The 144,179-nt window shown below is 39.4% G+C and overlaps 2 protein-coding genes across 6 annotated transcripts in view; both read right to left on the bottom strand.

Moving 5' to 3' along the window:
• Nucleotides 1–17,604, bottom strand: part of MSRB2 (methionine sulfoxide reductase B2) — an 18,611-nt gene extending 1,007 nt beyond the window's left edge. The window contains exons 1-5 of the mRNA XM_036880920.2: nt 17,461–17,604; nt 12,541–12,641; nt 7,590–7,666; nt 2,197–2,344; nt 1–1,225 (exon numbers count right to left, since the gene is read on the bottom strand). The exon at nt 1–1,225 is cut by the window's left edge and continues 1,007 nt beyond it. Of these exons, the coding sequence (XP_036736815.2) occupies nt 1,121–1,225; nt 2,197–2,344; nt 7,590–7,666; nt 12,541–12,641; nt 17,461–17,572 (543 nt within the window). The 5' untranslated portion in view covers nt 17,573–17,604 and the 3' untranslated portion in view covers nt 1–1,120. The remainder of the gene's footprint in view (nt 1,226–2,196; nt 2,345–7,589; nt 7,667–12,540; nt 12,642–17,460) is intronic.
• Nucleotides 17,605–53,489: 35,885 nt separating this feature from the next.
• Nucleotides 53,490–129,431, bottom strand: ARMC3 (armadillo repeat containing 3). Of its 5 annotated transcripts, XR_005023833.2 has the most exons (20): nt 129,205–129,429; nt 119,773–119,889; nt 112,042–112,159; nt 108,231–108,356; nt 103,092–103,160; nt 102,698–102,873; nt 100,171–100,365; nt 98,841–99,024; nt 88,002–88,154; nt 87,796–87,901; nt 70,245–70,494; nt 66,802–66,938; nt 65,701–65,869; nt 63,188–63,288; nt 62,409–62,507; nt 61,889–61,984; nt 58,373–58,573; nt 56,353–56,515; nt 54,799–54,946; nt 54,610–54,721 (listed from the first exon to the last, which is right to left on the bottom strand). XR_005023833.2 is itself a non-coding variant. In XM_036880928.2 (19 exons), exons 2-19 carry the CDS (start codon nt 119,818–119,820, stop codon nt 54,512–54,514), a joined length of 2,601 nt encoding a protein of 866 aa, XP_036736823.2. In that variant the 5' UTR covers nt 119,821–119,889; nt 129,205–129,427; the 3' UTR covers nt 53,490–54,511. The 5 variants fall into 5 exon arrangements, 3 of the variants coding, with proteins under 3 accessions (XP_036736823.2, XP_036736825.2, XP_036736826.2); XM_036880928.2 differs by lacking the exon at nt 54,799–54,946 and having other exon boundaries at nt 53,490–54,721; nt 129,205–129,427; XM_036880930.2 differs by lacking the exons at nt 54,799–54,946; nt 88,002–88,154 and having other exon boundaries at nt 53,490–54,721; nt 129,205–129,428.
• Between the last annotated feature and the right edge of the window lie 14,748 nt (nt 129,432–144,179).

The following is a 144,179-nucleotide window of genomic DNA, read 5'->3' as shown; positions in this document are numbered from 1 at the left end:
ATCCTTGCCTGAATCCAGTCACGGCCAACCCAAGTATTCAGATCCTTAGATTGCCCCCCAGAAGACATGGCTCAGAGGAATACACACAAATTAAGAAGAAGATCGGAGAACAGCAAGAAGGAACTCTCCCTGCAAAAAGCCATCCTGTACCCTTGGTTTCACTGCAGGTAAAAAAGTTGTAATTTTTATGACTGTGAAAACTTAAGAATGCATGTCGTGATTTCCAAGATAGCGACCTGAAGTTACATATGTGTTACAAGTTAATACAGAGAAAAATGGATTAAGTTTCCCCTCTGCCTATAAAGTCTCAAAGAATATGACTTAAATACTTGCAAATTCTTCAAGACTTTCAATTTAGAAAACACTTGAGTTGCTATTAGTGTTGGTATAACCAAATGCTTACTACCGTATGACCCAATTACTTTTTGGCATTAGATTAGAGTCATTTTTATAAAAGAGCAAATTCAGAGACAAAAAGCAATCATACATTTTAGTAAATATTTTACTTGAACATTTTAAACTCTAACTTTGTAGTCACTCTCATTCAGTACACTGAAACCTAACAAACTCCCATGATTTGCAGGTAGGAAGGTTAGAACTAGCATGTTTGAGAGATTCTAAAATTTTGAAGAGGAATCATGCATCCCATCGATCACCATGTGCCAAACACAGCTCTTCCACAGCCCACTCCTCAGTGCTTCTCTCAATGACGCGATTGCTATTTACATTCACCCAGTATTTTCCTTCGTCTTTACACTTGATCCCTCATCTGCATATGTCCATGAAGGATTTAACCGCAATGGAAATTTCAGGGTAGTTTTGTAGGAAGTTTCTGGCTTACCCATCCACCTCTTAATGTCCCCTAAGAGTTGTGCCCTCTGGGGGCAGGCAAAGCCTACGTAAGTCAACTCGGTGGAGACAGTTGCCAAAATTCCACAGTCAAAAATGGAGTCACGGTTGAGTTGATTCCAGGGCAATAAATTAGAGAAGTTGTAACCTTCTGGTACCAACAGCAAACCTAGCCTAGTTTGATAGTGAACAAAAGAAGCTGTTCACATGAGTTATGAAAATTGAGAGTGTAAATGGAGGTGTGGCCAGGGAAGAGAGTTCTCAGAGATAATCAGTGTCCCTTCGGCTTGAATTTCAGGGCCACACTGTTGATGCAAAACCTCTGACCAGCAGGCCCAGGTCCATCAGGAAACACATGGCCAAGATGAGCTTCACACTGCAAAGGAGAGAAGCCATTATTACTTCTCCACTGAGACAAAGCTCCTTGCATAAAACTAGACAGACGAACCCCACATGGCTATCTGGCTCCAGGGTCTGACCCTTCTGCAGGAAAGTCCACCACATCAGAATTTGATGAAGAAATGAAAGACTACAGAGTACAGAAATGGAAAACAGCTCTCTGCTCAATTGGTGAGAATGTAGTTATTCAACCTTAGGCCTTGATTTACTCACCTACAAATACGCCATATATACGAAAATAATTATGCCTATTTAATAGAGCTGTTGTGAAGATTAACTGACATAACATATATAAAAGCATTAAAACAGTTTCTGACTAAGTACTCAGTAATGCTGTGGTCAATGTGCTATTGTTCTTTGCTGTTGCCAAGACTATGCTATACTAATCTGCTTGCCTCTGGTGTTTTACAAAATGAGAAAATCTGAGCACCCAAGGATATCAAACTGAATGTGTCATCTGAATTTAAGCCATGTCTCCTTCCAGGCTCACAGGAGTAACATGCTGATGTCACCTGCAGCCATCACCCTGTCAGTGACACGCTGCAGAGCAGGGAAGAAAGCAGAGAGATGCTGGGCACATGAGCCTTCCTGCTGCCCATCTCTGTTTAAAAGAATGTGAAGACCCTCTGCTCCCATCTCAGGATGACTAGAACCAGGGAAGGCTGCTTCTGAAAGTGGCTCAGGTAGGCTCTTTTGAAGGCTCTTTCTTTCTTTTATTTGCAGCCGAGAATGATGGGAGATGGGAGTCAGAAGCAGTATCAGCAGAAACTCAATGTGTCCTAGGGACCAAAGTAACTTCTATGGAACAACACCGAAAATGCCAAGAACAGGACAGCTCTTTGTGGCCCAGGGGGGCAAGACATTCTAAAACTTTGAAAAAGAATCATGCATCCATCCAACGCCATATATACGAAATGGGAACAAAACAGACACAACAAAAAAACCCACCTGCTTGCAGACAACCTCTGTGCGCACCCATCCCAGTGAGGTGTCCACGCGTCTCAGGATCCCTGTGTTACTTTCATCAGAGCCACACGTACCATGAGCCTCAGAAAATGAAGGCCATCCAGTGCCAGAGCAGTACTTTTTCTCAGAACTGTAGAAAACATTCATGATACTACAGCTGCTGGGACCATGGTTAACATACAAGAGTATTTTATGCCCCAACTCATTTTTCAAATAGCAAGCCTGATTCCTTCTCTCCTCTGCCAGATCTGAAGGTGTTACATGAACAATCATTTCCACAGGATTTTCATAATTAAAGACACCACCTCATCACAAAGGACTTGTCTCTCAATGTCTGACAGGGACCTAAAGACAACAGCTTAGTGAACTATGTTGCATATTCAGAAACACAGATCAAATCCAAGTGCTCTAAATGTAGAAAGGGGGATCTGAAATGAAATTACAGTGGTCAAAGGAGGGTATTATGATCTTAATGTTAACAGAGAAATATGAGAAATGACGAAACACCCATTTTCAGCAACAGTAACTTTGGGCTATCGAAACACAGAAGCCTGGCTGCCTGTGAGGATTCAAAAGCTGCCTCTGCCACCTCTTAGCTGTGTGAAATTGGGCAAGCTAGTAACCTCGAGCCTCAGTTTTCCCATCTGTAACATGGGTTAATGACATCTATGTTATGGGGGTGTTTTGAGGACTTAGGGAGATAACTCTGGAGCACATGGTAAGTGCACAAGAACATTCGCTATGATTATTATTAAATAAGCCTGGGCATACTGAGTCAGTTGCTGTGGTGCAGTGACTTCATGGGGGAGTCTGACAGGGACTAAGGATGCTAAAGTTGGGAACGGCCAGAGGAGCCAGGCAAAGGAGGAGGAAGAGTGCACAAGCAAGTCTGCTCACCCATGACCAACTCTGTAAGTGCCCTGGAAGACGGGCTCCCATAAATGGCACTGGAAAACCGATTTTACAAGTTTAAATGGCAGGGAGATGGCTCTCTCTAAGGAAGAGAGAAAAGAAATGAAGTGCTAATTCTGCCAAAAAAAAAAAAAACTAAGCAAAGAGGGGGACAAAGTGGCCTATCATCAAATGCCTAGACTATGAACAGAGAGGGAAGCTCAGTTTAGAGCACAAACCCCAAAAGAAACTTCTAGTCTGGTGTAATGCAGCGATTCTCAAAACATTTTGGCCTCAGGACTCCTTTACACTAAAAAATTAATGAGGGCCTCTGGGAGCTTTTGTTTACCTGTATTATGCATATCACTAGCTAACAAATTAGAAATGGTAACAATTAAAAAAATATTGATGCCTTATTTTTAGAAATAATAAATTCATTACACGGTAACATAAGTAACCTATTTTTGACAAATAATTGTATTTTCCAAAATGAAGCCAACATTCAATGAGAAAAGTTACATTGTTTTGCAAATCTCTTTCATGTCTGGCTTAAAAAAGAAAGACAACCGACTCTTTGTCCCTGCTTCTGTGTTCAATCTGCTGCAGTGCTCTTTTGATTGAAGTATACAAAGAGGATGTGGCCTCGCAGATATGCAACTAGAAAAGGCAGGACCTTGTAGATCCCCCTAAAAAGGACACGGGAACTCTCTCCCCCTACAAAGGACTCTCGGAGTCCTCAGACCAGGTTTTGAGAGCTGCATGTATAACTGACGAGGAAGGGCTTTGATTTCTGAACGACCTGGGTTCTGCTCCGGGCTCTCTCTGCGGCATCTGTGTGACCTCAGTGAGCGGCTGAGCCTTGTGACGCTTTGGCGCCCTATCTATGAAACAGTGATGGCATTACTGCCTCTCAGTGTTGCTAGAAGATTAACTAAATTATGAATATAAGAAATGTTTTTAAATGAATAAATCTAAGACTAATAAAACGTCATTTAGAACATTTTATGGGAAACAATAAATCTTTATTGATGCAATTAACAGAATCTGGACATTTTACCAGGTAACACGAGAGAACCATGATATATTACTTAAGAGAAGAAACCTAAATATGAAGTCCAATTAGAAATTCCAATATACAGACTTCAGTGATTAGCAGATTATAAGGCCCACCCATGAAAACCTAAAACAATACTGGCTCATCTTTTCTCATATGTATACTCTTAGAGGTTTCTTTTGTTTAGTTTTGTTATATGTTTATTTGCTTTACTTTTTCTTTGTTTCTGGAAAGTCCACAGCCCCAAAACTAACAGCAGATGCCCCTGGTGATGACTGATAACCTAGTATCTCAGGAGAGTTTCCAGTCATTTGAAGGAATGAGAACACATAAAAGGTCTGTGAACAATGTTACTTAGTTACTTGTAACAGGTAGAACTCAGAATGTTACATAAAAAGGGAAGTAATATCAGGCTCTTAGTTTCTTTTATTCTAAGATTTATGACCATGAAATATATGATCCCACAGTCAATTTTAATGAACACTTCATAAAAAGATGTACACTCTATGAAAAGAAGCAGGAAGGGGAGTAGAGGAAGCAGGAAGAGGGCAAAGTCACCTGATTCCAAGGGATCCCCAGCAGGGCGGCAATGTCCTGAGAGCGTTCTCAGCCTGGGAAGCCTGGACTGAAGTCTCTGGCATCCCTCCCGGGAGGCACAACACGTCAGCCCCACAGGAAGGCAAGTGTGCGGGCAGAACTGAGCCCAGCTGCCAAGGCAGGGGTCCCACATGTGCCTGATTCTTCAACAATTTAGTTTTGGTTGACCGACTTTTCACCTCATTTTGAGTCTATCCAAGCATCTGAAGGAATGTTTATTTTTTTCTCTACTCCTGCTCTCTATTATTAAGGCTGGAGACTTGGGACAGAGGGAAACCAAGAGGCAAACAAGAATAGACTCCTAAGAGTAGCTTGAATGGGAAGCCCGCTCAGAAACATAGTCTTCATTTACAAAGCCTCACTAATTAGAATATATTCTCAAGAATTCCTCAGTACCAGAGATACATTCATGTATGTAGCCCTACGAAGGATCTACCTCTAAGAATATATCATTGCTGACATGTACTGAGTTCTTGGCATGTGTAAGCCATTGCTCTGGTACTTTCTCATGTATTAACTCATAACTCATGCAACTCATGACTCTACCCTTCCAACACCTTTATGAATTTGGTACTACTATCATGCTACTATTTTATAGGTGAGGAAATTGAGACACAGAGATTAAGAAAGCTGACCAAGGTCACACACAGCAATGCGGACAAGATGTACACCGAGGCAGCCTTAGCCACTCTATTGTCTCTTCTATAAACAAATGTGTCTTTAAAAAGAGTATATTCTTGGAGCTAGAGGGTATTATGTTCAGTGAAATAAGTCAGGCAGAGAAAGACAAATACCAAATGATTTCCCTCATTTGTGGAGTATAACAACAAAGCAAAACTGAATGAACAAAATAGTGGCAGACTCACAGACTCCAAGAAGGGACTAGTGGTTATTAAAGGGGAGGGGTGAGGGAGGGTGGGTGGGGAGGGAGAGAGAAGGGTATTGTGGGGTATCATGATTGGTACACATAGTGTGTGTGGGGTCATGGGGAGACAGTGTAGCTCAAAGAAGATAAATAGGGACTCTATGGCATCTTACTACACTGATGGACAGTGACTATAATGGAGTATGGGGGGGAGACTCGATAATAAGGGTGAATGTAATAACCACATTGTTTTTCTTGTGAAACCTTCATAAGAGTGTATATATTCTGCAACATAAAACAGTCTTATAAATACATGCTTATTTTCCTCTCTCAGCTGTAGCAACAAAGAAATGGAACAGAAACAAAATAAAAAATCCTCAAAACAATGGAAACTTCAATTAAAACTGATTTAAAAATAAACAAGCACGGCTGGTGAACTGGCAGTTCAGGAAGCTGGCCTCTTGGTGAGCAGCTGTTGGGGATTCAGCTGGCTTTTCTGTTGGTCTTAACTGCTTCCTGACCTCAGTGACCTGGGTTGGTCACCGTTTCTACTAGCATTGTGCTAGCACAGTAGCCACTGGTCACATAGGCCCTTTTAAGTTTAAACTAAAATTAAAGAAAATTTAAAGATTCATCTTCTAGCCATATTTCAAGTTCTCAACAGCTGCATGTGATTAGTGGCTACCATACTGGATGGAGCAGATACAGGACATTCCCATCACTGAGGAGAGTTCTACTGGACAGAGCTTTCTGCTCTGATGTCTCAGGTCCCTCCCTGCTCTGACATTCTGTGAGTCCACTGACACTGTGGTGAGGGGTGGGGGGCACTGGGTAGGAAGAAGGTTTCACTTTTACTAGTGCAGAAATGGGAATACAAATGAGGTCAAACATGAAGAAGCTGTAGGAGAGTTTGCGCCACAAGGATGACGCCTCATCATTTATCTTTACAGTCCCAGGTAGAAACAGGACACTTGTCTGGTTATCACACAGCAACAAGGCTGACCTTTACACTTAAAAAACAGGGTTCTTTGGCTCAAAGCAGCTGGGCCATATCAAGGTCTTAGTTCTCCTCTTTAACAGAACCAAAGGTCAAGGAATAAATAATGTCTCAGAAATATGCATCCCACAAAATTAACCTATGGTGGAAGTATCTGGGCAAAGGCCTGCCCTTCTGAGAGCATGAAGGAAAATCAGTGCTAATCGTTCTTCATCCTTGCCCAAAAGGCATAATGAAGCATTACCTTATGGAAGATTCAGAGCTGGCTTGATTTATATTTTACTCTAAACCAATTTAGGGTTGATGCAGAAGAAAGGAAAACATCTTTGAAGTCTTGTTTTCAGAACTTCAAAGATGTTTTCCTTTCTTCAGCAATTCTACTTTTTTAAGACTGTTTCCTGCATGTCTAAACAAAAAAGCCTTTGCTGAGAGATTTCAGATCCTGATCGACTTAAAAGAGGCTTTGAAATCAAAGGACAATTAAATTTACTTTTAGCTACGTGGAAGAGAGCATGGTATTCACTACTGTCAAGGATCATCGGGAATCCATCTTCATAAAATTCTACATTTCCTAAATTAAATTATACACCCATTTTTCCCTGGGAGAGAGAGAGTTTTAGTCACGTGGCCTAGAAAATACGATTATGGCTTAGATTCTTTAAATACTTTCCCAGGAAAATATTCTAAGAGCTCTATCTTAAGATGCCCACCAAGTTTTATTTGTTGGCTATTTCTGGGGGAACAGAGAGGAAGAATACAGGCTAAGAAGTCTTGTTAACTGCTCAAATGCTTAGAATAATTAAGATAGACAACAGTCTCATATAAATAGCTCTCCTTACAGCAAAGATGCCAAATGTTAAGAGCAACTAAAAACAACACAGGTAGTATTTATCGAAGGCCGCAAATGAGACGGAGCTGTATGATTTCAGACGTCTGTTCTCCTTCAGTACTTCTTGATCTTTTAATCTTACCTGAAGAGTGGGCTGTCACAACACACACAGTGATACATTCCTGATTCCTTGTTATTCAGGTAGATCCCACTGAAAGGCTGAAAGTAAATTAGGTACATCACATTCAGGGTTCTCAAAACACCAGCAGGAGATGAGACAGCAGATTTAAACCCAAGATTAAGTCCCCAAATAAAGGAATTTCTGTACTAATTTGATGAAGTGCACTATCACCAGAGAGAAATAATAACGTGCCCAATGAGGCAGCCTGCAGGCTTATTTACAATGCAGCCTTTATGTGCCAAATATTCAAATTATGACATTAATAATGCTTTGTATTTATACAGCACCTTTCATCCAAGAGCATGAAAGTCCATAAAAAGTGAGAGAACAGTCCTCTGGATTGTGTAAGATTTCAGTCTTCATTTCAAAAGAATTAATACAACAGGAATTTACTCCACTGTCTAAACACTTTGAAGTTTCCAATTAAAGATAGAATATAAATACATAAAAAGCACTGCTCTGTAAGATCAGGGCTATACCTTTAATATGCTTTGTGTGGTGTTTAGGACACTGCATATTTAACAAATGTTAAATAATGAGCTAGATTGTCCCAGAGCCTACATTAGTACTTAGATAATATTACTGCGATAATTGTGACTTAGGGAGTTTGGAGGTTTTCAAAGGTCTTCCGAGAAGAACACAAGGAGCCTTAGGCAAAAAGTGAGCTGAATCAATTGTTGTAAAGGTTATTTTGAAAATTGGATCTCAATTTAAGAAAAAAAAAAAAAGATCAATTTTGCCCAATTCCTTTTGTTATCTCTTCTGTCAAAGAAAATTAAAGCTCTTGCACAAGCAACTATGCAAGACCCCCATCAGTGCTTGGTGACCAGCACTACCGCACTGTTATGGGGCAGGTGAGAAGCCGAGGCACAGAACGGGTCACTGAGTCACAGAGCTGACTCACGAGATGAGCTGGACTCTTCTGCCCTTTCTAAATTTCCCAACTCAACAAATTTACAGGTCTAATGTTCAAATTCCCTGTGGTCATTTTAACAGCACATTTTCAGTGAGCTGCATAACAGACAATTTCAAATTAACCTACTGAGCCTACCATCTGGGCACACTTGGACGTTTTCCCTCTTTTAAGACTCTAAACTTAGCTGTAGAAATCCAAGCAGTACCAAGCCAGTTTTGTATGGCCTGTCTCCCTGAATGCCTGCTCCCAACACTGGCATGGATTGGCACCTGCAGCAAAGAGAAGTTTCACATCCCTCCCACCTGGGCTGTGAGACACACATGCCAGAGGGCAACCAGTCCTTAAGCTGATCTAGAAAAGCCTACTCATGGGATTCAGACAGCATAAGATTCAAAAAATAATTAACCTGTCATTGCAGGGGACAGCTAGACAGAGGCAACTGGTATCACAGTAAGCTTAAAAAAAATCAAATGAAAAGGAATCCTTAGCTCACATTTTATGAGATGACATCTATCCACTGCCATCCTTGACTGATTTTCTCTCTCCCTCCTGCCCCAATTTAATATAAGGCCTCTCACTTATTTAAGGCCAAACTCAGCTCCTACCTCAATGATTTATTCTAGCATTTACTTGAAAACCTAGTTTGTACCTAGAGCTGGGCCAGGTGCTAAGATTACAGAGGTGGGGAAAAAACAAGCCCCAAGCCCCACTGTTCCTGCCCTCAAAGAATTTGCTACCTTGCTGGGAAGAGACAGGCAAGACAACAGCTGTCACACTGTGTGACAGCAGCTCTGACAGAGACTGGCAAGGAGCATGGGTGGTGCCAATCCCTTTACCACCAGGAGAGCTTCCTTGAACACCTCTGTACCAAATAATGTCTGAAATGTCTAGATCAGGACTTTCTTTTTTTTTTCTAAGCTGTTTATTATTTTTAATTGCACGGCTGATTGATGTTTATTATAGGAAAATGTCAAGGCACTAAGTTGACTTTTGAAGAATGAGCAAGAGTTAATCAGATGACTAATGGAAGAGCATTTCTGACAGGTAGGGCAGCGTGGGCATGGCCAACATGGCAGAACAGGATCAGTAGGGCCTGGGGGGTGACACTAGCAAGGCAGGCAGGGTCAGCTCACAAGGGGCTTTGGTTAGACCACGCTGAAGATGTTAAACTCTACGCTACTGAGAATGGGAAGCCACTGGGTGCCTTTAGGAAGAACACTTGACATCCACATGAAGAATGAACTGAAGCAGGGCAAGAAGATCCTGGAGGCAAAGAACAAATGGCCTAGAATTAGCCATGACAGCAGCAGTAGGAATGAAGAGAAGAGGGCACAGTCAAGAATTACTTAAAAGGACACTGAGATGACTGACTGTACAAGAAGGGGGACAGGGTCAGAGACAGAATAACATTCAAGATAGCCCAGTGTTTCCAAGGTCATGCTGTGGACTGAACATTTGTGTTTCCTCAAAATGCATGCTTAAGTCCCAATCCCCAATATGATCATAGTTGGAGGTGAGGCCTTTGGGATATGGTTGGGTCATAAGAATGGAGGCCTCATGAATGGGATTGGCACCTTTTAAGAAGAGACTCAAGAGAGATGACCTCTTTTTCTGCCATGCGAGGACACAGTAAAAAGGTGGCCACCTGCAAACCAGAAGAAGAGCCCTCCCAGGAAGTGAATCTGCCGGCGCCTTGCTCTCGGACCTCCCAGCCTCCAGAACTGTGAGAAATAGGTTTGTCGTTTAAGCCCCCGAGTCTGGGGTGTTCTACTACAGTAGCCCAAAGTGACTAAGGCAGTCGGTCTGGACCAATGGGAGTTCTCCCTTCTCTGATCTTGTCAATGGAACATACTTGCTGGAAACAGATGACACTCAACAGGGATGATTTGCAGATGACTTCATACAGAACTATTTACAGAGACAGGGCCAGTGGAAACCAACATGGAAGAATGAATCACCCGTTAGCCAAAGACTATGGGAATACACCACCTCTACTAAACAAATGAGGATGTGGCTGCAGGTGAGGGCTGCCTACAGGGGATGCAATCTGCCTAAAGGAATGCAGCCCCAAAGAGGTCCCTGAATCCCAATTTCTCTACTGTGTCCTCACTGGAATCTTCCCCTGGCCAAATTAAGTCAGCAGCCAGAGGGCAAGGATGCTGGTTATTCTTCCCAGAGAGAAGTAAAGCATGTGGAGAGCAGATCTGGAGGGCAGACAGAAATGACTCTATTAAATTAAGCCTACCCTCTATGAACATCTGACTTTTAGTTACTGTTCAACCAGGCTGTAACCTCCCTCATCATTCCTAGCAGAGTGCTACGTGTTACTGTTACCCGATAAAAGCACATGCAACTGAATTTTAAGTTTGAGTCACCAAATGGAATGCTTAGATGTTTTACTTCTTTTCTTAGCTTCATGAAGCTAAGGCTTATAGTTCTGCAATATTCTAAAAAGTTAAATGGGGAAATGGATCAATGGGAAGGGATTTATAACATTACTTAAAATAATGGATGATGCTCATTTTGTAAAATGGCCAAATGCAGAGAGTATAGTGTACCATCTGTTTGTGAATCCCACAGATTTATTCTCCTAAACATCTGGCAGCTCTTCTCTAGGCTCTGTCTACACTCCAGACGCTGCCTGGCTCTGTCCCTGAGAACAGGGCTGGCTTAGAATATTCTGGGGCTGCAGAGTATCAGTGTGGCTCCCTGGTGCTATCTGCTATAATGGATACTATAGTCTCTTTCCCAGTGAAGGCTTTATTAAAATTCCACCCACAGGAAGTCTTCAAAAATGCCAGTATTTCATGAGAATCTACTGGGATCTGCTTGCCTAATGATTTTAACACCAAAGAAGTTGAAGGTGGGACCATGACTATCAGGCCACATGCATATGGCCAGCTACCTGAACTCGGCAGGGACCACTAACCGGAAGGCAAAAATACTCCACAGCTCTGCAAATCCACTTTGCAGAGTTTGCTTCACAAATGAAAATATCCAATAACCAAGTTCAATAGCTGTATTTCTGCAGCTATATTTGGGTCTAAGACTATTTGTTAAGAAATGCAGCGCTATACAAATGGCACTATAATGAGGAACCACTGAGGATTGTTCTCTCAGGGACTAAATGACAGCTGAGATTGTTGATGCAATAGATGTAATGCTTCCACCATCTAGCCTGCATCATTCGACATTTGCAACAACTTTTTTTTTAGTGCTGCTATAGTCAGGTCCCAGGACATGTGGTACGGATGTACCAATGACAACAAATGTGAGAGAGGCAAAGTACTGGCAAAAGCAGACCCAGCCCGGGGCTGAGACAAGGCTTCCCTGAGCAAGTACAACTGGGGCTGAGGGCTGAAAGGTAGGTCTGAATGAACAGGGGAACTGGTAGGAGAGACATAGAGTGTGAAGGCCTGGGTCTGCAGGGAGAAGGGAGCCTAGGGAGTCTGAGAGCTGAAAAAAGAGCAGTGTGGCCAAAGAACAGAAACCAGCAGGAAAAAATGTCTAGATTTGAGGATGGGGACGGGAGGGGGTGTCAGAGCCTTTGGGGTCTTATTGTCATTCCTAAACTTTTCTCTGTACCTTGGAAGCAGTGAGAAGCCACTGCAAGATTTGAGCAAGAAGGGATGTGGTCAGACTGGGGTCTGTAAGATTTCTTTGGCAGACTTTGGAGAACAGCTAGCTAAGGAGTAAGAATGGCTGTGAGTAGAGCCGTTGGAGGAGAGAGATGGGAACCTGACCCAGCAGGGCAATAAGTGCAGAGGAAAGAGGTGGAGGGCCTGCAAGGTAACTGAGGAGGCAGGGTAGATGGGAAGGCGGTGGGGGGTGGCATGCCCAGGGGAAGATCTTCTGGTGTCTGCCACTGGACAGACAGCGATGCCCCAAGGACAGTGGCAGGGGACAGCTTTGCACAGCAGACGAGGAGGAGGTAGGTTTTGTAGTTACATCTATTCCAATCCGCCCTCCCCGCACCCCCAATACAGTTCAGCTTACCGGTTCTGTTCCCTTTCCTCTTGTGACATAGAGCTGTTCTGCAGTCAGCTCCTTTTGCCACTCTCTCTTGGTGAAAGAAGGCTCATGCTTTGTGGGGGACCCTGTATTGTTAAATAGGATTTTTTATTATTAAAACAAAAAGGCACGATGACCTGTTTTCCTTAGCCTCTCTCCTAAAGTACCCTATCACTCAGTGGAATAAGCCAGTCCTTTCCCTCCCACTCTGCCCCTCTTCCCAGGGACCAGGAAGCTCCAGTACAAAATACTTTAATTGACTCATTAGTTTAATAAGAAATGAGTAATAAGCAGAGAGCCAGTTCTCTAGTCCCGCTGGGGAATAGAAGCTAAAGAGGCAGCTGAAATATGAAATAATGCAGAATGAATTCTCCTCGGGTATCTTGGGGTAAAAATTTATCTTTCTTCCATTACTACATTCAAAGGAGTATTTCCTGTCAGGAGACAGCTGGGAGTAGCTGAGTGATTGAAGAGAAAAGAACATTGAGCTACTTGGTTATTAAACTCCTCTTCCTTGCTGGTTTCTAAAGATATCTCTGATGTTGTTGTCCAAGGGAGGTCTTTATTAAAAAATCATGTGTGGGAAAAAGAAGAGATTCATATAACAGGTGCTCCAAAAAGGAAACTGAGACCTAGCACAATCTATTCTTACACTTCAGTCTTACTACTTGTATTCTAGTAAATGTAAACAAGGTAACCAGCACAGTACACCGTTAGCCAAAGGGCAGCAAGCCCAAACTAGATAATAAGTTTTTAAAGTAGCCAACATTAAGAATTTGAAAGGCTCTTATCATCTGTCCACCTTAACTTACAAACAAGAAGAGAAGCCCAAAGAGTAACCTGACTATAGCACTGAGAATGAGATGCTACAACTGTCTTTTATGGATGTGAACAATGTGTTTAAGCCTAGGAGAAGGGGTAGGTCTTCCATTTCACGCAGCTTAGAAGACCAGCAGCTCTATGTGTCTAACTACATTTTGTAAGCCTTCCACCAAGGGCAAAAGACAAGCCAGTGGCTGATGTGGGTCAGAGTATTAGAATGACCTAAGCTGGGATAGGCCACACAAAGGCCACCCCAACTGGTGAGTAACAGGACCGCAGAAGCCAGAGCAGGCTTTGCTGTAGAGGGAACTGAACTGATTATTCCCTCCCAGAATCTAAACTGGTCTTGAGCGGAATTTGTGAAATTGGAACCCGGGCTATCACAGACACCTGTCAAGGGAGGCCCAGAGGCCCAGTCAAAGCACTCTCTTCACTCTCCCAGGGCCTGTCCTGCTACCCCACTTTGTGTGTATTCTTGGCTTTGGCAATGATCTTGCATTATTTCTATGGATTTCTAAGAGGATGGCTGACTTTCGGGACTAAGGTTGGAATTTATAATCTGGGACGCTGCCATTATCTTCCTATCTCCTTCTGGGAAAGAGGTGGATTAGGATTCAGGAAAAAACCTTATTGTCTCCTGGAAGCATTGTTCTTAGCGTCTTTGAACGTGCAATATGTTGTACTAGTTGATGCTAGAAAATGGGAATTCAAGAAGGGCTAACATTCAGTGGGACTCTCGTGCTTCAGCTTTGAACCTAAGGTATGAAGACGGTGTGGGCCCCCAGCTCCCTCTCCCACAGCTCTGTATTTTCCCACACCTATTTGAGAGACAACCTGTTCTCAGACAGCCACCTTCTCCCTCTGCCCTAATTCTTTTTAGTTTAAAATTTATAGATAATATTTAAGTTGTTCAGCAACAGAATTATTCCTTCATCAAATTACAATAAGAAAGTGCATTTTTATGGCTCTTCTAATACTTATTGGTATGTACCTTTTAAACCATTATTGACGTTCATGAAAAGTTTCATAAGCAAGCAGCAATGTTCAGATTAGTTGCTGTTCAAGCACCAGTTGTGTAACATCTGGCTGTAGATCTGCCAGCCTAGAAGCCTCTGTCAAGAGAAGGTAGGCTCTGCCCTGATAGCAAAACAACACATGGTCAGCTGGGAGCTCTCAGGTCAATATATATGTGGTCTGCAACACCTGAAGAGGTGTCTTCAACCTGGGGTTGTGGGCTGAATTATGTCCCCCCAAAATCATACACTGAATTCCTTAATACCCCACAATGTAACTGTATTTGGTGACAGTGCCTTTAAAGAGGTAATTATGTTAAATGAGGTCATCAGGATGTGCCTTGATCCGATCTGACTGGTGTCCTAAAAGTGAAGAGACTCTATGGATTCAGGAGTGTAGAGAAAAAGGTCTTCATCTGCAAGACAGAGAGGCCTCGGGAGAAGCCAGCCCTGCCCACACTTTGATCTTGAACTTCCATCTGCCAGAACTGTGAGAAAATAAATTTCAGCCACCCAGTCTGTTTTTTGTTATGGTAGTCCTAGCAGACTAATATACACTGCCCTTTAGGAAATGACTAAAGTTTGGATGAGAATTGCATTATGGGTAAATTGGGTGCAATAAAACACCCATGTAGGTGTGTGTACATAAAACAACGAAAGACTCACTGAGGCATGAGTAGTCAGTCATTTGGCCATAGAGGATAGAGGGCAAGATTTAACATTGGTCTTCCCATGTGTGTGTGTGTGTGTGCTGTCTGTCCTTAAGCCACATCATCTGCATCTGGAGCCGGTCCCTTAGGAATTCATGTCTTTCAGATCTCTGCTGCATTCTCTTGCTATCTTCACTACCAAAAAGTCTGGCTGCTGTTATTGCACTAGATAGACGCACAGCTTTACCATGAACTGTGCTTTGATAAACTTGGAATTCTCTGGTATGCATTCTCTCTGTGCGGCAATTTGTACAGGATATCTTTCTTGTTGGCCTTATGTTCAGTGAGGGGCCTTGATATTCTCACCTAGGAATAAACCCACTCTTGGTCATACAGTCACTCACTGTTCACCTCCTTCTGGTTTCGCTAACTTTTCTGGCCACAGCTGCCCTACCACCAACTGTCACATGTGAGCAAGCCTTATTTCAATAAATTCATGTTGAGATAAGGGAAACTATTAGGAACTGGTATAAAAATAATTGCCAGACCACTTTAGTCTACAGACTAGTCTTCCTTCCCACCCCAGTGACTTGACTGCTCTAACCTTTGTATTCAGAATGGGTTCCTAACAGAGTATCTAGAATGTTTTCCTGAAACAACAGGTCGTTTTTTGCCAGGAGAAAGTCTTAAGTTCTCTGTTACATTCAACACCTCATTTTTCTCTCTCAACCCTCCCCAAGTTTAACAACACAGGTTAAATGTGGTTACATTTTTGTCCTTTCCATTTATTTACAACTTCTATAATTTTTAAAAATTATAACTTTTTTTGGGTGAAGTGCCAATTATTGTGATAAAGCATTTTTAACTATTTTTTATTTATTCTGTACAACCCTACTATCATTAACCTTGTTTTACAGAAGAAAAAACATATTTAAGCCTACTAAATTCAAGATATGCCCAAAGACACAGAGCCAGTGATACTGTAGACACTAAAGCCCTTAACCACAGAACTATTACCTGTCCATCATTTTTAATGGATGCCTAATAGTCTTTTGAGTTGTACCTTCAGGATGTACTTAAGCATTCCTTATTCCTGATGGACATTTGAGTTACAGCCAGTTTCTAGCTCATAAGAGAAGTGCTGTTAAAAACATCTTTGCACATTTGCTTTGTTCTTCTTTTGAATTATTTCCTTAGTATAAATTCCCATGAATGGGTGCTTGAAAAATTACATAGCTCCTGTTATGTATTGGTGTCTGGCCAAATTTTAATGTTGCTGAAGAACTACTGATCCCAGGGCAATTCATTAGGCTGTTTCCGAAAACACCAAGTACAAACATGAAGGACAAGCTTCCACTCAAACCGCCATCCTACAAAGGGGACTAAGGAGAGCTCCAGCCCACCACTGCAATGTTTCCATCACCTGTGGTTCTCAAGCAACCATTCTTGGCACACAACCAATATCATCAGATTGGCCAAGTAGAGATGCCAAGGGTTGTGAAAGCTGTAACTGGATCGCTCTGGATCAGCTACAACTCGGCCACCGCTTTTATATATTTAACACATCAGGGAATGAAAAGAATTGTAAATGACTGGGCACATTTTCAGCGTTATAGGTATCTTTAAATGTCTTCAATGGACACAAAACGGAATTTGATTCATAGATGGGACAGCTGGGCAGCTGCCCGAGAAGCGAATGCACCCAGAGTACTAAGTCACCCTGAAATGTATCTGAAGTACAGTGCCAGCTGACACAGGTCTCCACAGGCGACTCCTCGCTAAATGATGAAATGTAAATGTGCCCCAGTCCAACAGAGGAGCCAAAGGCATTTAGAAGAAAATGGACACACACCCAGCGCACTTCTCACTAGTCTGTTCTCACAACCATTGAACAATGTTTATCAGTTTAAAGGGGGAGGAGTTATTATCCCACCCGTTTCCCCGGGCCCTGGAAACATACATGGAAAGCTAGCACGGCAGGAAGCAAATCCACACAAATCCAGTCTTAACTGTTTGCATCTCGTATGTGAAAAGCAGCACGCAGACCTCGAACAGGGGGCACAATGTAACAGGCCAAAGGCCATTTCCCAACCGCGGCTCTTCACCTGGAGTCAGGGGATGGGCGTCAGAGACCGAGCCCGGCATTTTACGCAAAAAAAAAAAGAGAAAAGTGTGCACGTTTGGGAAGAGGCTCTATTCCTCCAGTGCTCACAGGGTTGTGACACCGCCCCCTCCCGCCCCTCCAAGATCACAACCCTCGTCCTAGGCGGCACGAAGCGGGCGGGCAGGGGCTCCCCAAGCAGGTTCCCGGGAAAGGAAGCGCCAAGTCCAGAACCGGAGCCCAGCCCCCACGTCCAGGCAGGTGAAGTGAAACCGAAAGCCGGGAGGCAATGGCGGGGCCTGCGCTGCCCGCGTCCTACCTGCGTCCCGGTATCCGGCCCTCGCGCTTTGCCCGCCGCCGCTGCCGATTCGGCTCGACAAGAGCGCCTCTCGGAAGAGCAGACGCGGGAGAGCGCGGACTAGGCGCGCCATGACGCGAGGCCGGGCTGGAGACACCCCAGCGCACGCCCCGCCCACTCCGTCCCACCCCTCCCACAGCGCCACGCACGCCTCGCCCCCACGTTCCGCCCCCTGTCGCGTCACCCCGCCACCCCAATCCTGCTCCGCCTCCCCACGCTCGTTCCCACTAACCTCCTTGCCCCACACCAGCCGTCGCCACTCCAGCCGTCCCCCATCCTAGCCCAGCTACTTATGTTTTGGTCTGCCTTTTCTAGAATTGTATGTAAGTGGAGCTATAGATTCGTTTGCACTTATCTTGAGTATCATACACTTGGAATCATACCATATGTACTTGCTTTTGTCCGGCTTAATTATTTTCACACACATTCATGTTTTTGCATATAACAATTGTGCTTACTTAGTGCTGACTAGTGTTACGTGTATGGATATGTCACGTGTATTCATCAAGTCACCTGTTCATAGACATGGATAGTTTCCAATTTTTCCTTACTGGAAATAAAGCTGCTAGGAACATTCCTGTACAAATTTTTGTGTGTACATGTACTTTTTTTTTCTCTTGGGTCAGTACCTGGAAATGGAATGGCTAGGTCATATGGTAAATATAACTTTTGAAGAAACTACCAAAATGTTTTGCGTTCCCACCAGCGGGTATGAGAGTTCCAGTTCCTATATATCCTTGCCAGCACGTGAATGCCTATTTTCATTCTAGTAGTGAGTAGTGTTTTACTTTGCATTTTCTAATGCCTAATGAAGTTGACATCTTTTTCATGTGCTTATCTGCAGTGGATATAGTTTCCTTAGTGAAGTATCTGCTCAAATCTTTTGTCCATTTACTAATGGATCACTGGTTTTTTTATTACCAAGTCCTTTTATATATTCTGGATACAAATCCTTTATCAAATATACGCTCACAAAGATTTTTCTCCCAGTCCAACCTCGTTTCAGATGATTCCAATGATTCATAATTTTTCCAGTGTTCTGTCATGCCATGTTATAAGATCATACATGTAAAATTCAGATTAAAATAACGTTGTGATTATTTTAAGCATGCTTTGTGCTTGGGATCCAAATGGCAGAGATCACTCACTTCGGTCATGCATTTTGTTTAGAGCTGGAAGGCGTCTGCGATATCACCTACCTCATGTTGCAGGGGAAGAGGGGCGAGTATGGGTAATGGTTTATCAGCATTACACAACCAACCAGTGTGCCTGAGTTAGGATCAGAAGTGCGGCTTCCCAAAGCCGGAACAACATTGAACACACTATTTCTCTGGAGATATATGGAAGTGTCACCAGGGGGGAAGACAAGAAGAGAGGTCAGAAGGATGTTTCTGAGATTTTCTTATTTATCTTCCCTAATAATTAAAGAATTGCAAATTTAAAAAGTCCAATATACTCATCCATATTAAGCTATTAGTGATACATTCTTTTTAACCAAAGTTAAGATTGCTTTGAAGACTCAAGTATACTGATACATGGCTTGTGGAACTAGTGGCCTAATATTTTTGGAAAGAAAGCTGACAACATGTATTAGAGATCGCAGAACTCATATCCTTTGATTTGGCAGATCTGCTTTGGGGAGCAAATCCCAAGGAAAGAATCCAATGAGGGAAACACCCATTTTTTGCGAAGGTGTTTATAGCTCTGCTTTTTGTAATGGTAGAAGAATCCAAAGTCATTGACAGCAAGGAAATGGCTAAGCAAATCTTGAAAAAAGTAATACAATGAAACATCATCTAGCCATTAAAATGCCAAATATGAGGATTATGTGGATTTATGGAACGATCTGTATGAAATAATGTTCAGGGGGTAAAGTATAAAACAAAACAGCTAATCCCTAAGAATAAGAACATGTAAAAAGTATGTACTATGAAACCAATCTGCTCTGAAGCATCAAATTTTGGAAGAAAAAAATTTTCAGTGAAAAGACATTTTTTGTACTTGTCAAGTGATATTCTTTTGTATTTCACAGACATTTCATATTCTTTTTGGATAAGTTAGAAAATAGAAATACACACAAAAAATTCTTGAACACTGTTTCAGAAATATACCGGTAGTATTTTGGCCTACATTCTTTCAGTCTTTTTTTCATATATACTACACTTGATATGCTCTAATTACTACCCCTTCTCCTTGAACTCTCCACTGATTTTTCTTTGAAGAATACTCTCCCCACCCCTCTACCCCAATTCTCACTTATGTGACTTGGATAAGGGGTCTAGAGCAAAGTTCCTCAGCCTCAGTACTTCAGGTATTTGAAGCCAAATAATTCTTGATGTGTGTTGGAGGGAGGGAGGGACAGAAGGAGGGAGAGAAGCAGCTGTCCAGTGTATTATAGCATGTCTAGTGGCATTCCTGGACTCTACCCACTGATGCCAACAGCATCCTCCTCCAGTTGTGATATTGCCAAATGTCCCCTGTGGGCAAAATCACCCTGGGCTGGGAACCACTGATAGGATACAGATGACTGTATTCTGAAACCCGTTAAACTATTGCTTAGTGTATTTTAAAGTCTCACATAATAGGTATCCTGTTGGGATGCTTTTATAATTTGATTTTCTCACTCAGTGTTGTATTTTTTAAAGTGGAGATAGACTTTAGATAGTTTTGCCAATATTTTATTTAGGATTGTCAACTTTATATTCAAAACTGAGTTTATTTTGTAATTTTCTTTTCTCACAGTGTCAATACCTGGTTTTCATATATCAGACTTAAGCTTTAGCCTCACCAAATGCATCTACAAGTCTTACACATATTGTTCAAAATAAATTGATGAAGCTATGTATCACAATTATAATGGCCTCACTGTTTGGATGTATCATAATTCACTTACAAATTGAAGAAGACACTATGTGTTTATCAGTAATCTTAATTGTGAAGATGGTAAACATTTAATAAAACCAATTTAAGAATAATCTGTTATTTTTCTGATCTGTCTGGTTTGCCCCCATATCACAGAGGTTTCCTGGCCCAATTGGTATAGCTGGCACTTACTTTTTTTGGGTGAGGTTCAGTTTCTCTTCCAGAGGACTGACATACTGCTCTGAATATTGCAATCACTTCAGATGACCTGGGTTGTCCAGCAAACTTTGAGTTTGCCTTTGATCTCCTGGGGCATCTTGTCTCTCTCTGCAGAGTATGCTAATTCATTTTCTTCTGTTAAAATGTGAAGGCTTTCTCTGCCTCTGTGCTCCTCTGAGCCCTCTACTTTGTGGGGGCAATCCAATTTGTATCAATGTTGCTCGAGGGAGTCGGCCCTTATCTGACACCCCAGAATGATCAAGATAGCTAAATTCGGACTCAGAGTAATGTCCCTCGTCAGTCCCTCCTTCAACTCTGCTTCCTTTTCATGAGCCTTTCTGCTTATCTATACAATACAGATTCAGGACAGTTTCCATTGGCTTTTTGTTACATCTTTACAAGTATTCAAGCTGGTCCTTGAAACCCAAATATTGGCCTCCAGGAGTGGAGGAATATTTCAGCTCAGAGGGATCTAGACTTTCCTGCAAGTTGCATTTTAATTTCACTGGGTAAACAGAACAAGGTTTTCAGAGGAAACATCATTTGTGTCTTTGAACACCTTCACCAAAATTATGGTGGCAAATTCAGAGGAACGCATTTCCAGGGGATGGGGAATCTTCTCTCTCCAGATGGCTTGCCACAACAAGTTAATCCCACTTCATGTTACTGGTAATTGAATTCTCCCCTGAGAAGGAAATTGTATGAGATCCATGAACATTTGATGTATGGATATTTCTAAACAGCCTGACTTGGAAAAGATTAAAACAGCCTTGTATTCCCAATCCCTCAGACCTCCTCACTGGCAGGACCCAGATTTTAATCTGCTCCAGGTGGCTAAACTCAGGCAGGCTTACAGCTCTCCGCATCTTCAATTAATGCCAAGTGTAATCATAGCTGGCAGAGTGCAGGGTGTTCTGGCACATTTAAGGGATGGGCATAGACCCTTTCTGCCAAGTCCTCAGAGTACTATCTTTTGGAGTGTGTTTTTCATAATCAAAAGCTACTGTGATTAATGAGCTACAGGCAATGGGTAATCCCCTACACTTAAAAATCAGAACCATGGGGAAAGAAAAGTAAGAGCAAATTATTCCACATAGCCCTGGGTTTCTCAACCTCAAAAGCTTTGTGCAAAGCCTTTCTTTCAGGACCTTTGCCATGCAGACGGCTGAGTCTGATTGAGTTGTGTTATATCTGAATGTGAGAGAGGTTGCCTGCTGTTCTGCATCAGTGCGTGCATTTGTTTTAATTTTGCTCATGATCTCAGAGGCGTTTGGAATTGGCCACATTTAAAAGTAAAACAAAAGCATCAAAACATCAGATCTGGGAAATAATCCCATATCTGGACTCGCCTTTGCCTGTTTGATTGGCTTGGAGTCCTAGACAATCTGAAACGAGATGTTGCCAGAGCTCGTTGTCGGGAGCACTCTACAGGGGAAACTGAGACCTTTGACACCTTCTTCAGCAAGTTATGAAAATTCAATTTATTCTCCAGGACTGAAAAGGAAGTTCTGCCTCAGAAAAAATTAGGAGTTGAATGAATGTTTTTCTTTAGTTTGATGGCATTGCAAGGTTAAAAAAGTGAAGCTTCCTAGGTTCTGCTGGAAAAGGAAGGAATCAGAGTAACCAAGCAGATGAGGAAGAGACTAGTCCTTTATTTAATGCCTCTTTAAAAATACTAACTGTATTTTTACATACAGAAACTGTAATAGGCTGACATTTTGATGTAGGTAATATCTTGGCTTTTATAATTATCAAGAGGTCAGGAGAGAACAAGAAAATAGTGTTCATATGTTTCAACTAAAGTAAAAAAACTTAGTAGGTCCTTGGCATTTCTCTCAATTTTATAAATTACTAAAGTTTGTATTTAAATTAAATTTTATTAGTCATTGTAAAATGGTGCATTGACTTCATTACACATTGTTTTTAAAAGCTGGAAAAATGGAATCCTAGTTCTATTTTATCACACATGACATAAAAGTCTTTGTAATGACTTTGTTTCACAGGACTCCTCAGCGGTTGGGTACGTTGTAAATTTCCTGGTCCACAGTTTATAGATGGAGATAACAAAGCACGAGAGCTTTAGTTGCTTGTGTTCACATTACAACAGCAGTGATGGAATTAAACCAGAGACGTTATCTGTAAAGAAAGAATTTGCTTCAGTACAGGAAACCCAGAGCCCTCCCCGTGTTTTGGCAGAGGCGAGCTGTGAAAGGTTACCTCCCGACCTGGAGGGGGAGAGCTCTCCCATGGGCCTCAAGTGTGTCCCCTTGGACACTGTCTGCCCCTTCTGAGCCCGCAGTGTCCAATACTGTGCCCTGCTGGACAGCAGAAGAGTGTACTCAGTCCCTCTCAGCACAGCCCAGGGAGAATGATATTTTCTAAAGAGCGTAAGTAAGTGCAAAAGGAAAATCACTGGGAAACAGAAAATTAAGCCTCCTTCATTCCCCTGTCCTCTCCCCTAAACTGATTTCACTGTGCCCAGATTAACCCTTCCTCCCCCAGCTTCCCTTCCCCTTTACCTCTTCCCAGGAACCCTCTGGAACTCACTCCTGCTGTGAGGCTCGGGTTACTAATGTCTACAATACCCAGGACCTGTTCATCAGTCCTGCCATCTGACAACCTTGAGATCACTTTCCCATATCCGTGGAGGGCATTTGCACCTGGATCATTGTCTTGCTCTTCAGCCAGACCTGCAGGATGACTGTTTGGCTCCAAAGTTTAATACCTTTCAATCCTCCCTCAGAAAGCTGGATCATCAGAACCACTAAGCCAGGCAGCTTAAGTAAAAGGTGACACCCAAATCCTTCTGTCTCAAACAGCAACAGTGGAACTCCCAATCACAGACTCAGAAGAGCCTCAATCATTGGGGAAATAGCTCTTGCTCTTAAGATGTATTTTATCTGAGGCAAGGCAGATATCTCCCAGCTTCTTGCTGAAACTGCTACAACAGATGTCCTAAAAATTTCTCTTCAGTACCAGATAGGCAATAGGAATTACCAAGAATCCATTCATACTAATGTAATAGGTATCAGTTATCCTAGATACTACTACTGATTTTGTATGCTGCTGTGCCCATGGGATTTAGTGACTGTAACAGTATCTGTAAGGGCTTTTCCCACAGGAACTGAGCTACCCCCAGGAGCCATTACACTTGGCTTGGCTAGGGGGGGTGTCATCTGCTCCTTGTTATTTCCAATTGCCCAATTATTTTTTGTTTCTTTTTATCTCATTCCCTGATTTTTTAAATTAATTGAGTGTTTTCTTTTTTATATTCTGTATTTATCCTCTATTTTTTTTATTTATACCTCTGTTTTACTTTCTACTGGTTGCCCTAGAGATTGCCATATACATCCTTAACTTATTACAGCCTGTTATACCAATACTCATATCAAATCTAATGCCATATACATCCACACAGCAGCCTCTCATTTTATACTGTTGCTGTCACATATCTCCAACATACATGATAAATTCCACAACACATTGTTTGATTTTTGCTTTAACAGTCAGTTAACCTGTAACAGTTAAAGAACAACAACAACAAAAGTTATTTTTGGATTTATCATTTCTGGAGTTCTTCATTCCTTTGTGTAGATTTGAGTTTCCAACTCATACTAATCCCCTTCAGCCTGAAGAACATCTTTTCATATTTATTGTAGTGCAGGCCTGCAGGCAGCGATGTCTCTCAGCTTTTTTTTTTGAAAAATCTCTTCTTTTACCTTCGTACTTGGAAGATATTTTTAGGAATATAAACCTTCATTTTGTGGGGGTAAAAGAATGCTGTGTTTTCATTTGTTCATTCATTGTCCCCAAGGCGGTGCTGAAAATATTTCTACTGCTGCTTCATTTTTCTCTCTTTTCTTTATATGCAGTTCCTTCTTTTTCTAGCTCTTTTTAATAGGAGTGACTCAAGGTTTGTTTATAAGCAAACTGGAATTTTGGCTGCTACAGAAAAGTTCAATGCACCATAAGTCTGAATATTCTAAGATTTCAGATAAGATGAATCAGAAAGAAATTTGTGTTTGTGAAGCTTATAAATAACTAGGTTTAGAAAGCCCAGGTAAACATAGTTTGCCACAAACTTGTTTGCCTTATTTTCTTCTCAATCCACTTGTGTGACCATATGAACACACTCTTATTTCTCTTCAATAGTGGTCTCAAAATTCTGTCTTTTTCTCAGCTAAGGCCAAAGAATCCCAGTTCAAGCCTCCTAATTTTCCTAAGCATGCCAATTCATTTTCTCGCCCAGGAAAGTCCCTTGATCCCAAACAAATAGCTGGACTGTTATGGTCTATACTGTGAATTTGATCATGGTTAAAGGGAAACTTTGTCCTCAAACCTATCTACATCACTGCCAAGCCAGAGAGTAGCCAATCCATTTCAGTTCAAATAAGAGATGCAATAATCTTTACATCCATCGTTGAGAACTTAAACACACACTCTAACAGGAGTGCACCTCCCATGGTTATGCAAGTGCTGTGTTGAGTACTAGAGGAGAAGCGTCCTTAGAAGTCTTCAGATTCAACCTCTTCATTTGCATTTTAGTCAAAGGACGTCCAGAGAGGTTGATGTTTTCTCCAGTTTCACACACCTCAAGGATCAGAAACACATCTACGGCTTGTGTTTTCTGACCATTAGTGTAGATTCTTTATGCTTCACCATGCAAATGAACGATGTGTCTCTTCTGGTTCCCTTCTCTTATTAGTGGTAGATCTAATTTTCAGTAAGTTCTATTCACTGGAGAACTCTGTGGGAGGGCCATGGAGAAACAGAAATGACTGAAATGGTCGTATCTATTTTGTCTTGAATATTTTGATTCATTCTAGCCTCCTTAATTCCTAGTTTATTGCTCTAAAGGCCCATGTTTTAATTGAGCATATTCATTTTTGTTATAATGAATGCATACATTTTATTTAAAAATACCTATTTTTATGGCATACCTTAACAGCTGAATAAGCAGACCATTGGGCCTATTTTTATTACATTTTACTTCCCCAGATCTATCTGGGCTTTTGGGTGACTGAATTGCAAATAAAAAGCAGAACATTACACACCACTTCTCTGAAAGCCAGGTTCACATAAATCTAGTAATTATCCACACAGGATATCATCTATTTCTAGGTCTTTGTAAATATATAATCTTCATTTGAATAAAAATCATTTGCTTCTTGATTACTTCTTATTTATACTTTCATATAACTTCATATGTTCAAATTATGATTTCAAGAAGTATCATCTGTAAGTTCTCAGTGCTGTAACTACCACCTCACTGAAGGATGTAAGTCAACAAGTATTTAGTAAATGCTTATGAAAAGTCAGAAAATAAGGGACATAATATTTTTTCTGTCTTCACACTGTCTTTACCTGAATTAGTCAGTCAAGATGAAAAGCTTGACTGAAAAAAACAGAAACGCCCACATGAATGGAAACATAACCGTGGATAGGCTGGGAAAGTCTATAGAAGAAGTGAGACTGACGGTAGGTATGGAAAGAGAGAATCTGTGGAGCTGGAAGGAAAGCATTCAAAACAAGAGTAGCATACCACACAGAAACAGAGAGGAGAGCGAGCAGGCTACTTGTGGGGACTACACTGGTAGAGAAAGTAAATGAGAACAATAAAATCTAATTTCCCCAAAGCCAGGCACTCTACCAATCCCTGGGCATACTTGATCTTGTTCACCTCCCCAACAATGAGTTATTAGTTGTTACCTGATGTCAATGGGAAATAGATACTATTCCCATCCCCTCTTTCATAGACGAGGAAATTGAAGATCACAGAGGGAAGTGACATGCCACAGGTTAAAAGCCAATCACCATTGGGGCAGGACAGTCAGTTTGATAGTCTCAATGCCTGGCTCCATTTCATGTGCGCTTAACCGTGTGCTCTGACACTGCTCCTACAAGAGGGGGTCAGGTCCGACAGAGGCCAGATGTTTTTTATTTAGTCTTATCCCCTGTGTGAGGCTATGGGGCCAATTCTGAGTTAGGCTTTTGGACGAGCTCTGGTCCTGTATTCTTTCCCCTGCCTTGCAAACCAGAAGGCTGGGAACCCTTCAGCCCTTTCATTTCATTTCAGTCTCCACTCAACCTGGAGTTACTGATATGCAGCCTCCCTCCAGGTTCTAGCCCCCAAAACTAGCTCTCTGACCTATATTTGTTAAGATTATTATTATGTTGAGGATAATAAACTTTCGTCATAACTGTATTACAGCTTCTGATCTTGTATTTCTAACTCCCATCTCAGAGAAGAAATAGGTCTGAACGGAGTCAATTTGAAGGAGTGATGAGAATTACAGGCATGAAGGAAAACCCTCATCAAACCCCAAGAGTTGGACCTGTTACATGAAACATACTTTTGCTGGCATTACATTTCTAGTTTATTGTACAAATTTACATCTAGGTAATATGTGCCGAAAATCATTTCTGCTGATGAGATGGTTGGAACACCTTGCAGCCAAAGTTTAATGTGGCTTTAGCAGAATTCTATTGTTCTGCTTTATTCTGCTATAATAAAGAATAAAACCTGAGATGTGATCACATCGTAATTTTTACTTACGGTTTGCAGGTGTGTCACATTATACATAAACAAAGAACGCTGAACATTCAGAGGGGATATCTGAGGACAATGAGATTCCCAACAAATAATATCACCACAATAACCAGCATTTAATTGGTCTCTGAAAGGCAGTATATTGATTAATACTTTAATCCATCAAAATAGGGCATATTTACTCATGGAAATAAAATTTTCCCAATACTGTTTGCAAGAGTAAGAAGACTTTTTTCTGTCGGAAAGTATAATATAAGAATATTCATGTAGACTGATTAAGTCAGCAACATTGTTTGGGTGTCACACTGTGCTGAGACAGATATTTACATTTAATAGTTGATGTAAGATGTGTGCATTCACTCTGGTTTGTTAGGTCATCTCTTCAATGGAAAGCTCTGTTATTTAGTTTTCTAACTAGACTTGAGTCATTGACCAAATTATACAAGTCAAAGTTTTTAACACACACACACACACACACACACACATACACACACATACACACACATACACATGTACACACACACACATGTACACACACATACACAGAGAGAGAGAGAGAGAGACCACTAATGAAAAGCTTTAGGCATGCATGCATATTCATTAATTTCTCCCTGTAGAATGCTCTATCAATCCTAACATATAATGCCTGACAACTCAAGCTAGTTGAAAGTTCTTTTTGGGCCACGAGATAATATTTTCCTGGGCTGTAAGGCATGATACATAGGGAACTCTTTTTTGTAAGGCTAAGAGATAGTGCGTCTCTCAAACAGTGAAAGAGAAAAACACAGCACTGACATAGTGATGGACAATGGGACTCCAGAAGGCCACATGAACCAATGTGTTTCTTTTTCTTCTTCATAGTAAGCTTTTTAGGAGTTTCTGAGAGAAGTGAATCAACATTCTAGTTACTTTCCTGAGGACTTTTATTCGTTTCCAACATCCTGATGAGGTCAAACGTGTTCCAGAATAGGACTTAAGCAAACTCTGCCTTCCTTATCTTTTCTGTAACTTAATTCTCTCCTTTTCTCCAAGACAATCATTTATAGAAACTGCAGTGCCTGTAAAAGACTTGTCTCTGAACCCCTGGCTGGAGGCTTAACAAATCAGAGCAAAGAATGGTGAGATGATTCTTCAGAACACTTGATAGGAATTCTCTGGGATTGGGAGCATTCAAGCACATGGGGGCTGTTGCCTGTTTTTGATCTAGAATGTCCGGTGGTAGTGGCCTCAGAAGAAAGGTGGTCCATCTGTGCTCCTTCAGAGAAGGAAAATCATGTTAGCCATTCCCATGGCTCCACAGGGGGAAGCATGGAACCTAGAGCAAGGGCAAGAGCTGTGGGGCTTCCCAAGAGGCCGCCAAGCCAAGTGATGGGATGCTCCATCCTGAGAGAGGTTGGACATGTGGACTGCTGGAGAGGCAGAGGGAGAACAGACTATTCCTCTGAGGGGTCTTCCATGACAGGGGAATGGGATGAAGCTAAACATCGTCCAAGTAAAGGGGATAAACCACCATCTGGAGTTGACCACATCAGTTCAGGTTACCAACCATTAGACCAAGCCGGAGAGCTTCTGCATTCTGTAAAGCAATCTGTCAAATCCATCTGTTCACCTGCACTTGGAGGAATATCCAGCTATATATAGCAGTATTGTGACATTCAAACATCAGTTCTTGAAAAATACTCATTAGCATAACAACTGCTACTCATTAAATGCTGTGAGCACAGTGCCACGCCGCACTTCCCTTATCCTTCCTCTACCTCCCCACCTGACAGCCTCCAGACGCAGCCGTGAGGCCAGCAGCCACCTCCCCCTCTAGCTAAATCCAACATGCTGGGGAGGGCGAAAGAGTGAGCAAGCCAGTCGTGCCCAGGCCCCACTTCAAGCCCTTGGCCCCCCAAACCCAGCCTGTATCAGGGACGGAAGGGGCTTTGAATTTAGCTATGTTTTAATAACTGAAAGGAGCCAGAAATTACAGATTCTGCCTAACATACCATTAAGGGAAGGGAAAAACTCATTGAAAATAACACTACTGAAAGTCGTGGTTGAGGGTATAATATATCTTTAGACCCTCAAATAATTGAAATTCCTTGGTAAATCATTTACATGGGTAATTCATTTTGGAAAGATCACCATCCGAGGTGGTTGATTTTTTTCTAAGTTGTTGACTTTAAAGAAGAAGATTTTTCTACCTAAAAAATTAATTTATGAATTACTAAAGCTTTTTCAGATGTATAAAGTGTTAGTATAGTTCCTATCTCATCCCTTGCCTTTAAATAATAGAGGGAAATTACTAGAATCTGGGATGGGTATTACCACAAAGGGAAGAAATTCCTAACATAGAAGACACCTTGTCTCTTTTAAGTATGAAGAAAGTACTACTTATATTGACCGATGGTCAGTGCCTTGGGACAGCAGTTTTCCAAATGGCAACCTCATCAATGAAATGCACTCATGTATCTTAAAAACTTGAGTTTTTGAGCCTCTGTCATTGGGAGGACCTGCCCCTGTGCAGCATGAGGAGAGGAAGCAGAGATGATGGAAAATTACAGAACAGGAAATGGATAACCCATTCCTTTTTTTTGTTTTGTATGAGTTCCTTTGTTTTAATAGAGATTTTATCATCTTAAGCAGCCCAGTCACCACCAAGACCAATCTAAAGACAGACAAATTCCAATGAAGTTTGCGTATTGGTTACAAGTCTAAGTCCTGTCTTTGGGTACAGTTTTCACCTCTTCTATTTAACACTTTCTCCATAATTTTTTTTTATCTTTGGTTTTGGAGGATTTGGGATTAAAAACAATCTTTCATTATATTGAACCTTTAAAAATAATCAATTGACATCATACCTATGTGGCTTTGGGAACAAAACATAATAACTTTTTAAAAAATAAGTATACAGATAAAATTGTATTTACTGCCTTAGGCTTTGTGGTGTGTGCAGAGCCTTGAGGTGTATGTTAGGCTGCACAGTGAAGGAAGTATGGTGGGAAAGGACAATGGAGTGAGCTGGGGAAAGAGGAGAAATTGTGATAAATGAGCACATGAATGGGTTTCTCAGATTAATCTCTAACTTGTTGATCAAGAGATTTAACTTGAGAAGGGCCGTAATAAATCAGGGACTGTTCACAGTTACTGATTACTGAGGCAGGCCCCCCAAGCAGGTCAGCTGTCCAGGATGTAGGCTGGATGTAGAGTGTAGCTGTGGACCTCAGACACCCAGGATAATGTGTGAAGGGGATGCAGGGGGGGCATGCATAAACTTTGTGGGAAAGAAAGCTACAACAATAATAAGAAAACATAATTTTAAAATGCCTTACCTTTGAAAAGCACTTGTGATCTTCATTTATCTCATCTTAATTCTCATGCCAGTGGGGTGTGTTTTACTCCTTTAGAAGAGGCTAGTTACAGACCCAAGATCACTTAACTGGAACCACCACTAAAACCCTGGTCTCCTGACTCCAACTCAGCTGGGAAGATGAGGTTAACCCAACATGGTCAAGCCATCTCCCACAGGTGCATACGGGCAAGAAAGTTCTTTCAGCCCAAGAACTGGGAACAGGCTTTCCTCTGATGAATTTGTATGTTTTCTTTTGATAGACAACATGAATTTTGCATTTCTCCTAGTTTCTTTGGCTGCTGAGTAGCTGGGCCCACTTTCTGACTTACTGTCCAATTTTGGAAATTGCACAGGACTTCCTGGCCATTCCACCACCTTATCCCTCTCCCTGACTTGTTAGCCACATGTGCTTATTTTACAGTGGCATGCATATTATAAGCCTCTTCAAGTAATTTTGTGGAAGATGGTGGGATATTAATACATAAACAAAAAAAGGATGTGACATTTGACAGCTTTACAGTTTCAGAGGCAGAACTATCGTTCTGAATTCTAGAAAACAACAACAAACTGTCCATCTTTCAACTTGTGCTTGGTTGAATAACCAGCTCTATATAGTGATGTTATAAAGCATTTAAGTGTCGGTTCCTGGCAAACATTTCATGATAACAATGGCTTTTTATCGAGTGCTCTGAGCATGGCGTGGCCATATATGCCAAGCAATAGGCTCGTGCTCTTGGGTTCAGAAGGGATAGTTCTCTTCAATACTGAGGAAATTTCTGCTACTGAGGCAGAGGTGTAAGAAATTCCCAGTACTGAGGAAGAGGTGTGTGGTCAGACTTTCTAAATAAATACCCTATGTGGAGAAGGAACAGAGTCATTTCATCCGTGGATTCTCATGACCTTATATGCTTCTGGCCCCAATTCCTGCCCAGCCTGTGCTCATCAACAATGCCCAGCTCACACCTCTCTTCTCTTCCTTCCTGGAATCCTAAGATTTCTTCTTTCCTCTTCCTCCTGTCAGTTCTAAAGATCAGGACCCCATACTTCATAATCTCATTAGATCATGACAATATACCTCTTGAAACTCAAGGAAAACATGGTTGCTGCTCTCTGAAAACACAATATCACCATCATGCATAAAGCACATGATGTAATTTAATATGTTGAACAACTTACAGTTTAATTGTGAAATAGCATGACAGAATTAACACCTGTAACTAATTTGGATGAGTTCATCTTGTCATTTTTTTAACCATCCTATCACTAAGAGTCCCGCTGAGGCAGTTAAAAGAGGTGGTATGTCATCACCCCATTCACTGTGGCAATGGAAAGTAATCATTGAATGAACATGGATTGAAGCTGAGCTTTTTGCTGAGGGTTTCAGACCTTCAAGGCCCTGACATAGGGCTCATGGCTGAGGACTTCTCCCTGACACAAAGGACTCAGCTAAAGCTGCATCCTGGGCTTGAAATCACACATAAATTCTGCATCTAATTACATGTTAGCCCCTTTGTATCATTAACCTGCACATCTGTGGGCCGGGGGCCAGTGAGTGAATGGGTATGGGATTTGATACAGATACAGGTAGAATTTACTATCTCTTTTCCAATTAAAAAAGCCTGTGATAAAATGGGCAATTTAGAAAAATAAAACTGTCATATGCTTCTGAATTATTTTCCTTGTTTTTCAATTGTTGCATTTAGATCTTAACTCTTTACTTTTCATTCTTTACCCCAGACATCTTAGAGATTCTGCTGACTTTGAATATGTTCAGGGTACAGAAAACAGATGCATGGACTGTCATCGGGCTCAAAAGCCCTCAGTGTGGCTGCCATTGGAAGGTGACCACTTCTGAATTTAGTGTTTTCCTTGTTTCTAGGGATAATCTCTCCAGGACACAAAAAAGATTAAAATGTGAGTTCCATGGGTTATTAACAAAGAGACTTTAATTTAGAAATTCTCAAAACTGTCTCCTTAAGTTAGAAGTCAAGGTGATGGTTAACTTCCCAGGAGTGAGCCGTGTTTGCTATGTTTCTTGGTACATAAATATTGGGAAAGAGTCAAGTGGGCTTAAGTGGAAGATTTCAGATTCTATGTCAGTGCTTCTGAAAGGGTAGCCCCAGACCAGGAGAGTCGGTACAATCTCGGAACTTGGTGCAAGCGCAGAGTCTCAGGCCTTATCCCAGACCTACTGAATCAGGAATTCTGAGAGTGGGCCCAGCAGTCACCAGAATGCAGGTGATTCCAAAGCCCACTCAAGTTTAGGACAACTACTCTATCAGTTGAGTGTCAAAACAGCTGCCTCCTACAGAAGCACGCTACCATATACTCCAGCTTCCTGAACTAGTGTATATTCAGATTTCGCTAATGCAAGGTAGTGGTACGCAGATGGGACATTAAAGATTGCTTTTCTCCTAAAGTGGTTTGTGCTTTTGGGGGCACAACTTCTTGGCCTTAGTTAATGGTGTCAGTAATTACTTAACTGTTCACAATTAGGCAATGCTGTCAACAAATTGGGTGTCAAGGAGTCAGTCTTCTGGAGAGATGCCTGAAGACAGGCACAGCCACAGCTGATCACCCAACCCCAACCATGGGCACGCCAGAGACAAAGCCAGATCCTGCAGGGCACGTTATTTCCTGAGCTGCAGTAAACTCCTACGGCAGACAGAAGTGTTTTAGCACTTAAATCACCCACCAATCCATCCTTATCTCTATTTTCCCCGTGTGCTTTACACATAGTCTCCAAAGCTCTTGTTTTAAATATACACCTGGGTCTGCATTTTACAACAGTTTCTATAAAATTGTAACAAGAACTTTATAGGGGAATGTGCAATTATAGGGTAAGTGCTGGCATTAGCATTCTTGCTAGATCTCTCTGGGCATCTCCAGGAACAGCCAGAGGAGTGTGTATACCCAGGAAAGAGTCTTTCCCCCTCCTTGAGCTCTCTTAGATGAATCAGATGGGCAGCTGCCAAGAAAAAGGTTGGTGCCAGCAGACAGCAGCCCTTGCCCACCTGCCCTTGGTTGCTTGGGGGAGTGGCCGCCACCAGCCTGCCTCAGGGACACCTGTCCTTCCGCTGTGGGGTCTATCATTCCAGGGACCTCAAATCGAATCAGTTTGATTAGAATAGAAAGTAGCATGCATCAAATAAGACCAAGGATGATTACTGCCTGCAGGAGCCCATTAAAAAACAATCACACTGGTCACATATTCATGTTCTGCCCTTTGTCAGGAAATTTCAAGCCTCTACTAATGTTACCTTAAAAATGTCCAGATGGAAATTCTAGTCCCAGCCTAACTTGAATTTGAGTCTGGAGCTGAGGAGGGGTCTCCCCAGTCTACCAGAACAAGGAGTCATTAACGGAGGTGAGCTACCAGCTCATATATGTACTAACACCGGCTAAAATTGCATTTGTGCAAATTGCATGAATGACTGATACAAGAGCATATCATGGTGGCTAAACACAAGCTTTTATGATTTCATGATGATGTTTCCCAGAGTTCTGGGTTATAAACACTTGACTTTAAAAGTTACAAGTTAGAGCAATTGGCTTCCATCCTGGGCTGACTGTACAGGAGAGATTTCTAGTTGGAAACTATCTGCTGTTTAAAGGGAATGGGTCTCCGGCAGTGGAGGGAGCCCGACTCTGTGGCTGGGGCTCCTTTGGGGCCTCCTGAGGCAAACGCATGGGGTGGCACTGTGTGGCTCTTCAGAGGGACAGTGGGATGCTCAGAATTTTCTCTCCAAGTCTGTGGTTCATAGCTTCACTGCCTGGGGAGGATGACTGCCCCTGCATGTGCACACTGACCATCTTGCTTGCACAGTCCCCCAAAGGGCATTCTTAATGCACTTGAACTTATATTCATTGCTTTTGAACCTACATATGCAGCTGACCCTTGAACAAAGCGGGGGGTTAGGGTTGCCAAGCCCCAGCACAGTCAAAACTCCATGTATAACTTTTGACTCCCCTAAAACTTAACTAATAGCTTACTGTTGATCAGAAGCCTTACTGACAACATTGAGTCAATTAACACATATTTTGTATGTTACATGTATTGTATGCTGTATTCTTACAATAAAGTAAGCCAGAGAAAATAAAATGTTTTCTCAAGTTGTTGCAAATCTCCAAAAAATTTTCCAATACATGTATTGAAAGAAAATCACATAAATGGACCCATACAGTTCAAACCTGTGTTGCTCAAGGACCACCATACTTGAACTTACATTCAGGTATAAGCCAGCAGGCTCTAAGTGCCAAAGCTGGGTTGCCCCTCGGCTACTGCCAGGTCCTCGTCTCACCTGCCCTTGGCTCTTTCCGGGAGCCTCTTTGCATCCCTTATCTACGCCATAGTGTTTCACGCTGTTTTTGTGTTGGGGAATCTTATCAGGAGTTCTGGACAAATCAAACATTGTTGTGAAGTGCCATAGCTCTTTGCTTAACAACTTTCTTTTTATTCTGTCTGCCGTCTTAGAAAAAAGTTTTGGAGAGTCAGGAGCAAAGAGGGTTTCTATGGTTTTGTTGTATTATTAGAACGGTATCATTGTTTTGTGGCTTTCTTTTTTCTGAAGGAAAGGCATGCTTGCCTCCGGTTAGAAAGGTTCTTACGTCTGTGGGATTTGGCCAAACGCAGGGTGCACTAGGGGGCGCCCGGCACCTCAGAATCATTCTTTTTGCAAAGATAGGCAGGCTGCCAGCCCCGGTGTCAGAGGCCTCTAACTGGGGGAGGCTCTGGCACTTTTCCTGAAGACCTTCATTTGTCCATTAATGGGTTTGACAGAGAACAGCACTGCCAGCCCCAGATGGGAGGTTGAGGAGGGAGATGGGGAGAAGACAGGGGACTGAGAAGGGAGTGGGCAGAAGAGGGGTGGGTGGAGTCAGGGGAGAGCAGGAGAGGGGAAGAAAGCCTATTTTTTGTTGGACCTGGGGCTCCAGAGTCACTGGGATATGGTGTGTCCTGGGAGGGGTGGGGAGGAGCCAGGTTTGGACTTAACTGGGGAACCAGGATGTCTCCAGGCTCGGAAGGTCGTGGGCGCCCTGTGGGCCTGGCGCTCAGGGCCTTCCCAAGGCCCGCCCTGGCCTCTGCGGAAGCCCACGGCCTCCATGACTTTTCTGTTGCTTGAGATTCACAACTTGCCTTGTTCACATATTCCTGGAAAACAGCGACGATCCATTTTGACTTTGGTACCTGCCTGACGGAAACAGGAGGTGACACTGGAGAAGGTCCATTTTAGCGTGGCTTCCAGCCCTTGAGAATCATACATGATCACGACTGGTAAGTTTGACTCACAAGAGAAGGAAAAAGGAAGGAACTTTTCCTAATTTAAAAATGTTTCAGACTAATACTAGTTGCTAGCATTTTCTGAGTTCCTGTCATGCTCCAGGGGCAGTTGTAAGCACTTAAAAAGGATGGTACCATTTAATCTTCACAGCAATAGTGTGACAGTCATCCCTGCTTAGGAAGGTAAAATGAATCACCCCAAGTCACACCACCAGCAGGCGGTGAAGCCAAAATTATGATCCCCAGCAGGTTGCTTTCAGAGCCTGGATTCAAGTAACTTCCCTAAAATCGAAGTCAGTTAAGAGATAAAACCGTAACTGATTTTAGAATTTCTATCTTTCAATGCTGTCGTTTCCCTTACATCACTGCTCTCAAACATTTTGGTCTCAGGACCCCTTTACACTCTAATTGTTGAGGACCCTGACTCATATTGTTATTGTAGGTTATTTCTCTCACTATTTACTATATCAGAAATCAAAACTGAGAAATCTAAATATCCATTAATTCATTAAAAAAACAGCGATAAACCCATTTCATGTTCATAAGTAATACATTTTCGTGAAAAATAACTTCCTTCCAAAATAATTTTAAAAGTGGGTGAGAAGAAAAAGTTTCAATTTTCTCAATGTAAATGCAATCGTATTGGATACAGAAAAGCACAAAGAAGAAAAAGCAAAAACCATTGGAAAACTTACATCTAAGAAAGAACCACTGTGAATATTTTTGTATATTGTTCTAGCCTCCTGGAAAGACTATGAATTCCATACAGTGTGCCTTCCAGATGCTAAAACAGTAGCTTCAAACTGCAGCAATTGAAAAATTCCTGCAAAATCAGAGGGAGGAGTCTGGGCCCGTGGCTATCCATCCACTTGGTTGTCCTGGATCTCCCGATTCTTCATAGAGTTTGGGGGGCTCTAGAATTCACTGCCTGTCCTAGCAAGAGGACAGAAGCCAGCAGAACACAGGGAATTCATGGCTAGAGACAAATGGCTGGGACCATGGTGCTGGCATCATGTTCTGTCCTTCCTGTAAACAAACAAGGCCAGAAGCCATTGTGGGGAGAAGCAGGGTAGGAGGCAATGTGGGAGAGGAATCTACTACCTCAAGTATTCACCTGAGATGCTGGGTCATCTCAGGAAATATCAAATGACAAGTGACAAACCTAAGTTTTTTCCTTGCTACTCCAAGAATCAAGGTAAGTGCTTTTAGGACATACAAACCGATTCCTTTCTTAAAACCTCATTATTTAAATTATTATTCTCTGTGATTCCTGCAAATGATAACAAATATAAGGTTTTACAAAGGGAGCCTAAAATGCTGTCACCCAGCTAAGACTAGCAACTAAAACATCTTCCTTCAGCTGTTGACTGCCAGCGGCTCTTGGCAGGCTGGTTTAAGTGGGACAGGAACAATGGTAAGGGAGGGCTGCATGGTATTACGCACATGTTATGGAACCAAAATTGTATTTTCATGGCAGAGGGAACAGAAGCAGGATTCCAAGTGGGTTTCAGATTAGGTCCCGATTGTCATGCCTGTGTCCTGTTTCCCCATCCTCGGTTTCCATTTCAGCAAAAGGCAGCATCTTGCAATCCCAGAGTTTATTTGGCCAGTGTCATCTGAGAACACAACGGGGTGATTTGTGGTGGGAGAAATGTGTTAACTGGGCCCAAATTGCTATCCAATACCCCAAACATAAACTTCCTTCCTGCAGGGTTGCAAAGGGAGCTGAGCCTTTGGAAAGTTTACCTTTCAGTTTCTGAAGCCGTCTGATTTCTTGGTTGCAGCTGGACGTGCTCTCAGAGCACAGGAGATATCCTGGGAAAGAAAAAGGATGCCCCGCCATGTGGCCCAAGAAGGAGCAGCAGGGGCTGGAGCCTGCCTGGGATAGGGCCCAGGGCTTAGCCAAAGGCAGAAGCAGTCCCCCGGCTGATTGGATTCTCCAGGAAGAGTCGCATGCAACAAAATTACCTTTCAGCCTCCTCTATCTTTTATCTTCCCAGCCAAGCATCCTTTCCCAAGCATTTAGGAAGCACCTTCCAGGTGGCAGACACCATGCTCAGAACTCAGGCCCCACTTGCCAGTTATTTCCTTGCAATTAGCTTTCCAGGCAAAATGAGATGCTGCTGATTAGCAGCAATCTCTACTTCCCTCCACAGTGTTTCTGGGCTTATGATCAGCTCTTGTTTGCAAATGCTTAGCTTTGTGACTTTTAAACCAATGCTCAGCATTTAGGTATGATGGAGAGAGTTCTTGTAATTTGTTTCAAGTGAAGTAGAGAGCTGAAGAGACTTGTAGAAATGTTAGTTTCTACTTTTTATGTTTTCCTTCCACAACTGGGAAGGAATTCTAAGTGGCAAACAGGCATCTCCCCAAATGTGAAGGAGTTTTTTGGAGTGCTGGGCAGGCCTAGGTCCCGGGGCCTTAGTTTTCTGGGAGGCTTTTGGATGACTTAGAGCAGAGACACCTGGCAACCACCCCATGCCTGCAAATTTATCTCCCTGAACTACAGCCTCCCCATCTGTTCTAGCCTCTAATTACAAATGCAAAAAATAGCTAATTTGCAATGGCATCATAAAAGGGGGAAATATAAGTGATTTACGAGCTGCTCTACGCTGTTGTTTATGTTTTACACACTGCAGGCAGAGAGAAATTGTTCTCACCCTGTGTTAAGAGGCTCCCTCACATCAGCCAGTTTCTGATTTGGCCAAACTGGGTGAGAATTCCTATGGAGCTGTGAAGGAGGAAGGGTGGCCCCCAGGACGGATCCTCCCCGTGTGATTCTGATTCTGCCACGAAGAGAAGATTGGTCACTGGCATTATGCTCAAGGCCAGCTGCCTGCTGTGGTTTCTGGATTACTTGATCCCCTTGGGAAAATAAACGATGTGGACACCATGGCTTTAATGATGATCCCTCTAAATCATTCTCTTGTCAAGTGTGCTAGTGATAAAATAAGGAGTGGGTCACAGGAATCACCCCAGTAAGGAGACAGAGAGAGGTATGTATAGGCATCCAGCCATGAATTTGACTTCCTTTTCTTCCTTTCTTCCTTCCCCTGCCTCTCATCCTCCTCTTTCTTCTGTTGCTAATGCTGGAAGGTGCCAGATATCACCTGGAGCGGCAGCAGCGTGGGACAGAGGAAACTATGACTAGAGTAGAGTCAGGGGCTGCCTCCAGGTTCCTACTGTGCCCTGACACTCAGTGGTCATGTACGAAAAGAGCAGGTACTGGCCTCCCCAAGGTGCTGATGGGGACCAGCAGCTCCTGTCTAGCTGCCAGGTCTCCATAGCTGTCACATGGCCCTGGAGTGCTGGTGCTGCTTAAACCAGCCCTCTCGTTCACAGGTGAGGGAACAAGGCCCCTGCAGTGTGCCCTTGCACGTGGCCCCAGCACTCACCTCCTCACCCAGAATGTGTTAGACACTCTTCTGGCACCCAGGATTGTGCTGGCTCCTGGGGGGTGGGCTACAAAAAAGAAGACACTTTCTGTGCTCTTAAGAAGCTAGTGGGTCATGTTCACATGTCCCTAAGGAATAGAAGACAACTTCCCCAGAGGGCAGAGACCTATTTACAGAATCAGCATTGCCAAGAATTATTAAAACCCTGGACAAACCACTTTGCTTCTCTGGGCCTCAGTTTCCCCTGCTGTAAATTAAGGTCCTATTTCACAAGATGGTCTTTGGAATCCCTCAAGCTTTAAAACTCTGTTGTTATAATTCTGCCAAATCCATCGGGGCAACAGCTTTGCTTTATTATCTGTAGATTTGAGACGGTCGTTTTCTCTGGGCTATTTTCGTGCCTTAAACACATTATGACTTGCCATTTCTATCTTTAATGATGTGTTCAATAAGGAAGGTAATACATCAAAGTTCTTTCTGGAAAAGGAAAACAAAATCTCAATAGACAGTTCATAGAGGTGAGCTGTAAATGAACTTTAAGCAGTAGATTATTTGGGAGGTGCTAGGGAAAAAATTGTTCTGACATTTGTTAAAAAGGACCAGGAGGACTATTCAGGACTGCTGTGATAAGGGTCAAGACTGTTGCAGCAGGAGAGAGAAATCGGGCTTGACTCCAAATACAGGAAAGACAGCTGGGGATTTATAGCCAAGGAGCAGAGTGAGGGCCCAGGGGATGAAAAAGCACTATGCAGAGACAGCAAGGGTAGAAGGGACTAAAAAACAAAATTCAACTGAGAAAACTGTAAAGATCTTACTGGATTTATTGAATGATTTGTGAGCCAGGCAGCATGCAATCTAGCAGACAGAAAGGAGCTCTGAGGAGCTGTACAGAATGAAAGACTTCTACAGGCAGAAGGGAGCTGGAATAAGGAACTAGGCAAAAAAAAAAGCGTGTTGGTTATTGCAAGGGCCCTTTCCTTAGGGGATGGCAGAGGCCTATCAGGCAGATTACCTTATGAGTGCTGACCTGGAGAGGCCTGATCCCCTGGTTTAAGATTCTAGTTCTGGGAGAGTCCAAACTGTAAGTTTTGGTTTGGTGATGTGGGGCTTATTAGCTTAAACAACTCCATTTTGGACCTGTTGTCTTGTTCTTCACAAGGGATTCTTACTAAATCCATTTAACAGGATTCTTGCTGGAGGTCAAATAGTAAGGGTGGGGAGGATTTTCACTAAGCTGACTTAGCAGGATTTTTGCTACAGCTGGAGTAGGCAGGTCAAAGACAAAGCCCAGGGGTGAGTCCTAGTTGAAACGAATCTTAGAGGGGTCTGCTGAAGTTTGCTAAGTTTGGTCAGTGGGAGGAAATAATCTATTTTCTAGGACAGTGTAAACCTTTTAAGATGAATTTTTTGTGTAATTGTCAGATAATAAGTTCTTCATAGTTGTTTTACAAATACATTAAATGATGGAAGAGGGGAGTAGGGTAGGAGGGGTGAATTCCAGTTTGGTTCATGAGATACAGCGTGCACATCACTAGTTTGTGGGCACTCATATTTGGAGGGGAGCTTGGCATCTCGTGTTACATGATATGGGCGGAGCCACATCTGAGTCAACCATGTAGACTAAGCTGAATGCCTGGCTTCTATGAAAAATAGATGCCATTCCATAATGGTTACTATGTAAGGATAACTGCTAGAATGCTGCTTTTGGATCACCTGCAGTTCCATCATTTTGTGCAGGAAAAAAAATGTTTAATGACCCAGGACTCTGCTGATCGGTGTCCAGAACATTGTAAGTAAATAGCACAGTGTAGACACATATCACATTGTCTACACTGCATGCTTCTACATCCCTCTTTGTTGCTGCTCTGTCCCCAATGCACACTTTGGATCCTTGGTTCTGGGACCTCAGTGATGCGGTCAATAGAGTTCAAAAAGGAGAACATGTTTTCTTGTGCCCTCATCCACTATTTTAATTCAAGATCTGAATGCAAACCATTTTGAGAGAGAGGCTTTTGAACAAAGAGGACAACAAAGTAGGTATCTGTTACTTCTTGCGCCCCATCCAGGCCTGTGGCCCCCGGGGCTGAGGGAGGGCTGGTTTGGACTCCGTGAGGATGAGAAGGCTGCACACTGGCCCTGCCTTCCAGGAGTTTCTGGCTAACATGGAAACGCTGCAGATGACTGGCACCACAGTTGTGCTAGAGAACATTCAGAACAGAAGAAAGGTGGCACAGATGGAAATAAAATCACAGCACAAAACGCCATCAAGACTAAGAAAAATCTCCACTTCCATTTGGCATTCTCAAGGTTTCAAACTTCCCAGAAGCAAAGCAGAAAAATGGCAAAACCAAAGAAACAATATCTTTGTGAAAAGGGAAAGAGGAAAAAATGTTTCCTACCCATCTCAAATAGGAGAATGAGGAAAAGCAAAGAGCTTTTTCCTTTTCATGAATATGTACTAGTAAAAGTAGGTGCCTCATCTTTACCTTGTTTTCAGTGGAAGAAGGCAGTTTCAAATTGTCTTCATGGATTGGCTTTGCTGAATAGGTGTAGCTTCATTTTATTCATTCAGAAAATAATCCTTTTCAATTATAACCCTATTGGAAGCAGTATATTCTGAGCTATTGCACAGAGCATTTGGAGCTGTGATAGAATGCTTCTTTGGGGAACCCTGTGAGTTTTGCATGTTTGTATTTTCTTGTTTTCAGACACATAGACTTTGGAACCTACACTGTCAGTGACACAGAAAAAAATAAGCAGCTTGCTCTGATCCACAATCAGCAACTCCAAGACAGTGTTCTCTGGTTAATCTGGACATGACCAATTCAGCTAAAGTGGATTTTAGAAATGACTTTAAAAAGAAAGTGAACCCCAACTGCTTCTTCTAAGCCATTCTCAGGTCCTGTTCCTCTCTGTGAAAGGCTGTGCACTGAACTTCTAGAATTCAGACCTAGTGTTTCCAAAGCACTTCTGTGAACTAGAGGAGCTTTCTGGGTAATCAGCGTGCAAATATGCATTTCAACCCATGAATGTATTTACCCCCCTGCCGAGGGACTGGTTTCATTAGAAGGCTCCAGAAGGTGTGCTTTTCACTTAGACCTGCTTGTGTGGCGATGAACACAAGGGTAAATCCCAATGAGGCAGTAATTGGTAAGGAACCTTGTGAAAAATGAGGTGTATAAAATATCTGTGCCCCAGAATGGTCTGCATCTACTAGCTGATAAATGAGGAATCTCAGGAAGTGTTCATTTTGAGCTATTCCTGCTTTTTATGTACTTTAAATGTTGTAAAAGAATTGTTTTAAAAGCTTCAGTGATTATCTGCAACATAATTGTAGTAGGGGACTTTATTAAATCACACAATCATGTTTCATTTATTATTTCTCATTATGACTCCCATGGCAGTGAGGGAACAGGCTTGTCCCATCCCTCTCCTCCCAGGAAGGAGGCCCACCGCAGGAGCCCATGAAAGTTTTCTCTGATGACATACAGGACAGCTTGCTACTCTCTCCAGTAAACAGTTATGCTTGGAGCACCTAAAATGTGTATCTTTCAGACCAGATTTCCGAATTTTGAGGTTTTTGTTTTATATGATTTTGTTTTGTCTGGGTTAACACTTTGTGGCACATCGGACTGGGCAGGGAGGATTTAGCATCTTAGGCATCAGGGAAACTGGCAACGTCTGGGGCCATCTTTTGATGACGGCCTGAAAGCCTGAAATTTGAGTTCCCTGCCTACTGAGCAAAGGACAGCTGATTGGCCCCGTGTTGCAGAGGGGGTGTGGCGGGAAGAGCTTTGTCCTTGAGTGGAACAGAGGATGAAAATGCACCACTTCTTAACGTCCAGGATTATGCGTACACCATTGTTTTAGAAAGCTTATAAGGGGCCAAAATGTGAACAGTGGTTAGGTACCTCTAGTCATGGGACCATGGGCGACATTGCTTCTTTGTATATTTGTCTACATTTTATAAACTCTCTACAATGAGCCTGTATTCTTTTCAGAATCCTAAATCCTTCAAGCCCCCTTTCTGGAGGTGGTCAGGAGATACTGTAGGGCTGGTGGTGGCAGAAAGTTGCCGAGGCGGGAGGACAGCTTTTCTTGGGCTGGAGCTCCTCCTGGGGCTCCCCACACCCCAACACTGGCCACAGCACAGGCAGGGCAAGGAAATTGCCCATTCTCCACAAGGTGCTCTGTAGGCCCCCTGCTGCATCCCACCTTGCCGGGCTGTGGGGCCTGCAGACGCTGAGGGCTGCCCTTGACTGTGGTACCAGCTTCTAGCACATTGATTTATGGAGCTATTTGGTGTCAGGTAATTGCCCATCAATATCCTATTTATCACCCCTCTTGTCACGGGTTGTGGCTGCTATTCCACAAAGCCAAGGCCTTTGAGAAAGGGCCAGTGACTCAAAGCGTAGGAAAAGGATGGAGGAAATGTCACATGGCTAAGTTCTTTTCTCCTCTGTTCACTTCTCATTGCTCGGCTTTCCGTAGAACAAGTGGAGGGACAGTGGTGTGCAGCCCGGGCAGGGAGCTGCTCTCCATGGCACTCCTCTGGGTGCCAGGAGGGTCCTCTTGTCCCAGCCCTGCCTCACCTCCATACCCTTCCCAAATTAATGAGTTCTGAGTTGGAAGTAGGAGCAAAATCTGCATATTCAGTAGGTCATTAAGTAAAAAAAAAAAAAAAAAAAAAAAGTCCAGATATTAGACTGGGAAGAAATATATCAAAACACAGATACTGTGGTTGATAGAAAACTTCTTTCTTCTTGTGTGCTATATTTTCCACATTGTTTGTAATGAGCATGTATCTCTTAAAAACAAAATATTACATTTTGTATTCACTGATATTTGAAATTCAACAATCAAAGAGTTTTTCATTCGGCTTCAAGTTTCTTATGCTTTTAAAATGCAGGTTCTCTTAGAAAGGGTCTTTTACAGCCTCGCTGAAGAGTTCATCCTTTCTGGAAAAGCTTTGGGATTGATGAGTCCCCTGAGAGAGACGCTGGCGAGCCTGTGGGTGTGGGTGTGACAGGCAGGTGGGAGAAAAGGTGGAAGGTGGGGTGGGAACCAGCTTTGCCCACCACAGTTTGCCAGGGGTGCACCTGGTGATCCCCACACTGGGACGCTCCGCCCTCAGTGCTGAGTCCTGGGAAACCCTGCTGTTGTCTGGAGCCGGTGTCAGGAAGCACGGGATTTTCCAGGCTGCTCCCTTGCCAGTGAGTTTCAAGGGCTCTACCCAGACTCCCACGCCTGCTCCACACTTACTCTGCCCAGAGGGAAAAGCAAACCAGAGCCTCCAGTTGTTCAGCAACAGGAAGTCTTAGCTCCTGACCTGAATCATCAGAGGAGATTCCTGTTTTAAGAAAAAAGAAGCCTTTTCTTATCCTCCTAGGGCTGTTAGAAATCATTTGGGCAGGTTTCTAGACTTGTTTTTAGATGCAAAAGTGTAAGGGCAGCCTGGTCCGCCCCCAGCTCACCCTTGGGTGAGAGAGGCAGGGTTCTCGTTTGCCCAGGGAGATGGTTTGATGGCTGTTCCCCAGCAGGGCCCTCCTCAAAGGGAAGGGGGCTGTGCACTGCTCCAATCCGCAGATCCCCTTTATGCTGGTTAGGTCAGAAAATATGGGTCCCTTGGTCCCGTGGCAGAGCACGCATGAGCTGAGGAGAGCTAAAGCCCAATGTGCCACACCCTGTGTTCACCACTTGATGTTTATTCACCGCAAACCCCGAGGAGCTTTTCATTGCCACTTTCTGGGCAAAGAAAGCGAGGGCCAGGGAATCACCTGCCTAAGACGGCTCACTGAGTGAGGAGCAGGGCCAGAACGTCGCAGGGCCCAGGCTTACTGCGATGGCCTTCAGCCGACACCTCACCGCACGCTGCCCCCACCACGGGGTTTGCAGATGGTCATTTCCGATTTTGCTTACATCTGTGCATAGAAGTTTAAAAAAGTAATTACAATGAAATACCTTTCCAGGCATTATGCTAATTATAATGTGCTAGCAAATTACATCTGTAATTAGGAGACTGGGGAGTGATTTTGTTGTTTGATAAAGGAGGATCTAAATACTACTCCCTGCAGAAACCATACACCCGAGTACCTAGAATAAAAATCACATTCCAGCCAGTACGGTTACCCAATGGGTGCCGAAATATTTTCAAGGCCCAAGGATTTTAGTGATTAAATATCCCGGGGGCATGAATACATAAAGACAAGGAGGTGGGCCAAGCAACTCAAGTGTGCCCTCTTTAGGGCAGGGGAGGAAGAAGTCTTTTTCCTACTTTCCTCCTAGGTTCTCTGGCCAAGGTCCTATTAATAGGACTTAACAAAATTAAGATTAATGGGAGAAAAACATACAAATTTATGTAATATAAGTCTTCTGTGACATGGGATCCTTCATAAGGAAACGAAGATCCCAAGACAGGTGAGACCATCTTGTTTTTGTTTTAGGCTTGATGAAGAGTGGAACACGTGTGGGAACACGTGATAGGGCCAAGGAAAATAAGGATTATGACCCGCTTGGGGGCGGGTGGATGGAGGAGGTCAGGACCTGCACCCGCTGTCCCACCGATGCCTTCCACCCTCTCGGCACGCCAAGCTGCGTGCGGCCTTCCGGAGTAGCGTGTTCTGAATCCCATCACTGGCCCACAGTAAAACCTGAATAGCAAAACTTTAAAGCTGATGGCGGTTTGCAACCAAGACGTAGAGTACACGTGGGCCTCAAATTTCCCAGACAATTCATTTCATGTATTTTTAATTGTCTTTTTATAGAAATGAATACCTTCCCTAAAAAAGAATTGATTCCAATTTTATTTTAAACTGTGAAGGACAATTACTGGCCAATCTCTGCTTGGGCTGTTTTAATAGTCACACTTAGCTTGGTCACGGAAACCTGAGCTGAGGGAACCTATTGGATCTTTGCCAAAGATCCCCTCTGACCTCTGTGGAAGTGTCTCTGGGCTTTTGCATCCTTTCTATGTGGTGTCTTTAACAGAGATGCCAACTGTACATGAAAAATGATAACAGATCCTGCCACTGGAGGAGCCACTCTCCAAATGTCCTCTCCCAGGCCTCTGACTGAGGGCCGTGACGCTAGGTCGGCGACAGGCTCACAGCAAGATCTCTGTCTTCTCTACTGGAGTGATTTACCTTGAGAGCCTGGACTAGATTCTCAGCTGACATCCATCCCCCAGCCCCGCTCAGCCCTGGCCTTTGGGGATTACGCAGTAACGTGAATGGTGAGTCTAGAACTAAGCCTAAAAGGAATCAGGTGGTCGGTCAGAAGAGATTTACCTAGGCCTGTCTCATTTCTTCATTTCCTTTCTGTGGGTTCCATATTCATGAACATATTCTCAGAATGGGATGACACGGCAATGCTGGGTCTCAGAGCTAATGTCCGTTTCGTAAAGAACCTACACGCGAAGGGAGCATTTGGGCTATCCTGAAAACGTTCTTAACTCACCAACTCACCAGTGATGCTTAGGTAGTTAGGGATCATGGCTCCCAGGCGTGGAGAGGGCTTTCCTGCTGCTGAATTTTGCGCTACTCCCTAAAGCCGACTAGGATGGATTCCACATTACTACTTATGTGTGGGGCATGGAAGTCATTTCTGGCAATTCTCAGCTCCCTTACTATTTTTTATTTTATTCTTGTTTTCTTTAGCTAGGGAAAATTAACAACCGCCTAAGGAAAAATCTCCTCACTTTATTCAACAGTTTGGTTTTCCCCTTATCCTAATTCTTGAAGGCATTAATAATTGTATACAGGGGATTCAAGCCAAGCTTTCTATACTGTAAGTGTCTGATGAACAAGCATATTTATCTCTCTTTCTTTCTCTTATTTGTATTAATAAAATTAAAAGAGGTTAAAATTTTTTTTCTGGAAAGCTAAGTAAATAAAATCACACAGCTAGAAAATTGTGGATTCAGGAAAGACTTTTGATGATTTAGAAGATAAATGACTTGATAATACAGATATAAAGGCATTCATCTGCATTTTGCAAAGCTTTTCTACAAGCAAAGATTATGGAATCAAAAGAAAAGATAGACACTAACTCAGATTTTTCAAAGAAAGGGCCTATAAATAAACTAATTGGACTATCACTTGATTTGTATGTCAGATATGTAAGTACTTAGAACACTGTTTGTTTCAGCTGTTCTCATCAGTATGATTAATGACTACTTAAAAGGGCTTGATTCCATTTGTAGGCCAGCTGTTCTTGTGTAAAACAAACTGGAAATTTCTCAAGATAATCAGTTGGAGTGTCTGCAGGACTTGGGGGCTGATACCTATGAGCTGGAAAAGGAAATTGGTGACTCTTAGCTCATCACCCTCAAGTCAGACCCAGACACTCATGGCTAAAATGTACCTACAACGGATGCTGATGACTGGGAACTTGTGGAAACAAGGGTTTGCTCCTTTGCAGGCTCTGGTTGGTGGAAAGATCTTAGCCAGTATGGAGCTTTATGCATTGTTACAAGCTAACAAGAGCCTAAGCAGTCTTAACTACACAATCTAACAGTCCCTTCAAAGGTAGATACACAAGATGAGTCATTCAGAATCGCAGACAAACTGGGCCAAGCAGCAATACGAAATCATCCAACCATGGAGCTAATTCTCTGTCCTTTCCTAATGAAGCAGCCACCACAAGTTATACCCTGTGGGTAGGCAAGGTGATGATGAAGGGGATGAACACATGCCTAATGAGAATGATTTCAGCCATGGGCTCCAAGGACAGTGAGTTCCAACTTAGCTATGCAATCATCGTATCTTCTACACTGAAAGGCAAAAGGAAACCAGCATCTAATCAGAGATGGCAGTGATTTTCTTTACCACACAACTCTTTAAAAAGCATCCAAATGAAAATGGAAATTAATGAAAATCTCCCTTTTGTCTTTAAAGTCAGTTAGTTGAAGGCATAAAGACAGTCCACAAATATTGCTCATGCTGTATCTGGGCTAGTAACTGCCAGCAAGGTGTATGTCAGACCTGAAATAGCTTTCCATCCTACTGGGGGAGATCAAAGCATAATAGCTAACAGTTGTCAACTAACTTACTATGTTTAGCCCTGCACTGAGCACATTATATGCACTATCCTATTGCTTGCTCCCAGCAATGTGACAAGGTTGCTATTACTATCTCCCATCTTAGAGACAAGGAAACCAAGACATTTGCTCAACATCCCACAGTTAAGAATGGCGGAAGCAGGACTCAAACCCAGGTCTCTCAAGACTCCAAGGACCGTGTGTGCTCTGAACCACTGCGTGATATTTATGTGCAGGCAGTGAGCATATGGAAAACTGCCAAAATGAGCATCAAAGATGGTGTTGTAGAGGACTTCAGGAGAGCAACAGGCATCCAGGGAAGCTTAGGGAAGAAGGTGAGGCTTGATCTGAATCTGGATTTGAACTTGTAGATAAAAAATTCATGTAGGATGATACTGAGGACAGTTTCCCTACTTTCTCACCAATACGCTTTGGTGCTGCCAGAGACAGAAAATTGGCCTCATGAGTCATTGAGCTGATCTACTGTAAACTTTCTTATGTAATTATAATTATAGATACATATAATTATACATGTAATAAATCTTTATATATTTATGTAAGTTTATATAAATATATATTTTTTAAAGTATACATATAATTATAGGGATACTGGCTTGGGCAAGTTTCCATATTATTTTAGAGGTGAGAAGTTCCATAGAGCCTTGAATACTGTAAGAACTGATGACGCTATTGGGGAGACAAACCTCCACGAATTTGTCTCGTTTCTGGATGTCTTGCAAACAGCGGTTTCCTGACTGCCCTTTGTTCTAGACTCTGTTTCAATGATGTTAGCGAACAGACTTCAGCGATAGAGGCCATAGCTCCCTCTGGTGGAAAGGGTAGGCAACCTCTCACTGCATCATAAAAAGGTTGGGTTCCCTAAGCCTGGGGTTCCTCTCCTGCATCCCAGCCTGCTACACTTGCAGGCATCCATCTGGGTCTATCCGGATTGTCCCCTGTGAGACTTGGGAGTAAGGAGAACTGGCACGCTATGCTGGCCATGCTGTGTGCTATGTCTCTGACCCAGGAGTCTCATGTCTGTGCCAGCAACTATGGAACTGTAGCAGTTAGCTTGCAACTGAGGCAAAACCTTTGACCCTTCCCACTTCAGAAGACAGGGAAGTTTTTTAGATAGGTCAAATTTGTCCTCGTCCTTATGGAAAAATAAGACATTTGCTCTGGCATCCATTGGATTAATATCAATTAGATCCATTTTAGAGGCTGAAGAAGCCAAGGAAGAAAAATGCCTGTGTGAGTCTCCCTTACATGCTTAGACCAGGTTAAGTACAGCCCTTTCCATCTCCATAGCCTCAAAATGCTCATCACCTGGAGCAAGTGTTGGCCCATGAGAAAATCTGGCCCACACCTGTTTTAGTAAATGTGGTTTTATTGCCTGGGTATTTTCTATGGCTCCTTTTGTGCTACAATAGCAGAACTGAGTGGTTACAACAGACACTCAATGGTCTGCAAAGCCTAAAAGTTTACTATGTGGCCCTTTACAGAGACATTTGCTGCCCTGGATCTGAAGGGAGAAACAGGTACACGAAGAATAAAGAATTGCCTCAAAACATGCTAAAGGCAGAGGTATGCACAGAACATCATGTGAGCATAGAGAGCTATAAACACACGTGCACACACGCACATCACACATACACATGTACCTCCCCACCCCAAATCACACACACATCTGTGTTTTGCATGCATGGTCCTATTTCATCCTCACAGAGGTTATGTTAGGCAAATAGATTGGGAACCTCTGGAGACAAACTACATTCAAATTGAAAGCTTTGTCACTTACAGAGTGATTTTGGGGTAAGTTACTTCTCTGTGCCTCAGTTATGTAACTTGCTAAACATGGGTAATACTTCCTGTAAGTCTGAGGAGAGGGGCAAAATACCTCTAAAAACCAAAATCAGTCCAAGGGAGAAATAAAGTTTAAAACCCATTTATTTCTTACAAATGGCAGTCCAGGCCGTCTCTCTCTCCTGCTCCAGCAGAGGCAAGCAAGCAAGGACCTCCCCCTAACTTCTCAGTTACAGATAAGCCTTCAGTTGCCCAGGTAATTACCCACTGATATGGAAATGAACTTCTCTCCACCCCCAAGGACGTGCAAATGTACTAAAGCCAGGCAAGATATTCTGGAAATACTGCAATTTTACACACACTACCTGTACATCACAGGGTTAACCGAAGGATTGGACAAAGGCATAGAATACCTAGGTGTATAGTAAACAGTATGTAAATGCTTGTTACTGTTTCTCTGCATTTTCCAGAAGAGCACACTGGGGGACGGGGAGGTTGAGTTGTTTGGTCAAACTGAATCTCAGCTCTGACTCCAAAACCTGGGCCTTTTCCCACTCTTATTATATTGCCTCTCAATAATAAAGGCTTATTGAATTTGTAAGTGAAATCACTACAATAAAATTTCTTTACCTTTTCCAGCAATGCTTTTTATTTTTTAAATTGTGACTTGTGGTCTGTTTATTGGCAGATCGTGCAGGTCTCTTGTACTGGGTGATTCCTGCAAGAGCTTTGTTTGAATTCATTATATTAATATATTCACACCTGACACTTTGATGGCGATCTTTTGAAGTCAAGTCCATTTTTACTATTAAAATAATTATATTCATGGTTTTAAAAGCATAAGCTTATGCAAAGCTCTTGCTAGTGACCTATATGACAATATTTAGGTAATTTTAATAAAGAATCGTGTTTTTAAATACCAAGCTCTAGGTAAGTTATTTAATACTGTTGTGTTAAAAGCATACCAAAAAATGGTGGTATTTTCCATATAGTGTTCAGAGTCAGTTTATCCTACTGTTAGTATTCAGTTGAGTTAAAAAAAACAATATGAGGATTACAGCCTCTTAATGGTTCTAAGGGACAATAAAATGCATCATCTCTTGAAACCCCCTGTGTCTTATCTCCAGATTACTGCCTTGGGCAGAGGAATAGAATGGTAATATCTTGCTGAGAAACAAGTTACTATTTAAAGAATTCTGTGTCAATAAAGAGAAAAGGTCAGTATTCATTTCATTTTACATATTATCTGGAGCTTCTAGAAAAGTATTTTTCATGAATGACAATGCTCCTTCTTTGACAAGGAAATAATACATTTGAAATCTGATGTGTACTTAATAAAAGTACAGTGTAAACTTGAATCCTTATTTATGATACCTGCTCAAAGGCTGGAAGCCTATGAAAAAGATTCTCTTTAACTGTCCATTTCTCCATTTAATTAATACCTACATTTGAAAGTTAGGTATTAATTTTAATTAAATGGTTTGCTCTCCAGAAGAGAAACTGTAGCTTTTAATTCTGACAGAATAACAAGTTACTTTATATAAATAATTTTGAAATCTCACAACTGCCACAGTTGCCAGAGTTTCCACAGTTTTCAAGTGATGAGTCAGGATTCTAACTCAGATCTCTTTAGTTCCAGATATTGCCCCATATTTCTTGAGGGTTCTGACTACATAACATGTTATTCCAGCCCAAAGCTTGTAATTCCTGGAGGAGATCCTTAGTATTTTCTCCTTCCACTGTAGTGACTGAGAATGTCATGTATTTCAAATAGTGCAGCTACAAAATGGGGGGGCTGCTGTCAGCCTGAGTCTTCGAGTGGACTGTCTTTGAGCTGAGCCCCCTCTACTGACTTGTGTTTGACATGTAATGTGATAAAAGATTCTCTTAAACTACTGAGATCTGGAGGTTATTACCACTGTGTAGATTTCCTGTTCAGATACTATTGAATTTGCCTGTTCTCCAAATGGATTATCTTTTTTTCATTGATTTATCAAAGCTCTTTGTTTAAGGATGTGGACATTTTTGTCGGTTACATATGCTGCAGTTTTTTCCTCCCTGCCTAAAATTTTGGTTGTATTTTATTTTGTTGAACAGAAATATTTTTGCTTATGCTGTATTTTTCTGAATGGGAATTTAAAAGTCTTATGTGGCCAAACTTGCCACATATGTTCCTCTATGACTTCTAGTGTTTCTGTCATAAATAGAAAATATCTCCCCTTGGCAAGATTACAATGTTCCCATTGTCATTTTCTGAATAGTCTATCATTTCCTCATTGGACAGGAAAACTGCTTTTATGAACACTAAATCTCCACACCTATATATGAGTCTGTTTTTTTCTATTTTTCTATTTTTATACCTGTTCCATACTAATTTATTATTGCTTTTGAACATATGTTCTGATACATAATGAAACAAATGCCTCCTTTTCTATTTAAAAATACTATTGGCATTCATATATATTCATTGTTCCTTATAAATTGTGCTATGTGTTGAGTTCCAGAAAAGAAGATGTATTGGGATTCTAACTAAGATTGTTCTCAATGTATATATTATTAATATGAGGAACACCAAAATCTTTAAGTTACTGAGTTTTCCATCAAGGAAAATAGTGTGTCTACATCTATTCAGATTTCATTAAAATTTTATACTTTTTTTTGTATATTTCTTGTTAAATCTATTTCTAGGCATTTTGTAATTTTTGTTGCTATGGTGGATGTGTTTTCTTTTAACAATAGGTTGACTTATTATAACTAAACTTTATGACTGTATGTTTAACTGGTAATACAGAATGAATAAACTTGAAAGAACTGTCAGAAATACAATTTAAACTCATTCCTGGTCAGTAATTAGCTAGAACCTACCTGAGACCTTATCCATAAGTGTCCCAAAGATGCAAAAGAATAAAAAGAGAGGAGGGGGACCATGCTAAAAGAAAACATTGTGTTTACCTGGACCATATCACAATGGAACACTTCATGGAACTTTTGCCTCATTCTATTTTGATATTAGGCCACTGATCTATGAAAACTCTTTCTAGAACTTACTAGGGGGTTGTTTTTCAAAGAGATGTTATTTTCTGTATTACATTTGTCATTTATATGAAGCTCCCATAGAGGAATTCCTCCAGTCTTTGTTCCTCTTGAGAAACTGCTTTGTGCTTTTATCTAGTTGATGCTATTATAAATCATGTAACTGATAGCATTTCCCTCTGCATCATCTGCTAGAGAGCTTAGTGTCAAAATCTCACCCACCTCTAACAAATGCTTAGGATTTTCATGGATGTATTTGAGTTCTAAGTTTATTCCTAGCCTTGTTGAACTTTCTTTCCTACATTTATGCCTGTTACTCATTAGTTTTTATCTTGTTGCATCATATACATTTTTGTAATCCACTTTAAATATTTTCTGTATCAGAACAGCCTTGAAAATGCTTAGACAGGTTTATATCCTATTATCCATGCTCTTGTTCATGAAATTGCACTATAAATATCATTAGCACACCATTTGATATAAAGAACTTTATTTTGAAATGAGGAAATACACATTCTTTGAAACTACAGATTGGTTAATACAGAATAATCTTAGCCTTAATTTCTAAAACCAAGCTCACTTTTAAAAACCCTCTAGAGAAATGATTTCACAGGTAAACTTTAGACTTAAAACTTGACTAGGAAATATTTCATGAGACTCAGCATTTTACTAGGTTTTATTCATTTTATTATTTGAAATGTGTTTGTTCCTTGTTTTGTGCTCAATATTGAAAACAATTCCTCAGCAAAGATTTTTCTCTAAATTCTACATTTCAAAATTTTCCAAAAAAAGAGAATTATAAACTTAAAAATACTATTTTTGGGTCCCAGCATTAAAATGTGTAAAAGCAAATCAGAATTGTTTTCAACTGAAAGCAGATTTTCAAGTCAACATAGATAAGACAAAGACTAATACTGTTTATGGAAGTAGTTTTTAGAAATATTTTAGTTAAGATGAATTATATTAAATGATGTGCTTAAGGATGCATTTTTAAAAACATGAACAAAAAATTTTTAGAGAGGGCTTTTAATACTAAAATCTATAATTATTCAAACTATTAGTAATCTTATTTTACAAAAGTGAGACAAGGTGACTGAAGATGTTCAAAACCACTGAATTTATTTAGCCAAGTGTTCCTGAAGCATTCTGGGCATGAAGAATGGCAGTCATGAGGTACCATCCTGGGAGCAGCAGCTGGTATGTTTACATGACTCCCAAAGGGCAGGGCTGTTCCTTAGGGAACAGGGGGGTGAATTAATTTTGACAATAATAAGCTTTACATGAGGGACAGTGAGCTGGATATAATCTAATCAGACTGAGCTCTTGCCAGAAGCCTGAAATCAGAACCATGACCAAGTTCAAACCAAGTGTCCTCATTTCTATACAGAGAGAACATCTCTAATACTTTTATTTAAAGAATAAAATCAATGGGTGAATTTCATTAAAAAAGCCTAAAATGATTTTGTTTGAATCCCTTTTGTATTCATTCAGTAGTTTAGAGAAATCTGTAAAGATCTGCCTCTCTGCTGCTTAGCTTCATCAGTCTGCCGGGGTGGAACATGAGGTCAACTATGTACGCTTCAGGGGCAGAGAACGCCCCCAGCACTCCCTCACGGGACTCATTCATCAGCTTCACTTCATTCCAAGCCCTGCCATACTCCCCGCGAACCAGAGAGCACCCGATGCCAATTTTATCAGCCAGAGCCTGTGGGAGAAAACATGAGATCAACCAAGAGTAAGGAGGGAGACAGATGGGGAAAACCCCTTAGTTGTAAGACCCACCTTAGTTGAAGGTGAAATATGCAACTCTTGCAAAGACATGCTTAGAAGGAAGCTGAAAACATATGGATTATTGTGAAAGGAGCCAATAAAATGTGATAAGTTCCCTTGTTCCTCAAGATTCTGTAGACTCACAATCTCTGTGCAGGTTCTGCAGGGAAGTGACATTTTTCAGGCAGTTACACTGCATTGTAACAGTACAAGATTGATAATGTCATTGGAAAAAAGCTGTTCCACTGGCTTTTAGCACTAGAGCATCTATCAATCTTCCCATGCTTCTAGGCTGCTCTTTGGGTGTGATATGCAGTGGGATTGAATGAAGGGATCAAATTAGTGGGGACCTGTTTCTAGCCGATTTATTTTGGGTGCTGTGGAGCAGGAGGAGCAGAATTGTGAGTGGCTGGTCCTTCTTGAGCTGCATGAGAAGGACAAAGTAATTTCAACATTCTGGGCAGGGCCACTGGTAATGATGGCATTATTCACTCAGACGGGGGACACTAGAGAGGAATCAGGTTTAAGAGAAGGGGTGATTTTTTTTCACTCAATTGTATCCAGTGTCTGGATATATACCAGGAACTGAGAAAATGGTTTCTGAACAATAGACTGAATGTATAAAATCCCTGCCTTTTCCCAAATACCTATAAACCTCATTGCATCCATGTATATCTTACCTCCAGTTTTAAGCTAATCCTATTTATAATCCAAATGCCAGTCCTCCCTATTTTCTTGGATTTCTTGCTCTCTCCATTTTTCTCACCTGTCTTAAATCTATGAATTTAATATGGGTCACCCATACTTCTTACCCCAGCAATCTTCCAGTTGCTCTTCCTGTCTCCTGTCTGGCCCCTGTTTTAACTCATTCCCGATTCCACTGCCTGAATGGTCTCTCAAAATCAGGTTACCGCTTTCCCCTTAAGAACTTTCAATAGCTCCGCACAAATTTTAGGCTCAAGGAAACTCACATGGTGCTTTGGACCTGGTGCTTTAGCCTTCTCCCACCCCTGCTCTTTTCTTCATTCAGAGGAACTACTCTCCATTCCTCCAATGGACTGCTGACTCTCACACCTGTTATTCTGTACAAAATGTTTGCTTTGCTTCGAATACTCTCGTCTTCCTTCTCACTGGCTGAAATCCTATGCAGTCTTTAATGCTCAGGCTACATATCACTTCTTTCCCTGAAATTTCCCTGACATCACCTGGGAACCCACAAGTCTGGCTCAGGAACCCATGGCATGCGGCAGCTGTCACCTCCGTACGCTGTATTCCCGAACCAGGAAGAGGCCCTGGCCTAAGTACGTAAAGGATAAATGTTGAATGAATGTGCTTTGCATAGTCTGGTGAAAATTCATGTATGTGTGTATGTATATATATATATATATATATATATATATATATATATATATACATACATACACACACATATATATCTCAAATATAAGTAAATCTAAGTGGTAGGATTAATATTATACAGTTAAAGGTTAGAAACTGGCTCACTCCATTACAAAAAAGGCAAAGCATTTTTACCTATTGGGGAATAAGACAAAACTTCTTATATACCTTGAAAAGCAAAGCTCGGTGGTAGAAGATTCCTTTTTTGATCAGTCCAATTGGTACAACATTGGACTTCAGTTGAAATTTTAGTTCACTTATATGAAGTTCCCAGCTGAAATCATATAATTTGTCTTTTGGAATTTTACCGCCCATTTTTTCTGCCACATACCTGTTGAATTATATTGACACCAAATGAGTCAAGCTTAATATTCTCATTTTGGATGTTTTGAGTGTAACTATAGGTATGATTATAGGTGTGAAAACTACATTCCCTCTGATTTCTATTATTTCTTTATTATTAAAAATGCACTTACTATAAGTAGGTTAACATTATGCTACTGCATTCAAACTATCATATATGAACTGAAATTCTAACAATTTCATTCAACACAGAGAAAGAAAGAAATGCTAATTTTCCCAATATTTAAAACAAGATACAAATCAATATCACACTAAATTTGAATCAATGAAGTTTTAAAATTTTGTCTTACTCTTGAAACGTATTTCTAAATATTTTAGTCTGAAGTCCAAGGCATTTTACTAACATATGGTCCTTCTTTTAAGTAATTCAAACTCACAGATGAGACACATAGGAAGTCTTCCCATTAGATTCACAAATGCTTTCAAATTTTGTCATATTTTTCTTTTAATTTTTATTATATTTTTAACTTAAAGAAAAACATGGCATTATGTAACACTGAACTTAGAGGGGAGAAAGACAAAGAGGCAACAAGACAAAAGGTGAGGAGGCAGGGTGGATGCAGTGTCCTCTGCCTGGGGTTTCTCCTAATATTAGGCTCTTCCTGAAGAAGTGCACATACCTGCAAAATTCCTCTACTGTGTCTTGGAGTAAAGGCAGAATTGAAAATGTTAAAGAAAGAATTTCCTCTTGCTTTACGTGGAACTCAGCAAAGAAGAACAAGGGCGGGAAAAAAGAAGAAGGGCAGGGTAGAAAGCCCTGGACTGACCCAGCCAAGAGTACGTGCTGGATGCACGGAACCTAAGGTGTGCAGACGCATCTCCGTGTCTCTATCTTGGTTGCAGGCTCAGGTTAAAAAACCAATCATTTGGGAATGATGAAAAGCATTTCTGATAGGAATGAAGCATGAGGAAATCTGCCAAATGTTGAAATGAGCTAAACCGGAGCTCTGCTTGAGTCATCACCTCTCAAGGACACCAGGAAAGCTTCAGTAGCCAAAAGTGCTCTCTTCCAGGTCTGGCTGACAAGCAGGCAATGATCTGGCGGCTATGTTTCTTGCAGTTGTCACATTCAGGTTTGATGAGTGCAACTAACTTCTATTTGGAGTAGAGACAGGCTTCCACAGAGACAGCAGCTGTTGCACCTTCCAGGAGCTCACCTACTGGTTGGTGTCAATCACCAAGGCTATCCCCCCACTGCCAGTGATGCCTAATTCCTTACAGCTACCATGTCAAGGTCTCAGCTTTCTCTTAGTGCAATCAGATTAAATGCCCTAATTAAGAAGGCAACTTCGCTGGCTCCTGCAGAACGCTGAGCCTGCCCAAACTGCCATCTCTTGGAATACTCACTCCCCTGTTTCAGGGCAACGTGAAACACAAAGTGTCACACATACAAAATCAAAACAGGGGATGGGTGTTTGTATTAGAAAATAATTTGTGACTTTACAAATAATCGGCAGGAGGGCTCCTTTAAATAGTGTGCACCCCATATATCTGAGGAGCAATCGAATTTTTTAACTTTTGATTCATTCATAACTTCTTCAGAGTCACACTCAAAGATGCTTTTAATGGTTTAGCTGGAGAATGCATTTTTCTGTAAGCAATTTCCAGCTCCTAGTTGTGATTCTAGGTGGAAATATGACCTAAGACAGAAATTGAGAATTTTCTTCAATTCGTTGTGTTTCTGCTTCAGAGCCAGAGTTGGAGTGCTGTAAAGTTCACTTTTGTTATGGTGTAGTTGTCTAAAAATTGGCTAAAAAATTGAACCCACTGAGATCCAAAGATATTTTCAGAAACTAAAAATGTGTATGTATATTAGACAACTTACTTGGCAAGAACCTCAATCTGTTCCTTAATATTGATCATGGAAAGTATTGTTTTGGTCACTTCAGACACATAAACACAGAAGTCAGGATCACAGGGAGGGTACCATTCTTTATCAGGGCTTTCTTCTCCAGTATATTTTGGTAATGCAGTAATCTCTTCTTCTTCCTTTACTTTTTCTTCTTCTTTTTTTCCTCTGCCTTTCCTTTGAGAATAAACAACAGCAATAAAATTCATAAAATGAATGAGCATTAACTGTGCTCTGAGTTAATCTGAGGAGCATTACAGAAATAGAGTATGTTATACCTCAGTAGCCTTGTCATATGCAGTTTTCAAAATTTCAGTGACAGTGATAGAGTCTTATAGTCTCTATGTTATACAGGAGAAATTTGTTTTTAAGATAACACTACAGGATTGACATATATTATGAAAATCATACATTGGCTTTCTGCACAATTGCTTAGCAAGATGTCTGGCACATCTAGGAATGTAATAAATATTTACTGAATTAGAAAAAAATAGGTTGACTCCTCAAGGAGTCAAGCCAGTCTCATATCATCTCTTGCTTTAGTTAAGGTTTTTATTTTAAAGAAAAATTATCCAAAACACGGGAAAAAGTAAACCAAAATAAGGATGGCATGGAAGACTTTTCTAAAGTTTATCTAGGGAAATGTACTTAGTTCCATGTTTAGGAAAATAAAATGTACTTAATAAGCAGTAAAGATACTATTTAGTTAAAAGATACTGTTAGTTGAAATTTCCATACTTAAGTGGGGTTACTAGTTAACATGTAGATTTTTGTTTGGTAGAGATGCAAATTATTTCTGTCCAATGGAAAGATACACCCAGAGATTATAGTTTACTGTCCTCCAGGATGTTAACTAGTTTTTTTTTTTATGTAACTCAGTAAACAAAGCAGGTGAATTTCTCACTGAATGTGCTTTGCCTTAAATAAGAATCATTCGGCATATAGAAGACGGTATCCAGTACACTGGGCTAAGCGCATGAGGGCGGGCTATCATATTGCATGATTAAAAAGAGACAATTTACTGGAACTCCTGAACTATACTCTCCCACTGCTATAAATAAAAGTATTTCATTTGGAATTCTTTCCCATGAAGGCTGCCAAGTTGTGTTAATAAGGGCTTCCATACTTAAATGAATTTCAGTTCTAATACAGAATCAAACACTTGGAAATTACAAAATTAACTCCTGTAAAATTAATCTCCAGAAAGAACACCAATTTATGAGTAAAGACAGCAGAATTTTTACTTTTTTTGCAGTCTTTAGCAAAACCACCTTAGAAAAACAGAGATTTACTGTGGGGAGACAAACAGTAAGAATATTTTCTATCTTCAAAGGTAGAGATAGGTAGGTAGGAAAGTGGAGAGAGATACTTGTCTGGCACCAGACTGTGTATTGGCATTTTCAAAGTTTAATCACTTGCTTTTTTTTGTATCATCAACTATTTGAATATATAAAGTATAGGGCAAGACTGGTGGGAGAAAAACAAGTCATGAATCCAGCCCATTTGGGGTTTCTGAGTAGCAGAAATGTTAAAGTATAAATATCAAAAACTCCAGAGATGAACCAACTAGAAGGATATGAAATAGGAGATAGAAAAACAGTAAACTTTTACATGTGTATAATAAACTCATGTGCAATCAACTAAATATTTGTGAAAACTGGTCTGAATGAAAAAATATAGTACCAATAGAACTTACAATGTAGTTCACAAATAAGTATAGTAACTATTTAGTAAAGAGAAATAAAAATGCTTTGTAGCCTCTCACAAATACGTACTAAGAGACACAGATGTTGTACTTGATAGCAGTTGGGCTTTAGAGCTGAAGTGTTGCTTGGAATTGGGGCCAGACTGGGTCCCATGGCAAACCAAAGTCACATATAAGCTACAGTAATGGGTGAGGCAGTAACTGAAAGAAAGTCAAGAAGATAGCAAAGCAATTATAAATGAGATACATGCATGTGGAGAGAGAGAAAAAGAGAAAGGGAGAGCAAGAGACAGACCCTGCAAGTACCACCTCATCCCAGCTTCTGTCCCCTTGAGGATGGCTGCATTTCCTGCACTGGATTCTGGGAGATCCCTCTGTATCCCTGCAAGGGTTGTGTAGGTTTTGGCTCCTTGCAAGTGTTTCATATGAACATTTGTTGAGCATTTAGTCCGTGCCAGGCACTGTTCTATGTTCTTTCATGTCCTGACTTGTTTAATACCCTCAACTCCCTATGAGGGAAGGACTATTGTTATTTTCATTTTGCTGATGCTAATGATGGGAACTCAGGCAAAGAGAAGGTAACCAATTCGCTCAAGATACACAGTTTATAATTGTGGACCTTGCCAACAATAATTTTCCTGCACAAGTTGTTTCTGTTCTTTTGAATAAACATGAATGCCTACATGTACCAGCCAAGCACTGTGCTAAATACTGGGGATGAAAAGAGAAATTATTCAAATGAGAGCATGTTCTTATCCTCAAGGAGTTCTCAGTCCAGTAGAGGTGAAGCACAGAGAAGCCAAGTGAAGACAGGAAGGGAAGGAGGCAAGGGGACGGAAGGGCAAAAAGTATCAGGGCTAGGATAAGAGAAGTAGATTAGAAGCAGAGATCAGAACTATGAGCAACAGGGACTAATGGCAGAAAATAGTCAGAAATAGAAAATAAACAGCTCTGAGGTCTGAGGAGGAGTACAAACCATTACTTACAGCTTAGGAGACTAGGGGACAGTTCAGAAGTGGATGTTTAATATGGGTGCCGTATAGCCTCTGACACCACAGTGGTTCTGAAGGGCTTAAGTCAACAAGAACTAGAGGGTCATGATGTGTGGCAGGAGGTCCAGATGGTTTTTTGAAGAATCCAAGAAAGTGCTCACAAGAGAAATAATGCATTTAAAAATACATAAACATGTAGAAAGCATGTTTAAAATATGCTAGGCCTAAAAAGCATGAAACCACATTATAACTGTTTCTTTGAGTTCTGTCCAGCTCTATATCCCCTTCCTCTTTCTCACTGCTTCCTGAAGGGACAGATTTTCTGTAAGCAAGGTGGGGAAGGGATGCAGCAGCTTCAGGCAGGAGGGGACAGCACTGTCCTCCTGCATGTGGCTCTGCCTGCAAAGGTGGCTGCTGGAGGAGGCAGAGAAGTTCATTTTAAGTTGATCACTATGTGGGCTGGACTTCAAAATGATGGACAAGAGATTGCTGTTTCTGTTGTCGTTTTTTAATTAAAATGATTGTAGGACTTTATCGTGATCAAAGTCACCTCTGAGTTCTCACCCAAAGGCAGGAGAAGAAATTCCCGCTGGGTAGGTTTTAAAGAGACAGTGAGAGACAAAAATAAAGTTACTTTTTAATTACATTTCATGAGTCTTGCCTCATTCAACACACTGATTCCGTAAGAAAAGCTTCCTAATTAAAAGCCATCTCTTCCCTTCCACCAACTTTGTTGGGTTATTAAAATTTTACATGATCACAGTTAGGAGAAGAATACAGTAACACGGTTCCTACCTGGATCCTTTCTCTTTAGTAGCACTTTTGCTAAGAGCAGTATTTCGTCCAGAGGTTGGTTCTGATTTCTCTCCGGTGGGAGATCCAAACCCAGCACTAAAATGATAACGATTTTTCCTTGTCATTTGAAAAAAACCAAACCAATTTCAATCACACGGAAAATAACAATATATTACATTTGCAAACCATTTTGTAATTTATAAGGCATTTTCACTTCCATTATATCTTTGACTTTATGTTATGAAACAGGGCACCAGGCATTATTCCATCTACAGATGAGGAAGCTAAGGGAGCTCACAGATGCCAAGTCATGTGCTCAAGATCGCACTGCAGAGTCACAGGCAACAGAAGGTAAAACCAGGCTTGCTGGCTCCACAGCCATTTAAAAAAGCAATTAAGAAATTATGCTACTGTAAGAATATTAAGAATTAAATTGCCAAAAACTAAAACCTGATTGTTTTTTTTACTCCAAAGTTTAGGAAAGAATTATTTGAGTACAGATGAAATATCATTTTCTTACTTGGCTTTTTCTTTACTTGCTGTTTTTAAGGAAGATGAAGAAGAAATACTTCGTCTATAACCAGCGTCTGATTTATCTTCCGTAGATGGAGGTGGAGAACTAAAATTTTATGTATTTGAAATTATGAACAAATTAAAATTATTTGTCAATATTGGCAAATAAAACAGATTTTCTTCCTGAGAATTGTATTTGGGGCTGACTTTTAACAGTGACATATTATTTTAAAAGCACAAAGGAGAAGTTAAGATAAAAGAAGTATTATAAAACTTCTCATGGGCTAGGACAGGAAATATTTTTATCAAGTATGTCACATACAATGCATTATACAGATATATATAAGGTATGCCTGACCATTTTAAAGAAAAATATTGAAGCATTAAGTTTTAGCTCTGCTATTTACTTATTTTATGAAAAAAATATTGGGCAGCAGTTGTACTCTGGCATACTGTTTTGGAAACTTGTAAACAGAATGCATCTCGGTTTGTTTCTATCTACTTATACTTTCTTTAATTACTTCTTATCACCAGAAGGGTAAGAAGCACTGATGGCAGAACTACACATGGGACTGGCCAGTATCAGGAGGTCGAAGGAAAAGCCGTGATGGTGGTCACTCCATGCTCTTTAGTGGGTCAGGCTGTTTATGAGTCAATGTTTATTTTCATGGTGGCTCTAAATACATGGGAGAAAGTTACCATACTGGGAATCTTTACATATTCATGATGAAGAGAGACAAAAAAGTTTGTGCTTCCCTGTATCCCTTCCCCCTGCAAGAGACTCACACATCAGAAGATTTACTGTTAACCAAGAGTACAGCACGTAGATCACTTGGTTCTTGTAAGCAGAGATCCTTCAAAGGCAAAAGTCTGGTGCCAGGATTTATCTGTAGATAATTTAAGGACCAAAAAATAATATCTACATGGGTTATATTTTTTAAAATCTCTAACTTCACACACACACACACACACACACACACACACACACACACACACACACACACAGGAGAAACAGGAACCTCAAGTTTGTGGACTTCTTACCTTTGGGCAGGATCTATCCCTCCAGTTCCCCACAATCTCTATTGCTGTATATTCAGCTTTTTCACACCATAATAATCAGTTTGGCCACTAAAAGTGCTTGAGTTTGCAAATCCACATATATACATAAGGTAGAAGTTATTGTCTATAGAAGTAACTTAGGTAAACCGATCACTAAAAATGTGAAGATACCTACAAATAGGCCAGACAGAGCCCTACACCAGGAGGGTTAGACCACATCACCTTCTGGGTTGGAAAAGATTTTTTCTAGTCACATTATAGTTAGATCCCTCTCCCATCCAGGATACTTTTCATGATCCTTTTAAAGTAAGACAGATCATGTCATGCTTCTGCCCAGAACCCAGCTACGGCTTCCCACTCCAATCAGAGTGAAGGGCTAAATCCTTCCCCTGGTGTCTACCGCTTACACACTCTCTCTTTACCTCTTTGACTCAGTCTTTACTCCTCTGCGCCTTGGTTCACTCAGCTCCAGCTACATGGACTTTTCTGACTCTTAAATATGCCGAGCATGCTCACCCCTTATGGCTTTGCACTAGTCACATCCTCTGCCCAGACAGCTCTTCTCCCAGCCATCCCCATGGCTAAGGCCTCCCCTTCTTCAAGTCTTTGCTCGGGCATTGAGGCCTATCTGACTATAATTTCTAAAATTACAGTCACCAAGCCCAGTACTCCCCAGCACTGTGGAGCCCCTTATCCTGCCTCTTCTGTACTCCCTGACCCCCCACAGCACTTATCATTTCGATCATGTGACATGATTTATTTAATTGTGATATTTTTGCTTATTGTCTGTTTCCTCTCACAGGTACCGCAGGAGTAGTGATCTTTGTCTCTTGTTTACTGACCTATACAAAGCCTACACTACTAGAAACTTAACATTTACTGGATGAATGTATAGGATATTCTCCTTTATAAAGGATTTGTCTCATTAAATTTTCTTAAAACTCATGAACAAATACACTTAGTCACAATTTTTCATCTGATTCATGGCAACATTTTTCTGATACGTCATCAATTGTTCTGTTCTTCTCCTCATTTTTCTTAAGGCTTTATACCAATAATGTGCAAGTTGTTTTTCAATTTAAATGACTCGTGGTTGAATGAGAAGGGCTTTCTCGAAGCAGCGATTTCTCAGTGGTGTGTGTGCTGTGGAGGGTGGTGGCGGTGTCCGAGGAAGCAGAAGGAAGAAGCAGAGTAAAGTTGACGCTAGCTGTTTTCATTTTCCAAAATGTCCCTAATTCTGGTACCATGATAGTGTTCCGACAGGGATGGCTCAGCTCTGCGATTCTTTTACGGCCCTGTCTCCTCTGCTTCTGTGAAGCAAAGTGGTCAAGAGGGCTTATACTGCCAGCCCTGCTCCTCCAGTTCCTTGGGTCCTGCACTTGCCAACAAAAAGCGCCCCTGGCTTTACACGTCCAAGCGTGTCACCCAGCAGGTGTGTCTCTTTGACAGTGCTTCCTGGGCACTGTCGCCATAGCTCCCCTGTACTTCTCTGTGATTCTATTTGTTGCTTTTCATCCTTCCTCCAGCTCAGCTTCTGCCTGATCTCAGGGACTTTCAGTAACTCAAAGCTTTTTTGAAGTGTGTGGATCATACCTATTTCCTAGTTTTGCTTAAAATGGGACTTGTGGAATCTTAAAATTTTCCCCGTTGTCCTTATTGCTTTTGGTTTCCAGAAGAAAGGAAGAAAATGCTGATTTAAACAACAATGTCAAAAAGCCCTTAAGATTCTAATTTTTAGCTTCCCATTTCTCTCAACATTAACACTGAATGACACTATGCAGTATATTGTTTTTAAAATCATAATCAGAAATGGAGGTAAGTAAAATATATTCTTCTACATTGCATTTTTAAATCCAGTATTAGAATTTGGTTACTTTCAATGAGGTTATAATTAATAAAGTGAAAGATGTTTACGTCTACCCTTATCATTAACATTGAGCCCTAGATGTAACAGAACCTCCAAAATGAAAATGTCCCTTCTTTTATATCTTCTGTGAAACTTGAGACTAGCATTAGTGAGCTGATTTAAGTACAAGTAATCTGGTTTCTAGTTAAAACTGTACACAAGCCCAAAATCTTACAGCCAGACAAGTTAAGGATGAAGTTCTGATTCTCAAGTTATTGTCTATAAAAATATATATATTAGGTGGCTATAAATAAATTTGCAATGTGATGGCATCATGACTATAGAAGAAATCACTATCATACATACTAATATACAAATTTGTGTCTCCACTTACCCGGCCATAATCATAGAATTCATCACTAATTATGTTACTGGATGACAAATAGCCAGTCCGGCTATATTTCAGAGACAAGTGGTTGTTGAGCAGTTTGTTATAAGCTGCCTCACTGAATTTATTTTTTCGACTTACTGATAGATTAATTTCTTCAAGGATATCTAAAGCCCTGTCAATAAAAGCAAAAACCATTATTTGCTTTATACAACCAATCCAATTTTAAGTTCCCACTTACATACCTGGCTAAGAGCCTGAATGAAGAATTGATATGGAAAAGTTAAAGCCATCTAACCCTTTTAGGTGAAGTAATACTGACAGAATTCTGAAGACAGATCAGTCCTTCTGAAAACATATGTGCCAGTTAATAATTCATATCCAAACAGTTGAAAAAAACACTTTCAGAAAAAAGTTCATTAACAGAAAAAGTAGCATTGGCCTCCAACTTTTTCAGCTAACCAGGTGATACAAAGAATAAAAATAGTTAGAAATAGCTTAAATTAAAACCTGTCCTTAACTTAATCACATCGGCAAAACCCCTTCCAGGGACAAGGACATTTTTGGAGGACCTTTATTCTGTTATTACAGGCCCAAATGAACCTGCTGTGTTCATTTGAAAACCTGTCTGCAGAAACCAAAAACCCTATTTGCTGAATATGCTAAAGGCAACTAACTCACCTGCTGCTAGTAAGCAGAATAGACTTGGTGAGGTTGGTTTGGGGAAGGAGAGAAATGCAGATGGTAGTCATGCTTCGCCCATTTCACTTTAGCTTTGCAAGTTGAGAGACAAATAGGATTGTGTTTAGCAATAGCAGAGGAAAGACAAAGAGAAGCATTTATCAAGATGAATAAGTAGAAAAGGAAATGGGGAAGATAATTTTGTTGACAGTGGTGAGGGAGATCTCTAGGTAGGAGGGGTGGGGAATGACGTCCCTTCCCCTGGGCAGTCCCCTCAGAGGTCAGACCCCTCCGTGGTGTGCGCAGGTCCTGGGGGCTCCGCAGCCTGAGAGTGGAGTGTAGACTCTGTTTGACCTTCCCTGGGCCTGAGGAGTGTGCTTCTGAATCTTGCATCTGAGCCAGAAACGTAACACAGCCCCTACTCACCCGAGCCGGCACAATTCCACAGCCGTGGGCTCGTCAGTGGCGCACACCATGACTGCCCAGCTGGCGTGCCTTCTCACTTCAACGTTCTTTGAGCGCAGGAGCTCTACAAGGGGCTCCAGTCCCCCTGAATTTCTTAACTGAAAATAGAAACCAAAAATTTACACATTAAGAGTACATAATATAAACATTTACACTTTTTAAAAAGTCTCATAATTTGATTGTTAAAAGGCTTTTTGTAAAAACATTTTAGGATGTCTCTACATCTAGATTCATTAAATTCAGAGGGAAAAAAATCTATCTTAAAACCTTACAGAAAGAAGCCCAGGTCTCTGTTCAAAGTCATGAAGAGGTCACGATTTGACACAGGCAGGAGCTGGGAAGAGACTCTCACTCCCTGCAAGGGGGATGCCCCATGTTCTCAACACTGCAGGTTCACTTGGGCCCGTGGGAGCCAGAAGAATGGTCTCCCAAAGATGTCCTTGCCTCTGGAAGGGATTGTGCTGATGTAATTAAACTAAGGGTTCTGAGATGGGGGAGATGGTCTCAGATTATCAGGCGGGCCCAATGTACTCAAAAGCATCCTTGTAAACTGGAGATTAAATGCCAGGAGCAGAGAAAGGAGGCGTGGAGAAGCAGAGGTGGGGGTGACACACTTTGAAGAGGGAGGAAAGGGCCACAGGCAAGGGATGCCGCAGATGGTGAAAGCTAGACAGGGCCAGGAAATAGATTCCCCCCTGAAGTCTCCAGAGGAACACAGTGCTGCCAACACCTTGATTTTTCACCCCTAGGACCTATTTTTCAGACTTCTGACCTCCCACGCTGTAAGATGACAGATTTGTATTGTTTTAAGCCACTAAATTGTGGTAATTTGTTACAGCAGCAATGGGAAACCAATGCATTCCCCAAGGCTCAGCAGGAGGGTGCAGGCAAGTGGCACCCGCGTCACTGGATAGTGCCGCTAAGTCAGCAGTGTGGTCAAAGTAATACTGAAGCAATTGCCTAGAGACACACCCATTTTGTCATCACTGAAACATGTCTTCTCTTTGTGTCTCCAAGGAGTGAAAAAGAGATGAAAAAGAAGAAGCAGAGAATTGGACTGAACTACATTAATTATATTATTAAAAGAAATTACTCATGTATAAAATTACTCCAATCAGAGAAAAAACAGGATTTGACAGAGCTCTTGTCTCACTGTCTGAAATGCAATGCTGTATTTGCTGAGCCTGGAGAACAAAAAAGAATATTCTATCAGTTTCTGTGTGTAGTATCTGAAGATGAGAGTTCTTATGGGATATGATCCACTTTCAGGCATTTTCTTTTCAAACTCAGAGACCCTAGTAGGGATTATACTTTAGCACATGTAAATTGGACAGCTTGAAAAAGTTTACTTGAAGCATGTTATGTTTAGCAAGTCAAATTTCTGAACATCTTTATTTCTGAGTGTAATATAAGAGAGTGATCTAACTCCATGTGTTCTTTCAGCAAAAATCTAAGTTATTTCTTAATTCCTTCATTCATTTAACAACTGTTTATTAAGCATACACCATGTGCCAGGAGTATATTAATGACATGGACACAGGGAAAAACTTCAATTCCCTTCCCTAAAGCCTCAAGGAGCCCACAGTCTTTCCTCCAAGAACCGTATGATGCAAAGCACAGGGCAAGAGAGACATGTACAGGGTGTAATAGGACCATAGGGAAGGATGCACCCAAGTTTGAGGACCCAAGAAAGGCCTTGTGGAGGACAGGATGGCTGAGCTGGGTTCTGAAGGAGGAACAGTATTTTATCAGGCAGACAAAAGGGAGACTAGTTTTCCAAGCAGAGAAATCAGGGAAGTGTAAGTGACAGAACAAGAGAAAACTGACAGAAGTGCAGAGAGTATGGTCTTTCAGGAGTGCAGCGTCACACTGGGAAGAAACTCTAGGCTTAGGGAGGCGAGTGTGGATCACGAAGAGCCCCGGCATATCATACTAAGCAGCCTAACTTTTACTGTGAGGCAATGGTGCACTGCTGGGGACTTGCAATAACATGATGAGGACCATATATTTGAAAGGTCAATCTGGAGACAGGGTGGGGAGTAGGAGGTGACACGGGCTGGGAGAGCAGTAAAGAGTCAGCTGCCATATTCTGGGAAATAAACCGACTACTCTGCAAGCTGCAAGGGTGTTTGAACAAGACACTGTTATTTGTCACTGTGTTGCTGATGCCTAGAACAGTGCCTGGTACTTGGTAAAGAAATATTTAGTGACTATCGTTCTGGCTTAATGGATGAATACCAATGAATTCAGTCAAGGGGAACAAAGAATGGGGAGAGACTAGACACCTCACCTCAAAGACAAAAAAGATTTGTTAGTTGTATGAGCAGATAGTGTAAGTGTAGAACATGGGCTCTGAACTCAGAAAGATGCATTCTCAAATTTCTGATCTACCAACTTACCAACTCCACTTTGAGCACATTATTTCTTAAGTTTCATTTTCCTCATCTATAAAATGGGGATTACAAACATATCTATTTCACGTGGCACTAATTGCATGTTAACGAGCTTAGCACAGCAACTGGTGCATAGTAAGTGCTGAATAAATGTTGGCTACTGTTATTTATATTGAGGAGAGAGGAGCAAATTCCCAGGCTGTTTGAATGAGTGACAAGTATACATGAGAAAAGTGAGAGAAGAAGGGATATTTGAAGGTTTATACAAAATCGTTTGTAATAGGACCAATCACACTGTTATATGATGGTTTTGTACAAAATGCAACTCTTTGTTTTAAAACTTTGAAATATAAAAGAAACACAAGAGTATGTGCAACCCATATGTATAACTTAAGGCATCACAGTAGAAGCCCTCTCGATCACATTCACCCCCTTTCATCACCAAGAGGCAACCATTTCCTTGAATTTGTGGTTAATCCTTCTCTTGATTTTCTTGATACTTCTAACTTGTGTATACATACATATGTCTAAACAGCATATTGCTTAGCTTTGCCTATTTTTGAATGTTTGTATGTATTCTCCTGCAACTTGGTTTTGCTTAGTATTATGCTTGTTGAGATTCATCTCTATTGATGTCTGTAGCTCTGTTTGTCCATTTTCACTGAATATACCAGAAACTTATTTACCCATTTATGAATATACCAGAAACTTATTTACCCATTCTCTTAACAGTTGGACAATCGGTTTGTTTCCAGTTGAGTAGATATTATAAACAATGCTTCCTGGTGTGCAGAGGTAAAAGAGTGTCTTCGGAACATACTTAGAATTACCAGATTATGAGGTATGCGCATCTTCTTTGCTCGATAATGCCAAATTGTATTCCAAAGTTTGCACCAATTTTTAAGGACTTAAATGATGGTAGTTTCAAACACTTGAAAATGTTTCAAATTAATCCACCAATAGGGGGGATTCTCAGAGAGATGAGAGAAGAGACGTGACTAAAACGCCCACCTTTCTGCGGGCCTCAGCATCACACATGATGGCAGCCACAGTGAGAGCAGCTTTGCTCTGCACGACCGTGTTGGCAGAATGCAGTGGGTTGATGAGGGCGTGTATGATGTCGTGACTCTGTATGTTCCCGCGCAGAGGCTCCTGCATCGCCATGTTCATTAGTACTGTAGCAGCATTCACAATGGCTCCATCTCGTTTACTGTACAATGTGTTTATTAATGGATCAATACCATCAGCTTCAGCAGTGGCACTGGGTAAATGAAGAAGAGATGAATGTCACTCATCTGAGTTCAAGAAATTTTCTTTGGAGCATACAACTGAGCTTATAAAACAAATGAGCACATAAGCACTATTTTAGATATAAATTAATTTACAATGTAATGAAACCAACAATGAGGCTCTGGTGATTTAAATGGAATCTGGGAAAATGCCAGGTAACAATGAATTAAAATAATCCTTTTCCACTTCTACAGCTTTTGGTTATAGAAAAATGTATGACTGTTTCTTAAATACCCCACTACAGCTGTTCACTTTTTAATGCAGTGATATTATAAGACCAGGACATTCTATACAAAGAAAGTTTATTAAAATATTCCCAACCAGTAGGAAACAGAACCTGAACCAGGACAAATGCATGAGCATGGGAACTCCTGATGGAAGCTGTAGCTCTTCAGCTCACCTTCTTTTTAAAAAGGGGCTGTTAATTTCAGGCAGAGGTTAACACATTTGAAGCCAGCAAATCATTTTGGATGTGAATGTTGCCTTTACAAATTAAACATCAAAGATCAAAGCCATGATATGGACATAAATAGATAATTTTAGAAATGTCAGCATATTCAGTTGTTAAATTTCCTATTTCTAGTATACAAAAACTAGTTATCTATTAACACATTAACATTTTCTCACAATTAAAAAGCCTAAATCTCCTAAGAACACCATAATTTCTGTAAGTCCTTTTTTGGTAATCACCCAAAAAGCTCATAAAATAATAAAAATAAAAATGAAATCATTTTAACAAATGGAAGACAATTTACATTCTTTAATGTTTGGAAGTGCTTCCAGAAAGAGACATTCCAAGCAAGAAGACATATAGAGTATTGTGGTTTTAAAGAAAGATCTAAAATCATGCATTACAAATTCATTTAAATTCTCATGGGAATAGAGTTACTCAAGACAATAAAACATACTTGAGACCCCAATAATATGAACATCTCTTTTAAGTTTATATTTGACACATTTTTTAAATTTAGGATCATATTAATAACGAACATTGAAAAAAACAAGTGAGGTAATACGATTTACCCATAACCCTGTATTCTGATGAATTGAATTGAATTTGGTAGTCACTTAAACTTGCTGATTGTGAAGGAGAAGTGACAACTTCAAGATTGGAAGTTACCACAATCATCCATCAGAGAGAAGAATACAAATAAAACCTCAGTAGAGAGACTGGTAGCTCTCTGTGGAAGGAAGCTGTGACTATCACACAGCCAGCTCTGAAGCACACCGAACAGCAGCGATCACGTGGGAATGAAATGACTACGGGGGCAGCTTTGGAGAATGAAGGACTCAACTGGTGTTAACCCTATAGGCATCCCCCACCTCTGGCTTAAATAAATCGGTCTAGAAAACACACCATTGCTGATAACAAGGCAAAATCATTATGTTATTCTGTTTTTGCCCACATCCCAATCCTTGGTGTACATTTAACACTTCTGGTTCTATCTCCCATTCTTTCTCTGAGAAGGCATTCCTTCTCACTAAACTTTGGTTAGATGATACCATCAAAATTTATTTATACACAAATATTGGCAGGAAGGCCCAGCATCTCACTATGACAATCTGACTATAGCTTCTGATTTCCTTTCCTAGGAGATAAAATAAACACTCTCAAGATAATTTCACTCTCTTATGATTAAGTGACATGGTGGTCATTTGATTTTATGAATTAGGGAAAATTTGGAGGCTCTAATAGTTTATTAGAAACATCTCATTTGTTGAGAAGTTGAGATATTAACAATTTTTTTTTAACTGCCAGCAAGAAATTTAAATAATGCATAACTTCTAATTAATTAATATATACTTAAACCTTTTCAAAGAAGTTTTTTGACTTATTTTTCAGACATTTAATCTAATTAGCTCCTTAAATCAAATACTTTGTGTTTTTTTAATCATTATAAATATACCTTGACTAAAACTGCACAATTCCTTTGCCACTTAGTAGTTTTTCCCTTTGACAAGGTTCACTTTTTAATACATCTTGGAGAGTAAAGAAAAGGATACAATGGAGTATTTAAATGGCATCCATCAAAGAAACCAGAAATATTATAAGTAACTGTATACCAGCAAATTCTCAAAGGCTTTGTCTTTTGTCTGTCTCAGGGGGTTGGGGAAAATTTAAGTGAATATGTAGGACCATACTCCGTTGTTTTAGTTTCTCCCATTTATAAAAAAAACTTGGGTCATGGAAATACAGGAATTTCTAGCAGATGTGTCTCTGTTCACAGCCTTTCTGCTTGGGTTTTCCTGTGCAAAGGCATATTTTGCCTTTGTTCATTTATATCTTTACCTGGCACTCTTTTCTTTTATCTTTATGGAGGCGGTAATGAGAAGAACATAAAAACCTAGCTGTTTAAAAAACCTAAAAAAATTTGAGTACACAGTAGAATATAGCTTTTACTAAATTGAACATAACTGACAGCAAGCACTGAAAGACAAATCATATATGCACAGCTGGGAGAACAACTTGCATTATGTGTATGTATCTGCCCATAATTTGCTATGTGCAGCTCTAAGTATAAAAAGCATAAATGAGATTTAATTATTATGGTGGAAAAAAACCCAGCTATTATTCTTACCTTAAAAAATCTAATTTCATTTACAGAAATAGAGTGCAGAAAAAAATTCTTTTTTAAAAAAAGAATTGCATTAATTCTGTTTCATATCCAAGACATTCTGTTTTATTTTCCCCTGTGTCTAATATATACACAAGCCAAAGCCTGTCATATTTTAAAAACACATTTCAGTTTCCTAGATAGTATAGCATTATCCAAATGAATGAGACAGAAGTCAAACTGCTTTGTTACAAAATCCAGAATTTTAGGGCCATATGTCATCACAATAATCTGAAAATATTTTGATATTTACTGTCATTAGCCTCTATCCAGTTGGAATTTAATCAAGTAAGAGTTTAAAATGTGAATTTAAAAAAAGACTAAGAACTAAATATGGGAATGTATAAAAATATGTTTATGTCATTTGGTATATGTAAATAGAAGTGTGATTTGACATGTCACGTGTATCCAATTTGTTACCAAGTCCTATTTTCCTCTTCCATGCCTCCCAGATCTCTCTCTTTTTTCCATTGCCATTTCTCCCAGTGAATCTAACCCAATTGATACACTCTCCTAACAGTGCTCTCTTCTCCTCTGATCCTTATTCCATCTTACAGCTAAAGTGATCTCTTAAAATAATAAGTGTGATCATATTTCTTCCCTACATAAAACATCGGTGGTTTTGCATTGCTCGGGATGAAGCCCCAGATTTCTCCCATGGCCTCCAAGGCCCTGCAAGGGTCAACCCTGCCTGCCTCCCCAGCCCACGTGCCCCACTGCCTCTCCCTACTGCTCTGTGCTCTTTGCCTCTCCCGCAAGCAGCACTACGCCAGGCTCTGGCTTCCTAGAGGTATTCCCGTGTGCTATTTCCACTTCCCCAGGTTCCCTTCCCCCTGGATAATTCCCATTCACCTTTCAATGTTTGGCACAAGTGTCTCTTCCTCAAGAAAGCATTTTCTTGACTCCAAAGCTATTTCACCATTTGTTCCATCGGGTTCCACATATCACCCTATGTGTGGGCTCCGTTAAACAGATTTCTGCCCAAGGTCACCCTTGATTCGTGTAACCAGCCTTTGCAGATGGATTAAGTGGGGACCTCCATAGTGCAGCAGGGATGAATTCTAAGAGGTTCCATCCCCCAAGAGACCATGGGATCTCTTTTTTAAATGAGCTTCGAGAATTTGTTTGCTAAAGATATATACAGTTCTTTTTGTTTTAAAAAAGTTTATATTTTGGCACAAATGTTCACAACCAGAGAATAGTAACAATCTTGAAATACCATTTTATAGTGTTTGTTATGGAAAGGAACTCAGCACAGAGTTTCTCATTTAAATCCCCAAGTCCTAAAGTGAAAAAGCACATACAGCATGGGCACTAAGCACACTGATAAGGAAAAACTCAATTACCGTATACAACTAATTTCTATTTATGGCTCACTGAAAATACTATGCTACTTCACATCTGTGTGTCTTTGCATTTATGATCTATTTGCCCAAAACACCCTTCCTTACTCTCCGCATACCTCTTCCTGAGAAACTCAAGCTCACCCTTCAAACTTGCTCAAGGATTCCTTCCTATACAAAGTCATTCATGGCCATCACTGCCCCTCTGTGTCAATCACTCCCTCCTGTCTGCTGTGTCCACACTTGGTACTGACTTGAGTAGATGCATGAGTCTTATTTATAGCCTCTAGTCCTGAGAAGATCAATATATTGTAGTTGTCTTGAATCAAATCAAGGAGAGTGATGGAAAAAAACATCGGCAGGTGTCAAGAAGGGGTGAGAGAAAAGTACTCAGCTGAGCTTATGTTTGCAAAAAGGAATGGGACCCAAGAAATTTGGGATCTCCATGTGAATCACTTAGAGCTGCTCTTGAAATCAGCTTATTTCCTCCCCACCCCCAATGCTTTTCTAATTATATAGTGTCTAATATTCTAATTATATATAATACATATTATACATAAGTCATTTTTATGTGGAGTTTAATAAATGAACTCTCACACTTTAGCCCACTTCTTGGGGAATCTATCTATTTCATCAATCAAAGGATGTCCATATTTTATCTTTGCTGACGTTGTTGACTCTGTTTCTTTGGGTCATGTCATCAGATGACACTACTTGGAACCTCTCAGAATTCATCCCTGCTGCACTATGGAGGTCCCCATTTAATCCATCTGCAAAGGCTGGTTACACGAATCAAGGGTGACCTTGGGCAGTACAGAAATCTGTTTAACAGAGCCCACACACAGGGTAATATGTGGAACCCGATGGAACAGATGGTAATATTGGCAATCAGAACCTTGTTTGTTAACAGTGATTACAACCATTCCCACCAGCATGACTTTTCATGTGTCTCCGTGAGGTCTGTCACACCAAGGAAGACATATTGACAGCAGACACACTGCAAGTGGTCAGGAGAGGTGTGTATGTGGCAGACTCAGGGCTGGCGTGTTCAAAGCTTGCAGGCTCCTGGTGAGGCTATACTGGTGCTCAGGGGTGGGACACTAGCCAGTATGATAAACGGGTTCCCTGCCTGTCACAGCCAGATTTGGAATGCTGGGAACAGGATTCCTCACTCTCCTTCCAGCCAGCTTCTCAACAAAGGTAATGATCCAAGAAGTTGAGTGTGTTTGTTAAATTGATCGATTTCTGAGTCCAAAACAACTACGACCAGGCTCCAGCCCCACAGCTGCAGAAGGCTGGGATATGTGCCCCCAAACTCTGGCCAAACTCCAGCATTGGCAAAAGTAGCCAAGAATTTTTTCCTTTTAAAGAAATATTGTTTAAAGACGCTTATCAGCAGTAAGGGAGTCACAATTAACTGCAGGCAAATGCTTAAAATGAAGGGTTTTTAAGTATCATATAATCATTAAAATAAAATCCATCCACAGAAACAAATGTGTGAAGCTTTGCATCCCATAGCAAAATAAGAAAAATGCAAAAGCACATTTAAAAGTATGTTAGACCAAATTGTTTCTATCATATTCATGTGTCTTAGGAGGCACAATTTTGAGACTGTCAGAGTGTGTTTTCTGCTACAGTTACCTTGACATCATGGCTTCTCAAGAAAAAGCTGCTAGTTGAAAGAGACTAGTACATGCTAACCCAGTGCCTCCACCAACGGCGTATGAGGTTTTGTTACCAATTATGAGGCAGTCGCTCAAATGTAATTCTCTAACAGGTGACAATCCTTATTGACCTATCTGTTTCATACGTCACTTCCATACGGCCCACCTTCTGTTTCAAAAGCCAGAATGCCTCCCAGTAACAACTAGGGCTGCTATCAGAAAAGAACAACTGTCTTCATCTCACATGGCTGATTTGTCTCTTGGTAAAATAGGAACAATGGTCAAGGTATTGGGATGTTTACAATAAATGGCTTCTGTGGTCACCAGCTATTTCTATATAGCCTGGAAATCAGTCTATTTCCATATCTGTATATGACAAGGGACACAGTCCCAAAGGAGTTGGAGATTCCGTGTGGATGATTTTAAATAACAAGGATGCTGAACACTCCAGAGCGACAGCATGTAAAAGCCACAGCACTCGCCAAGACTGCCTTATTCTCACCAACTCTAATGTTGCTGCCGCAGAGGGGGGCCCTCTTTGACAAGCTCTCTGTCATCCCCTGGCCCCTTTCAGAACCCCTGTGTCACGTGTGCTCCTCTCTATGACACCATGCTGTTTTATTTCATCTGTGCTGTTATCACTTCTGAAATCGCCTTCCCAAAATGACTCATGTATCATCTCTCTCCCTGTCTCCAATGTAAGTTTCATGAAAGCAGTTTCATGGAACCTTTGTCACGCTCCCTGTGGTATCCCTACAGCCTAGAACACTGCTGAGCACATAAGGAACGGCCAAGTAATGGCAAAATAATTATAAAACCTTAAATTCATAGGTAATGACTTCCTTAACCTCTTGGATAAAATGATAAAAGTGGTAAAAGGGTGATCACATCTAGTTCCTAGTGGGGATCCACCTAGTTCTAATTCCTTATGCTCCAGGCTCCCTATGATATTGGGTAATGGGTAGTCACGTAGACACACAAAATATCATAGATAAATTAGATCCACTTTTTTTCTTTTGTAAGTTATGAAAGATAAAATTTGGAGAGACTAAGACTTGCTCACAAAGGAAGTCAATCAACAGATCCAGGATTCAAACCACAGTATTCTGACGGTTAGTCTATTACCTCTTTTATACTTATCAACCTGAAGCTTTAAAAAATACAGTATTTTCTAGAAAAGAAAAAAGTCAGAATCCACTGGGTTCGCTTTATCATTCCTCAGAGAATGAAAGACAAGGCAGACCATTATGACATGTAGCCTAGTGGGAAATTCTTACTAACTGTTGGATACATTTTTTTTTCTGTTTCTTATTCTCTTTATAGAAGGAGGGGGAAGAGGAAGAAAAGGACCAGGAGGAAGGAAAGAGGCAGGAGGAGGGATAACAGGGAAAGAAACCTGGGAGAAGGTGGAAGGAGGGAGTAGGAAGGGAAAGGAGGGAATGAAAACTCACCCCTCCAAAGGTGTCTGTTGGACTTGCAGGAGCCCTGGCCATGCCAGTCTGGAGGATTCAGAGATCAGCAAGGCAAAGGGGAACATTTTGGAGGAGTTCAGAGTCAGGATGATATTGGGCAGGAGGCAGACAGAAAAGTTGCAAAGGTGGAACTAAGAGTTTCAACTCCTGCACTCTCTTCAGATGGCAGAGCCGACTGCCTCCATGGGAGTGTCCACCCACCTCTGTGACCTTGAGAAGAGATTGTGCCTCTGTTGCCCTATCTGCAGAATGGACCTGACCAGTATATCCTCAACCTCACAGCACCACTTTGAGGATTTAATGGCATTTTCCATTTTGAGTACTTAGCTTGGTGCCTGGCCCAAACATCATTATCACCACCTGCTCAGATTCAGTGAAACACAAAAGCAGAGATTTTCCTATATCCTGTCTCAATTTCTTGGATCATGGGAAAATATGGTATTTCCAAATTTGCATGTGTGTATGAAATTTTCATTTTCTGACAAATTTTCAGCTAGATGGTCACATCTCCAACACCTGCAGGGCTAGAACTGGGGCAATTTCCTCAAGAATCCTACACAAGCTTTTTCATTTAGGTGCCATCAATGAGCAATAAAGACCGTTTCCAAAGGGAAGAAAAAAAAATCACAGAAATGATTTTAAAAAGTCAAGGATGGGTAAAAATGGAATTTATGTAGGTTTTAAGTAATGCTTCAAAGTGAAAGAGAACATGAAAGAAAAATCACACTCTCTCTATATATAAAGGTATCCAAAGTGTCTGATAATTTCCTCTGAAGCTCAGTAAACTGGAAATTAAATCTGAGAGTGGTACAGCAACTTTAAAATAATCTTATGCAAACATCAGTCTTTGCTCTCCAGGGAATAAAAGCAACATTGATAATTTTCTAGCATTTCATGGGATTTCCCTAGCCTCACAAAACAGGAGCTAATACAACTCAAACTGTATTTGAAGGTTGACTGGGTATCAACTGACATAAAACGGGCATAAAGGATCAACCTGTATTATTGCAAAATCCAGTTTTTTATTCTATATATTTCCCCAAAAGCAATAAGATTTTTCCAATCTAACCTATGTCCTAACAACATTCTATCAGGCAGAAAAGGAATCTAGCCACTAAGGGGTTAGAAATGAAAACTTGGTAGAAATAAACACTCAGTAAACTTTAATAGAAATAAAGCAAGAATAGTTTTTAAGTATCCCACAAATAGTCTTCCCGTCTGTCTTTTCAATTTTAGGAGCCTTTTAAAATAGTAAATAACACTTTAAATAAGATCTTTAATGTATCATCCTTCACATAAAAGTTTGAAATATCCTTTATACAATATTTAACTTTCTAAAAGGTTATGAAACTAGTCCAAGTTATTTTGCAAGACTCTCATATTATGAGCACTTCATTTCAAATGGGGTAGCATCTTACAACAATGTAATCTAAATAAGAAATGTAAAAAAATATTTTCTATAATACAAAGTCAAGAACAAAAATCAACTTGAGTTACTACAATAACAATGAGATCATTCATGTTATTTAAGTGTATTATGTTTATCCTATATGGTTATATAGCACAGCAGATATTCCGCCACTAGAACAATGAATGTGTCAAAACATTTTGAAATGAAGTTTAACGGGGATAAAGACAAACACAAGCATCTATTAATACACATTTAGCATTACAAATATTCTCTCTTAAAAACATCACAATGAAATGCTTTCCAGATCACAATCATTTAATAATGTTTTAAAATATTATTTTAGACACACCAGAGAGTTTCCAATTAAATTAGGTTGCAGGTCAGTAAAATACAGATCAATCCTTCCAGTACCTTTTGCCCCTCCCCCAACTTCCTTCTAAACTGCCGCTAGGGGTCAGTATGAAGACACAGTTCCTCTCGCTGTTTGAAAGGAAATGAAACTGGAAAAACATTTTCCTCGTGAATAGCCCCTGCGCAACAAAGACAATTAATTTAACAACCTTAGCATTCTTAAGCCCAATGGGTACATCACTCCATACCATGAGTGCACATTTCATGAGACCCCATGTTAATTTTGTAAATCACAGTGGATTATTGCTATGGCCAATGTTTCTTTAATAAAAATGTATTCTGGGTGACAAGATTACTTATTCTAAATGAATCCGTGGGTATTGGCCAAGATGTATGCTGTGGAACAGATGTTAAAATTTATTTTCAAAGGGTAAGAGTGCACATCTCTAGCCATCCTGAAGGTATTTATCCCAGCTCTTCCTGTAGAAGGATGGAGACAGGGAAGTGAAACTTGTGGTGTTCTGCCAACTTAGAGAGGTTTGGGGATTTTTTCTTCTCCTTCAAAATGACTATCATTATTCACTGCACTGCAACCGCAAGTGCACAATGTAATATAGGCAATTCCGAGGAACAGCATTTGTCTACACTTAAGTCTACAGGATAAAAGAAATTAAAAGAAATATTTGTGAAATACACATTACCTTCCCCCAATTCTATTTAATAAAATAGAAGGAATGAAATCACTCGAAGTTGGAAAGAAAAAAAAAAGCCTTGAAATATTGCCTTCTATACACACTACAGAGATCGAACATGCCAAGAGGCCATGGAAGGGCGAGCCCCTCCCGGGGGGCCCCTCCCCTCCCCCCTCCCCCTCCCGGGCCCCTCCCTGACAATACTGACTGACCGGTAGGAAGTGGGGTCACTGCGAATAAATGAGGTGCTGCCTTTCTTTACTTGAGGTTCTGTATTTAGTTCTGTATGTGGCACACCTTTTAAATATTTTCTCTACACATTACATGGCTTTCTCAGGCATGGGACTCCACGAATAATTCTATGAGGTATTTAAATTATTCAGTCAATGCTTTATTTCTGTGTTAATGAACAGAAATATTAATACTGATAACACCGAATGACAGGTCATCCACATATAATGGGGACGTTCAAAAGTTCCTAAGCACTCAAACACATTCATATAATTTGGGGGCATTCTGTCCTTCCCTGCAGTCCCTTGGGGTGTACTCCTTCCACATCTCCTCATTTCCTTTGTTGTGGTCCTGACGACAGGTCACACAATAGCAGTCCCTAGAGAAGAGCTCTTTGTCTCTGGCATCGTGGAGGCCAGCAGTGGCCCAGCAATCAATCAGTTTTCTTTGTTTTTTAAGTAACCACAATATGTGCGGCCATTTAAACTTTCTTGAGTCAAGAAGGGACATACAAAATAAAAAAGCAAAAATGGAGTTAATAAGATCTCTAACACTTAGGGAAACCACTCAGTTCTTCATGGGGATAACATGGAATAAACACAAAGACTCAGTATGATCTATTTGTAAACAATACAGATTGATTTTGTATTTTCAATAGCAAAACCTGTTTTTACTTATGTATTTATAGCTATTAAAATAACTGTAGTTATTACTTTTTCCACTTTTATTTTATTGTTTTATTTCCTAAAATAATTGTACCTTTTGAAAAATATCTAGTCAACAACCATACTGTTTTCTGATCTTTTCATAGCCAAATGTAGTTAGTGTTGGCAAAGGGGAATTAAAACCCGGAAACCCTTTCCATTCTTGGGATTACTTAAGAACTCTAATTCTGATCAGATCCAACAGATGGCAGTGATGTTATAAACTAATAGTTTAAAATATTCTCATAATATGCCCCTCAGAAGAATGTCAACCAAGCGTAATTCTCTCAGTACCGACATAATGTAAAACTTTGATGTAACTAATTGGGTAGAAGAGTACAAGGTAAATATAACATGAAATTTAGTTGAAATAGTATTTCCTATTTCAAAAATTAACAACTTTCTTCTTTCCAAAAAGAATTACAAACTGAGACTTGTCAAAAGATCATCAGTGAACCAAGAAAGGATAATGGTGCCCAAATTTATTAAATGGATTACATTTTTATATAAAATTCATTATTGCATTTTGGTTTCCATTTTCATCTGTTTCTTTCTATGCGGGTTGTTTTAGCCTTCTCCCTTTTTATTTACTCACTTCAAAAATTACTTTTCCTTCTCTAATCACTTTAAATAAGTGAATCTAGCTGTTCTTGTCCTCTATTTCCTATGCCTTCAAATAGTCGTTTTTATTCTTATTTATTGCCTTTTCATATTTTTATCCACTTTAAGTGACCTTTACTCTGAAGATAATAAGGAATAAGTATGAACAGAAGCCTCTTCGGGCTAAGCCTCCCCTCCTGCTACTGCTGTGATCCAAATGATGGAAAAACAACAGAGCATGGGTGATCACTTTCTGTTTGAACTGACGGGCATTGGCTGATGTCAGAGAGCCCTGCTTTTTACACTGTCCTTTCACTTTCGGTTGTATTTTTGGTGTAAGCCCCTTTTCCCCTGCATGCCTATATGGGACGAGCACTGTCCTAGATGCTTAGTCTGTATCAGTGAATTAAACAAACAAAGGTGCTCCCTTCATGGGTGCTGGTCAGAGGAGGAGGGGACAGGAAATGAATAATAAACCTAACGAGGGATTTATGTGGCATGCTAGAAAGTAATAAGAGCTATGAAAAAGGGCAGTAGGAAAGGGGAATTGAGAATGTGGGCAACTGTAAACACTGTGGTCACTCACATTGGCCTGTGAGAAGGTGACATTTAAACAGATTTGCAGGAGTGAGGGAGTGGACCATGGGCATCCTGGAGGGGGAGGCCATCCCTTGCAGAGGACGGTCAACACAAAAGGCCAAAGGCAAAATACTACTGGAAGTTGGATGTACAGTTGACCCTTGAAAAAAAGGTGGGTTTGAACTGCGCAGGTTCACCTCTGTGCAGATTTTTTTCAGTAAGTACACTGGTAAAATTTTTGGAGATTTGTGACAATTTTAAATAACATTTTCTTTTCTCTACCTTGCTTATTGTAAGAATACAGCATGTAATACATGTAACAAAAAAAAAAATAGGTGTTAACTGACTGTGTATGTTATCAGAAGGCTTCCAGTTAACAATAGGTTTTTTTTTTGTATCATTTATCTACAATTACATGAGCAACATTATGGTTACTAAACTCCCCCCATCATCAAGTCCCCACCACATAACAGGTTTTTATTAGTTAAGTTTTTGGAAAGTCAAAAGTTATAAGTGGAGTTTCGACTATGCAGGGGACAGAACCCTCTTAACTCTACATGGTTTCAGGGTCAGTTGTACTTTCAGAATATATTTCATGATCTACTTTACTCTTCATCATTTTACTCCCCAACACTGGCTTATTTATAAATAAAGGGATTTGTGTTTGTTAACTTTTTTTTTAACTACAGTCTTGCTTATCCATAACTCAAATTACTGGAAACTTCATATATCCATAATATACATGCAAGCTATCAGGAAAAAAGAAAAGAAAAGAAATGGCCTCTGAAGAACATCCCACACCCTGCAAACTTCCCAAGCCTCCAACATCAATGGACTAGGAGTGTTTTCCTTGGTATGATCACCTAGCCTCCTTATACCATCTCTTTGTTTAGAAGATGTAATTTGGCATATCAAATACTTAACCAATTTTACTCAAAAGACCTTAATACTAAAGTAAAACTAATGTGCCAAGCAGTTATACAAAATAGAATGGCACTAGACATCTTAGCAGCATAGGTATAATTAAAGTTGAGTATGTGCTATAATTAAAAGTTGAGTATTGTGTGAACATTACAAATTCACAAAATGTCTCTGATTCACTCCAGGACCTCCAAAAGCTAGTCCAAGCTATGTCAGGCCCAGAAGTCCCACGGACTACTACTATATGGAGCTGGTTTTCTAAATCCTTTTGAATCCATGAAACTGCAAATGTTGATGGAAATGGAACCCAGGATGAAAATGTCCATCTCCCAAAGCTTCTCGGCCAACCAGTGATGGAGACCTAACTGCACCCTTCACTGCACCCCTGCTCAGCATGAAACAGCCAGAGTGGTCATCGCCCCTTTTCCCCTGGCAGCAGCTAGGGTGTCCATCTGTAGAGGGGAGAATGAGACAGGGACTGTGGGCTTAGAGTAGGGTGAGGGCCTCCAGAAAAAACAAAGCTGTGAGATTTGCTCTGGCCTGCTGGGGGGGACCCAGCTTGTTCTTCTGACTTTACCCAGGTGCTGCTTTTCTTCCTCCAGTCCTAATCAAGTGATTTGCAACCTGGGCAATTTAACAAGCAAGCCCAAAACAAACAGGAAGGATTCCATCTTGAAAATAGATTGCATTTTAAAACCCAATTTGTTAAAAAGTAACTTTCTTAACATACTCTTTAACAAACAGATAATAACTCAGCCCACCTTGGGAGCAAAGCAGGCAGTCTTGAGTGATATGCTCCCAGACTAGGAAGCTGTTATCCTAGGAGGAAATCAGGGCAGTGATTCTTGTAAATAACCAGAAGACTAATAAGAAAGTAATGTCTCTTCAAAGATAAACATTTTAGGACCATTTAGCAGGTGTACATCCCTAACCCTTTGTCTCTCAACCGCCTATAAAACCCCTAGACAACGCACCACCCCGGGGCTCTCTTGTCCCCTCCTGGCCTGATCCAGGAGCTCTGTCCTCTGGCTTTATCTCTAAATAAAAGCCTCGGCCTTGCTCTCCTAAAAAAAAAAAAGAAATGGCCTCTGAGCACCAAAACACGACTTAGAGAAGGGGCCTCAGGCCCTCACTTAAGTGACTGAAGAAAATAAGGGATTTAAAGAGATCTTTGGCAGGATTGGCCCTGCCAGTCAGCTCTACAGTGAAAGTTAATATGATCTGTCAAGAAGGAGTGGACAAAATGCATCAACACCTAAAAGGCAGTGCCACCCTAAAGCTACATGCAGAGGACTGAGCAAGAGCCTTCCTTTCCCTGACACCACCACCTCAAAGCATACGACAGCCTTTCAAAACGGTAACCACTCCTCCTCCTGCCCCTAAAATGTTTAATGAAAGTATGATCAGTTTTTAGAAGGCTGGGAGGGAAGGATGTTAGAAGATTTTAATTCAAATTTATTACAAACTGTAAAAGATTTGTTGATTAAAGAAACACATTTCCAAATATCCAGAAAACCTGAGTACCTAAGAAGCCTCATTTACAGAGAATATCAATTAGGCAAGATCTTTTGGCACCATTAGGTGATATTTATAATTAAAATTGAAAATCTTCCAAAGGGGTCTGATTATTTATCATTGCTACTGAAACCGATCATCTTAATATTTTATTGCATATGAGAGTGTTTTCCTTTGTAGCAATGCAAGACACATGAAAATCTAAATTCAGGTATTTTAGATTACACACTTTTTTTACATATATTATATAATTCTATTTTTAGATTATAAAAATACTTTAACTTTGAAAAGCATTTGTCAGTTTAACAAAAGGAGTCAACACAAAGTATGTTTCTCCATCCTCTGGTTGATTTTTTTCTTCTACTGAGAAAATTTTGATTTACCCACCAACTTCCAAGCTAAAATCCTGGAAATTATACCAATATTATCTGTAATCATGACACACCAGTGATTACTCAGTTCATGAGATGAGCTTCCAACTCCAGAAGAGGCCCTGAGCTTAAGAATTAGAAATCTATTTTAGGCATTTTGAGACATAAATTTAGAAGGGGTTACATTTTAACAAACAAAATTAGTATTCACGGTACTTTATTGCATTTTTAAAAAAATTAGGCTAGCAATTATCAGGTATCCAAACACCTACCCAATGCAATTGGGGGACATTATTAGCTCTGGTCTTTGCCTTCTTCTGGAACATACTACTAAGGTAGAAAAGCAACATTCTAACTTTCTAACCGCCCCCCCCTCACGGCCCCCAACTCCCCCATCACCCAGCAACAGAGCAATGACGCAACCTTAGCCCTATAGCACTTTGCTAGGAAAGGTGATTCAGTGGACTGTTTCTAAAAAGCTGGAAACATTCACCAATGCTGAGTTTAAGCTAACAATTTTTTAAAAGACAATCTAAATAGAAAATATTTTTTGAATTAAAAATAACCAGTCATCTTTGTGGTCTTTTCTGTTGTGGTCAGCCTTAGTAATTAATACTTTAGGAGGCTTGCTAGAAGGATCCACAGCGTTTTCATTCCCTTGATCGACTATAGAGTCTTTTTCAACTCCAGTCTTCAGCATTTGGCACAAATATGTCAAGACTGACTCTATTTCCTCCTCAAAAACATTTATTTTTAATATTTTTTGCTTGAAAAGTCCAAAGGAAAAACTATATAGACCTCAAAGGACATCCATAAAACCACTTTCATTCATGTCCCATTTCCCATACCAAATGAGAATGGATAGGATATAACAGGTTAAAGAAATAACAGCCTTAAAACATTCATAAAAAGTAAAACTAATTATAAAAATAAAGTTGGTAGTCATTGAGGAAATGTTTGGTATCATTTAGTCCTAACTGATCTTTCTATGACAAAAAGATGACATAAATAATTAAATTAAGAGAAAACTCTTAAGGCAGCCTCTTTTAGAACTATTTGCCATCCTCATTTTCTATGATTTTACATAAAACTGTGAAATGATAAAAGCAAGGCAAACTCACATCAAAGGAAGACATCTATGCATTCTGGAGTTCTATTAAAGCAGTCTAAATAATACATAAATCTAAATGCACTGGAAATAGAAATGTTTTAGTGTCACTGAAAAGATTTTGCACCAGCATGACTATACTGGGAAAATCACTGAACACACTATTTTCAAATTACTACCTACTAGGACTCAATATTCTAGAAATTTGTGTGCTTTCATCTAGATGACGATAATGATGCTGAATTTAGTAAATATCTGTGTCAAGAACTGTAGCTATTAACGAACATGATATTGTTTTGATGCTTATACATTTCTACTTTATTTTTATTGAGCATTTTAGGCATTTCATTAAAGTCTTATAAAATATTTGTGTGGGAGTAGAAAAATGAAAGGAGAAGAAAAGAAATAGATTAAGTATGTGAGGAGGATGGATGAGGATTTATTTCAAGTTAGGGAAGGGTAATTTTAGTTGAAGTACCACAAAATAATAATACATGAAAATTAGTAACTAATGTAATGTGATGGTTAATTTTATGTGTCAACTTGACTGGACTATAGGATGCTCTGATAACTGGTAGAACATTACTTTTGATTGTGCCTGTAAGGGTGTTTCTGGAAGAGATTAGCATTTGCATCAGTAGACTGAATAAAGATGGCCCTCACCCCTGGGGGGTGGACCTCATCCCATCTGTTGAGGGCCCGCACAGAACACAAAGGCAGAGGAAGGGTGAATCTGCTCTCTGCTCAAGCTGGAACAGCCATCTTTCCTGCTCTGGGACATGGCTACCTTAGTTCTCAGACCTTCAGACTACAGCTCAGTTGCACCATTACCTTTACTGGTTCTCCAGCTTGCAGATGGCAGATGGTGGGACTTCACGGGACTTCCTAATTCCATGAACCAATTCCTATAATAAATCTACTCATATATAGATATCTTAGTGATTCTGTTTTTCTAGAAAATCCTAGTATTCATACCAAATGAGACATAAGGAGGGTAAAAAATTGTTTATGAAAGTTGTCTTCAAGAAATTGCCTTTTTAAGCAATCTTATCTTCTGTAGAGGAAAGAACACAGACTCTGGATTTCAACAAAGGTGGGTTTAATTTCCAGCTCCGCTGTTTTAATAAATATGTGACAACTAGGTAACCTTGTACAACCTCTCAGTTTCCTCATCTGTTGACAGATTATCTTGATAATTAAATTTTCAAATGAATACAGAACACATACGACAGTGCTTGGAATACAAAGGACCTTCCTTTTTGACAGTCATAGTATTTATACATAATATGTTGATTTAAATTGACTTTTTTAAATGTCTCTAGATTAACCTAATGCTTATGTCCTTCTAAAAGTTATCTTTTAAACTTTTTTCTAGATCTATCAAATGTTTATATAATGTTGTCTTGGACATTTCCAGCATTATCCAGTTTTATTTGTACTGGAAACCTTCCATAAAAGTTAGCCTGTCACCTGAACCAAATGGCCCACATATTTCCCCAGCAAGCCCAAAAACAAATTGAGATTTTCTAAGATCTTTGGAAAATAAAGATTTTTTATCTGATGACTTATTTTCATAAGGATTCCTGAGGATAAAAAGTCTGAAAGAACATGCAAACATCCTTGTAAGACATGAAAATCAGACCATCTTGGCTTGTGGATACCCAGAAAGTGCTGAGTGAGTCTTTTGGCACTTACTTTGCATTAGCAGGATTACCAGTTGTCAGATTGGCCAGGGCTAAGGCTGCAGCTTCCCTCACCTCTTCATTGTCACTTTTGAGCAACTGAATTAACTGTGGAATCCCTACAGGAAAAGAAAGGTAAAATGTGACTCTACCAACATCCAGTGAACTAGAATATGGTAACCTAAAAATGTGCAAAATGGTTTTTTCCACTTGGCTTACCCTGATTATTGAAAAATTCTTTGCTGCCTGAATTCTCACACATTGCTGAAATAGCTTGGGAAGCAGCGATTTTAGTTCCATTGTTCTCAGAACCCAAAAGGGTTACAAGGCATTTTTCAACCCCTTGTTCATGAAAAAGTTTTCTATTTTCAGCTTTCATAAACAAAAAATAAAAAATAAATCAGAATTTTGATGCAAAAACTGTGTGGGTATACCTACTTCCCCCCCAAAATATGCTAGGCATTCAAACTATTTGCCAGCTTTAGTCACAAAGAGTCTAAACTAAACAAAATATATACCTATTTAAACTTCAGAACACAATGAGAATGCAAAATGAATTATGGATATTGCCTTTTCTTCCCATTCCCTTAAATGATATCAATACTATGGCAAAGAAAATTCTATAATAAGAAGGAGTCAAGTTTCAGATTTAGCCATAAGTTATTTAACATCAATCATGTGTCTGGCATGGTGCTGTGTCACATGTGCTATCTTCTCATCAAAGGCAAAAACCTGCTTATTTGATGTTTGTTTTAAATACAAAACCTAACATTTGAAGAATGCCTAAGATGTACAAACTGGTAAACTGAATGAATGCTCAAGAGAAACGAGAGAAGAGGAGAAAGTAAAACTGAGTAGTGTAATATGATCCTAAGTCTGAAGGAATTTATAATCTTATATCAGAGAAAGAATAATCGTCTTTAATCTTATAAAACAGGTGACATAATAAAAATTAAAATAATTATTAAATTGCTAAATTACCATAAACATAATCTAAACATACATTGGCATAGTTCTCTTTATTTGAAAAAAGACAGTTATGATCTAAGTACATACCCTGATATTCACTCCATTATAGAACACTAAATTGAAACCCAGATATTTTTAATGTTTTTTGTTTCCTAATGTTTTTCTCTTGATTTTGTTTGATTTTTAAATAAATGGCAATCTCATTACTAAAGCAAATATTGCCTTAAACTAAATTAGAACATTAAAAGCTAATTTTTTGTTTTGTGTTCTATAGTTAATTCTAAATAAATTATTTATTAAAAGCATGTGCTAGAGAAAAAAATTAAATGAAACTCAGTTTTAATGTCAGAAGAAGTACTGGAGAATAATTTGCAAAGGAACAGCTTACAAATATTTTTGGCTAATTTATTTACAATTCCTTCCACAAACTTTGTTATAGATTTGATTCTCCATTAATTAGCCTTTATAAAGTCAATTTACATGATTAAAATAGAAGAATGTGCGATATGTGCTCTTAAGATGTTGATGTATAAGAGAAGAATATTGTTATACTAAAAAGGTCTGCAAAAAATGCTGATACTAAATTCAGATTATAACATCTACGTGCACTAATTCATTTACTTATACATATTTTAATTAACTTGGTTTCTTTTCAGAAATTATTGCAACTAGGTTTCCATTTTAAAGCATGTGATTTCTATTTTCTTTCAATAAAGATTTTTTAAAATCATCCCTTTCCACAGACACAGTTATCACATTCAGATGTCACCATATTTGCAAATACTTTTCGCCTTTGTTCATCTGATACACAAATGTATGCCCAGCAATCTGACCATCATTGGCACAAGCTAAGTTACTCACACTTCTGTTCATTCATCTTAAACCTATCATAAACCAAGCCCTGTAATCCTATCATTTTAATCCCTTGTTCCTTTCAGTTAAAATTGGAAAACAGGTCATAACTGTTTCAATTAAAAAGCTGTGATTAATACTTCAGTCTCAAGTATGTGGCTTCTAAGATATTTAAAAATATATGCAGACCTTATTGGTTTTTCCTGAATAAACAAGGTCCAAAGATTTTCTAGAGTCTCTGAACTAAAATGTTTAGATTTATGATAAAGGCTTCCCTGATGGCTCTAAATCAACTTCACTAAACAGAACACTCTGCTCATGTATCCTATCTGGAAAATTGGCCAAAAGAATTAATTTGAAAAGACTAACTTTGGAGTATGTAACTGTTGCATTCAAAAAACAGTATATATGCAATTATTGGAAAGACTTTAAAAATAATTTAAATACTGTAGGCAATTAGTTTCTCAACCCCGCTGGGAGTGTTCTCAAAATCCAGCTGTGTTCGCCAAACCTCAAAACTGCTGACTGCAGTGTGGCTATAATAGATGTAAAAGATGAATTAACATATTAACCAAGTACCTTCATTGAATTGCTACACCGAGAAGTATTTATGTTTTAATTACTTAACTAATAAAGATGGCAAGGTCATTATGCTACTAATAGAATATATGTCCTTTAAAAATAACATTTGTTCAGTATCACTAAAATAAAAGACATGAAGTTTTATAACTAAAAATAAATCTATATGTAATGATGCTTTTCTTCACCCATTCTTGAATGTTGCTATTGTGCATCTTTGCTCCTGCTGAGATGTTAATGTCAGTTCATAAACCGCATCGCAACATGGTAATTAACACCTTCCTCCTTCTGGTGCAGGTCAGAGGCCTACTGATCTGGGCTCTCCTTGGTGGGGATGCCTGTTAAAATTTTACTCAACAAAACTTAAAGAATGTGTATGATGTGTTTGCTTCAGCTGTGTTTTTGACATGCAATGATGATGCATTACCTAGCCTACAATAGTTTTTTTGATGATGATGGAAAGTAAAAAGAAAATGTTATAAATGAATACTGATGGCTACATTGTTCTTATAACAATGTAAGGAACATTTGTTCAAACCTACTTCTGAGTGGAGTTTTCTAACTATGAAAAATGATTTTAAAACTTCTTCATGATTGTTTACTTTTAATACAGAAATAATGGGAGACAACTTTGTTAATCCTTATTAAGGTTTTTAGAGCTTACCACTGTTGCTAATATAAAATAGTGTATGTCTGATATATAATAGGGCCTGTCGTATCAGGCTGGGTCTGGCAGACAGAGGTCAAGGCAGGCAACAGTTGATATAAGAAGAGGTAGACAAGGAGGAGGCTCTGCAAGATGGCGGCATGACAGGGCAGTGGAAATCTCCTCCCAAAACCATATATATTTTTGAAAACACAACAAATACAACTATTCCTAAAAGAGAGACCAGATGATATAGTACAACAGCCAGGCTACATCTACACCTGCGAGGACCCAGCACCTCACAAAGGGGATAAGATACAAGCCATGGCCCGGAGGGACCCAAGTGCACCCCTCACCCCAGCTCCCTGGCAGGAGGAGAGGAATTGGAGCGGGGAGGGAGAGGGAGCCCAGGACTGCTGAATACCCAGCCCTAGTCATCCGCACTGGGAGCACAAAGTCCATACTACGTGGTGTGCTGGGTACTAGGGAAACAGAACAGTAAAATCTGTGAGCAGGTCTCAGCAGCCGGCGCCCCTGGGACAAAAGAAAAGCAAGTGCTTTTTGAAAGTCTTAAAGGGACAGGAGCCTCACAGCTGGACAGAAGCATCCCGGCACACTCAGCACAGCAGCTGGGAATCCCGGGGAACTCTGGGTGCCCTAACCCACTGGGTGGAAGTGGAGCTGTGAGGTACCTCATGGAGATAAACAACCTCCCACCCGTTCCCACTATGGTGCAGCCCCGCCACAGCGGAGCAGCGGCCTGAGGTTGGTGACGCCAACAGCAGCTCTGCAGAGCCGCCTCCGCAGCCACCCGGGTCAGACATAGAGGCCCCGTCAGCGCGCAGCTGCCCAGCACAAGCCGCTAGGGGTCACCATTCTCGCAGGAGAAGAAGGCCACAAACTAGCAAGTAGGGACTGTTCTCCCAGCTGACACATGCACCAACAGCCCACAACTACCTCTAACGCCATGAAAAGGCAGAAGAATTTGATCCAGACCAAAATCACAGACAACCCCTGAGAAAGAGCCTGGGGAGACAGACTTAACCAATCTTCCTGAAAAAGAATTCAAAATAAAGGTTATAACCATGCTGATGAACCTGGAGAGAAAAATACAAGAGCTAACGGATAAAGTTGGGAGGGAGAACACAGAAATAAAACAATCTCTGGAAGGACTTAAAACCAGAATGGATGAGATGCAAGAGGCCGTTAATGGAAAAGAAATCAGAGAACAGGAACGCAGAGAAGCTGATGCAGAGAGAGATAAAAGGATCTCAAGGAATGAAACAATATTAAGAGAACTGTGTGACCAATCCAAACGGAACAATGTCCACAGAAGAAGAAGAGAGAGAGAAAAAGGGATAGAAAGTGTATTTGAAGAAATAATTGCTGGAAACTTCCCCAAACTGGAGGAGGAAATAGTCACTCAAACCACAGAAGCACAGAGAACTCCCAACAGAAGGGACCCAAGGAGGACAACACCAAGACACATAATAACTAAAATGGTAAAGATCAAGGACAAGGACAGAATATTAAAGGCAGCCAGAGAGAGAAAAAAGGTCACGTACAAAGGAAAACCCATCAGGCAATCACCAGACTTCTCAGCAGTAACCTTACAGGCCAGAAGAGAATGGCATGATATATTTAATGCAATGAAACAAAAGGGCCTTGAACCAAGAATACTGTATCCAGCACAACTATCATTTAAATATGAAGGAGGCATTAAACAATTCCCAGACAAGCAAAAGTTGAGGGAATTTGCCTCCCACAAACCACCTATATAGGGTATTCTAGAGGGACTGCTCTAGATGGAAGCACTCCTAAGGCTAAATAGATGTCACCAGAGAAAATACAATCACAGCAAAGAAAGCAGACCAACCAAATACTAACTAAAGGCAAAAAATAAATCAACTACCCACAAAAGCAGTCAAAGGAAACACAAAAGAGCACAGAATAAAACACCTAACATATAAAGAATGGAGGAGAAGGAATAAGAAGGGAGAGAAATAAGGAATCATCAGACTGTGTTTATAATAGCTCAATAAGCGAGTTAATTTAGACAGTAAGATAGTAAAGAAGCTAACCTTGAACCTTTGGTAACCACAAATCTAAAGCCTGCAATGGCAATAAGTGCATATCTTTCAATAATCACCCTAAACCTAAATGTAAATGGACTGAATGCACCAGTCAAAAGACAGAGTAACAGAATGGACAAAAAAGCAAGACCCATCTATATGCTGCTTACAAGAGACTCACCTCAAACCCAAAGACAATCACAGACTAAAAGTCAAGGGGTGGAAAAAGATATTTCATGCAGACAACAGGGAGAAAAAAGCAGGTATTGCAGTACTAATATCAGACAAAATAGACATCAAAACAAAGAAAGTAACAAGAGATAAACAAGGACATTACATAATGATAAAGGGGTCAGTCTAACAAAATGATATAACCATTATTAATATAAATGCACCCAATAGAGGAGCACCAACATACATGAAATAAATAATACTAACAGAATTCCAGGAGGAAACAGAATGCAATGCATTCGTTCCAGGAGACTTCAACACACCACTCACTCCAAAGGATAGATCCACCAGACAGAAAATAAGTAAGGACACAGAGGCACTGAAAAACATACTAGAACAGATGGACCTAGTAGACATCTATAGAACTCTGCACCCAAAAGCAACAGGATATACATTCTTCTCAAGTGCACATGGAACATTCTCCAGAATAGACCACATACTAGGCCACAAAAAGAGCCTCAGTAAACTCCAAAAGATTAAAATCCTACCAACCAACTTTTCAGACCACAAAGGTATAAAACTAGAAATAAATTGTACAAAGAAAGCATAAAGACTTGCAAACACAAGGAGGCTTAAAAGCATACTCCTAAATAATCAATGGATCAATGGCCAAATTAAAATAGAGATCAAGCAATATATGGAAATAAATGACAACAACAACACAAAGCCCCAACTTCTGTGGGACGCAGCGAAAGCAGTCTTGAGAGGAAAGTATATAGCAATCCAGGACTATTTAAAGAAGGAAGAACAATCCCAAATGAATAGTCTAACATCACAATTATTGAAATTGGAAAAAGAAGAACAAATGAGGCCTAAAGTCAGCAGAAAGAGGGACATAATAAAGACCAGAGAAGAAATAAATAAAATTGAGAAGAATAAAACAATAGAAAAAATCAATGAAACCAAGAGCTGGTTCTTCGAGAAAATAAACAAAATAGATAAGCCTCTAGCCAGACTTATTAAGAGAAAAAGAGAATCAACACACATCAACAGAAACAGAAACGAGAAAGGAAAAATCACGACGGACCCCACAAAAATACAAAGAATTATTAGAGAATACTATGAAAACCTGTATGCTCACAAGTTGGAAAACCTAGAAGAAATGGACAACTTCCTAGAAAAATACAACCTTCCAAGACTGACCAAGGAAGAAACAACAGACCAATTACTAGCAATGAAATTGAAGCGGTAATCAAAAAACTACCCAAGAACAAAACCCCCGGGCCAGAAGGATTTACCTCAGACTTTTATCAGACATACAGAGAAGACATAATACCCATTGTCCTTAAATTTTTACAAAAAAATAGAAGAGGAGGGAATTCTATGAAGCCAACATCACCCTAATACCAAAACCAGGCAAAGACCCCACCAAAAGAGAAAATTACAGACCAATATCCCTGATGAATGTAGATGCAAAAATACTCAACAAAATACTAACAAACAGAATTCAAAAATACACAAAAATACATCAAAAGGATCATACACCATGACTAAGTGGGATTCATCCCAGGGATGCAAGAATGGTACAACATTCGAAAGTCCAACATCATCCACCACATAAACAAAAAGGACAAAAACCACTTGATCATCTCCATAGATGCTGAAAAAGCATTTGACAAAATTCAACATCCATTCATGATAAAAACTCTCAACAAAATGGGTATAGAGGGCAAGTACCTCAACATAATAAAGGCCATATATGATAAACCCACAGCCAATATCACACTGAACAGTGAGAAGCTGAAAGCTTTTCCTCTAAGATCGGGAACAAGACAGGGATGTCCACTCTCCAAACTGTTATTCAACATAGTACTGGAGGTCCTAGCCATGGCAATTAGACAAAACAAAGAAACACAAGGAATCCAGATTGGTAAAGAAGAAGTCAAACTGTCACTATTTGCAGATGACATGATATTGCACATAAAAAAACCTAAAGACTCCACTCCAAACCTACTAGAACTAATATCAGAATACAGCAAAGTTGCAGGATACAAAATTAACACACAGAAATCTGTTGCTTTCCTATACACTAACAATGAACTAATAGACAGAGAAATCAGGAAAACAATTCCATTCACAATTGCATCAAAAAGAATAAAATACCTGGGAATAAGCCTAACCAAGGAAGTGAAAGACCTATACCCTGAAAACTATAAGACACTCTTAAAAGAAATTAAAGAGGATACTAACAAATGGAAACTCATCCCATGCTCCTGGCTAGGAAGAATTAATATAGTCAAAATGGCCATCCTGCCCAAAGCAATATACAGATTTGATGCAATCCCTATCAAATTACCAACAGCATTCTTCAATGAACTGGAACAAGTAGTTCAAAAATTCATATTGAACTACCAAAGACCCTAAATAGCCAAAGCAATCCTGAGAAGGAAGAATAAAGTGGGGGTATCTCGCTCCCCAACTTCAAGCTCTACTACAAAGCCACAGTAATCAAGATAATTTTGTACTGGCACAAGAACAGAGCCACAGACCAGTGGAACAGAATAGAGAGTCCAAACATTAACCCAAACATATATGGTCAATTAATAAATGATAAAGGAGCCATGGACATACAATGGGGAAATGACAGTCTCTTCAACAGATGGTGCTGGCAAAACTGGATAGCTACATGTAAGAGAATGAAACTGGATCACTGTCTAACCCGTACACAAAAGTAAATTCAAAATGGATCAAAGACCTGAATGTAAGTCATGAAACCATAAAACTCTTAGAAAAAAACATAGGCAAAAATCTCTTAGATATAAACATGAGCGACTTCTGCATGAACATATCTCCCTAGGTAAGGAAAACAAAAGCAAAAATGAACAAGTGGGACTATATCAAGCTGAAAAGCTTCTGTACAGCAAAGGACACCATCAATAGAACAAAAAGGTATCCTACAGTATGGGAGAATATATTCATAAATGACAGATCTGATAAAAGGTTGACATCCAAAATATATAAAGAGCTCACACACCTCAACAAACAAAAAGCAAATAATCCAATTAAAAAATGGGCAGAGGAGCTGAATAGACAGTTCTCTAAAGAAGAAATTCTGATGGCCAAGAGACACATGAAAAGAGGCTCCACATTGCTAATCATCATCAGAGAAATGCAAATTAAAACCACAATGAGATATCACCTCACACCAGTTACGATCGCCACCATCCAAAAGACAAACAACAACAAATGTTGGCAAGGTTGTGGAGAAAGGGGAACCCTCCTACACTGCTGGTGGGATTGTAAATTAGTTCAACCATTGTGGAAAGCAGTATGGAGGTTCCTCAAAAACTAAAAAGAAAATACCATTTGACCCAGGAATTCCACTTCTAGGAACTTACCCTAAGAATGCAGCAGCCCAGTTTGAAAATACCATATGCACCCCTATGTTTATCACAGCACTATTTACAATAGCCAAGAAATGGAAGCAATCTAAGTGTACATCAGTAGATGAATGGCTAAAGAAGATGTGGTACATATACACAATGGAATATTATTCAGCCATAAGAAGAAAACAAATCCTACCATTTGCAACAACATAGATGGAGTTAGAGGGTTTTATGCTCAGTGAAATAAGCCAGGTGGAGAAAGACAAGAATCAAATGATTTCACTTATCTGTGGAGTATAAGAACAAAGAAAAAACTGAAGGAGCAAAACAGCAGCAGTCTCACAGAACCCAAGAATTGACTACCAGTTACCAAAGGGAAAGGTACTGGGGAGGTTGGGTGGGAAGGGAGGGATAAGGCAAAAAAAAAAGGGGGGGCATTACTATTAGCAGATATAATGTAGGGGGACACGGGAAGGGTTGTACAACACAGAGAAGACAAGTAGTGATTCTATAGCATCTTACTACACTGATGGACTGTGACTGTAATGGGGTATGTGGGGGGGACTTGGTGATGGGGAAGTTTAGTAAACATAATGTTGCTCATGTAATTGTAGATTAATGATACCAAAAGAAAAAAAAAGAAAAAAGAAAATAAAGAAGAGGAGATTAGGACAAAGATACACACATAAGGAAGACCAAGTAAAGACAACAAAACATGGCCATCTACAAGCCAAGAAGAGAGACCTCAGGAGAAATCAATGCTGCTAATACCCAAACCTCAGACTTGTAGCCTGCAGAGTTGAGAAAGTAAATTTCTGTTGTTTAAGCCACACACACACACAATAAAAAGTATACACGCATTGTGCTTTCTTCTTATAGCACTGCTGATCCTCCTCCATCCCTCCAGGACCTTCTTTGCGCACCCAATTTCTGTTATTACTCTAGGCGCTAGCATGTGAATCACCTATTTCAGCAATACTTACCTGATCTTGTCTGCATTAGGTGGCCCTCCTGAGCGATCTTAGTCTTCCATCATCTAGCATGTTTAACACGGCATTGTGATCGCCTGTTTACTTGCCTGTTCTAGGTTCACTGATACCAAGTGGGGGCTCAATAACTAACAAATGAATTACTAAATAAGTCCAGAGGGGCTTTAGTTCACTCATCACAACATACATAGGTCATTACAGTGCTAGGAGTGAAATTAGCAGAACTAGACCACCAGAAATTCTTGATTCAGTGCTCTTTCTATTATGTCATGTGATGGGTAATAAACTCACCATCCCAAGAGGGCCTGTGACAATCATTGAATGGCCCGATCTTATGGATGGACCAAACAAAAGTTGAGATGTGTACAGATTTTAGGTCTGGCATTGTCCATGTCTTTCCATGACCTCTCTTTTGTTCTCAAATAGCTAAGAAGGATTGGGATACATGGAAAACAGAACTGAGTAGGTATGATAAGGTCTGGGTTCCACTGAAAAGAACACTGAATCAAGCAATTTTTGCCAATATTAAAAACCTTAGTTTTACAGCCTGTCTTCAGATTTAGGATTCATAAGGCCTCTCTATATTATCCACAAAGCCCCTCTCTATTAACTATGTACTGGACAGTGAAATTCAACTTACTGCAGTAAAACTTAGCCTTGAAGAAATCTGGTATGGGTTGAAAGGAAATGTTTCCCATAATACACACAGTCATATATACAGATGTGAGTATATATGTTTAGAATATAAGTCACTTAAACTAGTCAAAGCTGTCACATTTATAAGAGGAGTGATGTGGAAGAGGGAAATAAAATCACATCTTTTATTAAATAAAATACTCCAAATATACATAAATTAAAACTATAATTTCATCTTTGGTGCTTGTGATATAATTAATCTCTCATATTTTACAGATTTATGTCAACATAGCTTGCCAGTGAAATGAAAACTGTATTATGTATATACAGTGTGAGCATATTATTTTTCACAATTATATAACATGGCACTGCTAGTCTCTAGCTGAAAGTTGAAATTATTATATAGATATCATTCCAAATGTGCATTTATTGACACAATGTTTTCATGATCACAAACAATGCAGGTATTCTCTAAAACTTCAATCAAGAGAAATAAAGGCTTTAAACTTAATTCAGAAATGAATTGCTTTAAAAAATGATTATAATTCAATTATACTGTGTTTATTATATCTCTGGCAAAACAATCTCTACTAATATTTACTCACTGGCATTGAATTTTGGCCTTAAATAGTAAATACAGCACCATTCTCAAATGGTCATTTAAAAACAAACAAATACTCTAGTGTTTGTTAGTACTAATCAAAATCAAGAATACAAAGGGCCATATGTATGCTTAGTTCATAGCAAATGAGACATACGATCATAAGCTGCTTTGGTAATTGCTTTTGCTGCATTCTTCTGAATATCTGGATTTGTAGAGTTTTCTGCAAATGACAGGAGCTTCTTAATACCCCCTGTCTGCTGAATTAGCACCATTGTGTCCCTATCTTCAAGGCAATTGGCTATCACTGCAAGTGCTTCTATATGAAGGTCATTCAATTCCTAATAATAAAAGCAAACACAACTTCAGAAAGTTGCCCTAAAAGAAATTTGGAAATTATACTTCCCAAATTTTACTACAAGATGGACCAAGGTCACTGGGAACATAATGAAATTAATTTTGTTGTGACAGAGGACAAGGAAACAGTTCTGTTTATTAATACAACATCATTCTCCCTAACTATTTGCCCCATCTTTTCACATTTCCTCTACTCCAAAATATTTTATAGATAATAAATAATTACTGGAAACTTAGAGTAATGGTAGCCAAGTGAAATTGCTCATACAACCTTATTCTGGCAACAATTTTAAAATCCAAAGAAAATATTTTTTGAAAAAGTGGACAGAAGCTGAAGGAAAGTATACTCCATAAAATCTCCAACTGGTAGAGGAAGTGTGAGTCTGTGGCCTTCTTGCCTAAGGAATCTCCCAAATCCCCATAGAATAGTGGGAAACTGCAGCTTTTTCTAAAAAGCTATAAATTTGAGGTGGAAATCCTTAAGGTGGGGAAACATATGAGGGGTGCCCCACTGTCCTGGTGTGCACACAGTGTTCTTCTGACCAAGGAACTCCCTCCACAGCCAAGGGGGGGTTGGCAATGGGCCCAGGCTCATGGAATTCTGTCTTACCATGGTCTTGTGATGGTCAATTTTTATGTTTTAATGTAGCTAAGCCATAGTATCCAGATATTTGGACAAACATTATTCTAAATGTGTCTGTGAAGGCATTTTTATATAAAAATAATATTTAAATCAGTAGACTGCATTAAGCAGATTACCCTCCATAATGTGGGGGTAAATTACTCTTCTTGCTTTACTAGAGAAAACCATCATAGACAAAGGTTAAAAGACTAATTCTAAGCATTTCAGGAACTCATGAAGAATATCCTAGACTCCTAAACAAAAATTTTAAATCTTATATCTTCTAAACCAGAAGATTAGAAAAAAATATATTATAATGGCCTCTATAATTTGTCTGAGTTAATCATGTTGATAAACTATGTAGCAATAAGCAAATAAGTCTATTATACCTACTATGCTTAAACATAATAAAATTTCATTTTTAAAAAGTATCATACAATTCATATTTTATAACAACATTTAGAAGAGATGCATTTCCTCATAGAAAGTTAATGAATGTTACAAATACCTTAGTTTCCAGGATCTTAATAAGGTGGTCCACACCTTGATTGTCTCTAAGCATTGCTTGTGACTCCTTATCATTTGTAATAACACCTAAGGTTTTGAGAGCCAGCGACTGAATAACTGGATATTCTGACTTCAAGAGATCTAACATAGGAGGGATTGCATTAAATTCTTGAAGTGTAGCTCGACACTGAAAGTCCTGACATGAAATACAAATGATCAAATCAGTAATTTTTAAAACAAAATACCGTCTCAAGAATGAACTCTATTTTCTAACAAAGAACATTGTAAGTTATAATTTTCCCTTCTTTTATTCCACATCACCTTCCAAAATAACTCACAAACAAAATAAGCAAACTCTGAATTGACAACATTAAAATTTATTTTAACTATGCAGACACTGTCAAGAACAGGAAATAGACATCATCTATGCCTTTGCAGTATCTGTTGTTTCTTTACTATTCAGCAAATTCCTATTACTATAAAGAGCACTACAATAAAATCTATGTGTAATAAAATCCTTTTCATATTCTGTACCCTATTTCAAATAATATTTGATCAAATGAAATGATGGTATCAATTCTTTATTATCTTCATTAAATGGATTGTTTATGAAATGCTTATATGCTGTTGTCAGGCCCTGTGCATGCAAATTTATACCAGGTTTAGTTCAGACACATGACCTTTACTGAAGACACTGACAATTTCAAGGAGTCAATAGAGTCAGACAAGTTGCTCTGCACTGTGTGTCTATAATTCTGTGTGTGTGAGTGGTGGTAGGAGAGAGAAGCTGGGTAAGCAACAGAGAAAAGGCCAAAATCCATAAAGCCCCCAAACGCTGATTGTAAATTACATGACATTTTAAATCAAAACCATGGTAAATATAAAACACTGTTAAAGGTGGACAAGGGTGCACTACAGCTTAGCTTTCCTCTACCCATCCTTCAACTGATCTCTAATGTTCACCTTTCTTCAGGTGTAACAATTGTAGGTTGCTGTTTGTTATAGGTTGAACTGTGTCCCCCCAAAATATATGTTGAAGTCCTAACCCTCAGTATCTCAAAATGAGACTTATTTGGAAATAGGTCGTTGAGGATGTAATCAGTTAAAATAAGGTCATAGTGGAGTTGGGTGGGTACTCAAAGGGGTCCTTTTAAGATCTGTGTCTTCATAAGAGGAGAGAGTATAGAGGGAGAGGTTGCAGCGGTACAGCCTCAAACCAGGGACCGCCAAGGACCAATGGCCGGCACCAGAAGCTCAGAAGAGACCAGGAAGGCCACAGAGGGAGCATGGTCCTGCTGACACCCGGATTCCAGACTTCTAGCTCCAGAACGGTGAAGGAATGCATTCCTGTTGTTTTACGCCACCTAGTTCATGGTACTTTAATATACTGTTATTAAGTAGTACCTCTGGTATGAAGAATAATGGGGGTAAGTTTTTCATTTCTGTTTGATAAGAAGTATAGGGAAATGGAGCTGTGAGGAGTCTTGAGATGACAAAGACATGGGTAGGATTATTTATGTCGACTGGGTAAGGCAGAGTAACTGGAGAGGGAAACAACTGAGCTTGCTCTTCAAGCTGTCTCTTTAGGGAGGAGGCAGGAAACCCAGTGAGGGCCCAGCTGTGTGGTGCTGACGTTTGAGACCAGGGACCTATGCTCTTGCTGCCTTTCAGCATGAACCCACTTGTCTCTGTTTCTATACAATTTGTCTAGATACTCTGCCTCTCAATGACCCCTCCCTCCCTTTGCTGCACTCTCTCTTCCTTGTACACTCTACTGCTGGCTGTTCAAAATGGTGTTTCTCTAGTTTCGGTTGATGTGAAGCTTATCAGATATGTGTGGGAATGGTTCAGGAACCTGAGCAGGAAAAGAAGCAGAGCAGCACTGGGCTGACCTGCTGAGGAGATGTGCATTGGGTGTGGGGCTGGCGGGGGACAGAGGACAGGCCAAGTGGGGGAGAGAGGACAAGACAGATGGGGGAGCGGAAGGTAGACTGTTTCTTCCCAAAGCAAAGGAAAACATCACAGTGAGACAGCGTCTTGCACTTGTGAGCAATGAGTTCTGTTCAGCATACTCTACTCATAGGTAAGTCTAATCCAAAATCTTGGTACACTGAATAGGGCATATATTACACCCAGTGTGCTTAGATCACCAAGGTGAGATCAGTAGGTAACTGCTCAGGGCCAAACCTAGTTCAACATGAATATTACACATTTTCTGTTTCAGAAGAAATACATTTTATTTAGTATAATCTCATCTTAATTTGAAAGCCATTCTATTCTTTAAAAATTTAAATACACTCCTAAAATGCCCTTTCGTGGAAGATGTCTCTTACAAAAGGTGAAAACTAAAGGTATCTACACTAAACTTCCACTTCTTTCCCCTAAATGATAACTACTATACGGTGCCAAGAAGAACTGGTAATTCAAAACTAGTAAGTTTTTTTTTAAAGGCTTTTTCCTTTTTTCAAAGGATAAGTAAATTCTATAATCAGCATTTCTCAAAACGCATTTTTAGAAATTACTCATACCTGGACCAAGTTGTAAATGCATTCAATGGAATTCTTCTTCACATCAGGGTCTGGGCTGCTCAGCAGTCTAATCAGTGGCTCTAATCCACTGTGTTCAAATATTTGCACTTTGCCGGTATACTCTACAGACATGTTTGCTAGGCAAAGACTAGCGAATTCATGGATAACTACTTCTTCTGCATATCAAAAATAACACAAAAATTCAACCATTACTTTAAAACATGCTTGGAAGTCAAAGCTCCACAAAACTTACGTTGGTTGGGGCCCAGCTTGGTTTGAGAGAGTTTAATGACAATTCGCATTTGACATTTCATAAACTATTTTCAGTAAGTTTAATCAAGTGTGAAAAATAAACCAGTCCTATTTTTGAAATAGATACAGGATGCAAAGTTACCTTCTGGAGCAAGCTGAGCAATAACAGAATTCATGACATCAAATTCTGTTAACAATTTTTTAATATCATCTACAAAAGAAGAAACAGAACACATAATGTTTATTAATAATAACAATGGCAGTGTTGATTAAGTATCTCCTTATGAGATAAGTTCTATTATTATCTAATTTTGCAGATAAGGAAATTGAGGCTCAAAATCACACAGCAAATAAGTAGACTCTATCTAGCTTCTGCTCCTTGATCACTGAGATACACTACCTTCCAAAACACTAGAAGAGATAATCATAAAAGTGCAAAATGTGCCTAAAGGACCCAAGAGTAGAGTTACTATGTCTCACACTTGTTTACTGTATAATAATAGTTCCTTTTTTGTTTTGGGGAGAGGGTATTTTTCAATTTTGATTTTAGTAAACTTGTACAGAATGCAAATAATGCAGCCTTTTTCAATTAATACATTATTTACATTCTATTTGATTATCACAAATGCCAAAAATGATTAAAGATAAGTATATTAATTTTTTTGAAGCTCATTTTTGTGTAATTTATATGAGCCTAAATAAAGGTAGACAGGTGTGCCCCTATTTCTGTACTGCCATCCTTAACACCTTTTTCTGAGAAGTCAGGCATAGCTGCTGCTTTAGTTTTGCAATTTCTCTTCTTGGTCGATGATCTTTGTCTGTGAGCCAAAATTAGCATTACCAGAATTGTGGAAGAATTCACTTTCCAGAAGCTGAAGCAGATGGTTTCTGGATGATTTCATCCTCCTTAACCACTGGACATACTTGGATTTTATCAGATGCCTTTTTCTGTAGGATGCAGGGAAGTAGCTCTTCTTCAACCTGTCAAAACTTCTGCTCTCTCTGCTCCTAATCCAAAGGGCCAGCAAACTTATAGCTAGCTACATGTACATGAACACGCTGGAGATACAAAAGAAAAATCAAAGTGTAGTGTCCCAAAAAGAGGACATCACTTTACAATCAACATTTGTTTTTTAAAAAAGTGTTACCTCCACAGGATAAGAAATAATGGCCTTGACGTAGTCCTTAGATCCTCCCACGAGTTCTGAGCTTTAGACATGTGCACCTTCCAGGAGAGCATGCTGGTATTCTCCTCTCACTCGGATGAGTCCAGTCTGTATCATTTGGAGTGATTTTTGTGAAAGCCAGACCAAGGTCCATTTTTACACACTTGATGAAAAATATTTCTGGCCTTTTAGTTCACCGAGTACAATTTCCACCTAGTATTCAGAATAACCTTCCATGTACTTCAAAGTTTCTGCTGTAGCACAGACCATGAAGTCAAGAAGATTTCGTGTTCTGTATGCTCTCTGCTCCTCTTGTTTCTCTGCAGGAAGGATCTGCTCCCATGGAGAGAGACCGCTGTGCTGCAGCTGTGTGTGACACTGCACCTGGGTCTGCCCAAACAAGTTAAAACTTTCATCAGAGGATTCTCTGTGCCACAAAATTCCCTTCCAGATGTGAATTTAGCCCCAATCTGTTCAAAAACAGATCTAGTAGCTCTATTCACTAAACCATTTCCTTTTGACTTCATGGATGATTCAGATTCCCTAGTAGATCTTGTAAATTGGTGACACAGCTGATCAGCTTGTTAGTATGCTTTTTGACACCAGATTGTTCCAAGAAATCTTTTCTTGAGGTTAAATCAGCACATATAATGGATTAAGCTGCTACTTCCGTCATTTTAAACAAAATACTGATCTCTGGCTCCTTTCTCAACAGAGAACACTTTCTGATATGGTGACTGAATGGAAACTGACTTGTAGCTGGGCCACATGAACCCGTTCTAGCTAGACAAGTGGCACCGACGATTTTAGGTGCTCCAGAACTGCCAGCACTGTCACTTCCTGGAATACTTTCATGCAATCTGTTTTAACTGCATTCTCATTTTCACTTTAGGTTGCCTAGTATTTATTGACCATCTGGTTTATTTTTGACTTTGTATACTCTTTTACATCAACCTTTTCCTGAACGGTAAGCTCTTCAGATTACCTGAAGTCATGTAAAGTCTGGGCTTCAAGGATTTTTATGAACTCTGTCTTTGAAATGAACCTCTGTTACATGGCTTCATGAAATCAAGCACAAACTGGTGGGCAAAAGAAGACAGCAGCTCCATTTTGTCAAAAAGTTTTAACAGAGTAATTTAAATGCCTGTCCTGAATGACCCCAGCTTGGCACAGACACAATTCATTCACTCCAGGAAAAAACAAGCAGCAGCAGTCAAGAACTTGTTTGCAAATGAAAAAGGCAAAGATGGTTCTCATAGCCATCCTTTTAGCCCTAGCATTCTGTTGGAACATTCTGTTGGTCCATCCACTATGGTCATAGTAATATCATTAAGTACCTGAAAACCACATGAAGATACAAATTTCTGAAGAAGCATCAATTATTTAAGACTGATCAAAGATGATGATTTAATCATGCATTTACAGAGGTGCATTTATTCACATATTAGTCTGGAAACATGACTATTCATTTAGATCAAATGACTAGTTGCCCATTTTTTGTTCCATGTTTCCTTGGATAAATATGAAAAGTGAAGCAATAGTTGCTAATGTGTTGGTTCCATTAACTAAAAAGGAACTTCACAAGCAGTTGAGGATGCCATGTGTTTTGTCCATGTCATTAGTTCAAATAGAAAATCAGTTAATTCCAATGATGGTTTGATTTTTTCACCCAATTCATGCAATCAAAAGAAATAAGATCAAGTGGACTCTTAGAAGTTCACTCATCTTATCTGAGACCCACGCACTCACTAGTGAACTTTGCAGTTGCAAAATTCACAAGTCCCAGCACTGGTCACAGCCCAGCTTACAAAATGGGGTTCAACAGTCCTCAGGGAGCCATCTCATTTAGAACCCAAATGCAACAGCAATTCTCAGTACTTCAGGCCCACAGGCTCCTTTAGAAACTCATGAAATTCAATATATAACCCTGCTTAGAAAAATTCTGCAAACAATTTGGAGGGCTTCACAAGTTATAAATTCCTCATATGTTAAAAGATGAGAATACTAAATAAAATGAATAATAGAAATTAAAAACAAAAGTAAGCAGGAAAAAGTCATAGAAACCTAGATATTTCAATTAGAAAATACAAATATAAACAGGAAATTATAATTCCCCTCTCCAAATGAGATGTATTCTCCCCGAAAATCATGTAGAAGGAGAACATGGCAGCATGTGCATTGATGTTTAGGACCACAGAAGATTTGGTGAATAGAAAATCTACTGAACTATGAGTCAGAGAATAAAGTACTAATTCTTGCTCTGATCTTATTTCTTCTACTAACCACCTGCATGACTTTGGGCAAGGAACCTCATCCTTTGAAGGATCTTTCCTATTTTTAAAATTAGGAGTTACAGAGGGCAAAGTGGTAGGGAATTGGTGAAGGGGATAAAAAGGTACAAAATTCCTACTATAAAATAAATTAGCCACAGAGGTAAAAGTACAGAATAGAGAATATAGTCAATAATATTGTATTATCTTTGTATGTTGACAGATGGTGAGCATTTAGTATTGTAAATAATTGTCAAATAACTATATTGTACACCTCAATAAAAAATTACAAAAAATAAGGAGTTGCATGAAAGGTGTTACAAAGCACTGCTGGTTCTCAAACTTTGTGGGGTGTAAGCAAAATAAAACATAAGAAATTTTCAAGTTTTCCCTTTTTTGGGTATAAATACATTCTACATAGTTCATCCAATATGGCAGAATTAGTACACAGGCAACCCCTGAGGTAAATTTATGAAGGCTCCAACAATACAAATGATTCCTACCTTATTTAACTTCTCTGTACAGCAATTGCCTATATGTAAAGGGAATAATAACAGCACCAACCTCATTAAACTTTAATATATAAATAGCATGTAGAACAGTGCCTGGCACATCATGTTATATTAAGTGTTGACTAATGTCACCATAATCTAGTTGGTGGAACATCCACTCCCCCACAACTGTCATCCTGCTGCCATCCCCAGAAATACTCCCAGAGTCCCTGCCTTACAGGACAGCTGCCATTAGAGCTCCAGCAAATGCTCTTTCCCAGAACACTTTCCTTAACAAACAGGATGTTGTCCCATCTGAAACGTTCCCTGCCCCCTGCAGGTGCTATTTGTACAGTCTCTGCAGCAGAGGGTGTAATGGCACAGATGCCACACATAATTATCCTTCCCCTTCTTGTCCCATCCTCCATTCATAGCTATCTCTGAAGACACAAAGGCCACAGTCCCTGCTGGACACCCTGGAATAAGGACACCCCACTGTGTCACAGAGAGTCCAAGGAAGGTGAGGTGCAGGGGCAGGAAGTTGGGGGAGGATCTGTGCTGGTGCTTTTGCGGAGACAACAGGGAGGGTGGAAGGTATGATTTTAGCTACACACCATAACAGAGAGAACTGTGTTTATTCTTAGCAGCCTAAGTTTCATGTTAGAATTCATTCCACCAAGAAGGTCATTTTTTATTACAAATTATAACTCTTTTGTTGGCTAACTCAAAAGCCTACCGTTATAACATGAAAACGACTCTCAAATGGAAACCATATCCTGTTCATTAGACAGGGGCTGCCTTTATTGGTATGGTTTTGGTCAAATTGATATTCTAACAGGTGTAATAGCATATTTTAATTAATACAAGATATATGAAAATATTCAAGCAAATAAATAGGCCTGGTTTAAGGAATGAATATATGTCTAAGCTTATATTCAGCAAATTATTATTTGCAGTTTCAGAAAAAAAAAATGTATCAAAAAGCTTTACCCTGGGCTTCCTTCACTGTGAAATACATATGAAGTATAGCTTCTATATATGAAGACAAATTATATTATACTAACTCAAGAAAAAAATTATTTTAATCCTAAAAGACAATGGTTGCTTTTCCAATTTGTAAGACTGGACCATACTACATTATCAACTTTCACAGTTTTGCATGGATATAAGTGCACATATTTTTACATTTTAAAAACATCCCTTAAAATGTGAAATACACGTTTTTGCTTTATGTTTAACAATTTTGTTAATAATAAAGTCACTTTAAGCAAAATTAAAATGAAGCCACCAAAAATTAAATTTAAAAGAGGTAATGCATGAGATTATCTGATTATTTTAAAAAGTTGATACTTACTATTAGAAGCCAGGATTCCACATATCATAGTAGCATTTCTTCTTACGATTTTGTCTTCATGAGTGAGCAGTTTAGTTAAAGGTTCCACAGCTCCAAGTTCAAGGAGGGTTGCTTTATTTTCCTCACCTGACATCACAGGTAAAATAAAATGCTTGGATATCATCAATCTCATCAGAATTTGTTGTGTCATTCAAATTTATTTGTCATCTGCCTTTCACATTCCTCTTTGCTTCCACACATCCATCTCAGAATAAACTGCAGAGCACAGGTATCCTGGACATGTGCTGCTCGCCTTCCCCGCTGTTTACAGAGCTGGCTTCCTCTTGCCATTCAGTTCTTAGCTCATACTGCACCTCCTGAGGGGGGGTGCCTCTGGTCACCCTAGCCAATGTTATCACTCATCTAGGTCTTCCTTATATCTCTTTATCATGCTTTATGGTATTCACACCACTTAGCAATCTCCATGCTTTGTTTGCTTACTCCACCATACTTTACTTTCCACGAGAACAAATACCTTTCTGTCTTATTCTCTCAGATCCCCAGCACAGGGCCAGCCCTGCACTGGCATAATACATTGCATAATTGCATAATTAAATATAAAAATTAATGCACACAGTCCCCATTGCAAGTTAGGTTGAAGGACTCATTTCTCACCTATTATGTCATGTGAGACATGCCTGCAGCAGAGCCACCAGGGTAACTGCGGACCCCTTAGCTGTGGCAAGAAGGCCCAGAACCAGAAGGTCAGTAAAGGCTAGAGTCTAGCCTAAATGTAGAAACAGTTTATCCATCCCTGGATGAGGGGGATATCATTCTACCAAGTCAGGAATAATGTTTAGGTCCTGATTAATTCAGCTTTTCAATTCAAAAGGCTATGAAAATATAGATTTCACTTTCAAAATTAATTTGAGAGTATAATAAAGTCACTTTAACTTTTTTTTGCCTCCATTTCTTACAAAATTAAAGCATTTTGTACTTCAGGTCATAGGTTCATATTCTGACAACATAGTTCTTAAAACATAGACTATATCTTCCTGTAGCCCACTGAATTGCACTGTATCTAAATGGCCAAATCTGTCACCTGATAGGAATATACCTGAAATATGCATTGTTGACTATTATAAACTTCATTTTCAAATCTTCCTTATATAATATTTGTCCTTTACTGAAATTCTAAAAGTTAATTTCTTTTATGAAAATATTTTGTCAAATGAATTTAAATATAAGATAAGTTTTAAGATACTTATGTTTAAATAAAAATACATTTTATATACATAAAATATATTTTACATACATATATTTCTTCAAATACTTTCTCTGTTCCTCCTTTTTTTCAGACTCCAGTTACACATGTTGGGTCAGGTGTTTTTTGCTGATTGATTTATACCCTCATCATGAGTTGTATCTTCCTGCTTCTTCTCACGCCTGGCAATTTTTTATTGGTTGCCAGACATTGTGAATTTTACCTAGTTGGGAAATGGATATTTTCATGTTCTCAAAATTTGTTCTGGGACAGAGTTACCTGGAAACAGTTTGATCCTTTCAGGTCTTGCTTTGCAAATATTTGTTAGGTAGTACCAGAACAGGCCTCAGTTTAGGGCTAATTATTTGTAACTATTGAGGCAAAACATTTCTGTGTATTCTCCATGAATATTGAAGTTTTTCAGTCTGGCTGATGGGAACAGGCTCTGCCTCTGGCCCTGGTGTGAGCACCAGTCACTATTACTCCTAATCCTGGTAGGTACTTTGACTTCAAGTAGTTCCCACACATCTACCTGCTGATCAGTGCTCAGCTGAACACGTGAATGCGACCCTTTACAGATCTCCTGAGTTCGCTCTCTGTGCAACTCTTTCCTCCCTGTTACTCTGTCCTGAAAGCTCTGGCTGCCTGTGTCCCTCTGGACTCTCATCTGTCTTCTCAACTTAGAGTCCACCAGGCTCTGAACAGGTGGCCTGGAAACTCTCTGAAATCAAGAAGCTGGGACAATCATAGAGCTTATTTTATTTTTCCCTGTCTCTTAATGGTCACTGTCCTTCAATGCCTGATAGTCAGTGTTTTGCCAACTGTTATTTCATATATTTTTCTGTTTCTTAGTTGTTGCTGTCAGGGGGTAAATCTGACCCTTTACTCCATCTTGAACAGAAGGCAAAGTCCCATCATTTATCTTAAAAACATATTTCAGACGATTCTGTTACTATCAAACACCAGACTTAACAATAATTTCTGTGTTGATTTCACATAAAATACATGCCTAACCTTTCTTTACCTTGTATCATATAAAAAGAGATGATGATGACTCTGTAAGGCTGAATGAGACTCATGCTGCCATGGATGTGTGGTTTAATGTCTCCCTGAAATTTGACCCAGAACCCTACAGTCTGCTGATGAACCATACTTTCCAGAAGCACTCTGGTTTTTATCTGGATTTCCAAAGAAGACTAAAGTAACATAGGAAGGTGTGTATTTTACCACTTGCTCACTAAATACAAGTTCCAAAACAATGTTTAAATTATCATCTCTTTAAAATGAAACTGCTCCTATCTTAGTTTGAAAGGTTTTAGAAAAATACCAAGTTACACTAAACTCTTCAAATATTCCTAATCAAAATGTTATACAGTATAACAAAAGTCTAAGCTTATCACCATTTGGAATGAACTAAAATATAACCATCTTTTATATTTGCAAATTCTCTATGAGTAAGCCTTTTGGTAGAATCTAATTTGTAACTTTTACAATGTTTCAATAAGCTTTATTTTCGTACAACAGTTTTAGTTTTACAGAAGAATTGCAAAGACAGTATGGAGAGTTACCACATATCTCACACCAAGTTTGTCTTTTATTAACATTTTACACTAGTAGGTACATTTGTTGCAATTAATGAACCAATATTGATATGTTATTATTGACTAAAGTCCATAGTTTATTCAGATTTCCTTACTTGTAGCCTAATGTTCTTTCTCTGTTCCAGGATCCTACCAAGGTTGCCCATGACATTTACTCATCATGTTTCCTTAGCTTCTTTTGGCTGTGAGAGTTTCTCAGACATTCCTTGTTTTTGATAGCTGGGACAGTCCTGAGGAGTACCAGTAGGTATTTGTGCAATGTCCCTACTTGAAAACTGCCTGATTTGGGGGTTATAGATTTTTGGGGAAAATAACAGAAGTAAAGTGCCATTTTTATTATATGTCAAAGTCACATATTATATATAATATGACTTATCACTGTTGATGTTTATGCTAAGATAGTGTTGTCAGGTTTTTCTACTATAAACTTACCCTTTTTCCCTATTTCTGTATTGTGCTTGTGGGAAAGCAGACACTATGCACAGACCACACCTAAAAAGTGGGAAGTTACATTCTACCTCCTTAAGGGCAAAATATATAAATTGTTTGGAATTCTTCTACATGGGAGATTCATCTTTTCTCTCCCGTTTATATCAGCATAGGTGCATGGGTATTCATTTATACTTTGGCTTATAATCCAATACTACTTTGTTTTGTTGCTCAAACTGTTCCAGCTTTGACTGTTGGGAGGTCTTTCAGCTCCTGTGACATTTACAATTTTTAAAACTAATAATAAAACCTTCAAAATGACAATTCTACGCACTGACCAAATTACTTCTTAAGATCAAGTTAGGCACTCAGGGACGTGTATTACTTTCAGGTAATGCATTAAATGATACTCTGGTCGACTGAAAGGTCTCGTCTGACAGAAAGTAAGTTAAAGACTAGAGAAATAAATGCCCATTATGTAGTAAATATTTTAAGAAACTAATGAAATAGAATAATAAGTTGGTGGAAAAAAACAAACCTTTTAAGGCAAATCTATAAATGGCTTCACATGCTTTAGCCAAAATTTCTTCTTCTGGAGAATTAAGCATTAACACCACAGTTGCTACTTTTTTGCTTTCAATCGTTAATGGATCAAACTGAAATGCAGAGAAAAAAATATCAGGTTCGCATGTGAGCTTTAAAAATCACATAAAATATGAATGGTGTCTTGAAACTCAAAAAGAATGGAATCTTACAAAAAGGATGTGGTGACTGCCCACTAAGTGCACTGGAAAGTTTTTCTTTCAGAAACATCACTAACATACGGTTGTCAACATTGGTGGCTTTGGAACTCCTGGGGTATAGTGGGAGGAGCAAAACAGTTTCAAATCTGACAGATCTAGTCTCTCAACTTAGCCATGTGGAATCAAAAGAGTCACTTAAGCTGCTAGAATTTCACTTTTCTTTTCTGTATAATGGGTATAACGACACCTATCTTCCCAAAGGATCAAGGAGAGAATTAGAGATCATATATGTAAAGCACTTAGCACATTGTCTGGCACAAAATAGATGTTCATTAAATAACATATAATAGTATAATTCTTAGTGAATATACAAGAATCCTGTAGTAACTGTATATATTAGATGCCTGACAGTCTCAGTAATCAGTACCCACTTTCTAACCACAATACTCTTTCTGGGAAAGCAGGAATTATATACATGAAACCACTGAAAAGCAATAGACAGTATCATATGCAGAATGTAAAATTGGATAAGATCTGGAACAAGGCAAATGGTAATATAAGGAAAAAGGATAGAAGTCTAGGAAGAGCTTGGAAACTCTTGGATAGCAAAAATGAACAATAACAAACTCATGACAATGTGAGCTTTCTTTAGTCAAGGAGAAAACAAATCGTTACTACTATTTTTCTTCCATTTCCAGAGACAGGTGGAAGAGGGAGTTCTGCTTATGGCAAAGAAAAAAAAAATGAAATCAAAGCTTTAGCCGGCTCTGTGTTGGCCCTTCCCAAATGGACATCTTACTGTGTCTGGGGATAAAACAAAAAACAAGTGTTCAGTTTTAGGTAGAGAATGGGGAGACAGACTACAATGAATAAGGAAGCATGGCTGTGTGTGGTTGGAAGAGTGAAGAAGACAGAGAAGATGGCAGTAAGTCACGACCTGAAAGGCCACAGCTGCGATAAAAACTCCCGTTGCTGGGGAAATGGCTATTGGATTTTAGGACAGCACTATCTAATACCTGAACTGAAGTTGTTTGTTTGTGCATGTCCAACTCTATACCAGAAACTGTGGGAGTTACAAAAGTCATGTTGTTTGTTCTCAAGCCTGTTAGACTCTTTGTGGGGAGACGAATCTTCATTAAAGTCTGCCATACACACCAGGCTTGTAGTGCCCAGTGACAGCACCACTGAGAAAAGACAGCATCTAGCAGAGCCCAGAGCAATGGTGAGGACAACAGCTGCAACACTGATCAGCGGGGCATGAGGACCTAGAAATCCACAGGAATTTTAAAGAAGGAATTCTGAAAGTATTTGGAAATTGAGACTTGAGAACAATCATATTTAGGTATTAAAGGGAAGCCCCAGAATGCCAGAGGACTTGAGGTCACTGAGTTACACATGTGGCTCACTGATCACACATTTTTTAATCTGAAAATTAAGGATTTGGATTATACCTCTTAGATATTTTCCAGGTAGAAAAATTCTAGGATTCTATGAAGTACAAAAACATGACAGAGATAATAAATGTTGGGATAAGAAGGGGGAAATTAATTTCAATTGGGATAAATGGAGGAAGGTGCATGGAGGTGGTAGAATTTTAGACATGATTTGAAGAAGGAACAAAATGAAGTAGGTTGAGATAAGAAGGAAGGATATTCAAATGGGGAAGAATAACCCCACCAGGAAGGTTTAAAGTGGTGATGTATGTTGTACATATAATAGGAAGCAGAAATAATATTGAATAGTAATAATATTGAATAAATAAAATTGAATATTAAGTAGAGATGAGGCCTCAGTAAATGATCTAGACACTTCCTTCACCTAACTCTCTACTGAGGATAATCAATGAAAGTTGGAGGATAAAGGATTATGACTAGAAATTTATATGTAGCTAAGTTAATGTTCATGCATGAAAAAGTCATGTTTGGGCATTCACAAACTCAGCAAGTATATCAACAATATACTTAAATTACTTGGAAAAGACTCCAGCCAAAATTAGGGAGGACAAAACATAAAAACAACAGTGATAGATCAATAAATACTTTCCCTTTCACAGTAAAAAAAATCTTATGAAGTGTGACTTTTCTCCATTTTCTCACTCTTATTTCCTGCTGAACATCTCCACTCTGACTTCAATCAACTCACCAAAACAGTTCAAAGGACCACCATCAGTAATCATGCCACCTACTACTTCTAAAAGTTTAGTTTCATTTCTAGAGAATTAAAATAATAAAACTACACTTGAAACTACAGAAGCTTATAGCTTATTTTAATTGTGAGGCCTCCATCTTTCTACATAAATTTTTATTTTTGTTCATGATGGTTTGGGTATTGTAAATCGTTGTTTTCTCAGTTATATTTCTCCTACTTTCTCTATAACAACACTTAAGACACTGTATTGTTTCTTTTGCACAACTACTTCAGGGTGTTGTGCCACTTTTTACTTAGTTGCCCAAACTAAAAACCTTGAAACACGTCTGTTTTGTTCTCATCTAAATGCCTAGGATGTAGAAGAATATTTGTATATGGTATGCACTCAATATTTGTCTATAAGTGAATTTCTTCAGGCCAAGGACTATGTTATTTATCTGCATTACCCAGGATAAACCTGGGATATGGAAGTACTCAACAAATGTCTATAAAAGAATGAATTAAAGTACCTCTGGAAACTTCTTTTTTAAGCTTGTGGCCTTAAAATGCCTTAATTGTGTACTGTCTGGTGATGTCAGGAAAGAAGGTTCAAAACCTGAGGTTCATGGAGCCATCAAAGGGCTTCATAGATATATCCTCCCACTAAAATTTTACATAAAACTTTTGATGGGCATTTTTTGGGGAGGGAGTCCACAGTTAGCATTCCACCCTCCTAAGACCCCCACTGAACCCTTGAGAATCACAGCCTTAGATAATCATTGCCATTTAAGACAGGTGCCCTAGCATCCTGGCTGGTTACTTTCTCCACCAACCCCATTCAGAACAGATTTCCCTTCCATTTTAGAACTTTCATTTCAGAGACCTCTGATATTTCAATATTTTTAAAGCTGATTTTATGAGCATGGGAATAAATATACTATGCTGAAACATGGATATGTTATGATCACACAATGACTACAATCCTCAAAGGGGGAGAGTTTATGAAAATACATTTAAACAAAAACTATCGTAAACATCTTTTAATCCTACTTCAAGTGGTTTGGAAAACACTTTAGTATTCTGCTGTATCTTCTGGTCATCATTAAGAAAAGGTGAGATGAGGTACAAGAAGCCTAATAGGAAGATGGAAACTGTGAATTAGAATCTAAGGAGCTGTCAAAGGAGGAGAAATACCAATATTGGCACAGAGTGGGGAAACTTGGCATGACATTTGTTTCTCCTACAGAGCCTACAGCATTATAGTAATTTTTTATTTAAAAAGGCACTGAGAATAAAATGAGAGCTATAACAGAATGCCACACCAAATAAATAATCCTGTGCTGTAATTACATAGCCCATCTGCTTTCCTGTGAGGAACTCACAGTCAGCCATCAACAAGCTGGTTGTGAAATGATAATTTCATGCTCCGTACAAAATAAAAGATGAACCAAAATTATTTCCAAAAAGAATGAAAGAAAGGAGAAGCATTTTGGCTAAGTTTTGAATGTTAAGCTCAACTACAGAAACCACAGATGTACAGAGGTACTTTTATATCTCTGCTAAGGAAATAAGTAGAAAATAGCGCTGTCCAATAGAACTTCAATGATGGAAATGTTCTGATTCTGCCTTGTCCAACACGGCAGTCATCTACCACCTGTGGTCATGAGTACTGGCAGTGTAACTAATGCAACCAAGGAATTGAATTTTTAATTTTATTTTAAAATTGTTAATGTTAATATAATTTTAATTATTATAAATTTAAGTAACCACATGTGGCTAGTGGCTTACACTATATTAGCACAGGTCTAAAGGAATACAAAATTATAAAGATGAACTTGGTGAAAAAAGATGAATCATGACAGCTGAGAGATTTTTATGGTGCCCGTAAGTGTAAATAAAAGGCTTTTTTAAAATTTCTATTGGAATGTGTTTACTACATCAGTGTGGTCTCGGATCACAGGGAGTCAATTACACAGGAAAAGAGACAGAAAGAAGTCTAAACAGATGGGAGTAGACTGTACCCTGGTATGAATTTTTAGTAGAGAAAAATTAAATGTCAGTTAAAATCTGCTAAAAAGTATAAAGGCTAAACTGAAAAAAAGCTAAAATGGCCTCTAGGTTTCTTTATAACCTGAATCAAAGTAACAAATTTTTAGAGCAAAGTGAGCAAGCTGATAATTATTCATACAGCTTTGTATATCTATGTTACTTATGAATTTGCACTACATTTTCATTGATTCATGACGTTTTGCTTATCTGTGATAAGGGAGAAAGATGGGAAAATAAGTTCCTGTGATGCTTCATTTCTAAAAAATCGTCTATAGAATTTTTGGTCTTCTATGACAAACAGTTAAAGGTTGCATTCTGAGGCTGATGGAGAGGGTCTGCAGAAACAAGTCCCCTGAGGTATCCCATTCCTCCAAGGAACTGGGTTTGGTTGCCCAGGTGAGGGACCAGGTTCTGCTATTGTCCATTGCTATGATTCAATACCCAGCAAACTTAGCTCCCAATATGCATTTAACTAGAGACAAGGTGCTGATGCATTGACACCCACGTTCAGTTAACTTGATATGACTAGAGCCAGGTCATAGTCTCTTGAGTTTAGATACTATGGATTTATCCACTGAAGCTCAATTGCCTCTGAAATACTAAGATAATAAAATTGCCACACTTACAAACTGGAACACCTGCCCATGAATCATGACATGCAACAGGCTCCTGGGAACTTTAGTGTCTGGCTGGTCTTCACGCTGGCATCCTTGCTTCCTTTGACAGTTCAGACTCCTTCAGTTTTGCAGAATGATGAAACAGTACCTTCAACTATCCCACTAATAATAACATTTACTAAGTTCTTAGTGCCAGTCACTGTTCAAAGCATGTCGAATTTATCTAACCTTACCCCACCACTGTGAATGGATATGAAGTGGTTATCATTATATCCTCACTGGGCTGTGCAGAGATTAGGAGATTTGTCCCAGAGCATAGATGGTATATGATGGAATGGGGGTTCAGACTCTGGCAGTATAATTCTGGTGCTTATCCTCTTAGTCACTGAATATCTTGTTTTACACTTTATGTTTACTAAGTCTTCTGTTAGTAGTTCCTTTACACAATCATTCCATAAGAAATCTGCCTTTTAATAAACATCACAACCTTTCAACCAGACAAGGAAATGATTTTGGGCAGCAGATTATAGTTCTATAGGTCATTGAAGACAAATCTTCCCCACATCTAGGCATCTTCCTGGCTAGTGTTCTCTTTTTATGAGAAGGAATGAAGCTCAGTAAACCATATAAGCACATATTAATATATGTGTTGACAATGAGCTTATTAAGAAAAGCAAATAGGAGTTTTTTGTTTTGCTCCATATCACCAAACACTCTTCTTTCTGTTCACATTACCTGTTTTAACCAGAAAAATGACAGACTAATGAAAAAAAAATTTTTGGAAACAATGCTTTTAGGAAATATGTAAGAAGCAAATTGTCATTAGTTGACACAGAAAAGTTTATTTCCTTAAGCAGTTATATATCCATCTTTTAAATCTGGTTTTCATTTATAGTCTCTATAACGCACCTTTCATAGACTCTGAAGTAGGACATCTTAGAACAAATTCCACGTTCAGATACTTTCAATCATGGCATAATGATTTCAAATATTAAAATTTGCAAGATAGAAAAGTGGGCAGATATTTTAGTGCTAATCTTATCAGCTTTGTTAACATTAAGTTAGGCAGAACTTTATGGAGGGGAGGAGGATGGCAGAACCCTTGGAAAGGCAGTAGTCAGGGACCATTCGTAATTATTATACATGCCTTTGGCTCCCCCAATGCTACTGTAAACTAAGAAAACAAGGGCTAGATTTTTTTAATACTAGGATTGGAATTGTTGCTCAAGTCCTTGATTGTGTTACCCAAGGACTAGAATACAGAGGACAATGCCAGCAAGACATTATGAAATTATAGAAAGTGTATTAGACAAATATATCTACTATTTAATGGTCCCCTAATTCTGATTTTAATTAGAAAGTGTTTACGTCAACTACTGTGTACATGAGTGCACTTTCTAATAATAAGATGTCAATAATGCTATCTTGAAGCAAAAACAGGTAATGCAAACCTAAGATGAAGTGAAAAAATAAGAGATTTGGGACGTTTTAGGAGTATATACAAAGGAGAGCAGCCAGAGTGATGAAACTACATCAAAAACCACAATGACCATCACTGCAAGGCCTTCCTAGACCTGGGCAGGCAGGCGCTTCTGTTGCCTTTGTTCCCAACCATACTGAAAGATCATATGTAAGGAGCTACATGGGGGTGTGCATGTGTGCGCATGTGAGTATATGTGTGTGTGTGTGTGTGTGTGTGTGTGTGCGTGTGTGTGAGTCTAAAGTATTCCCATGGGAAAAGCCTTATTTACTGAGTGTTAACTATGGGCAGGGTGCTAAGAACTTTTATGTGCTTTATTTCATCTTAATTCATACAGCAGCCAAATTGAGTTGGACATTACAATTCCCATCTAAGATAATAAAAAACTGAAATGATTTGGTCAAATTTGTCAACTTCACCAAAACAACACAGTTTTGTGAGAGGCAGAACTGGGGTGTAGCTGGCCTTTGTAAGCTCGGTGCTCCAGTCCCGATGGGGAATTCCTGCACTAAGCTCAGGTTCCCTCACACTGTAAAATCCTGAGAGTCTGTTGACTACACACATTTTTCCCCATTCACATTTTACTTGAAGAAAATCACACCAAATGTCTGTTTCAAAAAGAGTTTCTAAACTAAAAATTGCCAAGTTCTTTTTCTATTTTAACATGCTCTTTCAGTAATTCATAAACTTTAAAGAAAGAAGAAAAAACCATGTTTTTAAAATAAAGAGAGAGGACTTTGTGTTGTGGGGAATACATTACTCAAGCACCTGGAATAGAAAAATATGATGAACCCAGACTTTTTCTCCATAGACCTGGAAAATACAAGACTTCTGATGTCCAAATGGTCATCTTCAGACAACCTTACATACATATCTAAGAGCTTATAGCATAACTTTCAGTTATTTTTGATAATCCACTTATATAATTAACATTAATGAGAGACTGGCAAATGTAAATTTAAAGTATTTAAAAGAACAAACCTAAACTATTTATTCATTAACATGGCTTATAAACATGCCATTCACATACTGGAAAAGCTAATAATTACTCCCTAATTGTGCTAATTATGTAATGGCAATGTTGTAAATGTTTGTTTATATAATGTTAGATTTCTCTGACTAATCTTATCATTAGTCAGACTTTGGACTTCTGCCACCATGTATTCATGTATATACTGGTACATGCCAAACTGAACAATTTATTTTTAAAACTGGTTGTTAACATGCTAGTAGTATTCAAGTCAGAAACTTACCACATCCTTAGGAGGAGGTTCTGCTTCCTTCTTTATCCTTTTACCCATTCTTGGAAAAGATGCAATCAATGGTTAAAGGCCTTTAGGAGGAGACTTATTTCCTCCTTTAAATTTTGCCTAAAAAGAGACCATGCAAGGCATGTAGAAATTATTGCACATGTACTAATATGTTACCTCCATCCCTATTTCAATCTGCACATTTAAAGGAACTTAACTGATAGGATTTGGGGCATAAGTCCTGGCTTCCAGTTTGGAAGGAGGAGAATACATTGGTTACATAACTTCTATTTACCTAACAGGAAACAGTTTACCACGCTTATAGGTCACTTACATAGGGCTTGGTTAGCTAACTCCAAATCACTCCTGAGATCTGCAAGAATGCTTTGCACAAAGAGAAGGATTTTTGTCTGCTTTCTTGCACTGATCTATCCCAAGCACCTAGAACAGTGGCACCTAGTAGGCATTCATATGTATAAAAACCATTAGCTCTGTTTTGCCTGAGAGCAATGATTTTGTGAAGATCTACCAACTCTGAATTAGCATTTGAGTCCTTTTCCCGGATAACAGAAAGTTTTCTCTAATGTAATCTATAGCTCAGTAAAAACTCATTGAGAATCTGAAGATATATATTCTGGGGAAATCAGAGATATTTCTTTTCCACATGCTCTCACATACTCATGCCTGTGTGGAAAAAGTCAAAAGACTAGTATACAGAGTTGATATACCACAGAGAGGTGCAAAGAACTTTCCAAGACGTTGGTGACTGTTAGAATAACCATAGAAATCTTTCAGGTTTTCTCCAATGAGAATTTGTGGGCTTATGTTTGGCATTAGGGCAATCTCAAATTCTAGGGCATATGTCAGCTGTATACTTCTCCTCTGTTAACTGTTATAATCAACATGGTAATAAAAACACAAACTAAATGCTTCCTTAGAGCATATTCTAGTCTTAAGAAAAATTATGGGAAGTGAAAATCCTTGGAGAGAATCTACAATGTCAGGGTTGTTCAGATGGGTTGGCAAGGAACAAATGTTAACTCCCAGCATTAGAGACATTGACCAGAATTTATCATGTGTTCAAAAGCCATATGTTCATAGAAACTCATAGAGACTTCTGACAGACATCTATTTCAGGTCCCTAATTTCAGGTCACATAAATTTGAAGATCTTTGAGGGCCTGGGCAAGTTTACCTTATGAGGCACTCCCTCACACTTTATCCACTAAATTAAAATGTTAAAATATACACACATCCCCCATTAAACATAATTTTCATCATAAAAAGTTTTAAAATTTTGCATTTTAAATTACTCAGCAGTTTGTACACTTGGAAATTCCAGCAAAGTGAGAACATTGTTTACAAGTGTAATTTTAATATTAATAAAAACATTAACATTAATTTTTCAGCTTTCACATTTTAGAACCAATATTTTTCAAATCTCAAACATCTTTAACAGATGCTTGAAAAGCACATAGACCCTATACTTTATGCGTCTAATGTTCCAGGCAGACACACAGAAACTATTCTGGACAAATGAAAATCTATCCTACAGATCAGTCTATAGGAAAAAAAAAGATTTTATAGCTCTTTATAACCAATTCTAAGATATAGCAGCTTTGGCATTCAAAAGAATACTTTATGAATAATGTTCAAGAAGTAATTAGATTACACCTGCATAAAATTACTTTAAGTCATCCAATTTTTCATTCAGGAACTTATTTTTTCCATTTCAGGATAGTGGTTTTGAGTAATTGCATATTGAAGAGGTAGAAAGGCTGGAATAGCCTAAACATACAGGATTATAGTGATAGGAGCTGGTCCTAGGCAATGCCATGAAGTAGGAAACATTTGATTTGTGTTTTTATTACCATATTGATTATAACACTTCACAGGGGAGAAAGTATATGATTCACATAGGCCAGAGGCAATAAGCCTCAGAGATGACCCTTACGTTTGTTTTTTAAAAACCTTTCAAATGCAGCATCACTTAAAATCAATGTGATACAGCTAAATTACCTTATTATTTTATACTTTAAAGATTTATTTTCCTTTAAGCTACAGAAATATATTAAGAAAATAAATCCCTTTGACTTTTTGAAGCAAACTAAACCTGTTTTCCTTGACTATTTTGCCACTGGCCTATTTATGTTTTTTACTGTGCTAAAATAGATGTAAAATTTAGCATTTTAACCATTTAAAGTGTACAGTTCTGGGTCTACTGTTCACTTATAAAGGTAATATATTTCATTACAGAGAATGTGGAAAGCAAGTAAGGGCATATAGAATTTTTTTTAATTACCCAGAGATAAACTAGGGAAGATAAGCACCAGGTTAATACAGTTCCTTTCTTTTTGTGTTTTCTATCATGATTTTATCATCCTATGTAGATTTCTAACCCTTATTCTCAACTTTCCTCCTGGGACCATTTTCCTACTAAATTTTTACATTTATAGGCAAGCTCATGAAATCTCAAGTCTTCATTAATTCCTCCAGTGGATCAGCATACCATGTCACTTAAAGTAATATTTTAAAATCCATTTTAGCCAGTCCTCTATTGGTAAGCATTTGCTGCCCATTTTCTGGCATTACTGACAAGGCTGCAGTGAGCATCCTTAGACAGAAAATTTTCATCCACATCCACAATGGTTTCTTCAGGATAAATTCCTAGCAGTAAGATAACTGGCTGAAAAGGTATGAACTTCAGCCACTGTGTATGAAAACAAACTGCTTTAAATGTGCATCTCCTTGGGTGCTGGAAAAAAGGGATTAAAGATGGCAGCATGAGAGGTGAGACATTATATATAAAACCACATATAATATGAAAATATAATTAATACAACTAATCCTGAAAGAGCAACAGGAAAGAAGGCTGCGCCAGACTGCATACACCTGGAGAAAAGAACAGACCTCACAGAACAAGGTAATATACCAAAGCTGTGATCTGGGGGACCCAAGCCATTCCCCCACCCCAGCTCACCAGCGGGAAGAAGAGAAAAGGAGCAGGGAGGGAGTGGAGGCCTGGAACTGCTAAATACGTAGCCCTGGAGATTTGCTCTGTGAGCGTGAACTGACAATTGCATGGTGCTCTGGTGATTAGTGGGGTTGGAAAGCTAAGACAGGCAGAATGCCTGGAAAGATTGCAATTCTAGCCATTTTTGGAAAACAGGGATCCACATCCGGCTGCTCTGGGACAAAAGAAAGGCAGGCAGTCTGAGAGACTTCCTAACAGCAAGAGGGCTGCTAAAGGAGCAAGGATTACACAGGGCTTATTGCTCAGGAGAAAGAACAGGTAGACAAAATTGTCCAGGCTCACTCTGCCCAGCAGGTTGGGAACTTCAGGAGCTACAGGAGCTCCATCCTCCTGGCTGAATATGCAGCTCCAAGGCCCCCACTGTGATATGTAGTCTGCTGCGCCTTTTCCCAGCCAGCCCCCACCTGGGTCACAAACCCAGGCCAGCCATAGGGAAGCCCCACCTAAAGCAACTGTAAATATAAAGCATAGAGGCTTACACCTATGTTTTCGGCCCACTGGTTCTGGCAGTGGAGACAGGCATAACAGCCAGGTAGCAGGAAACAGCTCTTTCCTCCCAGCAGGCATCAGCACCACTCCCCTGCTACCCCAACATCGCTCCAAGGGCTGAGCAGCTACAGAGAGTAGAGCTTCTGGGCACTAGAGGGCACCACATACAAATATGAAATTCAAAGGAACCTGGTTCAAACAAAAATCCCTCAAACACCTGAAAAAGGATCAAGTGAAACTGACCTTGTCAATCTTCTTGAAATATATTTCAAAATAAAAATCAGAAACATGCTCATGGAGGTACAGAAAAATATTCAATAACTCAGGAATGAATTCCAGTCAGAAATCCAATCATTACAGAATACAATGGAAGGTTTTAAAAGCATATTAGATATGGTGAAAGAGATGATAAATGAAATAGAAATTAGATAAGAGGAATTCAAAGAAGCTGAGGCACAGAGAGAAAAAAGGATCTCTAGGAATGAAAGAATATGGAGAGAACTGTGACCAATCCAAATAGAACAATATTCATATTATAAGGATACCAGAAGAAGAAGAGAGAGAAAAAGGGATAGAAAGTATCTTTGAGTAGCTTATTGTTGAAAACTTCCCCAATCTGGGGAAGAAGATAGTCTCTCAGGCCATGGAGGTGCACATATTTCCCAACACAAGGGACCCAAGGAAGACAACACCAAGACATACAATAATTAAAATGACAAAAGATCAAGAATAAGGACAGACTATTAAAAGAAGACAGAGAGAGAAAAAGATAACATACAAAGGAAAACCCATCAGGCTATCATCAAACTTCTCAGCAGAAACCTTACAAGCCAGAAGGGAGTTGCATGATATATTTAATGCAATGAAGCAGAAGGGCCTCGAACCAAGAATACTCTATTTGGCAAGATTATCATTTAAATTTGAAGGAGAGATTAAACAACTTCCAGATAAGCAAAAGCTGAGAGAATTTACCTCCCACAAACCATCTCTACAGTGTATTTTGGAGGGACCGCTATAGACGGAAGTATTCCTAAGGCTAAACAGCTGTCACCAGAGGTAATAAAACCACAGTAACGAAAGTAGAACAATTACTTACTAAGCAAATGCAAAATTAAATCAACTACCCCCAAAATCAGTCAAGGGATAGACAAAGAGTACAGAATATGATACCTAATATATAAAGAATGGAGGAGGAAGAAAAAAGAGAAGAAAAAAAAGAGAACCTTTAGGTTGTGTTTGTAATAGCATACTAAGAGAGTTACGTTAGATAGTAAGGAAGTTACCCTTGAACATTTGGTAACTATGAATCAAAAGCCTGCAATGGCAATAAGTACATACCTATCAATAACCACCCCAAATGTAAATGGTCTGAATGCACCAATCAAATGACATGGAGTCACTGAATGGATTAAAAAACATAACCCATCTATATGCTGCCTACAAGAGACTCACTTCAAACCCAAAGACACACAGAAACTAAAAGTGAAGGGATGGAAAAAGATATTTCATGCAATCAATAGGGAGAAAAAAGCAGGAGTTGCAGTACTTGTATCAGACAAATAGACTTCAAAACAAAGGGAGTCACAAGAGACAAAGAAAGACATTAAATAATGACAAAGGGATCAATCCAACAAGAGGATATAACCATTACAAATATCTATGCTCCCAACACAGGAGCACCTACATATGTGAAACAATACTAACATAATTAAAAGGGGAAATAGAATGCAATGCATTCATTCTAGGAGACTTCAACACTCCACTCACTCTGAAGGACAGATCAACCAGACAGAAAATATGTAAGGAGACAGAGGCATTGAACAATAGATTAGAACAGATGGACCTAACAGACATCTACAGAACACTCCACCCAAAAGCAGCAGGATACACATTCTTCTCAAGCGCACATGGAACATTTTCAAGAATAGATCATATACTAGGCCACAAAAAGAGCCTCAGTAAATTAAGAAAGATAGAAATTGTACCAACCAGCTTCTCAGAACACAAAGGTATGAAACTAGAAATAAATTACACAAAGAAAATGAAAAATTCCACAAACACATGGAGCCTTAACAATATGCTTCTAAATAACCAATGGAAAAATGACCAGATAAAAACAGAGATCAAGCAATATATGGAGACAAATAACAACAATAATTCAACACTGCAAAATCTATGGGACACAGCCAAGGCCATGCTAAGAAGGAAGTATATTGGAATACAGGCCTACCTCAGGAAAGAACAATCCCATATGAACAGTCTAAACTCACAATTAAGAAACCAGAAAAAGAAGAACAAATGAGGCCCAAAGTCATAGAAGGAGGGACATAATAAAGATTAGAGCAGAAATAAATAAAATCGAGAAGAATAAAACAATAGAATCAATGAAACCAGGAGCTGGTTCTTTGAGAAAATAAACAAAATAGATAAACCCCTAGCCAGACTCACCAAGAAAAAGAAAGAGTCTACACACATAAAGGGAATCAGAAATGAGAAAGGAAAAATCACTACAGATACCACAGAAATACAAAGAATTATTAGAGAATATTATGAAAATTATATACTAACAAACTGGATAACCTAGAACAAATGGACAACTTTCTAGAAAAATACAACCTTCCAAGGCTGACCCAGAAAGAAACAGAAAATCTGAACAGACCAATTACCAGCAATGAAATTGAGTTGGTAATCAAAAACCTACCTAAGAACAAAACCCTTGGACCAGATGGCTTCACCGCTGAATTTTGTCAAACAATTAGCTAAGACCTAATACCCATCCTCCTTGAAGTTTTCCAAAAAGTAGAAGAAGAGGGAAAACTTCAAAACTTATTCTACGAGGCCAGTATCACTCTAATACCAAAACCAGGCAAAGACACCACAAAAAAAGAAAATTACAGAATATCCTTGATGAATATAGATGCAAAAATACTCAACAAAATATTAGCAAACCAAATTCAAAACTACATCAAAAAGATCATTCAAGATGATCAAGTAGGATTTATTCCAGGGATGCAAAGATGGTACAATAGTAGAAAATCCATCACATAACATTATCCACCACATAAACAAAAAGGACAAAAACCACATGATCATCTCCATAGACGCTGAAAAAGCATTTGACAAAATTCAACATCCATTCATGATAAAAAATCTCAACAAAATGGGTATAGAGGTCAATTACCTAAACATAATAAAGGGCATATATGACAAATCCACAGCCAACATCATACTTAACAGTGAGAAGCTGAAAGCCTTTCCTTTAAGACCAGAAACAAGACAGGGATACCCACTCTCCACTTTAATTCAACATAGTTCTGAAGATCCTTGCCATAGCAATCAGACAAAACAAAGAAATAAAAAGCATCCAGATTGGTAAAGAAGAAGTTAAACTGTCCCTGTTTGCATTTGACATGATATTGTACATAAAAAACCCTAAAGAATCCACTCCAAAACTACTAGATCTGATATCTGAATTCATCCAAGTTGCAGGATACAAAATTAATACACAGAAATCTGTGGCATTCCTATACACTAACAATGAACTAGCAGAAAGAGAAATCAGGAAAACAATTCCATTTACAATTGCATCAAAAAGAATAAAATACCCAGGAATAAACTTAACCAAGGAGCTGAAAGACCTATACCCTGAAAACTACAAGACACTCTTAAGAGAAATTTAAAAAGATACCAATAAATGGAAACACATCCCATGCTCATGGATAGGAAGAATTAATATTGTCAAAATGGCCATCCTGCCTAAAACAATCTACAGGTTCAATGCAATCCCTATCAAAATACAAACAGCATTCTTCAGTGAAGTAGAGCAAATCATTCTAAAATTTATATGAAACCACAAAAGACCCCAAATGGCCAAAGCAATCCTGAGAAGGAAGAATAAAGCTGGGGGGGATTATGCTCTCCAACTTCAAGCTGTACAACAAAGTCACAGTAATCTCAATAATTTGGTACTGGCACAAGAACAGAACAATAGACCAATGGAATAGACTAGAGAGCCCAGATATAAACCCAAGCATATATGGTCAATTAATATATGATAAAGGATCCATGGACATACAATTGGGAAATGACAGCCTCTTCAACAACTGGTCTTAGCAAAACTGGACAGCTACATGCAATAGAATGAAACTGTATTATAGTCTAACCCCAGACACAAAAGTAAACTCAAAATGGATCAAAGACTTGAATGTAAGTCATGAAACCATAAAACTCTTAGAAGACAGCATAGGCAAAAATATCCTGAATACAAACATGAGCAACTTTTTCCTAAAGGCATTTCCTTGGGCAAGGGAAACAAAAGCAAAAATGAACACATGGGACTACATCAAACTAAAAAGCTTCTGTACCACAAAGGACATCATCAGCATAACAAAAAGGCATCCTACAGTATGGGAGAACATATTTGTAAAACAACATATCCGACAAGGGGTTAACATCCAAAATATATAAAGAACTCACATGCCTCAACACCCAAAAAGCAAATAACCTGATAAAAAAAAGGGCAGAGGATATAACTGACAATTCTCCAAAAAAAGAAATTCAGATGGGCAACAGGCACATGAAAAGATGCCCCACATCACTAATTATCAGGGAAATGCAAATAAAAACCACAATGAGGTATCACCTCACACCAGTTAGGATGGCCAGTATCAAAAAGACTAAAAACAGCAAATGCTGGCAAGGATGCAGAGAAAGGAGAGGCCTACTACACTGCTGGTGGTAATGTAAGCTAGTTCATCCTTTGTGGAAAGCAATACGGAGGTTCCTCATAAAACTAAAAATAGAAATACCATTTGACCCAGGAATTCCACTCTTGGGAATTTGCCCAAAGAATATAATTTCTGAAATTAAAAAAGGCATATGCACCCCTATGTTTATTGCAGCACTATTTACAATAGCCAAGATATGGAAGCAACCTAAGGGTCCATTAGTAGATGGATGGATAAAGAAGATGTGGTACATATACACAATGGAATACTGTTCCATTGAATAGAAAGAAACAAATTCTACCATTTGCAACAAAATGGATGGAGCTGGAAGATATTATGCTCAATGAAATAAGCCTGGTGGAGAAAGACAAGTACCAAATGATTTCCCTCATTTGTGGAGTATAATAGCGAAGCAAAACTAAGGACCAAAACAGCAGCAGACACAGACTCCAAGAAGGGACTAGCAGTTTTCAAAGGGGAGGGGTGGGCGAGGGCAGGTGGGGAGGGAGGGAGAAGGGGACTGAGGGGTATTATGATTAGTACACATGGTATGAGGGGTCTCCGGGAAGACAGGGTATCACAGAGAAGACAAGTAGTGACTGTGGCATCTTACTACACTGATGGACAGTGACTGCAATGGGGTATGGGGGGAACTCGATAACATGGGTGAATGTGGTAAACACATTGTTTTTTCATGTGAAACCTTCCTAACAGTGTATATCAATACCTTAATTAAAAAAAATTTTTATGTGCATCTCCTTGATTACTGGAAAGGAGTCACATTTATCAACAGATTAACGATCATTTGTATTTTTCCCTTGTGAACTTTCAGTCTATCGTGAATATTTTATAGTTAATTTTGAGAAGACTTTAAAGGGGAGGAGGCCTCGAGCAAGTAGTGACCCAGTTCTAGAGTTCACAGTCAAGTTACTGAACCTTAAACCCTCAGATCCTCGGCCGTGGCCTCAGTTTTGTCACCTGTTAAATGGAAGGTGGCCTATGAAACCCGCCCCGACCGCCGATAGCTCATAGGCAGGAACCAACGACCCCTAAGGAGCTGTTCGTTCCCTCAAGTCGCCCCAGAGGTCCCACCCGCGGGGCACCTTCCACCCAGTTTTGCTGGGGTCCCTGCAGGGGTCCTCTCCACACGGCGGCGGTGGCCGTGCAGTCGCCCTCCCGCCTTCACCTGCCCGCAGGGCCCGCAGCGCAAGGGGTCCTCAAGCCTCGCAAGCTGCAATCGCCGCGGCCAGCGCGCCTCGGAGTCCACTGTTTTTCCCGGTTGCTAGGCGACACCGTGCCGCGCCTGCGTGCACCGCGGGAGCGCGCGCCTCCGCCCTGGAGCGCGCGCGCGGCAGCCTGAAGTGTTGTCCTGTGGGGTATCGGGGTCAGTGCGGGAGGGGCTACGGGCATCTTCGGTTCCCTGAGCCCCGGGTTTGGGCAGGACAGACACTGGGAATCGTCCTCTTTCTAGTCGTTGAAGGCCAGCCCACGTGAAAACTACATCAGCAGGCAGTGCCGCGTCAGCTTCTGGCCAGAAGACTGGCCCTGGATTCACAAACCCTGGGATGCTTTTGCGTTCTCCCAACGGCAGGCCTCAGCCAGAATCTCTGCAGATGACTTCCAAACTGTCACTTTCTGCCCAGACTCCGCTAGGCTGCAGACCTGCATTACCAGCTTTCCATGCACAGGGTCTTCTTGACCATGCATTTCCAAAAGAGTATCCTGCCTTTGATACATCCACATTTTGAACCTCCATTCAGTTTTCACACTACAGTGATGTGGTTAGGTACCACTACTAAAATTACTCAGATCCGTTGGCTATGGCTCAGTCTACATCTTCCTTGACGTCACTGCCTCCTCTGATAACATGATGATACCTCATTCTTGAAACACCTATCGTGGTTTCTTTGACACTACTCTTGATCCTTCTCATATGTTCATGACCATTATTTAAGGTCTTTTCTATACAGCCTTAAATATTATTTTCCAGGGATCTGACCCTGATTCTCTTCTCATACTATATGCTTTTCCAGGGTAATCTTATTTATTATCGTGACTTCAACTGCCATATACACAGCTCCCCATCAGACTCCAATACTGAGATCTGGGCCCATATATCTTTCCCATTACTGGAGCTCTACCTGGATGTCCATAGGCAACACAAATATCAACACTACCCACCTCAACCCATCATTTTCCCAATATAAACATGTTTTTTCTATTTATCAGGAGGTACCACCCACCTGTGTATCCAAGCACCAAGTCTGACAGTTCTGAGACTCATTCTCTTTCATGTACAGTTTTTTGGATTTCCCTAAAACTTCCTTGAATTTATTCTCACCTCTCCATTTCCATAGCCCAAGTACAGACTGTCATCATACTTTACCTGATTTCATCTAACAAACCTTCTGATAGGTCTTCCATCCTTTTTGTCCTAGCTCCAATCCATCTTTTCCAGGATGATGAAATTAACCTTTGTAATTTGTCTCCTCATCCCACCACACACATGATGAGATGCAACAAGATTCTTAAAGTGGCATTCAAGACCTGGTTCTGGTGACTGCTTTCTACTGCAATAGCTTCTCCACTCACTCACATAAAAAAAAAAAGCAAACTGCTCGTAATTGTCCAACGATGCCATGACATTTTATGCCCTTCACTCTCCTAGTCAACCTGAAAACCATCAATTCATGTTCCAAATTTTATTCTAAAGTCTTCAGAAAGTCATCTTTGGCTTCTCCAGACATAGCGAAACATTTCTCATTTTGTGCTGTCACTGTACCTTATGCTTGCTCTATTTCACATGATACTGTAATTTATTTGTTTATATTATGTCTCCTCAAATAGGCCATTTCTAAATGTTCTTCACTTAACTAACATTTGCTGAATTCTCATATGAGCCAGGCAATTATGAAGTGATTTAAATTGCATCATTAAATCCTGACCCATAACCCTGTGAGGTACCATGAAATAATTGACATAAATAATAATTGGCTCTACTAATAAATGGCAGAGTCAGGACTTGAACTAAGGTCAGTTTGACTCTTATAGATATGTTTGGAATCAATGCATTATATCAGCTCATCCTGTAAATACAGTGTCATAAGAAATTGTAAAGAGTTTTCATGAAATAACACTGCCATTTTGACTATTTTCTTATAGACTTAGTTGTTACTGTGCATGTATTTATTTTAACATATACAGTTGGATGGTTTTGACAGATGTTTACAGTTGTGGAACCACTACCGCAATGAAGATACAGAACATTTCCATCATCCCAAATTTCCTTCCTCTCCCTTTGAAGTTGAACCTCTCCCTCCAACCCAGTTCCCTGGGAACAACTGATCTTTTCTCTCTCCCTACAATTTTGCATTTTCTAGAATGTATCATAAATGGGACTACATAGTATGCTGCCTGTTGTGGCTGGATTCTTTAACTTACTATAATGCTTTTGAGATTTGTCTATGGTGTTCATAGACATATCAGTAGTTCGTCTCTCACTATTGCTGAGCAGTATTGCAATGCATGGATATACAACATGCATTTATTGATTGATGGACATTTGGGTTCATTCCAGGTTTGGACTGTTATAAATAAATCTGCTCTAAACATTTATACACAAGTTTTTGTGTGAACATATGTTTCTCCTTCCTTGGGAAAATACCCAAGAGTGGAATTTCTGGGTCTTATGCCATGTGTATGTTTGATGTTATGATAACTTGCCAAACTGTTTTCCAAAGGAACTATACTATATTTGCATTCCCACCAGCAATAAGTGAAAGATCCAATTGCTTCATATGCTCTACAACACTTGGTATTGTCAGGCCTTTTAATTTTAGCCATTCTATTGAATGTGTACTGTTATCTCCTTCAGGTTTTAATTTGTATTTCCTTCATGATTAATGATGATAACCTCATTCTCTGTTCTTGTTAGTTATTTATATATCTTCTTTTTTTTACTGAAGTATCACTGATATACAGTCTTATATTGGTTTCAGATATACAACACACCTATATCTTCTTTTGTGAAATATCTGTTCAAATATATTTTTCTACTTTTAACTGGGTTGTTTGTCTTACTACAATTGAGTTGTAAGAGTTCTCCATAAATTCTGGACACAGGTCATTTGTCACATATAATTTGGAAATATTTTCTTCCCAGGTTTAGTATAGTGGACAATGATCTAAACACTGGGGCTGTTCAGTGCAACTGGGTTGGTCATTGCTTCTAGGTCTTTTCAGAAGTCTAGTGAAGCTCTGAGTTCAGCACACATAATAAATCAGAAATCTACAGATCCAGACTGGGTTGCAAGAGATAAGATATCACTGAATGGCAGGCATAGGAACTCTCTGGTTCTCTAGCCTTTGTTTCTACTTAAGAATCTTAAAACTCTAAGACAGTCATTCTCTATCTCAGAATTATTAAATATAATTAGAAGCAATTGACCTACCTCACCTTTCTTGTAATACTTTTGTCCTCCACACTGTGCTATGGGAAAAGCTACTTAGTCTGATTAGTACTCACAATATGGGTAGGTTACAGGAAAGGCAAGTATAGCACCAAGAAGACAAGTAATGTCTCTATAGCACTTACTACACTGATGTACAGTGATTGCAATGGGGTGGGAGGGGACTTGATAATATGGGTGAATGTTGAAACCACAATGTTGCTTATATGAAACCTTCATAAGATTGTATAACAATGATACCTTAATTTAAAAAAAAGAATAGAGGGATGCCTCATGGGAGTCACCTGTAGTCTCCTAGAGAGTAGTACATCCTAACTGGTGTGAGATGAGATCATTGTGGTTTTAATTTGCATTTCCCTGATAATTAGTGATGTGGAGCATCTTTTCATATGCCATTTAGCCATCTAAATTTCTTCTCTGGAGAATTGTCTCTTCATATGCTCCATCCATTTTTTAATTGGCTTATTTGATTTTTGGGTGTTGAGACATGTGAGCTCTTATATATTTTGGATGTTAACCCCTTACCAGATAAGTTGTTTATGAATATACTCTCCCATACTGTAGGGTGCCTTTTTGTTCTGCCAATGGTGTCCTTTGCTGTACAGAAGGTTTTTCGTTTGATGTAATCCCATTTGTTCATTTTTGCTTTTGTTTCCCTTGCCTGAGGAGATGTGTTCAGGAAAATGTTGCTCATGTTTATATTCAACAGATTTTTGCCTATGTATTCTTCTATGAGTTTTATGACTTCATGACTTACGTTCAGGTCTTCGATCCATTTCAAGTTTACTTTTGTGTATGGAGTTAGAAAATAATCCAGTTTCATTCTCTTACATGTAGATGTCCAGTTTTGCCAACACCAGTTGCTGAAGAGGCTGTCATTTCTTCATTCTGTATCCATGGCTCCTTTATTGTATATTAATTGGCCATATATGTATGAGTTTATATCTAGGATCTCTATTCTGTTTCATTGGTGTATGGGTCTGTTCTTCTGCCAGTATTAAATTGTTTTGACTTCTGTGGCTTTGTAGTAGCACTTGAAGTTAGGGAGCATAATCCCCCCAGCTTTGGTCTTCCTTCTCAGGGTGGCTTTGGCTATTTGGGGTCTATTGTGTTTCACATGAATTTTAGAACTATTTTTTCCAGTTTGTTGAAGAATGCTGTTGATATTTTGATAGGGATTGCACTGAATCTGTAGATTGCTTTAGGCATTAATGACCATTTTAACAATATTAATTCTTTCTATCCATGAGCACGGGATGTATTTACATTTATTGGTATCTTCTTTAATTTCTCTCATGAGTGTCTTATAGTTTTCAGGGTATAGGTCTTTCACCTCCTTGGTTAGGTTTATTCCTAGGTATTTTATTCTTTAAGATGCAATTGCAAAAGGAATTGCTTGCCTGATTTCTCTTCTAGTTCATCATTAGTATATAGGAATGCAACAGATTTCTGGGTATTAATTTTGTATCCTGCAACTTTGTTGAATTCAGTTATTAGTTATAGTAGTTTTTGGATGGATTCTTAGCATTTTTTATGTACCATATCATGTCATCTGCAAACAGTGACAGTTTCACTTCTTACTTACCAATCTGGATGCCTTTTATTTCTTTGTGTTGTCTGATTGCCGTGGCTAGGACCTCCAGTACTATGTTGAATAAAAGTGAGGAGAGTGGGCATCCTTGTCTTGTTCCTGGTCTTAGAGGAAAAGCTTTTAGCTTTTCCCTGTTAAGTATGATGTTGGCTGTGGGTTTGCTGTATGTGGCTTTTATTATGTTGGGGTACTTGCCCTAAATACCCATTTTGTTGAGAGTTTTTATCATGAATGGATGTTGAATTTTGTCAAATGCTTTTTCAGCATCTATTGAGATGATCATGTGATTTTTGTCCCTCTTTTTGTTGATGTGGTGTATGATGCTGATGGATTTTCGAATATTATACCATCCTTGCATCCCTGGAATAAATCCTACTTGATCATGATGGATGATCTTTTTGATGTAGTTTTGAATTCAGTTTGCTAATATTTTGTTGAGTATTTTTGCATCTATATGTTCATCAGGGATATTGGTCTGTAATTTGTGTGTGTGTGTATGGTGTCTTTGCCTGGAGTTAGTATTAGGGTGATGCTGGCCTAGAATGAGTTTGGAAGTATTCCCTCCTCTTCTACTTCTTGGAAAACTTTAAGGAGAATGGGTATTATGTCTTCATACTAAATGTTTGATAAAATTCAGCAGTGAAGCCATCTGGACCAGTGATTTGGTTCTTAGGTAGTTTTTTGATTACCAATTCAATTTTGTTTCTAGTAATTGGTCTGTTCAGCTTTTCTGTTTCTTCTTGGCTCAGTCTTGGAAGGTTATGTTTTTCTAAAATGTTGTCCATTTCTTCTAGGTTATCCAATATGTTAACATATAATTTTTCATAGTATTCTCTAATAATTCTTTATATTTCTGTGGTGTCCATAGTGATTCTTCCTTTCTCATTTCTGATTCTGTCTAAGTATTACATTCTATTTTTCTCCTGACAGGTCTGGCTAAGGGATTATCTGTTTTGTTTATTTTCTCAAAGAACCAGCTCCTGGTTTCATTGATTCTTTCTGTTATTTTATTCCTCTCAATTTTATTTATTTCTGCTCTTCTCTTTATTTTATGTCCCCTCTTCTACTAACTTTGGGCCTCATTTGTTCTTCTTTTTCTAGTTTCATTAATTGTGAGTTTAGAATGTTCATTTGGGATTATTCTTCTTTTTTGAGGTAAGCCTGTATTGCTATATACTTTCTTCTTAGCACTGCCTTCACTGCATCCCACAGGTTTTGGGATGTTGAGCTATTGTTTTCATTTGTCTCCATAAAGTTCTTGATCTCTGTTTTAATTTGGTCATTGATCCATTGATTATTTAGTAGCATGTTGTTAAGCCTCCATGTGTTTGTGGGCTTTTTTGTTTTCTTTGCAAAATTTATTCTAGTTTCATATCTTTGTGATTTGAGAAGCTGGTTGGCACTATTTCCATCTTTTAATTTACTGAGGCTCTTTTTGTGGCCTAGTATGTGATCTATTCTGGAAAACGTTCCATGTGCACTTGAAAAGAATGTCCATTCTGCTGCTTTTGAGTGGACTGTTCTATAAATGTCTGTTAGGTCCATCTGTTCTAATGTTGTTCAATGCCTCGGTCTCCTTACTTATTTTCCTTCTGGTTGGTCTGTCTTTTGGAGTGAGTGGCATGTTGAAGTCTCCTAAAATGAATGCATTGCATTCTATTTTCCCCTTTAATTCTGTTAGTATTTGTTTCACATATTTAGGTGCTCCTATATTGGGTACATGGATATTTATGATTATATCCTCTTGTTGGACTGACCCCTTTATCATGATGTAATGTCCTCGTCTCTTGTTACCTTGCTTTTGTCTGTTATAAGTACTGCTACTCCTGCTTTTATTCTCCATATTATTTGCATGGAATATATTTTTCCATCCCTTCATTTTTTGTCTGTCTATGTCTTTGGGTTTGAAGTGAGTCTCTTGTAGGCAGCATATAGATGGGTCTTTTTTTTTTATCCATTCTGTAACTCTGTCTTTTGATTGGTACATTCAGTCCACTTACATTTAGGGTGATTATCAATAGATATGTATTTTTTGCCATTGCAGGCTTTAGTTCTTGGTTACCAAAAGTTCAAAGGGCAGCTTCTTTAGTATCTAACAGTCTAACTTAACTCATATAGTACATTATTTCAAACACAATCTAAAGGTTCTTTTTCTTTTTCCTCCCTTCTCTTTCTTCCTCTCCACTCTTTGTATATTAGGTGTCATATTCTGTATTCTTTGTGTATCCCTTAACTGACTTTTTGGGTAGTTGCTTTAATTTATTTGCTTAGTAATTAATTGGTCTACTTCCTTTGCTGTGGTTTCATTTTCTCTGGTGACAGTTATTTAACCTTAGGAGCACTTCCATCTATAGCAAGCAGTCCCTTTAAAATACACTGCAGAGGGCGGAGCCAACATGGCAGCGTGAGTAGGACAGTGGGAATCTCCTCTCAAAAACATATATACTTTTGAAAATACAACAAACACAACTAGTCCTAAAAGAGAGACCAGAAGACCCAGGACAGTGGCCAGACTGCAGCTACACCAGCGAGAACCCAGCGACGGGTGAAAGGGGTAAGATACAAGCCCCGGCCCTGCGGGACCCGAGCGCCCCTCCCCCCAGCTCCCGGTGGGAGAAGAATAGGCAGAGCAGGAGGGAGACAGAGCCCAGGACTGCTGAACACCCAGCCCCAGCCACACGCACCAGAGCACAGACACAGTGCGTGGGCGGGGGGCCCTGGATACTGGGGAAACAGGGCAGCAAGACCTCTGAGCGGGTGCCGAATCTGATGCCCCTGTGACAAAGAAAAGCAGGGGCATTTTGAAAGTCTTAAAGGGACAGGGACTTAACAGCTTGACAGAAACAACACAGGTCATAGTCCAGCAGCTGGAAATCACAGGGAAAACCGGGCACACTAACCCCCTGGGCAACAGCTCTGAGACCCCTCACGGAGGTAAACAGCCAAACAGCCCCCCCCGTCCATTACCCCTCCCGGCGCTGCGAAAGCAGAGAAGCAGCCTGAGACAAACTCCACCCACAGAAAGGGAAATTCCTCCATTCCGGCCAGGCAAGACACAAAGACCCAGTCTACACGCAATTACCCAACACAAGCCACTAGGGGTCGCAGTTGTCCCAGAAAAGAAAGGCCAGTAGCAAGTGAAAATTTTGGCCCTCCCAGCTGACAGTCAATAGCACCTGTCAACATGAAAACGCAAAAAAATATGATCCAGACAAGACTAACCCAGACAGCTTCGGCATCTGCTACATTTTCCCCTGAGAAGGAACCTGGGGAGATAGATTTAGCCAGTCTCCCTGAAAAAGAATTCAAAACAAAAGTCATAACCATGCTTATGGACTTGCAGAGAAATATGCAAGAACTAAGGAAGGAGAATACAGAAATAAAACAAGCTCTGGAAGGACTTCAAAACAGAATGGATGAGATGCAAGAGACCATTAATGGACTAGAAAACAGAGAACAGGAACACAGAGAAGCTGATGCAGAGAGAGATAAAAGGATCTCCAGGAATGAAAGAATTTTAAGAGAGCTGAGTGACCAATTGAAAAGGAGCAATATACGAATTATAGGTATACCAGAAGAAGTAGAGAGAGAAAAAGTGATAGAAAATGTCTTTGAAGAAATAATTGCCGAAAACTTCCCCAAACTAGGGGAAGAAATGGCCTCTCAGACCACAGAGGTACACAGAACTCCCATGACAAGGGATCCAAGGAGGGCAACACCAAGACACATAATAATTAAAATGGCAAAGATCAAAGACAAGGACAAAGTATTAAAGGCAGCCAGAGAGAAAAAAAAGGTTACCTACAAAGGAAAACCCATCAGGCTATCATCAGACTTCTCAACAGAAACCCTACAGGCCAGAAGAGAATGGCATGATATACTTAATGCAATGAAACAGAAGGGCCTCGAACCAAGACTACCGTATCCAGCACGAATATCATTTAAATATGAAGGAGGGATTAAACAATTCCCAGACAAGCAAAAGTTGAGGGAATTTGCCTCCCACAAACCACCTCTACAGGGCATCCTACAGGGACTCCTCTAGATGGGAGCACTCCTAAAAAGAGCACACAACAAAACACACAACATACAAAGAATAAAGGAGGAGAAATAAGAAGGGAGAGAAATAAAGAATCATCAGACCGCATTTATAATAGCTCAACAAGCGAGTTAAGTTAAACAGTAAGATAGTAAAGAAGCTAACCCTAAACCTTTGGTAACCACAAACTTAAAGCCTACAATGGCAATAAATTCATACCTTTCAATAATCACCCTAAATGTAAATGGACTGAATGCACCAATCAAAAGACACAGAGTAATAGAATGGATAAAAAAACAAGATCCATCCATATGCTGCTTACAAGAAACTCACCTCAAACCCAAAGACATGCACAGACTTAAAGTCAAGGGATGGAAAAAGATATTTCAAGTAAAATACACTGCAGAGATGATTTGTGAGAGGTAAATTCCCTCAACTTTTGCTTATCTGGAAATTTAAATGATAATCTTGCTGGGTAGAGTATTCTTGGTGTGAGGCCCTTCTGTTGCATTGCATTAAATATATCATGCCACTCCCTTCTGGCCTATAAGGTTTCTGCTGAGAAGTCTGCTGATAGCCTGATGGGCTTTTCTTTATACATGATCTTTTTCTCCCTCTGGTTGCTTTTAATATTATCTCCTTGTACTTGAACTTTGCCATTTTAATTATTCTATGTATTGGTGTTGTTTTCCTAGGGTCCCTTGTGTTGGGAGATCTCTGCACTTCCGTGACCTGAGAGACTATTTCCTTCTCCACATTGGGGGAGTTAGCAGCAATTATTACTTCAAAGAGACCTTCTATTCCTTTTTCTTTTTTTTCTCCTGGTACCCCTATAACACAAATATTGTTCCATTTGGATTGGTCTCACAGATCTCTTATTATTCTTTCATTCTTAGAGATCCTTTTTTATTTCTGTGCCTCAGCTTCTTTGTATTCCTGTTCTCTAATTTCTATTTCATTTGCCGTCTCCTCTACCTCATCTAATCTACTTTTAAATCCCTCCATTGTATGTTTCACTTCAGATACTATATTTTCAAAGTTTCTATCTCTCTCTTGAAGTCCTCCCTGAAATCTTGAATACTTTTCTGTAGCTCCATGAATATGTTTATGATTTTTATTTTGAAATCTTTATCAAGAAAATTGGTGATTTCAGTTTCACTTAGCCCTTTTCTTGCATCTGCTGAATTTTCGTTTGTACAAAATTTTTTTGCCATTTCATTCTTCTAGTGATGGATATAACTTTGGGTAGGCAGCACCCTCTAGTGCCCAGAAGCTCTACTCTCTGAGGCTGTGAGCACCCGGAGCAATGGCAGGTGTTGCAGGCAAGAGGCACCAGCGCCTGCTGGGAGGACAGAATTCTTTCCTGCTTCCCAGCTGCAGTGCCTGCCTCTACTACTAGGTTTCAGTGGGCCGAGTGTGCAGGGAGGAACCTCTGTGTTATGCCCCTGTAGCTGCCATAGATGAGCCCACCCTCTGGCTGGCCTGGCACTATGGCAGGGGCAGCAGGTGTGCAGACTGGTGCCTGCAGGGAGGAAGGAGCAGCAGGCTGCATATCACAGGGGGGCGGGGGGGCCTTGGGGCTGCATTGCCAGCCAAGGGGATGGAGAACCTGAAGCTCCTGAAAGTTCCCAACCTGCTGGGCTGAGTGTGTCAGGATGATTTTGTTTGCCCTTTCTCCTGAGCAGCAAGCTCTGTGTAATCTTTGCCCCTTTTGCTGTTGGGAAGTCTTTCACACTGCCCACCTTTCCTTTGTCCTGGAGCAGCAAGAAAAACTTCATTAAAATTTTGAAATATTTAATATGAAAACATTTTAAAGGATACAGAATCCACTCATTATCACAAAACATTTCAGTGTTGCCCTTGTTAAAGATAAAAGAGTTTTTGTACTTACAAAATGATAAACCTACGAAGGAAGATTTAAAGGTCAAAGATCAAGTTATCTGATAATGGCCAAGAAAGTAGTTTTCATTTATTGAAGAAGAAGTGATAATCTGCTATCTGCTTCTGTTTGTGTAAACATAATTTCTGACCAGTGTGACAATAAAGAACATGAAAGGTTTTCATCAGGATTTACATGTAGCAGTTTTGAGCTGCAAATTATATGTGTGTATAAAATATTCACAGAAGCAATCAACTTTCTCATTTAAAGGGCGAGTCTATTTAATTTGCAAATTTTTTCACACTCAGTATTTAATATGTCTACTAATTTTTCTTTTCTTTTCTTTATCATACATATATAATATAAAGAAAATATAATTTTTTTCACTAAGTCCTGTACTGACTGCCCCAAATTCCCTCTAAATCGTCTCAATGGGACTTATAAATATCATTTTCTGTATGTGTCATGTTGCTTAAAAGTTTGAGAACCACTGCTCTGAAGTTTTGCTGACCACTAGAAGTTGTGGTTGAATCTATGGGACTTTGTCCCCCAACAATCCTGGTCCAGTAACTTGACATTATCCGTACATATAGCGATTATTGAATGCATCTTTTAAACAATTTATGATGAGAGCTAGTCCTACTTTCCCCAAATTCATGCCCTTCTCCTGGGATTAAGGTATTTAAGCAGTAGATAAGCTATCAGAGGAGGTGAGAAATATGATGAATTTTCCTACCCTACCACAGTTTAACACTTCATTGTCATCTGGCTTATTACTGAACTTCAGACTCAGTATCTTTCTCCCCTAAAGTCTGTTACAGTCTATGAAGTTATTTGCTTGGCTAGGAGACATTTTTTCTGCTCATATTATGTATGTTTTAAAATCAGTGCCCTTATGTACTGTCTCTGTCATGTGCTACCCACAAGTATTGTGGTGTTGGAAGCTGATTAAACCACATGGTACCATCAACTATTCCATGTTAACAATGTGAGAATCTTAGAATAACAAATTTCACTCAATTCACTAGATATGTTCCAAAAAATATTTCAAAAAAATTTTGAAGAGTTTTTGAAATCTAAGTATACTGTGAGACCACTGAGAGTTCACTACTTAGACAAATCTAAGGATGTATCACTTTATATAGAAACAGAAAAGAGCTCTTCAGTAAAAAAAAATAATCTATTACCTATCTACTTTATAGATCGAAATTTGCTTAAAGTGAGGGGATACATCTGTATAATACTAGGTAAGTTATCATAATATGTTCCTTTTAATGTATTCTTTGAATTCATTTCCATTCAATATGATTAGTCATATGGTTAATTATTGTAAATTAGTTGAACTTGGTTGAACATAAATAATAAAAATGTAAGACTAATGTTGGTAACACTCAATTCAGTGTCAGCAGTCTAAGGAAACCCATAAACAATATGGAAACTTTTCACCTTTTCCAGAGCTTATGTGTCCATAGTTTGCCAATATGTACTGTAAATTGTTGTCACTTTTCTCAAAAGTAGATTGCCGCAAGACAGTGTGTTCTACACATTGTATTATTTAAAAGTGATCTGCTTTTTTGGCTGCTGTTCAAGGCTTCTCTTTGCCTGTAAATCCTTTTTATCTCATGCTATGGTTGAAATGAAATCTTGGCACGGTTTCAGTGCATTCGTCTTGTACTAGGGGAGAAAAAAATTAAGGGCCCCAGAGACTGACCCTGCAGTGCACATGGTCATGAAACAGTGGGGAACCCTTTGGGGTATTCAAAAGGGTAATGCTACCACACACCCACTGGGAAGAATAAGATGCCCTAACACTAAAGGCAGCCCCACCATAAAAAAGATCATTTCAAAGTCTGAAAGATAGAGTTTCAAAGTCAACAGTATTCATGGTGTACCTGACTCTAGACCGTTAAAATTAGCCTAACTTAGAGGACTGGGTCCATAAATAGCAGTCATTTAGTTTTTAGTCTAGTTTTTACATTCTTTTGACTCTAAACTCAGTTCTGTAATTTGCACTATGGAGATACCTGATTGTGTGCTTGAGGTTGTGAGATTGAAGAGAAAATGAGGGGCATCACACTTAAAGAAAAGGAATAATAACAGGTCTGAGACATTATGTCCCTTTGAGAAAACCTCTCATGCTCAGAAGGATGTCCCACAGTCCCACAGTGGCTTCTTTTGTCACTGGCCAGCCTTCTTCACAGAATAAACAGTAGGAATTACTGTCAGAGCCCCCCCTTCGTGAAGAGATTCCCCAGTTTGGCTTCTGGCACTCAGCTTGTTTTTAAAAAGAAGCTGAGCAATGTGTCTGTTTAAGGGAAGATCCACTGAACTGAGAATGAGAGGGCTGATCAAAAATACAACCCAGATCAGAATCACCAGAATAAACACTATTGAATATAATGTGGTTGTAGGACTCTCCAAGAAAATCAGTGTGTTGATAGTAGAGGGAATGGTTCTCTGAGCTCTTCTCTTCACCTATTAAAAAGTAAACCAAGTGACCGCCAATGAGTTCTACACAATGATATAAAGGGCATATAAAAGTGTAGGCAAAGGGTCTGTTTGTGTTTATACAGAGGATCAAAGCTTAATTTGGCTACCCCGAAAATGAACTAAGATACGATATGAAAAAGAAATTCCAACATCAGCACTCTCGGGAAGACTCATGACAGAAGATGATCAGCAAAAAAAAAACCCCAACAAAGATCCGCGCACTGCTACAGCTGTAGATGCACTCATCCCACCAGTTCCTGGACTTGCCATGGGAATGAGGAAGGAGATATCTAAGCTGGCCTGTGCATACAGTAAAACAACAAATTTGACTGGATCTATACTGTTGGAACTCAACCAAGAATTAGGAGAAGTGCAAATTGTAGCGCTCCAAAATCTTACAACCACAGACTATTTACTGTTAAAAGAACATATGGAATGTGAACAGTCCCCAGGAATGGGTTGTTTTAATTTATCTGAACTCTCTCAGACTGTTCAAGTTCAGTTGGACAATATCCACCATATCATAGATAAGTTTTCACAAATGCCTAAGGTGCCTAACTGGTTTTCTTGGTTTCACTGGAGATGGCTGGTAATTACAGGTATGCTTTGGTTACATAACTGTACTCCTATTATGTTAATGTGTGCGCACAATTTAATTAGTAGTTTAAAACCTATCCATGCTGAAGTTACTCTACAAGAAGATATGTCAAAGAAATAATCAATCTTCCCAGGTTTTCTTCCGCCTGCTACTTCTATAGCTTTTCTTCTTCCTACCTAATTACAACCCTTAAATAGAATTCATGCCACATGTCGAATTTACCGAGTATCATAATTCTTTCAAGTGGTAAAGACACCTCAAGACAAATGCTGGGCATAGAAGCCACAGGGCATAAATATGCAAAGAAGTAAAAAGCTAACCTTTTCAAACAATAAGGCTTCTCTCTCACTTACCAACTTAACATTTCCCTGTATGGCCCCGGAAGATGACTGGTTAGCCAGAGATGGGTAAGATTCCTCAAGGGAGGAACAACCTAAGACAGGCACAGTCGCAGGGGGCCATCAGGTGAGAAAATGGGGATCAGCAAAGGTGAGGCTTAGAACCTCCCCCCTCCTGTTCTGAGAGAAATCTTCTGCATCCGTGGATGTTTTATTGCCCTTGTCTAGCTCGGATTAACACATAGTCTACAGGCACACACCTGATCATCTACATTTGCTCTCTTACAACACTAAACTATGTTTTCTACCTTTATCTCATATCTACCTACCACTTCAGCATTTTATTAAAAATAATAATAATAGAGAAATGTGGTATCCACATATAAATCAAGCATAAAAATCAAATGAATATTCCTATTTGAACTGTTTATAGTTCATAATGCATGAACAAAACCAAAAGCTTCTGTGATGACTGCCCTTGTACTGTTCACCATGTAACTTATTCACTATGTAAGAATTTGTTCTCCATGTAAGAACTTGTTCGTTATGCATCAGAAGATTGGAGACTGATGAAAATTAGGCTTGGGGTGGATTAATGATTATGCATTGAGTATTGACCCCCCTATACAGAATTTTATTGTTGTTAACAACCATTTGATCAATAAATATGAGAGATGCCCTCACAAAAAAAATAAATAAAATAAAATAAAATAAGTAACCCAAGGTACATACACTTCTGAGGCCACGATCCTTGGTC

This window comes from Manis pentadactyla, chromosome 3 (genome assembly GCF_030020395.1).
Source record: "Manis pentadactyla isolate mManPen7 chromosome 3, mManPen7.hap1, whole genome shotgun sequence".
Taxonomy (NCBI): domain Eukaryota; kingdom Metazoa; phylum Chordata; class Mammalia; order Pholidota; family Manidae; genus Manis; species Manis pentadactyla.
The sequence above is the reverse complement of the archived record's forward strand: the minus strand, read 5'-3'. Positions and strand labels throughout refer to the sequence as shown.

Excerpts from the sequence above, each read along its gene's own strand:
- ARMC3 (XM_036880928.2), bottom strand. The coding sequence starts at position 119,820 with ATGGGTAAAAGGATAAAGAAGGAAGCAGAACCTCCTCCTAAGGATGTG. Across the intron at positions 88,155-98,840 it reads TACCAAAGCAGCTTATGATC|CTGAAAATAGAAAACTTTTT; the intron begins GTATGTCTCATT and ends TGTTTATGAAAG. Across the intron at positions 87,902-88,001 it reads AGAATTTTTCAATAATCAGG|GGATTCCACAGTTAATTCAG; the intron begins GTAAGCCAAGTG and ends CTTTTCCTGTAG.